Genomic DNA, 106,843 nt, shown 5'->3' with positions numbered 1-106,843 from the left:
AGTTTTTTTACTTTATTTTTATTTGTGTTTTATTCGGTACAGCTGCTATGCTTCTGTCCTGATTCAACTGCAGTTGCTATTGTGGTTTTAATTTGTGTGTGTGTGCATTTAACTTTCTTTCACAGTGCAGAAAGCCTCATCTATTGTGTGGTCTTAAATGAAATTAATAAATATGAGGAAGCCAACAATAAAGCCACAAATGAGCAATAACCTGATAAAGCAGCTAAAACATATAATCCCCTAGGGAAAAGAGAGCTAATGAAGTTGGTGCCATCCTGGGCTGGCTCCAGAACTGAGGGGTCATGGTCAACGTGTCACATGGTGTCCCTGGGCCTTGGATGGAACCCCTAAGTCATGTTGGACAGCGGTGTCTAAGCACCCATTTAATTTCCTGCAGCATCCCCACCAAATGACATCGTGTCAGGGGCACTGTCAGAAATTCACATGGGAGCTAGATGCACTGCTCAGAATGCTGGTCCAGAAAAGAGAGAGGAAAAAAGAACAGGGGCGCCAGGGTGGGCATCCTGGTGGGCTCAGGGATTTTAGGTGCTGATGCCATTCCTGGAACCGGCTGGGTGTCCTTGGAAAGAGCATTCCACCATGGAAAAGTCCCAGTTTTCAATCAGGGCTCACCTAGCTGTGGGCTTCTGGAGGAAGCGCTCTTATGAAATTCTTAACACGTGGTCAGAAACGCAAACGGGAACAGAAAGCAGTGGCGCAGGCCCTCATACCCACTGTGGGGGCCCCCTTGGCTACTATTCTTAGGAGAATAGCGAAGGTGGTATTTTGCCAAAACAGGGAAGGGTCAGGAGCTTCTGGATTTCGACCAGCACTCCCTGTCCTTGCCCCTGCATTTTAAGCCAATATGATAGGTGGCCTTTCAGCTGTTCTGTGCTGTATGGCTTGATCTTTGTAAGATGTATCTTCATGACGTTAATATTTAACTAGGGTTTTGCAGTGCTATCAGTTACTCCCCCCTTCTTCTGATTCATTCAGGCTTCTGATATTTGCTCCTGCCATCCATTGCCCCTCCCCCAGCTGCTGTCACCGAAATGAAATAAACTCTCTTCCTATTAATCCCATTTTGCAGGATTAGTGAATGTCAGTTCCCCCATCTGCAAGTTGGTATTTTCCCAGCATTTGCAGTCCCTGCACAATACCGAGAGGTTGAAAGCTTCTTGTCAGGCTGCAAGCGCTCTGTCCGAAAGCGTATGGGTGGACCTGGTGCCTCGGCTCCAACCCTGTTGCCTGCAGCCCTGCCGGCACCGAAATTCAGCGCCTGAAAGCCTTGCCAAAACTGACATTGGTCCTTGGGTTAAAAAAGGTTCACTAGCCCTACTGATCGCCCACCAGTAAATCTTACTGTTACCAACTTTTTCCTTGACGGAATGCCTGTGCCTTCAACCACCTCCATGGCGGAAGAAAGCAGATGGGTGTTTTTGCTCCCTGTGTGGAAGCCCAGCACTGGGGAAAGGCAGCCGGGGCAGGGGGACCTGCGTCCTTTTCTTCCAGCCGTTCTCCCTGCCTTGCACGTGTCTTCCTTCAGTCCTAATGAGCAGTCTGTGTGATGGGAAATTCCGCGCCTCCTCTCCCACCACGATTTCCAGCTCCTCTGCTGCATCCCTCATGGCAGCTCTGCACAGGTGGAATTGCTTCCTCCGACGGTGGCCTGCAGAATCTGGGAGGCGATCAGTGGGACTTCGCGTCGCTTTGGCTTTTAAATCCCCCGCCAGCTGGCTCCCCCTCCTGGCCACACATTTAAATGCAGGGGATGGATCTTAACGCTGTTCTAAGCGTCGGCAACAGACTTAAGTGCGTGGGGGGCTCCCAGTCCACTGCCTGCTTGCTTTGCTGTCCGTTCTGGCCACAACCGTTTGGCTCTCAGGAACTGCCTACATCTCAGAATCCAAACGGTAAAGGCACACACGGAACAGGTTCTCGCATCACGATAACCCTCCCTAGCAGTGCCACACAGTGGGTCGGTTGTTATGTGAAGAGACGACGCTGAGACTGACAGAGAATCGGGCTCACCATGGTTTATTCATGCCCTCCGCTTCCCCCTTCGTCCTCCTGGCAGAGTCCCAGGAGACACTGCAGTATGACAGAGGGCTCCCCACGGCTCTCATGCGTTTTAACCTTTCTTTCCCTGAGGATTGCAAAAGGAGGCTGGCTGGGCAGCCCCTTTTCCCGACTGCCGTTTAGCAGCAACTGACAGACCCCTCGGAGTGCAGAAGCAGGGAGGGTGCCCATGGTGGGCTGCAGGTGCTCAGGCACTCGGAAGCAAAAGTGCGTCCCCATGCCTTTTTCTGGGGAAAAGGCATTTCGACGGACAGCTGTCAAAAGTCAGGATCCCTTTTAAAAGGGAGATTTTGATGGGGCAAATGAAGGCTTTGCCTAGGACATACGGCCCCTCAAGGCCCCCTGTGACAGCCAGCTGACACAATTCTTTTTCCCCAGGAAAAAGCGGGGAATGTACCTTTGCATGGTCCTGAGTACTCCGGGGAAAGTGTAAAGTGGCCATCCCCCTGAGGATTATTGTGGGGGGAAAGATTTGGCCATGAAGGAGGTACAAATCCCACCACCTCTTTTTTGTGAGTAAAAATCACTTGTCCATCTTTTGATAGCCAAAGCAAAGTATGGGAGAGGAGCCTCTTTGAGCCCTCTTTGGGACAGTGACCAGGGTTGATGTATGCTGCATTTTGCCAGCAGGCATCCCCCCACCCTCAAAAAAAAAGAAAGAAAGAAAGAAAGAAAGAAAGAAAAGAGAAGAGAAGAGAAGAGAAGAGAAGAGAAGAGAAGAGAAGAGAAGAGAAAAGAAATCTGCAGTTGGGGCTCCGAGTTTTGCTACTCAAAGAAGTGTAGTTGAGCATGGTTGCACAACTGTGGCTAAAAATTAGATTTTTTTTTTCACAAATATGAGTGAAACTTAGGGGTGGGAATTGAAAAATTGTTTCCCAGCAACTTGAACACTTTAAAAGGGGTGTTAGTGGCTGTGAAAATGGGGATTCTGAAGGGGGCATCCCCCCTCCACAAAAAAGTGTTTTAAATGCAAAAGGGGTTGGCCAGCCAGCCCTGTGGCAAGCTTGGGCAACTGTGGGATGGCCAGCACTGGTGGTGGCCCAAGCAAGCTTGGGAAGAGTGGCAAAAAGTTTTTGCTGCTTTTTCTGAGCGCCTTGGTGACCAGTGAGCATCACCCACGGGGGGAATGATTGTGTGGGTTTGGATGATGTGACAACCTCCCATGGGTAAAACAACCTGTAGAATAGCCCATGGGTTCTCAGGACTGCTTATTTAAAACGCACACACCACTGTGGGTAACTCAGGCTGGTTCAGATTCCAGAGCAACCCATCATGGCTCACACCGCCCATGGTGGGTTCTTGTGTCAAGAAAACCAGGTTGCTGTGAAATTACAACTTAGGATGAATTGAATCATCAATGTGTTTATTGCATAGCTGTTACCTTCGCAATACACACACTTGGGAATCTAATGAGTGTGAATGTGTTATCATATCAATGGTAAAGATGATTGGTCCAAAGAAATTTTATTTTGTTCACACGATCTATAGCCTAAGACAAAGAAAATATAGCCTTAGAGTAGCATTGAGTGACTGAGCTGAATTAAAGCAATTAGGTGTACCATAGTCCCTTCTGTTCATTTCTCAGAAGAAAGACCCAAGACTTTTGTAGAGAATAACTCCCAAGTAAGTGCATAGAATTGCAACTGCATTCTGATCAGAGAGCTAATTCTGTTTTAAGAGGATTTTAAAGGTATCGATATAATGTTTAAAGGAAGTGGAACCTCTGGCCTGCAAATCTGATCTGGCTTGAGGCTGTTCTGCATCCAGTCCTCAGAGTCTCCTTGGATTCCTCCAGGCCTTGGCCTCCATCAGCAGGGGATCCCTGCTCTTATTTCAGATCACAGAGAACAGCAGGGATGTGGACTGTGAGGACCTCAGACCAGTCCGGTTGGCACTGGGAGGAGTGGCTGCTCTTCCCAGCGCTTGCTGAGCTCTTGTGTGTCTCTCCTCCATCCCAATGGGGAGGGCTAGAGAAGCACAAAGGGGGTAGCAAAGCTGGCCAGTGCTGGAAGGAACCACTCCTCCCAGCCACAAATAACATGCCTGAGGCTCTGCACCCCTGTGATAGGGGAGAACAAGGTGGCTGTGGAGACCCACTGAACCCAAGATGAGGCTTAGGGCCAGGAAATTGGGTTCATAGGAGCTTAGGACAGGAGGGGGAGCTAGCCAGGTTTTGACTGTGGGGCCGTCTCATGTCAGGCAGTTAGTAAATCTGACTGAGTTCACTACCTTATACCCAGGCAAGGGGGTATACACATACACTTTAATGCTGCATTATGTTTACATAGACATTGCTTCTACTGTTCTTGCTCCCAAAAAAGTGCAGGTGTGATTCTGAGCAATTCTATTTCTACACACACACATCCACAATTTACATTATGTTTATTTGTAGATATTTAATTATGCTCACATTAATAATTAAGGCAAATGACAGCACTGTAGCCATATTCTGTGCCAGTTTAGCCAGAGCAAGGGTCCTCAACCTTTTTCAACAGGGGACCAATTGAAAGGTGCCGGTGGTGGGCGGCAAGGCAGTGCCAGCGGGGGTCACGGGCCAGTGAGGGGGCGGGGGCGGGGGTGGTGGGCGCGCATGTGGTGAGGCAGTGGTGGGCATGCGCTGCGAGGCAGTGGCTTGCTCACATGGAGATTGTTTTCTCCAAGCAAGTCCACAAGGATCTCCGCGCAAGCAAGCTGCTACGTTGCTGCACACGCGGGCGCAGCGACTCCAAAACCTCTGCGGTGGGCCGGATAAATGGGCATGGCGGGCCGAACCTGGCCCACGGGCCGTAGTTTGAGGACCCATGAGCTAGAAGCAAGTCCCACACAATTGCACACAGGATACCCTCTACTCTGTTCCTTCTATAAAGCCGCGACATTTGTATTAATGCTTACCTATCAAAAGTGACACACAACTCCTGCATGGCAAAAACTGTATTGTGTCCGTCAGAAACTCCCTACTCTAATCGTTAGGAGGGAAGGGAAGGCTCTGAGAACCCCTTCCCTAAGTTAGGCGGCCAGCACGCTGCGTCACACAACGCCCTTTCCCTGCCTCCGGTGTTCCTTCTTTCTGCATGCAGCTGTGCCCTTTTGCGGCGCTACAGTCTTCCCCACACTGGTGTTCTCTCTGGGTGCCACTGGCCATGCTTGCTGAGGGAAGATGAGAACTGTAGCCCAGCGTGGCTGGAGAACCTGTGGTACAGGAGGGCTTTGTAGTGAATGTGTTGAATAAGCTATGTTACAGAGAAAGATGGTGACTAAGTTAGGGGTAAGTGCAGGAAAAGCAATGAGTATGCTAGCAGAATTATTTTATTTTTATTTATATATTAGATTTATATCCTGCCTTATACTTTTTTAAGAATCCAAAGCAGCTTACATCATTCTCTTCCTCCTGCTCTCAATTATATCCTCACAACAACAACCTTGTGAGGTAGGCTGGGCTGAGAGTCTGTGACTGGTCCAAAGTCACCCAGTTGGCCCCATGGCCGAGTGAGGACTAGAACCCAGATTGCCTGAGTCCCAGTCCTGTGCTCTTAACCACTACGCCATCCTGGCTCTCTGTTTACAGCTGTTTGCAACCAACAGGAACATGGGTCCCCTGCTCCCCCAACACACACACACAATAATGTCTCCCCTTGGCCTGCAATTGAAATGGGTGAACTATCAAAGCATGCTAGCTTCAGCATCTCACACATCCAGACTGAATGCGGCCTGTTTTCTCCCCATTGACTCCAAGATGAAGGGGGACTATGGAGGGTAACAAAGTTTGCTTGCTTACACAAGTAACTCCTTACCTGAATATGTCTAGCCAAACTTGTATGTGGTGGCAAATTACAAAGAAAGAGTGTCATAGCACCTTAAAGAATAACACATTTATTATGGCAGAATCTTTTGTGGACCACAGGCCACATCTTCTAATGTTGTCCTGGTACCATCAAGGTGCTTCACAGGTGCGTGTTCTTGTGAAATGGATGTTGCTGCAGCACATCTATTTCTGTGCGTGTGCAAGAGAGGGAGGGAGAGAAACAGCAGGGTGCACAGTGTTTTACACTGTGTAAGAAAATAGGTCTCTGCGCTGAAGGACTTACATAGGAGAAAGCACGGGGACAAACGGGGAAGATGTGCCATGATAGCTGAAATAAGTTGCAGATACTTAGTGAGAATGGGCCAAGGGGAATGGTGCTAAGGTGGGTGCTGAGCCAGAGGGGTCATGGAGGGAGCTGTCTGAAGGCGATGAAAAAGGCACTGCCGCACAGGGGCCCGGAGAGGCACCAGCGGAGAGGCTTGGTGTTCTGGCCACGGATGCTGCCTCTCCTTGCTGTGCTCAGATTTGGTCTTGGGCAAGCCATTGGTTTGCATTCAGCAATGAGGAGGCAGACACTGATATCAGAGCCAATGCAGTTGCAACCTTTGTTAAACGCCAGGACAGCATGAGATTGACTGGGACTGGCAGCGGAATGGGAGGGCAGGGGCTTCCCAAATCTCTGCAGCTGCAGGCCTGGCTGTCCCTAACACTGCAGGTGCCTGCCGGTTGCTCTGCTCACACTCCAGCCCAGGGGTCCTCAAACTTTTTGAACAGGGGGCCAGTGGAAAGGTGTCAGCAATGGGCGTGGGCCGCCAAGGCAGTGCAGGCAGGGGGGGCACGGGCCGGGGGAAGCGGGCGTGCTTGCGTGCACGCATGGCAAGGCAGGGGCGTGCGTGCACAGAGATCATTCTCTCCAAAACGACTCCCTTGCGAGCAAACCAGTGCCTTGCCCTGCGTTCGGCGAGGCGCCGGCTTGCTTGCAAGGAGATTGTTTTGGACCCGCTCGGAGAAAAGGATCTCCTTGCGAGCAAGCTGGTGCCTCGCCACAGCGGCCAGATAAATGGGCATGGCGGGTGGATCCAGCCCACAGGCTGTAGTTTGAGGACCCATGCTCTAGCCTAATCCCTGTAGGCCCATGAATGGCCTGAAGGCACATGAAGCACACACTGTGCTGAAGCTAAGCCAGTCTGGGACTGGCTGGTGTTCGGAGGGGAGGCCACCAGGGAACTGCATGTAGCTAATTTGAAGGCGGGAGATAAACTTACCTTGAAAGTGTGACAGTTTCAAAACCAGCCAGCCTAATGGTTCTGGGATGCTTAGGAAGGGCAGGCATTGCCTCATTTCTGTTATCACCAGAATCACAGCAGCTACTAGGAAGGGCTTCTGCAGGGAGGCAGGAAGAACTTCTGTGTAGATGGAGATGAAGGAAGATACAACAAGAACGTCTTAGTGAGGTGGACAGGCGTTGTAGCTTCCCCTCTTTTTGGAGGCTGCTTGGAGGCTAAAAGAGACCAGCCGCCTCTGACAGATCATATGGCTGCATTGCCAGTATCTTTACATCTTTTGACATCAACTGATCTGGCACACCAAGGTTCCAGTCATGGTCTGATTCTGACTGGAGCTGGGGATCTGCGAAGGTTACACTGTGTGGCAATTGCATAAGAGGAGGTGATCCAGAGCATCCATTTTGCATTTCACAAATACTGGTAGGACCCCGTTCTTCTTTGATAGCAATTTTGCTCTGCTGCGTCACTTCACTGCGGTATGGCAATATAAAATACTCTGCTACCACTGCAGTGGCAACAGCACAGCAAGTGCACTGTAAAACACTAGCACTGCACATAATGGCCTGCGCTTTATGGACATTTGCAGACATAACAAAGAATTATTGCCTGCTCTAGAATTCAGCAGCCGGTTTCTTGATTTTATAAATGACTCTATCCAAACAGGCTTGGCTTTGTTTCTCCCATGATTCACCATTTTATGTTTACTTGGGTATTTCATCAACTTATCAGGTTACCAGATGATACAGCTAGGTATATTCTGCCCACCTTAATATTTCAGAATAAACTGTGCAAAACGTGACATTTGTTTTGCATAATTTATTCTGATTGCACAAGCTTTGGAGTATGCAGATGTGGCATGCCAAACACAAGCAAGAGAGGATATGGAAGGAGAAGAGGCATTGGCTCTGAAGGAAGTAAGATTTATAAGGAGAATTAAGGAATTAAGTCCTGTGAAGAGTCTGTTGATTTTAAGCAGTCTCAAAAAGATACAGTAAAGGTGCAGTCCAATGCAAATCTAGGCACAAAAAGTCCTACAACTCCCAGCATTCCCCAGCCAATTTTTGTATTTTTTTTTTTAATGTAGAATTTCACAGGATCTACCATACGGCCCATGATTTCTTCATGTTCAACTTTATGGTTTATGATTTGCACAACATGAACCGTAGTTAATCTAAATGGCAGTGGAAGCTTCTGATTTATTCCTTACAGCTAGTGGTGCACCCAGTCCTGGCCTGGAAGCTAAGATGCAGGGCCCCAAACAGCTTGGGGGCCTGATCAACCAGGCAAGGGGTGGCAGGAGATGAGGGCATCAAAAGCAAGCACAGCAGTATAACAGTAGTTGTGACGGTGCCGTGATTTAAGGGAATTGAAATTCCTAGACTGACGTGCACAGAGCTTTGCCTGTTTTTTGCAGTTTAAACCCAGGTCGGTAGTCAGTTTTGTTGTTGTTCTAATCTGACATATCAGGAATACAGAACCAATAGTGAAGTATGGAATGACAACAAGATGAAAGAGAAATCGTAGCTGTGTGCCTCATAACTGATACAATAAACAAGGCTGTCTAAAGCCTGCAAAACAATTGCCTCACAAGATCATTAAATCCAGGATCTAAAATTGGGGAGGTGCACCACTGCCCACAGTCACATTGGAGGAAAAGGGAATTGGGTTGTGTGAGCTCAAGGTTCATAGCTGCTCATTCTTGCGGTATTCAAATATGTCTCAGCATTGCACCCAGACCAGACAAGCTTAACATGACTACAGCCTAAAATGAGCTGGAATGATCCTATACTTCCAACAGAAAAGGGATTTTGGCTGGTGCAGCTTGTTACACTGTGGTATTATGAGGTGAGGGGGTGTGTGCATGGAAATTAGCTGCTATTTAGTGTGCAACTGCTTGCATCATTTCACCCTACCCTTGGTCAAAGGGATATTTTATTATTTATGAAATAAATAATATAGTGTGTCCTTTCAAGCCAGAAACCAGCAGTAGAGGCAAAATGTTTATTTTATGGAATACAACTGGCCAAACCATGTGATCCTGAGCTCCTTCCCAGTTGCTAGATTTCTGACTTGGCTGTCTTCTTCTGGAAGCCGGGGGAAGAAGAGGCTCTGCTACCTGAAGCTGAGATTTTATCCTCTGACAGTTCATCCTATCCGGCTACTAGGTAAAGCCATTTGGCAAACCTAGCACACCATCTAAACATATCTCCCATTTGGCTAACATAAAGACTCCCAGGTTGCTCTGTGTGGTCCACCAACAAAAAGGAAGAGCGGGCTTTGCCCTGCATGAGAGCAGTTCTGATTAACAGCTGGTTCTTATATTCCCCGAAATGGGGATCCAACATTTCTCCCTTTGCTGTTCCCAGTAACGCTCACAAGTCTAACCTGAAACCAGCACATGAGCTAACTTAAGACGTCTGCTGACCACTTTCCCCCCACTTCAACTTGGGGCACTGATGCAGGAGACACAGTGACATCCTCATCCATGGTTTTTCCTGTCTGCCACCAAACTGCATTTTGTAGTATCTTGCCTAATGAAAAGATCCTGAAATCTTTCAAATGTTTCTGGTGATCTTTTGATTTGCTCCCAAAAAGGTATTGCACTAATATGGATTTTAGGTTATTTTTTTAATAGAGGCGCTCTGGGACTTTGTCTTATGGCGACAGCAGCAAGAGGACCAATATGTCTAGCCTGTGCAAAAGTTTGTTTAGGAGGTGGGACTTCTGGGCAATAAACAGAGCCATGCCTTTTAAGTTGCCATTTGATACACCAGACTAGTTCATACACACTCTGGTTTTCCTATTGAGAAGAACCTGGGTGAGGAAGGCTTTTCTTTGGAGACCGTTCTCCAGTTTATGAATCTTAGAAGGACAGTCCTCAATATATGGAGCTTCATTAAAGTTACAGACATTTATGCTAGCTCATACGAATTAGTTGTTTTTCGTCTGATTTCCAGTAGGTGGCAGGCAGGGGGCCGGTTTGGCCTTAATCCAAGGCCAAACTAAGAATTTGCTAAGAATTACCGAGATTTTGTCCCTCCTGTAGGGAAACTGGCTCGTGCCCTCTGATATTCCATGCGGACAGCACTCCACACCAGATGTGATGAAGATGCAAATTTTGGGTTGCATAGAATTTGGGAGCCGGTGTGGCATGGGGGTTAGAGTTGGACCTGGACTTGGGAAATCTGGCCCCCACCTTTTCATGATGCTTTAGGCCAGCCACTAGCTCTCAACCTACCTATCTCACAAAGTTGATGTAAGGATAAAATGGAGATAAACAGGAAGATTATGTAAACCACCTCTGGCTCCTTGTAGAAAAGGGCATATAAATATAAGAGAGAGGTGGGGAGAGAGAGGGAGAGAAATCCAACTGTTTGGTGAAGAATTCTGTACATCTCAAAAGCCTGCCCACTCATTTTGTATCGGTAGAGGATGGGGTTATACAATATATCATGTTGATTATCTTACATTTCCCAAAGTGTTGCCAATGCACTTTATACAGTGTAATCTTATGTATGTCTGCTTGAAAGTAAATCCCAGTGAAGTTAACATGACTTACTCCCCAAGTAAGTGTGCTTATGATTTCAGCCTTAAGCTAATATAGCTAACTAAGATAATCAAAATGTACTGTTAGTTGATAGCCAATCTACATTGCCACTTATCTCTTTGTGCTTTAAGCCAACTCTGCAAGGCACTGGGCATCTCTTTCCAGCTTGGCAACAAAGGAATGAGTGGAGACAATTGTTAAATGTTTCTAATATGTAATTCCTGGTCCTTTGGGGCAGCAGCTGTTGCTTGTAGAGCACTCACAGTAAGGAAAATGAGAAAAATGGTTGCTAAAAGATTCGAGATATTTCACACATTTGAATCCCAATTTGTTCCGGAGTTGTTCGCATAACTTTCTTGTGCGCTCACCCATGTTCATGTGCACAGATTTTTTTTTCTTTAGAAAGTCTGTTCAGTTATGCAACTTTGGGTAGTGACTTTAGGAAACCTGTAGGAAGCAGTCACTTTGTAGTTGAATGGAACTGATGGTCACCAGTCCTTTAGCGTCTCACATGCAAGCTGTTGTACTGATTCATTGGGTGCATTAGCGTGACATGACAAGCCATGGTAGTATTTTTTTAACCCTTTGTCATGTCGTCTGAACCCTGTCATGATATTTCAGCATGGTAAGTTTAGTCATTATAAATCACAAACAGAAATAATAGTCCATTCTATGGTTTCTCCATACCACAATGACTTGCCGTGTTGCCCGAACTGGAAAACACAGCCCACTGTAGTTTGAAGGCCAGAGCCGGGGAATTGCTTGGCAAAAGTGGCCCACTGCGGTTCCTGCCAAGCAGCCAGCCAGAGGGTGCCAGTGACAGCTGCCTTTTCCATGGCTGTCAGAGGCATCCCCCCCCCGCCTGCCTCCCGCCATAAAAGCCTCCTTCGGGGCAGGAGCAGATGATCAGCAGGGCAGCATTGCGGAAAGGAGCAGAGACTCCTTCCTGCGCATGTGCAGAGGGGCATGAATCAGCTGGGCAGCAGCACCTCTTGGGGGCTGCACCACTCAGCGGACTCCCCTGCTGCCCCCCTTCCTGCTCATGCTTGCCAGAGAGGTGTCCCCAACCCATGCTGACAAGTGGGAGAGAGAAAGGGAGACACGTACCGCCACCCCTTGCAAGGAGGGTGCTAAGGTGGGCGCCAGCCTCGGGACTTCTCTCTGGCAAGGCAGAGTGAGGAGGGGGTGTGCACAGGCTGGGTGGTGCTGCCCCCAGTGAGGCACTGCTGCCCTGCTGACTCTTGCCCCTCCCCCTCACATGCCTCAGGTGTGTCTGTGGGGGCAGCAAGCGAATCAGCTGAGCAGTGCAGTCCCCATATGCCTGCACAGGGATCACCCCCTGGCCCCCGGAGCAGGAGGAGAGGGTGCCCACCCAGCTCCCTTGTCCTCTCTGCTGGGCTTCAGGGCATGAGCTCTATTTGCAGGGCAGGGACTGCCTGACAGCTCGCGATCTCGGCAGTCCAAGAGGGGAAACTCATTCCTCTCCACAGTGTCTTCTGGGAGGCTGCCTGGAGGACTGAGAGGGAAGGTGATGGCCGGAGAAAGTAGCGTTGCCACCATGAGACAGAGCTTCTGTCAGACACCTGGATGTAAAAAACGGCAAACCATGGAACGACACAGGGTTGCTTATCATGATGTGTGAACTCAGCCGCTCAGAGGTATGATTTAGAAAGCATTTCAGATACTATAGGGCAATGTCCGAGCTGTAGTTGGTGTGGTCAGCTGAGCAAGTCTGTATATAGACGACTGCTGTGTACATTTACTTGACTATATTCTACTGACATCTTGTTACCCAAAAAAGGAAATGGGGATCATTTTACCTGTGCCATTCATATTACTATAGCTATGAAGGAAGGAATAGCAACAACAAATAGAATTTAGAGTATGCCTCTTTTTTTAAAAAAGTGATCCTGAGTATATCAAGCATGCACCTTTGAAGCTTGCTGCAAACCTGTAATCTTTTAAACCCTCCACCTGACATAAAATCCTCATGGTACCACGTGACCACACAGCTCACCTGGTCACACACTTCCACACTAGCATGAGGGGTGTGGTGTCTCTGTTTAAAATATAATCTTTATTTTTAAATGTGTATGCATACATTTACATTTGCATATAGCATTGTTATGTTCTTTTGCCTTCTTTTTTTGGTGATGCATTTCCAGGGTTTTTTTGGCAAGCATCCATATTTGCAACTCATGAGTTGAGCTGACTGGCTCTTAGGGTGGCCTGGTGTCTCTTCTGCTGAGCCCAATCCTGTATTTGAAGGGCTGCCAGAGGACTGGACCTATTATAAAGTTGGCTATTTGAAGGGTTGTCTGGGCCCAGGTGATTTAAAGGAAAAATTGGGCATCAGTGTTGCTCATGAACAGCACCAGGTCATGTTAGCAATCACAATGGGGTGAGCTGTTCTGTATTTCTGCTTAAATTATAATGTCTAAATGTGCATCTTAGGCAAGTGTGCCTAGAACTGCATCCTGGCACTACTGTTTAGCATTATAGGTATGCTTGTTAGAGAAATAGCCTCACTGCTGTCAGTAGGACTACATTTCCTTATAAAGTTCAGCAAGGGCATAAGAATTTAAAGGTCATCAGAGACAGATTCCTTCAAAGGATGACAGATGCATAATTTTGCATTGGCACATAAAGGGCAGAAGCTACTGAAATTCTTTCAAAAGGCTTTAGTAATAGGCAACAAGATGTGAAGATCTTCAAGCTTTAAACTGGTGCCCTGCAGATGTGTTAGACATCTGTGCGGGAGAGGCCCTTCTCCGGGAACCCTCCATGAAGGAAATTAGGAGGGTGAGTACTCGGAGGAGGGCTTTCTCTGCGGTGGTGCCCAATCTATGGAATGCGCTCCCCAGAGAGGTCCGCCTGGCACCGGCGTTATTTGTTTTTCGGCACCAAAGACCTTTTTATTCAAATGTAATTTTAATTGTTAATAGTATTTATTCATTTTATTCTTTGGCCAGGGCGACTTAATTTATACTGTTAATTTATATTATTTTAAGGAAGTTTATTTATGGATGTGAGCCGCCCCGAGGCTTCGGCGAATGGGGCAGCATAGAAGTCTCCTAAATAAAACAAAACAAACAAACAAACAAATAAATAAATAGACTGCAACCCCGATAATTCCCAGGAAGCAATCCCATTCCCTGCCATTGGCCATGCTGGGTAGGGATTTTGAGAGCTCAGGACATCTGGAGGATGTCCAGGCTGAGAAAATGCTAATGTAAAAAAGAAAAACACATAAAGCTCAGCTTTTAGAAAAAAGATCAGGGAGAAATGACAGCGTAATTTACTTTTTAAAAATAAGAAATAAATTGTCTGAATATTTTTCTTTGATCATCCCAGCTATTTAGCTGATTTTTATTTTTACACAATATTTTTCACCTAGAGCCTACAATTTTATGCAAACAGAATGGGACTAAACCCCACCCAATTCAGTTATATTTAGGCCAGAGTAAACATGAGTTAAGTCCACTACAAATTCAATCATTCCTTTGCTCTACAGAATTGCTTTGCCTCCAGTTTGAGGAATGAGCATAAGGCTGTCCAGTTCTTGGTCCTCTTAGGTTGTTAAAGCTAAACAAGTCTCAGCCTGGTGAATATGTGCCTGGGTTGAGAGCATGGTGGCTGCCTGGCACGCCCCCCCCCCCCTCCCACAAGCCATAAGCTGCTCTGAACTTCCAGGAACATACAGTAGCAGAAATGAAGCAAAATAAATTATAAATATCTGATTATCTTACCCTGGAGAACAGTGCATTTGCTGTAACAAGCAGTTCCTACTTTCCTAGCATCACACTACTCTGGACTGACTGTGAGGGCTACTAAACAGCCAAGGAGAAGAACCTAACCTAGCATGCCCTGTTGTAACATTAGCAGCTGCTTGAATGGGTAGCAGTTTTAAGACATTACTGGAGAAGGGAAGATGGGGTAATAGGAGAACCACAATGAAATCTCAGACCTTTTCTCCATTAAGGGTACTGTGTGTCCTCCCAACCTCACAAAAAGCAGTTTTTAATCATGTTTGCCTGGTGTAGTTGTCTTAAGATTCAGCTTTATGGCTGCTGGACAGTCGTAATTTTTCTGCCAAGTAATAGCCAGTGCTGTTGAAATTTGATGCATTAATAACCCTGGAGAATGGATTTGCAGTCCAAAATGAATACGTGTTACTTGTTTATATTACAGCAGCAAAAACACTTTGCTACAAAGCTGTACAGACCACAAAAGGATAGGTAATAAAAGTGATTGCTGAGGCATTAACAGATTGAACTTTTCAAAGCAAATAGACAATTTCCCTAGTCTAATCTGGTCCAGAAAAGGCAACTATTAGTTTTCATTCCATTCCACATTATAGAAACATAGAAAACAGAGCGAGTCAGAAGGGGTCTCTCGGGCCATCTAGTCTGACCTCCAGCACCAGCCGGCTCTGCTCACGACATGCCCACCATGTGGACGTCCAGCCATTGATAAAGTGTGAAGTTGTTTCTATTTGTGTAATACTTTATCTGTAAGGCAAGTTATTAAAAAGACGCTTCCTTGAATCCAATGAGTACGTGATGGGCCGAAATTCAACTGGTAAATGTATCTCTCATCAAAAATGCAGTCTAGGGAAAGAGGCTGCTTCACAGCTGTCATGCAAGCCATTAAAATGAGTAGGGGAGTCAATTCTGGCCCTCTGATGTTTTCTCAATGGTCACCCCCACTTCCCCCACAGAGCAAGCGTTCCATGGTTTCCCAGATTTTGTGCAGCTTTTCTCCTACTCTAAAAGGTTCAACTTCCTCTCTCAAGGTTTATATACCTGTAGTGAGAGCTGTAAACTGCAGGAGGCTTTTGGGGCATGGTATTTTGTCCCTGCCCCCTTTTCCCACAGTGCCATCCACTGGCAAATGGCTTGGAAAGGTTCCCATGGGCTGAAGGAAGCTCTCCACTCCTGCATTAAGAAAGGACACAGAAGCCTTTGTTCAGAAGAAGGTAACAATTCTAAGGGAACATTTATCCCCCTGATCTCCGCTCATGGCCAACAGGTTTTGAAGAGAACCCAGCTTTAAAACAATAGGGGGAATCACCACCGATTCCTCCTGCTTATTAGGATAGCCAGGGTCTTTGTGGGCTTAAGTTGCAAACTGGAGCTTTTCCAGAGATGCCCCCCTATCCCTTTCCTGGCAGGGCATTTAGCATGTCTTGACATTTACATAACGGAAGTTCATGCCTGCTTAAAAATATGAAGCAGACAAGAAAATACATGCAATAAATACTCTGTTCAGGAAGTAGGAAAAGTGCCTAATCGTTCATTGCATATACAGAGTTTTGTGGCACACTGGATATGTACTTACAGCACCACCCTATGTGTTTATGCATGACTAATTCTGCCAAGGATTAGGCAGCCAGTAGAACTCATGCGTCAGTGTTGCCTATTGTTGGCTTCTTGTGTGTATGTGTGGTCTTAAGTAATGCATTGTATTCTAATAATATTTTTGTAAAACACACCGAGGATTACATAAGAAAAATGCATACATATTTGAAATGCTATAATTGGGTGGCCATGAGAGAAGCAGGCCATGAGATCAGTGGCAGAACATGTGCTTGGCATGCAGAAGACCCTTTGATCAATTCCTGGTGTCAGCAGGTGGGTCTTGGAAACACCCCTGTCAGAAACCCCCCCAAAGCTGCTGTCAGTCAGTCTGAGAACACTCAAGCAGATGAACCCACATTTGTTCCTTCCTATGTTTGGTCTTGTATCTTCCAACAATGCTATGGTGTGCTGACTTTCATTTACTATTAAACAAGTTTTTATTCAGTAGGACTTCCCTCTGAGCCAGCGTGTCTTGCTTGGCAGCCCTATAGCCCCGCCCTGTGTTTCTTCAAAACTGGGTCCCGATGGGATTTCCCAGGTAGGTGTGTACAGAGTTGCAGCTTTTGGCCCCCGTTTTATCCTGCTTACTATGGACTGCATGCCTCTGTATTCAATCAGTAGTACAGCTAGGTGATTTAATGCCCCCTATTTAATGCTTTTGTGGCAAGCCCCTCTAGACGGTCTTGTGTATTACTGGGGCTAACATTTCTCCTGCAAGCACTCCTCTCCTGTTCTCAATCCTATCCCCACTACAACAACCCTGTGAGGTAGGTTGGGCTGAGAGCTTGGCTTCATGGCTAAGCAGGGACTAGAATGGAGATTGCCTGAATCTACACTACACATACCTCTCTACAGAGCCTGAATGGGACTGGGGTGATAGGAAGATGTTTTATGAGAACAGCAGCAACAAATGTAAAATAGGCTGTCACCTAGATGAAACTGGGGACATTTTTGCTACACACTGCAGCACAGTGTGGGCACCAGCATTTCTGAAGGCCTTCAGAACTGGGGCAGAGTCAGCTTTGGCCTTCTTGGGAGGGATCAGTCAGGTGCCTATTCTCATTCCAGCCAATGATTGGATGTGTGATCTTTGGTACCAAACAGGGGTCTGTGTGAACCCAGACTTGTTCTTAGCTGTGGACCTTATCTTTAAGGTCAGACCAACCCTGGAATATATAAAGGCTGTGCCTTGGGCTGGGAAGTCTGTGCATCTCCTGACATTGTCAGACTACAGGTCCTATCATACTTGACCACTAGTCATGTTAGATAATGTTGAAAGAAGCCAGAGCTGAACAACTTCTGGAAGGTCAGAGATTCCTACCTGTAGTACTTCAAGTAGCAATCCTGTCCATGTTCTCCATTTTTAAAAGTCTTAGTACTCTGACTGGGGAATGCTGGGAATGACAGAGCTCTTTTCTATCTAAACATGCATAGGACTGCACCCTAAATTAGTCTATTAAAACTTTTATATACCATTCAATCAGCCACAGCTCTCTGAACCATGTACACTACAGGCTCCTTGCTCTCCTGTGATGGAAAAAAGTGTCATTTCCTTGTCAGTGTAGGGACATTGCTAGAAAAAACACTCATTATCTTATGCTGCACCCTCCTTCAGTACACATAGTAGGCAACAGGTCAACTTGAACCAAGGGCAAGTGTTTTGGAATAAATATGCATATGGGAGTTTCACCATTTGGAGAAAAACTTCCACACACCAGGCTGCAGATCCTAAGAAGTCCTTTTGAACAAAGCAGTTCCCACTTCAGAGGGAAACAAGCATGGGGGGGGGTCAAGGCAACACAATAAGCCATCTTCAAGAGTTCAAGGTTTGAGAGTTGGCTGTCAATGAACTCTGGAATTGTTCCTGAAATATGGGTCATTGTGTTCTGTGAATCCTGCCAAGATAACAAACCATGGTTGACAACCCACAGTTCACAACCCAACAACCATGGCTTTTCTCCATGAGTTGGCTGTGGTTAACTAGCCCCAGCTTGTTACCACACGAGTTCAGATGACATGATAACCCACGATTCAAGAGCCCGCACTGAACACAGTCGCAGACTCAGCATGTAAGACTGGAGCGCGGGCCTCCCGGCTGCCCCAACGCTTCTTTCCAGTCAGGCTGGCGCATTATTAAAAGGAACAACAACAACAACGAGGAATTAAAGTGAAGCAGCGACTCCAGAGAGCAGACAAACGGGCAAGCGGGGGGCCCTCCCCGCAAAACTTTCCCCGCCGCTTCTGCTCCCTGGGGCGAGGAGGGGCGCTGCTCCGCCTTGCCGAGGGTATCTGCCAGGAAGCGGTCCGCGCCGAGGGCGCTTGGCGAGCCGGCCGAGGCGGCGGCGGGCGCCCGCCCTGTGCCAGGCGGCCGCTGGGCCCGCGCGCGGAGCACGCAGGAGGCGCCACGAGCAGCCCGCTCTCCCGGCTGCCCCCATTGGCTGGCGAGCAGAGCGGCCGCCAACGTCAAGGCGGCGCCCAGCTCCTTGCCAGGCTGCTGCAGTGAGGGGAGATGCCGCGCCGCCGCCGGCGGGGGTGCCTGCCGCACTTGTAGCCGCGCCGGCCCGCCGCCGGCCCAGAGCCGAGCTGCGCGAGCAGCGCGCTCCGCCCTCGGCCCGCCGGGCGAGCGTGCTCCGCGAGGGGCTTCCAGCCGGCTGGGTCACTCGGCTCTGGCGAGGGAGGGGAAGGATGGGGAGCGGAGGGGGAACGGCCTCCTCCGTCCCCTGCTGGCTCGCAGCAGGCACCGCCGCCACCCCCCTGGGGGCAGCAGCAGGCAAGTCGATGCGGCAGCTTCTCCAGTGAGGGAGCCGCACAGTTTGCAGGAGGAGGTGGACGAGCAAGCTGCTGACCCGTGCCCTGCCGCACGCCGCTGTCTCCTCCTCTTCTCCTCTCTCCTCCTCCTCCCTGGCATTGAAAAGGTGCGAGCTCGGAATCTCCCCCCGGATGCCCTCTGCCTCTCTCCCTCTGCCCGCTACGCTTGAAGCATGGGAGCGCTCACCAGCAGGCAGAACGCCGGCGTGGAAGAGGTGGACATCCCGTCTAATTCCATCTACAGATATCCTCCTAAATCCGGTAAGCCTTAAAGAGCCGCGGCAGCAGGAGGGGGAATGTGGGTTGCAATGTGACCGAGCAAGCGCTGGACAGTTGAACTCCAAGCCGGAGTGAGCCATCCATCCTCCTCACTCCAAGCCGGCTTTGCCCCGGGGAGGGAAGCAAACCGCGGACTGCCGCCGCCGCCGCCTTCCTTTCAGTCTCCCCTTCACCCTCGCTTCGGGTGGCCCCGAGGGTGGATCTTTTCGGGGGTTGGGGGGGGGGAGCCTTTTCTTGCTAGCTTTCTTTTTGGCCAAGCTGCTTCAGGGGTGGCATCTTGGCCAGGTGACGAGTTTTTGGAGAGTTTGGGTGCGACGAGGATGAACCTGCGCGCAAGCGGATCTAAAGGTCTGGCTGCTGAGAAGGCGGTTTTCGTTCACCCGAGTCCTCTTCCTTTAAGGGGTCCCGGTGGCATCTGAACTGAAAGAGCAACATTCATGGCATCATGCTTGTTGGTAAAGAGCCTTTTCATGCAAACGTTTACGGCTGCTTTTGGCTACAGCCCCTGTGTCCTCCCCCAGCAGCACCCGCCCTCCTCTTCCTTGAGCAAAACTCCCACTGTGTGGTCCTGAAGCTGGCTTTTTTGTAGATGTCAACAGTCCCACTATCAATCGCTGAGCGTCACCTCTTGAAAAACAATATTTGCGCTGCTTGCGTGCCTGCTCTCACACTTTTCTTCTCGAATTAACAGCAGCCTTGAAATGTCCCATTAGCCCAGCTGTGTAACACTTTTTTCCCTGTGGCTACTTAGATATGATTTGGTGGAAGGAAAAACACTTGAGTCACTGAAGTAACGCACTTTGTATTGGGTGGAACGAGATCAGTGTATCATTAAAAACACACGTACACACACTGCGAGTATTGCTGTAAAGCTTCACTATGCTTTTTGGTTCTGTCCTTTCTCCTTCCCCCTTTTTTTTTTTTTTTGAGAAGGTTGGGATAATGGTACTTAAAGAAGCAGGTTAACCCAGTTTCTTACTGCATGTGGTATTCACTGTTAGTTCTCTGTGAGGTAGACCCAGTCGTTGAACGGAATGGGACTTCAGTTAATTGTGACCAAGGTCTGTCTTACTGTGATGCATCTACTCTTTGTGGTTCTAAGAATGGATATTATTCTGCTGTTTATGGTCTATGCTTATAACAGTCTAGCGTGCAGCAATTAAGGCAGGTGGAGTTTTCCTGGGTCACTTGACTTCCACGCCTGAAAAAGCATCTCCTGCTAAATTTTTGTCAAGCTGCTGAAAAAAGATTAGGTGCAAATGATCATAGGACCAATTTATAGAAGAAGATAGTTGAGCAGGATTGTCATTCTGGAGGAAGAAAACCTGCACTGTGGCTATTATTTTGTTGGCCATCTTCTTTTGTATCTGGCCATCCTGTTTGAACATAGAGAAGCAAGGCCTGTAAGAACAGTGGGAATACTGTCCTCTATATGTATGTCCCATCTTGTAAAATTCACATGACTGATTTGTGCACTTCTGTTTCTAGTTGTGTTTCTTTTGCTGCCTGATAGCATTTATGACTGCAATCCTGTGCATGCTCACTTAGAGATAAGTCTCACTGAACTCTGGAGGACTCAGTGTTGAGTAAAATGTGCATTGGATAGTACTGCTTTGTCTGATTACTTGAGAGTAACTAATTTCAATGGGTCCTAGTTCAGAGTAAGGAAGTTTTAGAATTAAGACTCTGTCTGGAAAACAAATGATACCATACTACTGATAAATCCTAATAGTTTACCAGCGTTTCTTAAGCACACTTGCATGTTTAATTCTCAAGGGATATTGTACTATTTTAGAAAGTTTTAACATTCGTGTTTCTATTATTTTAATTATATGTTTTGAAGGTTGATTCTCCTTGGAATAGCGTATTTCAAAACAAAAGTCTTTTGGGCCCTACGATAGATACTTGGAAGGGCACGCCACCCGTCTGTTTGTGGTCACCAGAGAGCACCTTTTGGAGTCAAGGGAATTTCTTCTCATGAACACTCTTGCTTAGACTCTTCCCTGTTAAGTGATGTGTTGCATTCACTGGAGTACCTGGATGCTGAGGGGTTGCAGTGTCCGTAACACAGGCCTAAGACGTGGCAATCCTGAGTCTTCATTACCTGAACAGGTTGAGTGACATCATCTGTCAGTGCCTGTCAGAATAATGCTTCCTCAAATTCTTTCTACCCCATTTGTATTGGTTTATCTAATTGATATCCTGGAATATGAGATATCCTGTTTGAGTGAACACTTGGAGCAGTGGGGACTTCAGAAGAAACATTTTAAAGATCTGATGCTGCACAAACAACACTTAATGTAAGTTCAGTGGGATTTATGCCAAGAAGAGCATTGCAGGCTTCATTTGAATACATCTGTGTAATGGTATTCTCATTCTATTTCATCTCACTGCAACACGAAGGTTGTTTTCTTGTGCGCACTTGCCTGGGAGTAAGCTACACCAAACATGGTGAGGTTTGTTTCCAAGCAAATGTTCATAGAATTGGGTTGTGGAACTGCAGCTTGCTGTCTGTTTACTTACTGTTTACTGTTCAAGTTAATGTTCATGAGGAATAATTCTCTATCACTAGATAACATGAAAGTCCAAAGCCATGTTATATGCTTTTAAAAACCAAATGATTTTGAAGATGAAAACATTTGTTTCCATTTGAAAATGATTTGTAAGACACTGGAGACTGTTAATGATGGGTGTTAATTTTGTTAAGTAGTTAGCAGTTTCTATAGAAAGGGAAAAAGCCCTTAATGCTGCCTCCATTCCCCAGATTTCTTGCTTATTACTAGTGAAGACTTTGCAGAGTCATTGCTAACAAAAACTCAGTTTCTTTATTGAAAATAAGCAACTGGCTTTTTTCAGCAGGCAAAGCAGCTGGAGTCAGTTTGCTAACATCTGCATGGCTGCTGGCACTTAGCAACTTCTCTTTCACCAATTGGGATAAAAGGTGTTTTCTGAGGGATCTATAATCTTGAGCAGATGATGCCTGCCTTTTTTAAATTAAAACCTCACACACCTTTCTCTGGTCACACACTGGAATGGTGCCTTCCCATTCTATGGAATTAATGTGGTACCTTTGATGAGCTTGGTAGTGGTAATAGCCTTTACCACTACTAGGAGTGATGGACTACTAATCTTTTTAACTGCCTTTGTCTTTTCATTTTTTGTTTGCTTATCTTATAAGAAAAAGGTTTACATCAGGTGCTGCTGCTTGAAAGGAAGATACTTCGGAGAAACGTTACTCATACGTCCTATAAGCTTGGTAAAGAACAATAATACAATGTGTTCTGTCTGTGTGCCAGTCTGTACCTGGTACAGTTCTTGCCTAGAGGCCATTTCTGGGATGAGGCATTGCACCAAAAACATGTGTAACCTCCCACCTATCAACCCACCCACCATGGGCACAGTGCCTTGAAAGGGCAAATACAGAGCAGAGATGTGTTAGGGAATGGAGAAGGTACTTAAACCATTGAGATGTTGGACTCTGGAGAGCTGGGTTCTGGTACCAACTCAGCCATAAAGTTCATTAGTTAACTTTGGGCCAGTCACTAGTTTTTAGCCTAGCCTAGCCCACAGGGTTGTTGTGAGGATAAAATGGAGAAGAGGCTCATATAAACTGCCTTGGCTTCTTTGGAGGGAAAAAAGGGGTAGGGTATAAATGTAATAGGAAACAAAATTATGTGCCAGCCATTTTCCTGTTTCTCCACCCCAAGGTTCTGGAGGTGTGTAGTTGGCCCATGAGGTAGGCAAGAATGATGGGAATTTTTAGTATAGAGAGGAGAATCAGGGCAACCTCCATGTTCAACTTCTGCTTGCTTTCTGTTTCCTTTGTCTAGTTCTACAAAATGGCAGATTGAGAAAAGAGGCTTACAACTCGCAGTGTGTCCCACCAAGCCGTGATTGCACCTTCCTTTGTTTAGAGCATTTCTGTTGTTGTATTTGCTAAAGCAACTTTCATGACAACAAACAGAAAATGTTAATATCTTATTTTAAGCAAATGCATCCATAAATACCAAATAAAACACTACTAAGAGGATCACCTTGTCGCATATGTCCCTACCTAGACACTGAGGTCATCTTCGGGGTGCTTCTTTGGGAGCAACTTCTAAAGGAAGTGAGGTGGTAGCTACCAGAAGGAGGGCCTTTTTGGTTATTGTGTCCTAGTTGTGGAATGAGCTCCCCAAAGAGGTGTGCCTGGCACCTACTTTGGTGTGTATGCATGCGCGCGCGTGAGCCTCAAAAAACCCTGTCTTCCAAAGACCGCCCTGTTTCTGAAAAGGGACCAGCCCTAACCCTCACTGCCTATAGTGTCCCAGGGCAGCAAGTGCAATGGCAGCAGCAACCGGTGGGGCAATCTCTGCAGAGAATCCTGGGGGACTATTAGGCACTTTTGGACTCTGGGCAGTGAACATAATGAGCAGGCTGAGGAAGGAAAGATGTCAGTTTCCCCTCTTCTTTAAAAGGTTGGTGCCCTTTCCCTTTCAGTCTCCTAAGGCAGTGAGTCCTAAGGTGCATTAGTAATTTCAAGGGGAAGAAGCAGATTAATACAATAAGGGTAGCTCTAAAGTTCAGAAGGTCTGGGGTGAGCCCAGGTGAGCTCCCATATTACTGCCTTTGAAAGAGAGGGGGATAGAGGCTTGAATAGGATGATAATTTGTGTGCTTGCTGTGCTTTGCTAGGGTGTGTTACTTTTGACATTGCTATGAGGGTGTCCATGGGTCATTCCTTTTTATTGCATTGATTTATAGGACTCAGAGTTAAGCTGAGTTAAATGACTTAAATATAGCTCTCTCTCTTTTGTTATGCCTTGAACTTGTTATCCACCCTGAGCCGTCGGGATGGAACTGGCTATAAATCAAGCTAAATATGATGGGTGGCATCATCATGGTGTAGGAAGGGTTTTTGTACTGCCCATGACATATTTGTTCTGTCTCCCCAATGCCCAGTTGCTGTTAAGTTCCTATTAGATGGCTCCATGTTCTATCCCTCTGGCTTTATGTGGTTTTAGAAGCTTGCAAATGGCCTTAATGTGGAACACGTATGTTTCCACTGATGAATGGAAACTTGAAACCAGTGTGTTCTGTATTGTTCCATGTGTTCCCAGCATGGTGACCTCTGTGCAAGACTTGAGCAATCCTTTTGGTCTAGGAGTGCTTTGACTTGGAAACAGTGCTGGCAGAATATTCTCAGCTGCCACGGTGCCTCCACTCTTCTAGTATATGAGTCTGTGTCAGTCTGGATGTCTTACTTTCCCAGTGTGAGGGATCAAGCAAATTACATAGCAAGGCAGCAGAAAGGGGAAGCCTTTCTAGCTCTGCCTAGGGATTCAGGAGGACTGATCTCAGTGGTATATACTTTAACAATTACCTTTTTTTTTTACACAAAACATTTCTTCATGCCAAGAATAGTTGTCCCTAAGATTTCATCCTTACTCAGAATGTGGGCTTCTGCATAAGAATCACCCTGGCGCTTGATGAACTATGGGCAATGCCTAAATATTGTTGTTTAAAAATAATAAAGCTTGCGGGGATCCTTGAGGCAAAAGCTCTGATTCTCCTGCAAAACCTTCAGGCCAGAGCACATGCCACAAGGGTGCTGCTTTCACCACCATGCGCATCCCCAAACAGTCCTCTTGTGGCGTATCGACAGGCTGTGATGCATAGGACTTTGCATCCGTGTGAGTCCATGCCATCACAAAGCAAGCCTCTCCGGTGCAATTTCACATTCCTGATTGCTGCTGCTGCTGGCAGAGTGCTTGGAGACTAGTGAACCAGGGCACTTCTGGCCGGACACAGTGGGCGTATTCCTCCTGTGGCTGTGCTGCATTGGCACAGTGCGGACTTTCTGGCAGCCAGGCTTTCCCATGGAAGGAGGAGGGGGTCGCTTATGATGAGCTGAGTTTCTCCCAGTGTGGTAAGGTGGCAGGCGGTCCCATCCTCTGTTTGTACGAGGGACGCAGAAGCTTTTTCTAACAGCGCCATGGAAAATCTATCAAAGCAGAATGTGAAAGGCCATGCTAGAATACCTATTGATCACAATTGTGCAGCTCTTGCACTGCCTTCATTCAGTTAGCTGAATGAGGTTTGCAGATGAGCATAGCTTAGCAGATGGTGCCCTGGAGTGTCTCATTTAGAATAAATTCCTGAGAAAGTGAAATAGGGTTGTTTTATTAGTTGACTCGGACTGGGTAAAAATGTGTTCCAGACAGAAGAGAAAAATGCTGCACATGCAAACAGAAGTGGCATAGGGTGGGCTCAGTTCTGCAATTAAACATCAGTATAAGTATTATCATAGGACAGTTGATGTCTTAGTGGAGTGTGCAGAGCCTATTTATTTATTATCTCTAGGCAATTCACAACAATTAAAACCATAAAATACCTGTTGGCTGTATATATTCTGAACCTTCCGAACTGCAGAGATTCTCAAGGGACACATTCTCTCTCATCCATTTTGCACCAGTGCCCTGGAAGGAGGCAACTGTTTCTCGTAAACTCCCGTGCTTGTTCTGTCAAAGTAGATGTGTTGCTTACTATGGAGAAAAAGAAGTAGCGTCAGGGGTATATTGATCAAGTTCTGCTTAGCATAAGTCCTCAGACCCATGGAGCCTCCCCCAATGTGAAAAATGTGCTAAATGCACTACGTACCTTGGAAATCACTACTCTTTGGAAATCACTTTACCAAATACAAGGGGTGTTTTTTTTCTCTGTAGTCAAGGAAATTGAAATCCAACCAGGAGGAGGAATAATTTGAAGGCATGGCAAGGTGGAGTGGGAAAGAGACAGAGTGACCTTTAGTATGAATGTTATATCTCCTTTTGTGCGTACTGGTAAAGGAGAAAATACAAGGTTGGCTGAGGGTGCCTTGTTGTCCAAGGCACCTGAAGGGCACCAGTTTGGGGAAGACTGGCCAGTCTACAGCCGTAAGAGTTTCTTGGAAAAGAAAATTGCGGCACCTAAGTGGATTATTAGAACTGCTAGGAGCAGCTCCCTTCTTGGTTCCCTTGTGGATGAACAAATGACTCCTAGAGAATAGTGCGCGTGCTTGCCAGCCCATGAACCCGTTACTTTCCGTACTATCACTATCAGAATGTCATAGCTTTCTCTGTACTTTGGAAGCAATGCAAGTATAGGCAGTTAACGAGGCTGCCCCTTTCTACTGGGCACAACCTGGATTCCTTTCTTGACATTCCTCCTGCTGGGCCTTCATCACAACCTCAGAACTGCAAAAAAGCATCACTGGAATCAGAGGAGAAGTGAACTGTGCATGTTCTTAATTAGCATTTATGTAGTCCCTGTTGAGGCCCAATATCTGTGAAACCAGCCTTCCCCAACCTGGTGCTCTCTGTGTTTGGCTACAACAGTTAGCATGCCTAGCCAGCCGGCCAGCATTGCCCCCGTTGCACAGGTTAGCAGTGGCTGGCCTCAGGCCCCTTCCTGCAGCAGTCTTACCCCTTTTCAGACATACAGCTGCCCTGGACTATAAACTGCAACATGGGGTCCTACTTTCAATTTTATTCTTTTTTGGAGCAATACTTCATCTCCCTGCTTTTTCTCATTCTAGAGGCAACCAGATGCAAGGTGAGGCATGGCTTCTCTCCCTTTAATAAATGCACAGCGGTTGAATTTTACTAATGGCCACTTGTCCTGTAACTCTGCCTTCTAAAATTCTGTTTTTGACTCTACGATTAAAGGTACAGAAGGGCCTGTTCTCCTTTATTTCTGCTCAACCTCCCTTTGTTTTTTGCTTAAAAATAATTTTAAAAGGGGATGTCCTTGCTGTGGCATGCTATAGCCCACAGTGTGATCTATATGGCAAGAGCACCAGCATTTTACCAACTTAATCATTCTACCAGGCAAGGAATCCCTAGACTGCCAGAGGGCACACTCACATTTTGAGTGCCGTCGGCTGTCCCGGGAGAGGCTCCCATTCCCAAAACCCTTTTCATCTTTCTCTCACCGCTGATTTTTTTAAACTGTGTATTGAATCTGACCAACCTTTTGCACATTCAGCACTTTCCCTTAATAATTTCTTGACCCTGTTTTCATCAAAATTAAGACTCTGTGCTTTAGGGGTAAAAGGAGGGAGGCTCACAAGGGGGCATACCACATTTGGGATCATGTACTGATTCTACACCCAGATTGTTCACTAGGCACTGAGAAAATCTGTAACTTAACTGTAACTTAAGGATTTAAGGGTGCTGCCGAGAAGTCCTGCCCAAAGAACCCCACTGAGATCCTTGGCCAGTCATTCCAAAGGAGCAAGAGCACTTGAGGACTGAGGAGACTGGGTTTGCTTTGCTCTTAGCTGTGGTAGATGGTACTGGTGACCATCACTGCCTGAAACCTTGCCACCCCCCTCCACAGATGGGGCTGCCTGTGGGCACCAGGTGGCCACAAAACCCGTAGAGCAGTTCACATGTATGTAGGATGGTTATGTGGGACAGACAAGAGCTGCATAATTTTCTCAAGTGGTGTCTTTTTATATATTTTATTTGTTATATATATTATTTATATAGAAATTTTATACAACTTGTGAGAACTCCTTTGTTTATCTTCAGTCGAGACAGAAAAGAATCTAATTGCTTACACCGTGTCCTTTTTTAATTTTAACAGCGAGGGCAATATGCATGGAATTATTCCATTCTTAATTTTTTCTCAAACCCCCTATAAGGTAAGCTAGGGTATAGTTTGTAACTGCAGGCTTCAGCCCAAGAGAGTGGTTCTTCCTAGAGTCATGTGCCTTTTTTATGTTTATTTTTTATTTTTTCAAGTGGACTTTGTGTGTGTTTCTAAGGTTCTGGGGGGACCAGCTGAGGTCCATTATCTGGAATTCTTTATGTGGCAGTTCTGTGTAGGCTGTAAGCACTTATATTATTTTCCCTTTCTCTCTTTCTGTGCTCCTGATTGGAAAGGACACGTGGATAAGTACTACCCATTCCATTTTTCTTTCATCCACACTATTATTTTGTCAAGTTGGCACTTGCCTCTTTAATCTATTCTGTCATGAGAGGCTTTTTGTTGGGCCTGCATGGCATAAATACAGTATTCCATTTAATTTCTTGATGTCCCAACTTTTCTTCTTTAGGAGAGCGTTTAGGAGGTTTCCTTCACCTCTGCCTTTCTATAGATTTTGCCCCCAACCTATTAAACATTGCCTTTTAGAAGGGCTTAAAAGTTTTGCGGGAGTTTCGTGAACAGCATTCAACATGTTCAGCATGTGGGAAATACACCATTCCATTTTGTCGGTGACAACAAGAGAACTGGCTCTGGGCTGGCTCCAGCATCAGGCAGACTGACAGAGGATTCAGGTGCAGCCTGTCTTGGAATGGCTGAAGCCCAGCTACAGATGGAAATGAATACTGATGTCCATAACACCCGAGGAAAGGATTGATTGTTGATTTTAGCGGAACAGCTCTTTGCCTAGTTACTGGACAAATTAAGTAATTTTAAACAAAGATTGCCATAATCTCAATAACAGGGATGATGCTTGTCAAATATTTGAAGATGACAGGATCACCAATGATTTAGGCGAGTCATGCTTCCAGAAAATCTTCCAAATGAATGGCTCTCCTCCAGAGATTGACATGCTTTTGCAGTGCAGCTGGGCTCCTTCTTATGCTAGAGAGTGGCTCCTTGTGCTCTTCAGTCATTGCCTCTAAGCCAAGGTAATGGGGGCTTGTTTGCAGTGTGGCGGTGGGGAGGATCTTTGTTGGCACGGTGACCCCCACGTGCTTGCTGCAGTTCTAGTCCTGCTCGTTCCTCTTTCCCCCATAGCTATTTACGTAAGGGAAATGCACGCACAATCACTTCCATGAAATTCACATCCTGTTGAGAGTGGTGCTCAATGCGCCTGGGGTGTTTAAAGCACTCTGCTTCAGCAGTGCATTCAGTCCCCTGCAATGCATGCAGGATCTGCACAGAGCCTGCCCTGATCCTTTCCCACCCACCCCCACATTGTCCACACAGCGGATGGAGGGAATCACGAGGTCGGCAGCGGTTCCATGGTGCCTACGAGGGAAAGAGGAGTGAATCATGCACAGCAGGGGGTGCACATGCAACAGCACCAAACTGGCAGTAAAGACACTCCCATGGGGATGTGTCTGAAGGCCAGTCGTGGGCACAAGAATTCTTTTAACAATGCCATCTGCATTGGGGTAGTATCTGTCCAAATGTCACATTTCTCTCTTCCCACACAATCCCCACAAACAAATCTTGGGAACTAGAAGCTGCGAGTTCTGGATTCTCAGCTGGAGATCCCCTGCACCTCATAGGTGGACGATAGCAATCACTGGGGAGCAGGACTGTCAAACCAGTTTAAAGCCGTGGTGTGGTTGTCCATAGAGGGATGTGTTTGTTTCTCAGTACTGTGGCTGTTACATCCTCTGTAGCAAAGAACAGCATGGTACCTTAAAGGCTGATTCATTACGGCTCAAGCTTTTGTGATCTAAACTCCGTAAAAGCTTGTTCCTGGATAAATGTATCCATCTGTGCTTTATCTGATTTCTTTATGGAATTCCTCTATCACTTTTTCAAAAGAAACCAAGGTAGTTTACAAACAGCAGAGGGTGAAACAATAAAATAAAAACAGACTTAAGGTGTCGCAGTGCTCTTAGTCTTTGTTGCAACCAAAACACTAAACACTGCTACTCATCTAGGGAATATAGCATACTATAAACAAATACTGAGTTCATTTTCCAAGGGTGGCTCCTTGTTTAGACAAAACAGTAGCATCTCAACACAAGAGGAAGGATGTTTTGGGCAGGCATCCCAGTCTGTTGAGAATGGAGTGTGTTCGAAGGGCACAGTGCTGGTGGACTTTGGGAAAACATGATGGGGGATATAGATTGGAGTATCCTGTAAGAAGGACTGGACACAGAACTCCACGGGAGTACTCCACACTGAAATGCTGGCCTGGATTGCATGCTGCAGTAATTTAGGACATGAGTTCAGTAAGGGCTGTTGTTGTATTATGGGTTGTTCAATTGTTACTTGTCATTATATGCAAATCCTGCACTACGTCTTAACTATGGGTTGTTAACCACAAACAACCTCAAATTCACAACCCAACAACAAGCTGGAGTTCTGCTTCTTTTTGTGGGTTGCTCATGGAGAACGACCCACTCATAACCATAATGCAGAGTTTGCATATTAAGACAATATGTGTGTCAATGACAGTTCATTCTCAGTCCATACTGTGGGTTGCCACTATGTATGATCCAGGTCATTTTGTTGCACATCCTACTTGGACCGTCATTGCTTGAGTTACCATTTGGTGCCTGTGGTGAAATGCTTTGGAGGGTATTTTAATCCACTAGATCCTGCACTGCTAAGGTTTTCTCCCTATGCCAATAAGATATTGCTCACCTGTTTAGTGGCTTGCATTTCAGACAGGGACCAGCTTATAAACTGAAAAATAATTATAAAAGTTCACATATAGATCAAAAAATTAAACTGTCCATTCTGTCAGATCACAGTTTGAATCAGTGATTAAAGTATCAAGACTTTCAGGTATACTTTCACAGATGGACAAAGGTAGGCAGGCAACTGATGTTGGCTTCATTCAGATTATAGCTGCTGTAGCACAAATAAACCTCTATATTTTTGTTAGCCTGAAGAGAAGAGGGAAATCTCAAAGGCTCATTGTTCCTAAGAGCCTGTCTGTTAAGTTGTTGGTGTCTGAATGTTGATGTAGTAATTGAAGTAGAAGGCCCTACCTGCCTCAGAGAGATTTTCCTTCAAATGAATCTCTCTTCTGTAGATCCTTTACAGACTGCACAAAAGAAACAAGTCACAGCAATCCCTTTTTTATTTTTTCCCCCAGTGTATCTGCTTTGCTGTTTCCGTTTCAAAGCCATCTTTGAGAACTAGGCTTATTACAGAGCCACAGTCCTTTCTCAGGTAGAAAGGGCATTTGAACATTTAGACTTTAAATGTTATGAAACATGCAAATTTTATTCTTTATAATTTTGTGAGAGGAGTAGGAATGACTGTGAAAACTGATATGGAGGATCTCCTCATCATACAAGCAGACGATCCCACCACCTGCAAAACATCTGTCGAGAAGCAACTGAGTTTGCAAAATTTTGGCTTGAGCAATGTGGGGACAATAGTTTTTAGGTGTCTTGACTCTCTCCCCAAAAATGCTAGATGTAGAGCTTGTCATGCAAGGGTTGGATGCTGAAATTCCCTCTTGTGCACAGCTATTAAGGAGTGGGGACCCCTCAACCTCAAGGCAGGAGGGCAGAGGAAGGTGGCTGAGGTTGAAAAACCAAGGGAAAGCGTGGATACAGAGGACCCGAGGGACAATCAACATCATATGTAAGCCTGTACAATGTCTTTGTCGCTTACATGGAGCTGCTAGAAGCTTTAATTTGCAATTCCGGTGATTCTGGACTAATAAGTAGGTCTGCCTAGGATAGGTTTTATGTTTGTGTCAAAGGATGCTTTCCAACAAAGAGCTCATGGTGTCACTAATTAGAAGGTATGCATTTTTCCCTTAGCAGATTCTGTGTGTTAAGGGAAAGAAGCCGCCACAGGGAAACCATGGGAGGATTACAAATCAAAGGTAATCTTGTGTGGCTCCCTTCTAAAATTCCATGAATGAGGCAAACCTATGGTGTGGTGAAAGCCTTGTTTGGAGACAGCTTTTAAAGTCATTTAGCATAGTTTTATTACGACGTGGAGCTGCTGCCACCAACAAATGCTGAATTCTGTAAAGGAAACAAGCTTAGAGCAACCCATTGGGGATACCCCTGACCTCTGAACTCAGAGGATTATGGACATCCCTATGGTGTGTGGTAGGGCCATGGAGGCAACAGCTGCCTTTGCATAGCTGCCTTCGCCCTGCAGAATGTTGAGGTGGCTGATTTCAGCTACATAAGTGGAGCAGTTTGGAGCAGGAGGGAAGGACAAGATGGTGAGCGATGGACAAGATACCTTGCAACTTGGCATTGTGAGTCCCTCCTGTCTGCACCCCAAATCTGCTCCCAGAAGCCCTTCTGCAAGGTCACCCCTGCGACCAGTGCAGTCCTTTCTGCCCCAGTTGCAGAGGAGGAAGCAGCATCTGAGGGCAAATCCCCAGCTATGAGGTCAGAATGGTTTTCCACCCTTGCTGCCGGGAATCCAAAGACTCCCTCCACAATCTAGACACTGTGTAGTGGCCCCAGGAATGTGCTGCAAGCCAATCTACAGCCCTTGGCTGATGTTAAGCGATTTCCTCTGCTTCTGGCAATCTTGGGGAGATGCAAAGTGCTGTCCAAAGTACTGAAGCCAAATTCCACTGACCCCATGGGGACACTTTTGTATGCATGGGCTGGTATGGCAGGGGAGACGTAATCTCTTTGCTGAGGGCAGGAATTGTTTTAGAGCCCTGTTTTGGATTGTGGCAATCCATCCTAGGGCTTGGTCTGCTACACAGCCTAGCGATGACCAGCATGAGCATTGGAGCCTTCAGAGAAAGCTCCGGGGCTCAACACAGCTCGGCCTTCTGAGGCTACATTGCAGAACAAGATGCTTCTTCCATCTGGAAGGTGGTTCCAGGAGGCACAAGCTGGGTGAGATCCAGCCCTGCTGAAAAGCAGCATTGCTGCTGAAAGATGTTTTAACTGGTTGGTCTCAACCTGTGTCTTCTCTAATTGCATTTTCATTTATTTGCGTTAATCTGTATTGCATTAATGTTAGCTGCCCTGTACACCATTTTTGGCATAAAGGAAGGGTATAACTGGTTAATATTTAATTGGTTTTATCTTTGATCTTGTCACTAATGGTCAGATGCAGTGTATTGTCTGTCGGTATGTTGTTGTTTTTTTTTGCAAGCTATCCAGAGACTGGTATTGGACAACATCTCAAACTTTAAATAAATTTGGTAAATAAAATGCACTACAGCCTTGAATTGTGCCACTGCTCTGCCTGACTTGGTATTGTTTAGTTTGGTGCTCAGGCCACAGTCTTTTCCCAGCCCTGCTACCTGAGAACTTTTAGGTTAGTGTTCCTCAACTCTCTAGATGTGTCAGAATACAACTCCCTTCATCCCCAGCCAGCATGGCCATTAGCCAATGCAACTGGAGAGCACCAGGGCAGAGGAAGGTGCCTCTAAGGAGAGCCAGTGCGGTGTGGTGGTGAGAGCGTTGGACTGGGGACCTGGGAGATCCACTCAGTCGTGAAGCCCCCTGGGTGACTTTGGGCAGTCACTGTCTCTCAGCTCAACCTACCTCACAAGGCTGCTGTTGTGAAGAGAAATGGAGCTATGTAAGCAACCTAGGGTTCCTCACGAGGGGGGAAAGGCAGGATATAAATGAAATGGAAGAAGTAGTGGAGATGCTGGGATCGAATCTATAGAGGATGCCATCTGTTACTGCGTTAAGACAGAGATTAACTTACTCTGTTTCTTAGAGGGCAGTGTCCTCTAAGACTGAAATATAGTGGGGAGTGGGGAGAGATATTTTGTCACCTAAGGCTGGCCAGGGCTCATTCCTTGTGTATTTCCAGTTATGGCAATTAAATTATTTATTCAAGCAAAAGCCCAGTGTCTCTCTGCTTCTTTCGGTATCCTTCACCTGGGTCCACTGTGCCACCTGGGTGATGTAAATGTTTGAGATGTAGTACCTTCCAATAGCCCCCTGCTGTGCAGCGGGACAATGGAGACCAGGCCTCTTGGGAAATGCCTTGATAATTAAGGTAGCCCAGTATCACTTGAGATTCGTTTTTTTGAAAGAAGACAAATATAAAGCTCACGCTCATCAGCTTGCCCTTGAAAGGCATGGCCTGTGCTGACTGTCTGGCTTCTTCTTAAAATTTCTTTTTCATTTTTTACTTCTCACAGAATTGTTTTGGTGCCATGCATTTTGCTCCTGGGGTCTACACAGCTGCTTGTTAGGCATTCTGGATGTCAGAGTGAATTTTACCTTAAAGGCTTTGATAATTTTATCCTTCCTGGCACTTGTGTTCTGCTACCGCACAAACTTGCATGTAAGTGTGTGTCCAAACCCAGAAATATAAGGATCTTTCCCACAGGGTTGGCACACATGCACCAATCAAGTGTGGTACCTCAATAAAATGGGGGAAATTGGGTCAAATATCTGTCAGGGCAGATCAAAACAATTTTTAAAATTTATTTTACAAAAGAGAAAGCTCTTGGTTAGTATACCAGCCCATTAGTGCTTGGACCACTATTCCTAATGACAATAACGAGGGGAGGAAAGAAAGGTGGAAGCAGATAATAGATGTGCACCAAAGAAGCACACGAAGGACTCTTGGGAAATGGCAGTGCAGGTTCAGAAGAAGCCCAGACTCAGTAAGCAGGGAAAACCTGAGCTTGGTTGGCACAGAGTGAACCGCACAGGGGGCAGAATGCATAGGTCTGGAGGTACATGAGAAGCAAAAGGGAGAAATGGTCTCAAAGTGAGTAGAATTACTTCATTTCATGAAAGGGAAACCCAAAAGACTCCCTTCTGGGCTGGTCCCAAGTAACTGAAAACTCGCAGAGGGTTCAGGTTATGCTGCACTCAGCAGGCCATCGTTCACAAATTCAACACGGGCGCAGTAATTTCCCTCACTGCATAGATATTTTTGAGTACAGAGTTTGGAAGTAGCCAAATGCTCACATCCTTGAGTTCAAGGCAAAACAGTTTGGTTGCAAAGACAGAATTTTGAATGGAGAGCCTGCCACAGCTGCAATAAAAATTTGGATCATTGGACCCTGACTTCTCTGAGAAAAGTAAGAAATGTGGTCAGAGACCAGGAAGGAAATCTAGCTAAGGTGGTGGGTAAACAAGTAGTTGTGCTTGACTCAGGCCCTGGATTCCCCCTTGTGCATTGAATGGCTAAGCCATTAGATAAATAACTTGTATGAAGTGGCATAGCCTCTGCAGGGCACATGGGCAAGTTTATTTCTTTTTCTTTTTATTACTTAAAATATTTCTCTTCAGTCTCATATCCACTTGGGTTCTCTAGATGGCTTTCAAAGAAACAAAAAATCTATAACAGCACTTGAATAAAATAACCTACAATACTCAAAATATACAGGAAAAGTCATTCTAGCCATTCAAATACTGGGTAAATAAAAAGATAAGTAATGTGTCGGCACCAAGCACACCTCTCTGAAAAGCAGGTTCCATAGAAGGGGAGCTGCCACTGAGAAAGCTCTTCCCCAAATAGCCACTCCTCTAGCCTCTTTCAAAGAGAGCTCCTAGAGAAAGACCACAGCAGATGACCTTAACAAGTTTAGGCAGGTGTATATGGAAGGAGATGTTCCTTCAGGTATCCAGGTCCTGAGTTCCTGAGCTCAAAGCCTAGCAAGGCTATGCCATGAATGGAAACTGGCTGGAGAACTGTAATGGGTGCTTCATCAGCAACTGAAACTTAGTCCAGATGTACAAGTCTGTGGATATATCTGAACACATGAAGTGAAAAAGGAGAAAGCTGTTCTCGTTCTGTGGAAAGAAAGGTCCGAGCTAAGCAAGGACTGACTAAGATTAGCCTTCCCCAACCTTGTGCCTTCCAGACGTGTTTGGACTGCAACACCCAGAATTCCCAGTCAATGGCCCTGCTGGATGGAAATTCAGGGAGTTGCGGTCCGAATGCCTCTGACAACCTCCATGTTGAGGAAGGCTGATTAAGAGGAATGGACTCGAGAGCTGAGTGAACTCCAAACTGTGTGACAAGGCTGTCCACAGTGAGCCATCTGACTGAAGAAGGCCAGGCTGCCCACATTCAAAGGGAGGTATGAACTTCAAAGCAAAGACTGCCAAAAGATCAATAACTGTAGGCCAGACTCAACTTATTGAACAGAGGGATCAATATCTTGACTCTGGGAGATGAAAGGGAACCTGTAAGAGGCTCCTGTCTGCTTGAATGAGCTGCCTGCTGCAAAACCTGTGTTCTGAGAGCAGCTAAGCAGAAAGCGGCCAAGGAGAAAACATACTGGGGCAGTGTCCAGGTTTCACTCTGGGGTTGGGCCAGGTTCCCTGCTAACATCAGAAGTACCCATGTGGATTGCCTGACTGTGGTGGTGACTTTGTGCTCAGCAGCCAGTTGCATTTATCTGGCATTAACATGGGACAAGTTTTAATGGAATCAGGGTGGTCCTCCTGGGCTCCCATCACAGGGACTTTTACAGCCTTCTCATACCAAAATTGATGCTATAGGCAAGATACCAGGGTAGCCTTCTCTAACCTGGTGCTCCCCAGAACTTTGGGACTACAGTCCCAGCCCGCATGGTCAGTGCTCAAGGATGATGAGAGTTATAGTTGAAAGCATCTGGAGGGCACCACGTTGGAAACAGCTCTCTTAGAGTGATGGCAACAAAAATACCCAATACAGCGGTGCCTCATTCTTCGAAAAACCCTAAGTTTGAACGCTCCAGAGTTTGAATGCTAAAATCGAGCTAAAATCTTTCTGAAGTTTGAATGATGTTGCAATGTTTGAACTGCACATGCAGTGAAAAAAAGGCGGTCGCTGCAGAAACATCATCTCTTGTGTCCCCAAGTTTCTATCATTTTCCATGCCTTTTCAGTGCGTGTCCTTTCGAGCATTTTCAGTGCTTTTTCCTCGCTCTATTTTTTGGTTATATATATAAAACCCCTACATACTGTATTTGCTGTTTAAGTTCATCGAGATGAGTATTGTTCAGAGTCTAGAAATAAATTAATTTGCTTTCCATTATTTCTAGTGGGGAGTATTGTTTCAGACTTTGAATGATTCAGAGTTCACATGGCCTCCTGAAATGAATTACGTTCAAAGTACGAGGCACCACTGTATAGGGCACACATGTAGTATACATGTGCTTACAACCAATGTGTCTGAGCTTCTCTGTGGCAGTTCACCTAATGGGTTGAAAGAAGAGGCAAGATCTGAACCAGGGATGATATAATTCATAGACCAGCCTTTTAGACACTACATTGTTCATAGAGTCTTTTCTAGGCTTTACTCCTCTACATATTCTGGACTGAGAAGCACATTTGAGTTCAAAGCCATTCAGTGGTTTGTGCCAGTGGAGAAGAACCTCAGTGCCCCCCCATGTGCCTTTTTCCCAGCCACCAAATGTTCTCTTTGACAGACTTTCTGTTTTATGGGTCTGTGTGCAAACTATCTGGTAAAGTTCAGTTTCTATTTGGATCCTACTCCACCCTGGACTTTTAGGAGACCATAATGGAGGCCATAGGTGTAGAGAAGGAGTAGACAAACTCTGACTTACCTAACCATTGGCTATGCAAAGTGGAGTGATGAGAACTGAAGTCCAGCAATATCTGGAAGACAGTAGGTTGTCCACTGTGGTGTAGGATGGCTAAATAAATTACCAAACCTGGGTTTCTGTTCAATTGCTGGTAGTAGATGGATTTTAGCAGATGCGTGGAAGAAGGATTCTGCATATGAACAGCCCTGCATATGCACCCTGACCGCATCGCACACCTGCACCTGCTGAAATCCCTTCTGGTTACATGACAGTTAAATGTAGCCACTGTCCCCCACTGCATTGCGCAGATTAAATGTGTGTTTTGCATCAGTTCTGTATCCATCTTTAGGTTGACCATTCTTAAGATTTCATTTGTTCATTCATTCAACCAATGAGTCACACTGTAGCCAAAGCTTTCAGGGTCATGTATGTAATAAAAATGAAACATAAAATGCCATAAAATCAATGACACCCAATTAAATCCAAACAAGATTAAAAGCAGCAAGAAGGCATAATTTACAAAGTGAAGGACAAATATCAACAGCAACAATTTCAAAGAGCTAAAAATATAAACTGAGAACAGTAACAGTGCTAAAACACAACTGGCAGTAAGAGGTGCATTAATGTAAAAGACTGAAGAAAATAAAAAGGGTTTTACCAAAACAGGAACACAATGGGTGCGAGGCAGACTTCTTTAGCAAGGCATCCCACAATTATGGAGTGGGGGCTACCACTAAAAAGGCCCACACACGAATAGCTCCTCACAGGGTCTCTGTGCAGGAACACTTGCAGCAAAGCTGCCCATAATTATCTCAAGGCACAGGTAGGACATATGGAAGGGAATACATGTGAAAGTATTCTTCAGATACTGGGGCCTGTAAGTGTTGTTTCACTGAATTGAATTGCCATTTACGTGTAGTCACACTAACAACTCTCCAGTGTTGCTTTTCTGTGTTTCTTTAATAGAATGAATTAAGGGTGGTTCCAGTAGAGGATTTGAGTATGCAATTACCCTGACTCATTCACGGAATTTTCCCCTTTCCAGACATCATCTTCTACTTGTAACCCTCCTATGTTTTCCCTCTGTGGCTCCTGTCTTTGTGGGGGGAAGACAGAACATCAGCACAATGTCTGTGGACTTGCAGCACCAGGAGCTCAGTGTCTCTCCAGCCAGACTCCCTTCCCTTTCTCATAGCCCTGAGTTATGTGCCTGCATCGGTGAGCTCCGAGGGCAGTTGTTGGGTTCCATCAGATGGTAACTTCTCTCTCTCACTCTCTCTCCCTGCAACTCCCTATAAATTATGCACATGGAAAAAATGGGGCCAGAAAGCAGCAGGCATCAATAATTGATTGCAGAATCTCCCGAAATGATGGGCTCCATCGTCATGTCTGCAGGGGCTGGAGTTTTGTTTTCATTTTTGCTTAGCAGTGTGTTGGCCTTTACTGATATTTGCAAAGGGATGTTGCAGTTCTGTTTAAACGTCGCTCTCCTTTCCCAGGCGGAACAAATAAGCCAAAGCACAAGCTTGTTATACAGTGAACCACTGGAACAACTAGAATTTTTGTGAAATTTGTTGCAGTAAATCTTTGGCTCGTCTGTGGGTTTGTGCATAGTGAACCACACTTGTGGATTTATTTACTTTAAAAATGTGTATATTGCCAGCTGCAGTGGATTGGACCTGAGGCAGCTTACCTCACAGGGTAAAAATAACATTAGAGCCGCTTTCAGTCACTGTCTAGAAAATATGAGTAGGCAGAGGTGAAACATGCAGCTAGAATAATTACTAGATTGGTTCAGTATATGCAAATCACATAAAATTATTATTCTGTGAGAACTGAAGAGCAAATTTGATCTAGTAGGCCATTTGTGACCCTCTGGAGAGTTTGGTTTGCAATTCCCATCATCTCTCTTCATTGACTGTGCTGACCCAGGATGATGGAAGTTGCACTAACATCAAGAAGACCACACGTTTTCCACTGCTATTGTAAAGCTACCCTGAAACTCACACGATGAAAAACAGGATGTAAATAAGTACATTAATAAAATAAGGTAAAAAAGATTTTGACTTGCCACAAAAGTGATTACTAGAATAATTGGCATTATGCATTTCAGTAACCTATGAAGTGATAATTCAGGTGGCTCTCATGTTCCTACTTCCCTTCTGCTTGAAGACAGCAGCAAAGTGAAGTGAGCACATTCTGAATTAACTGTTAGAGAGTGTGGGTTTTCATAATGGCCTTCAAACCCATCCAACTGGAAAATAACTTGGGAAATGGGAATGTATATATACTTTACAGTGGAGTGTGTAACTTTTATTCCTGAATGACCTAGTCAATGAAAATGTCGCAACGGCAGAGGCAATCATAAGGCTTTGCCTCTTGATTTGTTCATTTGGAGCAGAAGGCAGGCAAAGTTTTGAATCATTTGCACAGTTCCAGGAGATTAGCCATGTAAAATCTGTTATAGCAACAACAACAACAACAACAACAAAACCCCTGTGCTGTTCTATACCTTCAACATTAACAAAACATGGTGTAACATGGTGTCCTGCAACAGCAGGGGAGTTGGGCTTGATGGCTTCATGGCCCCTTCCATCTGTTCTGTGATCCTATGATTCTATGGCTAGTTGTAGTCCAACATGGTTTCAAGTCACGATACAAAGGCTAGGATGAGGGAACAGGCCTTCACATCCCCAGTTTTGGGTTAGGAAAACTATCCAAACACCTTTTACTTTAATCCCATGCCACTTTGTTTAGGTGCGACACATAGGATGATCATTTCACACTTTGAGGGTTCCAGGCTTGATGCCTGTGACATGTACCACTTGGGCACCATCAGGGATGTGTAGAAGAGGGTATGTGATAAGAGAAGGGGCTCCAGGGGTAACATGAGGAAGGACCACAGAACAGGTAAGAAGTCAGGAAGGGGAGGGAGGCTGCATAAGTAAAGTATGGCAGCTAGAACAGATGTCTCTGATTCGTACTTGGCCTCAGCCATGTGCTAACCACATGGCCTTAGGCAAGCCATTGACTGAGTTCAGGCAACACAACAGCCCGCACAAGGGTTGAGTAGGTTATTAAACCACTGATAGTTGTTGAAATGTGGGTTATCAAGCTATCATGGCTGTGAATAATCCACAGTTCATGACCTGACCACAAACTATGGGTGGATCACAGTCAAGCCATGGCCTATGTTTCAACAGCAGTCCCTGGTTCAGTGACAACCCATACTTAACCCTTGGGTGTGGGTGAGTTTGTTGTCCAAAGCCAGTCACTGATGGAAAAAAAAGCACTAGATCCAACTGCTGCCTTCCAGATTTTTGAAATACAACTCATATAAGCCTCAACCACCAAGGCCAGGGTCAGGGATTATGGGCGCTGCAGTTCGAAGTATTCGAGAGGCAGCAAGTGGCCTACTCTTGCTCTGTACCTTGAGCCCAGGGTTTTTCTTTAGGATTGGAAAATTTGTAATGAGGCAAGAGCTGAACTATATGAAGGACTAACAATCGCATGCACCACGTTTGGATAGGGCTAGCAAGGTAATTGGTTAGTTCTGTAGGCAGGTCTGAGGACTGATGATAAGATGGAAGGAGGAGGGAAGGCTGCTCCTTACAAAGGGAAGAGGAATGTAAGGTTTGCCCAGGGAGAGGAGGCATGTAGATGCTTGCCTGGTGGAAACATGGGGAAGAGGGATGGCGGGGCTGAGAGAGTTAAGGAGAAGGGAAAGGTTGGTGTTCAGATGCACGTTTTCCAGTGTGAGGTGGGATTCTTCTTTAGGGGGGTCTGCTGTGCTGCCATGGATCCTGTCCAGCCATTCTGAAAACATTTAGTGACTTGTGACATCTAATTTGTAGCCTACTGATTTGCTATATAGTTTCACTTTGTGTTAGCTGTAACAATCTTTTAATCAATTTGTTTTTATGTCTATTTTAACTTAAGTTCAGTTTGAACTTGGTTTTTGTTGCTGTTAGATGCCTTGAGCACCATTTTGTTTGGTGGAAAGGCTGAGTAGTAATCAAATAAACACGTATCTCTACTGTAATTTTATTGCTGCGCACTGCCTGTATACATTGCATAGTACCATTTTGCATAATTTAATAAAATGAACATGAGAAACACAGATGTAAGGAACTGTGTGGTGGGCTGCCTCTACGTGATCGCGGACTCCTGATGTTGCTAAACGGAGCAGCACCGGGACTTGAGTGATGCTACACCATCGGCTGGGCCCCGCAGCGTTTCATAGCAACACCCTGTCTCCCTTTCTGGGTGCAGGCTATCAGCTTGACTCCATTTACACTGCCTTTTTGGCAACATCTACATTCCTCCCATGGGAGAGGGATAGAAAGCTTTCAGGACTCCCTAACACTGGGGACTGGGTCACCCCAAGAATTGAAAGCCTTGTTCCTCATCCTTTTGCCTCTCCTTCCTCTATGCTGAAATGAAGCTCTGTCAGAAAATAGGGTCCCAGCTTTGCTTTCTTGAAAAGTAGAGGACTGTCAGTAATTGAATCTAGGTTGTTAAAAATTCATACGAGCTTTTTGCTATGAAGTCCTTTAGTCAGGTGAAAAGTGTGCTAGAAGAGGAGAAGCCATGGATGTCAGAAGCAGGGGTGGTGTATGTCATATCTTAGAGAACTTGTGGGCTTCTGTGTTGCAATGGAAGCATTCTGGGGAGATGTTCACATATGTTTTATTCACTGTGAATATGAAGGAAGGACAAGCCATTTATGGCAGCTGCAAAGAGAGAATCCAATAAAAGGCCATACAGCATTTGCCAAATGTTGCCAAAGCCTTCTTTATATTATAAGCCTGGTGCTCTCACAGACTTTTCATCATACAAGTAGATCAGAATCTGAAGGTGCATTCAGGGTAGGACTATTCTGAATGCTTGCAAGATTTGCATTTGTGTGCAAAAGCTGTGATTTCTTTTAAGATGGATTTATAAGCGTTCCACCGGAAATTATTTCCAAGTAAAGGTCTGAATTTGTTCATGTATAACATTTAAACTACAGCATGCACTTGATTGATTGCTTTTTCTAATCAAATATTTTAGTTCACCTGCTTCTAGCTATTCCAAAACCTTCTTGGATATTTAGATAGTGTGGAAAATTAATGTGGCATGCTTTTCTTTGCTCAATAACTTAAATGTTCCAAAAGATCTCCAGCAGCTAAGAACAGCTGATATTTTTCAAATTCAAAAACTTTCAGAAAAGCCTACATCATTGTAACCTATTTCGCTGCCCCTGATCTAAATTTCGTTGCTCAGTCTGGTCAACCTTTGCACCTAAAACTGAAAAATACGACTGTAGAGCCAAGACGATAATAGGTATGCCCTGGGAAACAGCTCCATTCCCTGAACTAGATTTCTTTTACTGATAGTTCCCTCTTTATTTTCACAACCACAAGGCTTAGAAACATGGTGGCTCTTTCCTGACTTTCACGCTGCCTAAACCAAATTCCAAATGGAATTCCTTTGGATATGATACTTAATTCTAGAAAATGAACAGCCCTTTGTTGGCTCTCTCAATGGACTTGGGGCGGATTGTTTTGAAGATGCCTGCTGCCCCTTTGCATTTTTGTATGTATGAATGCTTCACAAATGATGCAGCCTGTCGGGTATTCCAGGAGACTCTCCTGCTCTCTTGTTTGCCTCAATGCATGGTGCTGAAATGTGTCAAAACAGCCTCGAGAGCACTTTATGTCAAACAAATTCAGCAAGAGGTAAAAAATTATCAGTTAGCAGTCTCCAAGCAGATACTGTGTGAAGTTGCCTTATTTGCCCCAAGGGCTACACTTCTGGGTTGGGTATTGGTGTTGTATATGTGCACACCCCAGGATACCGTTCAAGTGGTATGTGAGGGAGCTTGGAAAATGCCTCGAAAAGGGTAGCCTTTTTCTGAAAGAAGGTGGAAGTACATGTCTTCCTTTTTCCAGGCAAACCAAGGTCTGTCAACCTTCTCTTCACGTAAATTTAACGCAGGTGTGTCTGCTTTCTGAATCTGCAACCTGAAGGAGGAAATAAAACAAATCCGTGGGATTTCCCTTTTGAGTATAAACAGTTAACCTGAGCATCAAGGCTAAATCCTGCTGGCAGAAAGCATCTTTTATTCAGACAGCTGGAAGAACAGGCCTTATATAATTCCTACAAGTGTTGCCATCTCCTTGGGTGATAGTCTGCATGCTGTTAGTCAATAGTTTTTCAGCAGACAAAATTTGCAACAGGGACGAGGCATACATATATGAGAGCACATCTATGGGAAGTGTTTTATTGGCTTGACTGTGATTTGCTAGAAAGTTAAGCAGTGTGGAATATGATTTGGAACCGGTAGCAGTCATGAAATGGGTGCTCACCAATAGTTTAAATGCTACAGGTTGAGCCAGCAATGTAAACAGTTGAATAGAGTGGCTAAGATAAGACACAGTGCAGAAAGTGCTCAGTTCAAATTCTCCTCTTGCCATGACCTCAGCAGGCAGCTTCACCTTCTCTGAATCTTACCACAGCCTAACTTACAGGGTTGTGGTGGAAATTTATCAATGGACCATTACATAAAATGTATACAATTTTGCATTTATATTGTACTTTTGGTATGTCTAACCTTTTCAGGTTTAAAATCAGAGGGTATACAGATTTGGAGACTTTGTAAGGAAACGGAGGATGGTACAAGGAAACCCACATAGGATGGAGTTTTAAATACTTCCATTTTCCTCACCCCTTCTGGCTTCACGGTCCTGATGGAAACATTTCTAAAATATTTTTCCACAACCCCGAAGGCTGGAAATTCTGTACTTTTGAAATGAAAAGCTTCATTTCCATCAGTTATTCCATGCTCTATGGTACTACTTGTAGCCATGTAGATTATAATATCCTCTGGGATGCTTTCCCTGTTCCATAGCACACTGCCTCCATTCTTGACTGATTTCTTGTTCTGACACCCTCTGTGCTTTCTTTTCCTTTGCAGGAAGCTACTTTGCTAGTCATTTCATCATGGGAGGCGAGAAGTTTGATTCTACACACCCTGAGGGGTACCTCTTTGGCGAGAACAGCGACCTCAACTTCCTTGGGAACAGACCTGTAGCGGTAATATAATAAAGTTGGATTTGTAGCTGTGGAGGACAGTGGTGGAAGATAATGCAGCAATGAAACATAAATGTTCCTTTTTAGAAATTTGGATTCTGTGTTGTGGACTTGGTGTTGTTTGAATGTAACCCTCTTCTTGCTTAATGCCCAGTTCCCAGCAGAGTTCCCAGATGTAACGTGTGCCTTCCATGATAGGAAGACATTTTATATTGGGCCTATTTCTGAATCCATTTCATGAACTGAATGGTACGATAAGGGTTGTAAAGTATCCCGATAGCCCTTCATGACTCTTAAACCTAGCAGAGAGCACTCATTGCTTTCTCAACAGCAGCAAAGATTTCAGAAGTGATAAGATGGTGTCCAGTTGGTGACATATGCTACTGACTTGAGCAGTTGCCAAGTGTGAATTGGCAGCTGTCCAGAAATATAAGAATCGCTATAACTCATTTCTCTGGGGATCTGGGCGTCAGTATTAGGGCTTTTATGGGGAGAGTGAGGACTTGATAGCTGGCTGAAGCATCTCTCAGTCGCATTTATCCTTTATAAGATAATCCTACAGTACAGGAGGGAGAGCGGTGCTTCAGGGAGGATTGCCTTCTTGCTGCAGTAGAGGGCGGGCAGAGTGTGTATATACTTGCTTGCTCCTTTCCTGGAACAAGGCAATGTGCTCTTTAAAGCTATCGGGGGAGGGCATGCACATTTACAAATAAACAAACTGCTCTTAAAGAGAGAGCAGCAACCCTTCCATGTTGGAATGTGCGTCGGTTCTGTGTGTACATTTGTAGACAAGGACTGGCGCTTGTTGTTTTTGCATATAGCGGTAGGTTCTTTTGACAGACCTGTGAATATCCTCAGGAGATACCAGTATCTGGTCCTCTTCATTTCTGTGAATTGATGAGTCTGACAGAGACTGTCCTCATTCAAATAATCTGCTGATTCATAGAACTGGTTCTTTAGCATGTCCTACCCTCACTCGCAATATCCCTCCATAACTGGGTTGATGCAGCTCCTGGGACTTGCGATCACAAAGGTGCATTCCTCATTCTGCAGCTTGATTTTAAAAGAATCTGGGGCAGAGTGTAGCAGTTCGGCTATCCCTGTCCAGCTCTACCTCCATCATGCTGAGTCTAAGTTGATAATCCTTGGCCTCTTATCTACTGTTTGGAAGAGAAGCCTGACACTTTGATGCAGAATATTCTGGACAAGCTTTCATTCTTTCCCCCACCCCTTCATTCTTCCATTGGGTCTGTGTGTCTGGATTTGTTTATTTAAAGAGCAGCAATGAAATATCCATGGTCCCATCTCTCAAGCTAGGGCTTGCTTTATTGCCTGTTAGCTCAGCAAAGCGTTAAATGTCAGACACGTTTGCAGACCTCCGGGATGGGCAAGATGTTAATTATAGTCGGAGGGCCTTTTCTCCATCTTCCCTGCCACATTTGAAACATTGTGCTTTGTATGGAATGAGAAAATGAAGGATGGGTTTCCACAGAACTTCTTTCCAAATCACAGAATAAGAAATGTTAAAAAATCAGTGTCTGTGCAGGACTGGGGGAAGCTGAGGCAGAGAGATGCAGCATTTCTTCCCATGGTCAACCTGAGGGCAATGCCATTGCTATTCACCTCCACCTTCTGGCATTATTTGATCTCTTGCTCCAGGACCATGCTATGTATCTTCTTTTATTTGTGCCCCCCTATTCCTTCCATTTCATTATGTTGCCCATTGATTGCCCTGACCTTGTGGAATACTGAAGCCTTCTTTTTTGTAGTAGTGAAATGGCTATTGGAGGCCACACCCACACAGCCTCTCAGTCCACTCCTTCTCTAACTATATTTGAGCAATGCCTTTATCAGGCCAACTAAAGGCTGGAAAACAGCATGCAAGCTTTCTCCAGGTGACTTCATCAGGAAAAAGTGGTAGAGAAAGCAAAAGTCAGGGAGCTGTTTCCAGATGAAACTTTTATCTCTGCATCACCCTGTTTCGTTCTCAGAACTTTTCAGGGGGTCCAAATGTCTTTGTCTCATTGCTCTCCCGTGTTCTCCTGCCACTACTTCTGTCTGTTTTACCGCAGAAAGTCCATTAAAGTAGAAGAGACCGAATAGCTGCACAATACCTTCTGATGGTTAGTGCTAGACTTTGTCTGGAATCACACTGCAACTAGTCACATTCTTAAGATGAAAAGCAGGAGGAGGATGCATTTATTCAGATGAGGGTGTCTGTCGGGGGCTGAGATGCTATCAGGCTGTACCTGGGACTCTCCCAAGGGCTGCTGAGATGGAGGAACAAGCATCAAGGAGACAGGCAGGGAGACAGGTTGACCTGACCTCTGTCAGGCACCTTTCCTTGTTTCTGTTCTAAATGTCCCCCAGTGTGTAGTACATTCCAGTGATTCATCTCAACACACCCCAAGGCAGAGGTTTAAATGATTTTCTCCGGCTCTAATGGCCAGCATCAACAATGCTAAGGTTGCAAGTGTGCATCCTATCAACCCCCTCATGCAAATGCTTCTTGGTAGGAGCGGATTGGCGTTGACCTTTGTGGACTGACAGAAGGGTTAGAAAAGAAGAAAAGGACCAGACTGTAAGAGCAGCAACCCTGCTGGATCAGACCAAAGGTCTGTCTAATCCTTCTTCCCGTGTCCTACAGGAGTGAGCAGCCTGCAGCTGGGCAGGAAGGCAGTTGCTCTCCCTTGATGTCTGCCCCTCACCCGTCCCACAAGATCTAGTATTTGGAGGAATTCTGCCTCTGAGCCTGAATGCTCCTACTTAGCGATCATGACTAATACCCACTGATAGAGCAGTCTGTCATGGCTCAGTCTCCTCCTCTCCAGGCAGAGTGAGGGCTCCTTCATAGCTGGTGCATGACTAAGAATCCCTTCGCCCAAGAGCCACAGATCCTCATAAAAGGAGGTATAAATTATAACATTTCAGTGGACCTGCTCTAAGTAGAACTAGCATTGCATTCAGCCCTAACAAAAGCTATGTCCAAGTTACATCACTTGAATGAAAGACATCACAGCACACACAGGTTCCTTCACTGAGTCATCAGGTGACAGAATCAATGCAAGAAATGGCAGGCTCAGATATTGGTCCTTCTCCACAGCTCCTAGAAGAGGCCAAGCCGCATCTCCACAACTGCACATCTTCAGGCTTTGGGGCAGGAGTCCAGGAATCCACTCAGCAAGATTGAGCAGAAGGACCAATAAACGTACAAGTGCTGACTTGCCACGTCTGAAACAAGGGAAGAAATGGATCTTGTCATCTAAGCAGGCCCTCCCCAGCACAGCCGTCACATCCAGGCTCTAAAATTGCTAAGCTGCACCACTGCACTTGTTTTTTGCCTACCCTGAATCTACTGCCAATCTTCTTTCACTGGGTGACCCTAAGTACCAGTATTTTGAGAGATGGAGGGGGAAAAATATCTTTTTCTCACACACCATGTGATTTTTTTTTTTTTACAGATCTTTTATCCTGCCCCTCAAGGCAGTCTCACGCTCCACAAAACAACTAAAAAGCCACAAATGCTTCAGCTTTTCCTCATAGGAAATCAGATCCAGCTCCTTAGTTATTCTGATTATCCAATTTTTCTTATACACTGAAAATACCAAAGGGGGAAAAAAGAAAAAGAAATATAACTACAAATCATATTAACCTCAATACAGACCAGCTTAGGCAAATATGTTTACATTACATTTAAATAAATTTTACTTCAGAGTTAATATATTCAGCACAGTAATTCTGTACTGCGTTGATTTTAGCACTGAATAAATGGAATCCATTTTATGGGTATTGGGGCGGGTACAACCTGATTTTTCCTTCTTATCTGTGTTTATAATGTGTAATTCTGTTCACAAGTGTGGTAACCCATATTCTTATTCAGCCATGTTTGAAAGATGGAAGTTGACTTGTTCTCTATGCATTTGCTTATACGAAAGAACATCAGAGTCCTGCTGGATGAAACCAAGTATCCATCTTAGTACAGCTGTTTGTTCCCACAATAGCCAACTAGCAGGAAATCCACAAGCAAGACATGAGTGCAACAGCATTGTATAATCCAGTGATGGCAACCTTTTAGAGACTGAGTGCCCAAACTGCAACCCAAAACCCCCTTATTCATCACAAAGTGCCATCACTGCAATAAAACTTGAAAACTGAGGTTTTAGTTTAGAAAAAACAACTGACAGCCAGTCCAAGCAAATATATATATATCCTTGGCAGTGCACTGACCGTCCATGCAAAAACTCGGATGAGTTGCGACTAATGAGCTGTGGCTCGTGATGTCATCACCAGGCGCCGCTACTCCTTTCTGAGCAAGTGTATGGCCCCTATGTGTGCTGTTATCTGAAGCTCAGCTGCTGGGGCGATGCTGGGGTGACTTGGCTCTGCGTGCCTGCTGTGGCACACGTGCCATAGGTTCGCCACCACTGGTCTAATCCATGTGAACCAGCAGCTGGCTCACATAGACATTGTAGCTCTGATACTGGAGACAGCAAATAGCCGTCTGGATTACTAGCCACCGATTGTCTTATTCCCCATATTTGTCCACCCTTTTAAATTGATGGACGGCACTACATCTTGTGGAAGTGAATTCTATAGTTTAAGTATACATGGTTTCTTAACTTCACATGCCTGGATGGCCTTGAGTGTGGAAGAGGCCATCTCTTGGTGGTGGAACCACCAAGAAGGCCCTTCTTCCATTCGCTATCCTCTGCACCTCCCATGGCGATGGCACTTCAAGAAGGGTCTCTGAACCTGATGCTTAGCAGTTGGGTAGGTTCCTGTAGGCCTACAGGTACTCTGGGCCCGAGCTGTTTGGGGCTTTTTATGTCAAAACAAGCATTTTAATTTGGACCCGGACTTCAACTGGTAGCCAATGAACATAGCACAGAATTGGTTTAATGTGGGTGTACAGTCTAGTTCCCATGAGCAACTGTGCCACGTTATTTTTGAGCATTTGAAGTCTCTGGACTGTCTTCAAAAGCAGCCTCATTTAGATGAGAGGGCAAAAGTGAATGGGTCACTGCGGGGAGGCCAACAGGACAATGGCAAATCAGTCCTTTGAGGGGACCACGGGTAGGTGATTTCTTGCTTGTCCTTGTTGTGTGTCTCTAATTTGGAAGGGATCTATTTCTAGGCTTTAGTTTATGAGCTGCTCTTTTACACCTTAAACTCTGGGCCCAAAGTGAAGCTAGCCTACATTCTTTTGTTTCCAAGCAGTCTCTTTCACTAGCTTGCCTGCACTGTGGCTCTCGTCAGTATAGAGCTATGCACTGCTTTCATTTCCCCTTGCTAGCCTTGGGTTTAGTTTAAAAATGGAATGTGCATTTGAGCAAGGCTGCAAGAACTGTGAGTTCCTGCTGGTTTTCCCCCTGGGATTTTACTCCTAATTGTAAGTTTGTAAAATGTTAGCCTCCTGGGGTTTAGCTCTCTTCACCAGGCCTTATTTTGGCTTCTGCTAATAATTTGAGCTATAAATGATTTCCTGGGGTAATTTAATATATAAATGAATAAACGGCACTCTCCTTCTCCTTGTACAGTTGCTAAACATGCCTGCATGCTGATGCCTCGTCAATGAGGCTGAGATGCTTCATCACTGGGATCCCTGCTTGGAAAGCTGGCACTTCTTAAGCCTGTCTCTAGGCCTAGGAAGCTCTGCCCAGCTGCTGCTGTAGGATAGGCTCAGCTGTCAACATATGGACAACCATATCTGTATGCTGTCTTGTTAATTCTCCTCTTAAGCAACACAGTAGAAATGTTCAAAGATCCATTTGTATTTTGCATCCTATTATACTGTCTTTCTAGCACTTCTTTACGTAACTACTTTGCCCACCATATATGGATGAAAGTACCCATATCCCTTTGACATCTTCAGCAGGAATCTGAAACTACTGAATACATGGTGGAGAGTCTTACTAGAATGTAAACTGACTGTATAATAGCTTTGGATGGCTTACTGAATCTAGAAATTTATGTCCACTGGTATCTTGTGCATTAATATTGACTTTTATCCAGCATCTTCTTTCTTCTGGCAGAAGGATACCATTTGCTGAACAGGGCATCTGCACCCTCTCTTCTCCTGCTCTGCAGTCCTCACCCCATGCCCTCCAAGGACATCCCGGTCCTCCCTTGGGGTGGATTCACAGTGCAGGAGAAGATGCAGAATTCTGTTTTGCCAGCAGGATTCTGATTCAGCCAAGATGCTGGGATCCATCCTACTGAATACTCCATCCCATTTTTCATTTTCAGAAGGTATTCCTTTCATCAGTGCATCCATCAGTGTTTTATAAATCCTAAATAACAAAGTTTTTCATTTTCCTAAAATATCATCTTGTCGAAAGGAATGGGAATTCTGCCAGTATGAATTTCTCATGTAATGTTTTAAAGTATCATTGTGAATTTGCATGTAGCCCTATTCACATGGATAGATTGGTTTAAAATTGGTGACTTTCAAGCAGACTGACTTGAATCAAGTTTTCCACTTAATAACTTGTATTTCCTGAAAAGCATACTAACTGGGTGCTATAATTAGCCCATGCTGTCTTGCATCCAAGGCCTGATTCAGTCACTATTCTCCCTGGAAGGTATTAGCATTAATCTACTTTTATGCACCCTCATGGTTCACGAAAACACAGGAGAGAAAAAACATAATTGACAGTTGGTTGATTTGGACTTTTAAGGATGGGCTTTAGTGATTTAACAAGCTAGCAGGCTCATTTTTTGTTGTGGAAATCCTTGTCAACGCAAGTTTCATATCTAGCTTCTCTGTTTCACCCTGATAAAGGAGGCTGTGGGCCTCAGTCAGAATGGAAATGTTTCTGAGTAACATTTACATTTTATTTTTTTCAAAAATGGGGATTAAACTTTTCTGAATTTCTTACTCCCAGCAGCCTTAGAAGCAGGTCCAGTAGCTCTGAGTTAAACCTGAAACCATCACAACACCTGCTAGATCTTCATTTGAATGGACTCTTCCTCCCCCACTTTCAAGACTGTGATTATACAGGAACCAAAACTTCAATATAGAGCCGACCTTTTATCTCTGTCCTGATCTTTTGTGCCCAATATGTTTTTTATAGCATCTTCCCTGAGGAAGCAATCTAGAGGTCCTGAAAGCTTCACACATGTTTGTGATCTTTTGCTTAAACTAATACACTTTGGTTGGCATCTTGAAACTTTGCAAGTCTGAAAGTTCAGATCAAAAGGGTTTGAATGTTATTTGTGGTAGGAACAAAGTCCATCACTGTCAGGAAACCCTTCTCATTGACTTTGCTATTTAGTATAGTCTTATTTAGCTTTCGGGTGTTCCCAGATGGAGGCACTGTCCATCAGAAGGCATTATGCATCAATTCCATCTTCTCCTCCTTAATAGATTTTCCATGGTAAGAAAAAAAGGTGGAGGCATCAGTAGGAAAATAAGGGAGGTTTACTGTTCCCGTCTCATTCCAGCAGGGACAATGGCACAATAAAAGCATCATCTTGAAGCATCTGATGTTACAGGAAGCCAAAGTGTCTCTAATCTATCTGTACAGCAGCATATGGAAGCTCTTTCAGGCAAGAGTAACCTATCCGTAGAACAGCTTAATTTTATCTGTACACGACACTCTGCTAATAAAGCACACTTGGCCCGAGCTTTCTCCCAGGTGCAGGGGATATCATATCTTTATCCAGACTTCACTTTCCTGAGGGACCTGGGCTAATCCCTTTTATTTGCTGGACAAGAAACCTGCTAATTTGTCTTTTTCATGAGCACCAGATCTAGTGCAGAGGTTTTTAAAGGATGTAGTGGGCCCTGTGGGAACTTTGAAGCGTACACAGACCCTCTCCTCCTTAATGCTAGCCTGGAAGCTCCAGGCATCCCACTAATATGTAAGAGTTTGCTGTCACTGCTCACATGTCAACATTTTTAAAAACCCCAAGAACAATTTTAAAAGCAGCATAGTACAATTTTCTTCAAGGCGTCAAACTGAGCTGGAGCCAACACCCAGAAGATATCTTCATATCCCTTTTTCGTTAATTGGAACAGAACCTTCACCAGTATAGGAGCATCTTGACTGAATCCGAATCTGAAGCAGAACAGAACCAGGAATTAAAACTCAGACTACTGAGTCCAAATATAAGATCAAGCAAGGCACAAAACCCTTGATGTGACAGTACACTTACTGGCTCTCCAAAAACAGGACCAGAACGAGCACATCAAGTGAGAAACTTTGGGAGAAGATTTAGGTCAGGGTGAGCAGCACGCTGCCCATACCTGCACGTATCCTCTGCTGGCCCTAAGAGGTGATGGCCTCTTTCCCAGGACTGCAGCTGGGAAACCTCAGGTGGGGATTGGGCTACAAGCCCTTCTGCCTCCTTGTAACATGAGTTGGGCAACTTTTAAATTAGTTCATAGACATACAATCTTGAAGTCACCTAAGCACAGTAACAGTACTATGATTGTTTGTGAAAGCCTTTCCTCCCTCTTTGAGTTTGGTGTTTCTTCATGTGTTACGAAACTCTGTTTACACAATTAAAATTAAACAATGCGAGTAAAACAAATGTTTACTAAGCATTTAGAATTAATTTTTTGTTTCATGGATGTTTCATAGTACTGACTGCTGTCACTCAGTTTCAGTAGTTTTAGACCTTATTGGCTTGCTCACACTGTCAATCCCATTGTGCAAAGATCATTACAAATCACCCATCCTGAGCAGGTGTACCTGTAGTTGCTGTGGATTATAATTTGCATCGTACCTTACCATTGGCTAGAATTGATGGGAGCTTTGATCCAAAGCTTAGCTCTTTCCATGTGACGTGGAAGAGGACTGCCTAGTTATATATGCTAAACAGATTGCTGGAAATGATTAGCCTAAACTGGAGCAAGACCGGAATAGCTTCAGTTGCAGCTGAACCTAAACTGCCCTTCCCCCGCTCATGGTTTGAATTTCTTATTTTAATAAAGTAATTTGAAGGCACCTTGCCAAATCTGTAACAGTCCAAGTGTGTATCTTGCAACAGCATCAAATGCTTGTTCTTGTGTCAAATCCTTTTGGCTTTGTTACCCTTCCCTTTTGTGGGACTGAAATCAATCCCTGCATTTGCCTTTCCTATTGAATTCTCTTTGGCAGTACTTGATGATCAATGCAATTTTCCAATGTTCTGCTGATACAGCATAATGTAGGGTGGAAAGTTCTGCTGTGATCTATCTAAGCAGCAACAAGAACTTACATTGCAACCCCTGAGGTGTCTTGATTCTGCTTGGTGGCATTTATCTGAATTAGAATAATGCCTAAGACTTTCTTGATATTGGAGCTCGGTGAGGAATAGCTATGCATTTGCTGCCTTGTGTAGCCACAAATTTAAAAATAGGCCATTTTTGATCCAGAAACCGAGCCTTATATATAACAATGAAGACTGAGTAAATCTATTTTGAGTAAATCTATTTTGCATGAATGATTTTTATTTACAAAAACCAGATTTTCAAAGTATTTGAGGGTTTTAAAATTTTTTTAAACTTGAATAAGATAAGGAACACTATACAAGTCATGGGGAAATGTAGGACTGGAAATCTACCTGAAGTAAGGCAGGATTTTCTAGATTGTGTAACCCTGGAAGCCCAGCTCATTCTATACAGACTATATTCTAAGGATCACGGAAGCAAGGGAAATCAGAGAGTCCAAAGTCAGATTCAGAATGCCTGTGCTATTCTACCTATTTAGTGAACAAGCCGACAGGCACAGAATCTAAGAATGAAGACCCCTGATTGTCCTTCTCATTGTTGTAAAGACTAGCAGGCAAGAAGGAAAATGGCCCTACTCCTCATCACCCTTTGAGGCAGCCTGATGGAATGACTGCTGCCTGATGGAGCTGGCCCTTCTGCAGAGCTGGAGTGGCCATGACTGGGAATGGAGGGCAGAGGGAATGGTACTAAATGTCTGGATTCTGTTTAGTAGGCATTAGACCAGATAGGTTTCCACACCAGTCTGAAGCACATGACCCTCAACACAAATGCATTATTTGGGCCAATAGTTCAATTAAGACTCAGGCAAGCACAGCAAAAAACCCTTATGGAGTATGTATGGTCATGTTTTCAGAGGGCACAGATCTGCATTTTGACTTGCTTAGAAGCACTGCAATATATTTGGATGTAGTCTGCCACTCTGTTAAAACATTTGTGATGGCAGCAGAACTTAGAACTTTTGGTTTTGCCCTTGTTTATACAGTGCTCCCATGAATCATAGGTTTAGAAGAGCTCCTCACTGACTTCATTCACCCATGGAAGCTTTGAGCTCATGGTCAGGCAGGCCGAGAACGATCGGCGTTGCAGTCCAAAAAAGGTTGGAGCAGGCTGAGCTAAGATGCATCCAAATGAACTGCAGAGCATCTTCCACATCAGGAAAACTTATTTGTTGACTGCTGAATGTATGAATGTATTCAGTAAAACATCTTTCTAGCCTTGACGGTCCATTCTTGCAGCCTAATACTTTAATAACTCACAGACCTGTTGTTTCTACAGTAACCATTTGGTTCAGGATCACCATCCTTTGTTTACTTGCTTCTTGCAGAGAAGCCTCCTAAGCATAATAGCTAATGCCTTGTATTCCACTGTTGTAGGAGCGGTAGTAAATAATAAAAATAAGAAAACAAGTAATTCCCTTCTCAAGTGGGGGACAGGAGCAGGCTATGGGGCAAGACGTTTCCAGTGTCATAGTGAACAGGAAACAGTTAGAGGCAGAAGCTCTGAGGAAAAGGTTTCTACTCAAACTTGCTAGGGATTTCGCCAAATCGAACAGGGCATACTTCTGAGAAAACATAGCAGAATAGTAGCTTTCGGGTGAACATACGAGAGGCATTCAATGTATTCTCTGTATCAGGTTGATTTGCTATTGATGTCAGTAATTTAATTATTTCATTAACTAATGACACTATCTGAGGGTTTACATGCAAATTTCAAATAGGTGTGATCATTAGTTCCCTAGTAATCCTCAGTGAAAGATGACCATGATGACTGACGCGACAATGTTGAAGAAAATCGAGCACCGCGCTGTGATTAAGTTCCTTACAAAACAAGGAAAAAGTCAAAAACTCATTCATGAAGAGATGGTGGCCGTTTACCAGGACTCTGTACCTTCATTATCTACTTTTCAAAAGTGATCAAGTGAATTTAAAAGGGGCAGAGAAAGCATTGAAGATGACCCTCGCTCGGGCGGGCCGGTTACTGCTTCTACGAAAGAAAATGTGAAAAAAATTGAGAAACTTGTATTGGAAGATGCCCGAATAAAAATCAAAATGTTAGCAGAGATGACAAACCTACCCATTGGTACCATATTTACTATTTTTCATGACCATCTTAACCTTTCAAAGGTCTGTGCAAGATGGGTGCCGAGAATGCTCACGGTGCCTCAGAAACAAGTGCGAGTTGAGTGCTGTAGGGAGTTTTTAGAGCTCTGTGCTGAAGATCCATTGACTATTTTTAACCGGATTGTTACTGGAGATGAAACTTGGGTTCATCACTATGACCTTGAAAGTAAGCAGGAGTCCATGCAGTGGCATAAAAAAGGTGCTGACCCTCCAAAGAAATTCAAAGTCATTCCATCGGCCGGAAAAATCATGGCCGCAGTGTTTTGGGACTCAAAGGGAATTTTATTGATCGAGTACACAAAAAAAGGTGAAACCATAAATGCAGCATCTTATGCAACCACTCTGCGTAATTTAAGAGAAGCAATTAAAGAAAAAAGGCAGGGAAAACTGGCCGCAGGTGTGTTGCTTCTTCATGACAACGTGCCCGTTCACACGGCGTGTGTTTCGAAGGCTGCTGTGTGAGACTGTGGTTCGAAGAAATAAACCACCACCCTATAGCCCAGACCTGGTCCCCAGTGACTACTACCTATTCCCAAATTTTAAAAAAGATCTTCGTGGAAAGCGATTTTCCGACGATGAAGAGCTCAAGGCGGCAGTTAACACACATTTTTTAGACAAGGAGGAAGGGTATTATTTACAGGGAACTGAAAAGTTAATTTCTAGATGTAATAAGTGTATTGAAGTTAAGGGGGATTACATTGAAAAATAAAAATTATTTCAATTTATTATTCCTTTTTCTTCATGCTGATACCGAGAATACATTGAACGCCCCTCGTAGCTGGAAAATACAGTTATATGTTGGCATAATTTTCCAGTTTGTAGCAAAAATGCAATGCTTTAGCAACACTGAAGAGCCCTAGTGTGGAAGCATCCTACATGTTCCCTTTGGTGTTACAAGCAGGCCTAGCTTGTATGAGGAGGTAAACAGGCAAGGGCCTTCTGTTCCTTATCTCTTCCAATTTGTACGTCTCCAAATTTTGTAATTGAATCCTCTGGTTAGATTCAATTGCTCTGGTCTGTATACATTGGGGGAAAGTATATATAAAATGTACATATAAAACCAACATTAAAAATGCATACTTTAGGGAAATTACTTGGAAAACAAATGTGTGTTAGGTAGAGTTGTGCACAAGTAGAACATTTTCATGCAGACTGAAAAAAAAAATCAGTTTGTGACAACCCAAATTTAAGGTTGTCTAAGTTTGGAATGAATCATATCTAAGATTGGGAAAATGAGAAACTGAGAGAAACCAAAATGGACAGACGTGCCCATTCCTGCAAGTAACTGAAGGAGATGGTTCTAGAATGAGAACTCTGGCCGTCCAGCAACTGTCTTACCACTGGGGGTTTCTTCTGAACCATAGCATGCTTCCCAGATCACCTTTTTCTTCTTCCCATCCTGCACAAGAGCTTGTCTACTTCCCAGCCACATATGAATATCATTGATGTGAAAAGTAATGCGATACATTCCTACTGCAATTGCACGGAACTGAAATTAGCCATGAGGAGTGTGTCAGAGTCCTTGAAGAAAAGGCGCCAAAGAACTAACACCAGGGCTGCTGAATTACTGTTCCCTGTAATTGTTTTCAGTGGAAGGAGTCACAGTATAGAGAACAGCAGAGAAGACATTTGGGAAAATTAAAGCTGTTTGTCTGCAAGTAAAGTATTTATTTCAACAGGCATTGGTACTTCCTTTACTTCAGTGAAAGAGTTCTTGCCTTAGCTCGATTTTGACAGGTTTCGCAATGGTCCTCATTTCTTTTTGTTGATCAGATTTAAAGTAACATCAGAATGCTACCACTTGGTGGCACCAAAAGGCTTGACGTGGTGATGTTTGTTTCCACCAGCCAAAAATACGTAAGGTAGAAGCCTGTTATTTTCTCATCCATGGATGAATTTGGGGCTGGTATGTTAGCAAACTGAAGGTATTCTTCTGTTTTATTATTCCTAAACTGATAAAAAGAAATACTGTGCTACAAGCTAATTAGTGCCCATATTTCATAATGTCTAATTCTAGAAAAGAATCTGTCACATGATCCATGCCTGGATCTAGGACTTTCTGGGACTGAGTTGTGCTGGTGCAAGATGGAAGTGCTTAGCTACTGCAGCTGCATTTCCACAAAATCTGCCTTAGGTTATTACAATGACCATAAGAGTCATGTTGAATCAGACTACAGGCCTACTTAGTCCAGGATTCAGTTCACACAGTGGCCAACCAGCTATCTGTGGGAAACTCACAAGCTGTCAGGCTCTTGGGCCTGCAGACCATAAATCTAACCATCTGACATAGATTTTAAATCTGTGAGAGTTTTATTACAAGCAATTTCATGGGAAAAGGTTGCAGTCTTCAAAACCACTTATAGCAGAAGACAGTTCCTCTAGGGCAGTGATGGTGAACCTTTTAGAGACCGAGTGCCCAAACTGTATCCCAAAACCCACTTATTTATCACAAAGTACCAACACTGCAATAAAACCTGAAAGCTGAGGTTTTAGTTTAGAAAAAACACCTCACAGTCAGTCCAAGCAAATATCTATCTATCTATCGATCTATCTATCCTTGGCAGCACACTGACCAGCCATGCGAAAGCTCGAACAAATCACAGCTAATGAGTCGCAACTAGTGACGTCATCACCTGGCACCTCTGCTCCTTTCTGAGCATGCGCATGGCCCCTATGTGTGCTGTTATCCGATGCTCGGCTGCTGGGGTGATGCTGGGGCAACTTGGCTCGCGTGCTGACAGAGAGAGCTCTGCATGCCCGCTGTGGCACGCGTGCCATAGGTTCGCCACCACTGCTGTAGGATAGCAACTAGAGTGAAGCCAGAGACCCTGACAATGGTTTTCCAGTTGCGACTTAGGGGATATGGGTCAGCAATCAAAGCCAAAGGTTTGAAGGAAAGACCTGAATGAATTGGCATAGCTATGCAGAGGTTAGTACTAACCTTGCACGCTTCATTAGAACCTCTGCATGATGTGGGTCCAGGTTTAACAAATTTAAGATATAAAAACATGTTCAGTAGGAAGTCCACAAAAGTTCCCCCATGCAGATATTTTGACCAAAGCCTCCAGTTTTGGGATCCCAAAGTTACATTACATAGGTCCAGGCATGAGAAAATCCAGCATTTAAGATTGGCCTTTACCCAGCTGAGCCTAGGAGTTCACATCTCCCAAAGTACATAAAGCCCACAAGTACACACAGTCCCTGGGAGCATGGCAGTTTTTCATAGTAGGGTCTTCACAAATTCCAAAGGAGTAAAGGGTCCAGATAGGTAGCAAGTCAATCCACAGAGAGATTCCTTAGGCCCAGACAATGATGGATCCAAACATAATGATGCAGGCCAAGATGACTGGAAGTTCCTAGCAATGCTTCCAAGGCTGAAAACTGTTTTTCAAGCAGAGAATGGAACTTTAGACTAATATGAGGCCTCTTTCGCAGCCCAGATATTTCTTTTCCATTCTTTAGGGGGTGAGGCATCAACCTGAATGACAGTCTACAAGCTAACCATTCCTTCTGCTGGATTCTCGGAGAGGCTGCCAGTTTCATGCTTCAGAAGGCTGAAAACTGTAGCAAGACAGTGGAATGACCCTGCTCCTGCTTGCTTTTAATTAATTTAATTTAAATTTAATTTGATTAAAACATTTCTGTGCTGTCCTTTGCAACAAGCCTCGGGACGGCTTACAAGAGATAAAAATAGTAATATAAAATACAATTAAAACATTCAATAATAATACAACATAAACAACAGTTCATAACTAAAGAAAAAAAGAAAGGAGAAAAAGAACATGTAACTGTGTAAGATTATTATTATTATTAAAATTCTTAAAATGGTTAAATAAAAAGGTCTTTACCTGGTGCCAGAAAGAGTAGAGAGTTGGTGCCAGGTGGACCTCTCTGGGGAGCATATTCCATAGTCTTTTGCCTAAGATGAACAAGTCTCTTTTTTCATCAGCCTCAACAGTCAGCTGTGTTTCCAAGGATCCATCCATCCAAGCTCTTCTGATCAAATTCAAATGAAAAGTAACAGGACAGAGGCATACTGCCTCTGATACTGGAGAAAGCAAATAACTATCCATAGTACTAGCCACTAATAGTCTCATCTTCCATGAATTTGTCCAGTCCTCTTTTAAAGCTGTACAAACTGGTGAACAGCACTACATCTTGTGGAATGGGATTTCATGTGTGGAGAGGTATTTCCTTTTATCTGTCTTGAATGCCCCACCAGTCAGCTTCATGGGTTCTAGTGTTATGAGAGAGGAGGAAAAAGACTTGCAATCTACTGGAGTCAGAGGTCAGACTAGATGACCCAGGAGACCCCTTCTGACTCACTCTGTTCCTATGTTTCTACTGTCTCCAGACCATACCTATTCTATATACCTCTATCATGTCTTCCCTTATTTGCCTCTTTTCTAAACAGAATAATCCCTTATATAACCTTTACTTAAACAGATAATTTTAGTCACTTTCTTTTGAACTTTTCCAGCTCTATAGTATCTGTTTTTAGGGTTGGTGACCAGAACTCTATATAACATTCTAAGTGCAGTCACACCATAGATTTATATAGCAGTTCTATTTTGTTCCTTTCCTAACATGGAGTTTGCCTTTTTCGCAGCAGCCTTCCACTGGGCTGACAGTTTCGCTGAGCTGTCCACCACAACTCCAAGGTCGCTTTCTTTGACAGTCACTGCCGGCTCAGATCCCGTCAGGTTATACTTGAAATGGGGATCTTCTGCCCCAATAGCCATTACTTTATACTTGCTTACCACATTTGTCTTCCAGATACTTTTAGAGCACTTCACTTTTTCTTTTCATTTCAGCCACCCTAAATATTTGATGCCATTGTCAGGAGGCAGCTGGAGGTCCTGAACAGCATCATAAAAGGCTTTCTGGCACAGCTGTTCTTTGCACAGCAATGCATGTTGTCTCGGTGACTCCTTGTGCTCTGCCCCTTGCATCTCTGAGCCCTGCTCCAGCCCTGCTCTCGTTTGCTCCTGCCTTGTTCCATCCCTGCTCCAGTTGCTCCCACCTTACTCCAGCATACTCCAGTCTCCTCGTTGCTCCAGTTGCTCTTGCCTAGTTCTAGTTAGCCCCTGCCTTGTTCCGGTCTGCTTCTGCCTTGCTCCTGTTTGATTCTGCATGCCCTAGTCTGCTCTGGCCCTGCTCCTGTGCATTCTTGCCTGCTCCATTTGTTCCTGCCCTGCTCCAGCCCCCTCTTGTCTGCACCACCTTTATGTGACTGCTCCCCTGGCATCAGACCACAGGACTGTTTCTGGACTGTGCTCTCTCCCTTGCCTGTATGATATTGGACTGCCTGCTGCCTTGACCATGACCTGGATTGTTGACCATGCCACCAGCCTCTAGCCCTGCTAAGCTGCAGGACCTGCTTCACACCAGCACCCTGGTCCTGGCAATCTTCCTGTCCCAGCTGCTGCCCATGTCCTGGCCCTTACAGCCATCAGCAAACCTGGCCATTTCACTGCTGAGTCCTAATTTCAGATTTTTATATGAATCAGCTGAAAAGAATTGGTTCCAGTATGGGACCCCACTGTTTACATCCCTTCATTTGAAGAATTTACCATTTATTCCTGCTCTTTGCTTTGTGTTCTTGAATCAATTACTGCACCATAAGATCTCCCCTCTTATTCCATGACTGATAAATGTTCTCAGGAGTCATTGCTGAAGAACTTTTAATCCACTAGACAAGGGGTAATAACCTGTTGCTCTTCAAACATTTTGGACTACTACTTGCAACACCCCTAGTTAATTTATATTGTTTTATTGGATTCTATTTATTTATGGTTGTGAGCTGCCCCGAGGCTTCGGCGAATGGGGCGACATAGATGTCCCCTAAATAAATAAATAAATAAATAAATAAATAAATAAATAGCACTGCCAATGGTCAGAGATTTGGAGCATTATAGTTCAAAATATCTGGAGGGTGCCAAGTAGCCCACCTTTCTCCTAGACCTTGCAGCAACAAAAACATTAAAATTCAGGCAAGGAATATAGCTGGCTTCTCCAAAGAAGTCAGGCCTGGTGCAGAACAGGCCTTATAAGGCCTCAGATGGCTTCAGCTTCTTTCCATAACTTTCTTCGAGAGCCTCTGGTGGGGGAGTTTCTCAAAAGTCTTTTGGAAGCCCGATTAATGTCTACTAGCTCATCTCTGTTCATACGTTTATTGGCATCTTGGAGATCTCTGAAAGAGACAGGACATACTTTTGCAGAAGCTAGCTTCATTCTTTCCCCGTAAGGCTTGTCCTTCTATATATTTATTAATTTTATCTTTACTAATGCTTTCGACAAATTTACCCAGAACAGACATTAAGTAAACCAATCCATAATTTTCCGGATCCCTTTTGAAAAATTGGTGTTTCACTGGCCATTCTCCAGCCCTCTGGCATAGAGGTTGAACTTAAGGATGTATGGAATGTTTTTGTTGGAAGATCAGCAACTTCATATTTGTATTCTTTAAGAATTCTAGGATGGATGCCATTTGGGCCTGGTGATTTATTAACTTTCAAATTACTATGAAGACTGAGAACTTCATCATTTGTTACCACATTCTGCCTCTGTTCCTCAGACGCTCTTCCTGAGAACGTCAGTTCAGGCGTAAATATCCTTCCTATAGCTTCTTCAGTGAAGATAAATGAAAGGAATTCTTCCAGGTTTTCTGCAATCTCATTCTCCTTTAGTACTCCTCTAACTCCGTTATTGCCCAATGGTCCTGCTGATTTCCTGTTTTTGATATATTTAAAGAATTCTTTATAGCTGGCCTTGATGCTATTAGTGTTTTGCTCCCAAAATGCTTTTTTTGGGGCATCTGTTATAGTCTGCTTGCATTTCCTCTGTGCAAGCTTGTGCTTCCTTCTGTTTTCCACATTTGGCCAAGACTTCTCTTTTCTGAAGGAAGCTGCCTTCTCTCTAATAGCTTCCTTGGCATTGTTCATTAGCCACAATGGACTTGGTGGTATCTTTCCTTAGCAAGTTTTCATTATTGTGGATTTGACTAATCTGTGAGCATTTTTAAGGGGTTTATCCTTCATATCTCCCCCTTTCAGTTTCCTTTTTATCAGGTCCCTCATTTTAGTTCTCTTTTGAAGTCAAGTCTGTCTGTGTTGGACTTCCTTGATCATTTTCCAAAATAGATATTAGGTTTTAGATAATAATCAGTTTTAGAGAATAATACATTTCAGATAATAAGTCTAAAAATGAATAAATACACATATTTAAATCTGATAGCACTGTAAGCATTGCTTCCATTTGGTTCAGTAACATTTCTCACTTGGTCCTTAGTGGTATCACTTAGAATTAATTCATGGTAGCCTCTCCTCTGGTTGACTCCATAACCAGCTGTTCTAGGACTCATGAAATGCAGCCTCATTGTCATGACTGGATCACTCATTTATCCAGTCAGTGTGGGGTTATTGATGCCATGATCACAAGACTTCCACATTCTTTATCTGATGGAAGCAAGGTAGCAGTTTAAAAACATGCTCTTGCTGTATCTTCTTCATGAAGTTACCTCTATCAGACAGAAGTTATATAAAATGAATTTGGAATGAGGGAGAGATAATTATGGATGAGTATGCCATAACTGTAGCAATTTTGTTGTTCAAGGATAAACCAGTGTGGCTTACCCCTTACAAGGCCAGTCCTACAAGTTCACAGAGTAAGAGAAACCAAGAAAATTGGTTTATGGAAAAATAGAATCTGTTTTCTTTTAGGATAGGAAGATAATATTTTTATATTTTTTGATTTATTTTATATTGTTAATTTTAATTTTATATTGTTATTTTTGTATTTTATTGTGTTGTAAGCCGCCCCGAGGCTTCGGCAAGCGGCGGCATAGAAATGTTTTAATAAATAAATAATAAATAAATAATATCCAGGACAATATTATCCCTTATGAATTGCTGGGCACAATTTAATATTTAACTATATTCATAAGTTTTATCTCTGATCTACTTGTATAGGGTCCCTATTTTAAGGATATTTTACTTTCAGGATGTTCTTACAGTATTGATACTCATCCCTTTATAATCTGAATGTGTTATAGTTTGACTGGAATTGTAGAATGCTTTTGATAGATTGTTGTAATTTTTGTAATGCATTATTTAAATTAAGAAATAAGAGGCAAGCCTGCAAGTTCAGGCATTTTTATCTGATGCATGGCTGCCCTGTTGGCAAATGACTGTTTCAACCTTAATATGTCGCAATGGGGTGGGAGAAGAGTGCTGGTTCTGTAGAGGACATTGATCTGCTGCTCTCATCATCCCTCATTATCAGCTACGCTGGCTGTGATTGGTGGAAGTTGCAGTCTGCCACCATTTGAAGGCCCACCCCTTGCCTGTGCTGGGGAGAGATAAAGGTACACTTCACCCTTACCTGCTTTCAGTTTGGGTTGAGTGGTCTCTTGCCCTTCTCACTTTTTGGATTTGAGTGTGTATACAACCTGGAAGGATTGCAGGACCTAGTTGCCACTGCTGCTTGTACATAACACATAATACATTTGGCCTGTTCCTTTATCAGTGGTTGTCAAAGCTGCTTATAGTAGGTTAATTGTCTATTATATTCACCAAAGCGCAGTGTTCTGTGTAAAACTGTCATGCTGGTCAGTGAAACAGCGGGGCCTGGCAGCTTTCTCGTGTTGCTAATGAGAGTGGAATTATGAAATGAATACAATGGTTAAATTTTATGTCACTTCTTTTTCTGAAAAATTTGTACTGCACTTTACTATTCAAAAATGAACACCCAAACTGGCTAACAGTAAAGAATGACAGGCTGACAGAATCTAATACAGATAAAGCATTGTTTGTTTGTTATATGTATAGCCCACCTATTTCCTGCAAAGAACTTAAAGCCGTTTCCATACCCCTCTTCTTTCTATTTTCTGTTCTCACAACAGACCTGAGAGGTAGTTCAGGCTAAGAGTCAGTGACTGGCCAAAGTCACCCAGTGAACTTCATGGCTGAGCAGAGACTCAAACCTGAGTCTCTTGAGGCCCAGTCCTGTACTAATTTCCATCCCACATTGGCTCTTGTTTAAAAAAGGATTAAAACAAATCAATACATATCAGAGCAAAAAATAACAGCAGTGATAAACCCACTTCCAAGTCCTCTAGTGAAGAGTTTTTAAAGGCAAGTTGGAAAGCCTAACCCTAACCCTAACCTGACTAACATCTTGTGAGATGAAGTTCCAAAACTGTATGCCATGTATGCCATCTGTATGCCAGCACTTCTAGAGGGCACCATGTTGGGGAAGGTTGCTTTAGGCCGTTTAGGGCAATCCTGTTCCCACTTACCTGGGTATAAGCCTTGCAGAATTTAGTAGGATGCTTCTACACAGAACAATGTAGGACTGTTTAAGGTCAATGCCAGCATTTTTAATTGGACCCAGAAGCAAATGAAGAGGTCCAATTAAAGAAGTCCAGTGAGGTTGGTATATTTGTACAGGTCTTGTGCTCTCTTTGGTGTGTTCTGCTTTGTGCTGACTGAAGCTTACAAGCCGCAAACCAAAGCCAGCTCTGAACAGAGTGAGTTACAGTAATCTAAGGCATGCATGACTGTAGCCAGATCATATCTTCTAGGAAAGGGCTCAGCTGGCTTGTACCAGTCAAAGCTGGTTTAAAACACGTTTGGCCAACTCTTCCACCTGAACCTCACAGAACAATGCTGGGCCCGGACTATTCCCAAGCCATTCAACCCATTCCTTTAGGGAGAGTACAGTCCAATCCAGGATAGGTTGAACACCTAAGCAGCATTATATTCCATCATCGTACAAGAATATAGAAAAGATAATGTAACACTGCTATATGGTCCAGTCTTGGTTTCCACTTTTTTTGGCACAATTGGGAAAATGAATAAACCACAGTGCAGACTGTACTCAAATCCCATGAATGGACTTTGTCTCGGTTTCACACATCCAGGCAGGACAGGAATAAAGTTGGGGATGGGGTTTTATTAACAGCTTAGATATTCTCCAAATGGCATCGGTCCCTTTGAAATAATCATGAGCACACTTAATGCAGCCTTGGCTGGTATCATTTCTCATACTTAAGCGGAAGTGTGCCTTAATGGGAGAGCTTCAGCCAAGCAACATTAATGACTCGAGGTCATGACAGGGCGCTTCTGCATAGCCCTCTTTATTTGACAGCATCGATTCTGCATGGGTCACCCCATGCCAGCCTCACTGTCTGGGCTGCTCATTTCCTTCTTTCCAGGCAAACCGCCTTCCAGAGTGGGCTTCTCTTCTCCCCACACACTTCCCCTTGCTTTTGTTACACTGCACTGCTGGTGACCAGTATCAAGCTGGCATTATTCCTTTTTTGCCTCTGGAGCACAGCTGGTTAAATAGGAAAATCAGTATTCATTCCATGACAGGCAGGCCAAGAATAATCACCGTACCCACCATCAGATACTGATCTAAATCAATGTTCTGCTGCATCAGCAGGCTAAAAATACCCTCTCTTGCTACGCTTGGCACATCAGGCTATTATAAGAGCAATTGGAAAGGGGGAGGAGGTGCTCATGGATAAGGGGGCTGCAAGGTGCTGTCAACTGCTTCCATCTTTCTCCCTGAATTACGTTTGAATCAGTACAGATATGGCGTTTACTGTTGAAGGCTGCAGTGGAACAGCCTGTGTGTGTGCTTACTTGCTTGGTCGCTCGCTCATTCGCTCGCTTGCTCTCTCTCTCGCCCGCCCCACCTCCACCCTCAGTACAAATATCTTAGGACAAAGGTTCCCAAGGCAGCTGTAATGTGCCCACAATGCATGCATGGAATATATTCTGCTACTGCTTGGGAGGTTTTGCTGTCACAGCAGGCATGGAGAAAAATGTAATTGGATCTTTTAAATTGAAGCACTCTTCCAGGAAGAGGCAGAAACCGCAGCTGTACCTGCTTGAGTGTCACGGGGCTTTCAACCAGGCTCATTTGAAAAATGAAGGCACACGGTGATGTATGTGTGCATGTGTGTTTGTCTTTCCAGAAACCCAGTCCAGCCCGGTACTTCAAGAAAGTAAATGCTCCTTCATTTATTTTCTTAGTTGCTGCTGCCCAGGGAGGAGGCCCTATCCTCAGAATCTTAACTTTTGTCCTCATTTTCTTTGCCATCTCTTCTTTTGGGGGAACCTCTTTCTATCAGCATGACAAGGAGATGTACATTTTTTCCTTGAGCATTGTGCATCTAACAGGCATCTGTCTTAACGGGCATTTGCCTGTTCCCCCATCCAAAAACTTTCTTGTGACAATTGTCATATTAGAAATGGTTCCCAAGGTGCCTTGTGTGTCTCTCCTCCCCACAGTCCCCATATTCTGGGATTCTCCACAGCAGCATCATAAAGTGCACATTTATTTGCTGGTGCCTCCTTTAACATCCGTGAGCACCTACAAGTGGCCACCCACACAAACACACTTGCACACATACTTCACCGTGCCCCTTCAGCAAAGGTCCTGATTTCAGATCAGGAAATCGCAACCCTTCACTAAACAAGAGTAACACCTCTGATTATAACTATATAATTTCTTTTTTCTTTTTTGTTTATTTAAAATACTTACAGTCGTCCTTTCAGGGCAGTAGTCCTCAAGCAAAGCAAAAGGGTGAAAGGGAAGACTGCCAGCATGAGAAAAAAGGAAAGTGGAGAGCTAAACATTTTCTGGAAACTATTTAGGGGCACATGTGTTTCAAGTTGTAGTTCTCTTTCTTCATCAGGAGACCTGAAAAGGTCCCATGTCTCAACATATGGTAGGCTCTAATGCACTAGCTGTGTTCAGACAAAATAACTAATACTCAAGGGTTGAATATGGGTTGGGCATAGCTCATTGTTGAACCATAGCTTGTTCTGCTTTTGTCGGAACCCAGCTGCAATAACAAGCTATGGTTTGCTAACCACGAACAAACTCTGAAGAGAGCACATGTTTTGTGGTCAGGTTGTATATTATCAGCTGTTTATCATGGTTCCTTGACTGTGTTCAGACAACAGCATAACCCACATTTCAGTGGCAGTTCTTGATTCAGCAGCAACCCATATTTAAACCTTGAGTGCAGGTTATCCAGTTGTCTGAACCTGGCTGGTGCCTTTGGTGATTTTTGAGCGGTCAGTCTTGAGAATGAAGGAATACCTACAAGGGTTCCTGTTGTCTGTGCAGGATGGAATGAACCTTTGTGCCAGTCACTGCAGGTAGGGCCTTATGGACTGAACGACACTTCAGATGACCAATCCACTTTGTTTCCTCTTTCCTGTCTAGTTTCCTTATGCTGCCCCACCACCGCAGGAGCCAGTGAAGACATTGAGAAGCTTGATCAATGTCCGCAAGGACACATTGCGCCTAGTCAAGTAAGTTTCTTTAAACAAAGGTTTGTAATATCCTGAACTTTGGTCTCAAGTGGAAGCAAGAAAACAGATTAATAAGGGTTATAGTCAGGGAGATGTTTTGAGACTTTTTCAGAGGAATTTGCTTGCTTGTGTGTATGTGTGTGTGTTCATGTTCTTTGACCTGCGGAATCCGAATTTGTTTGCACAGAGCAACACATTTTGGGGTTGACCCTAAAATAAGGGTGGCAGCCAATCCGTAACAGCATATACTTGCATTTGGAGTCACCATTTAACCAATTTTGATGTAATCTTGAGGACCCCTTAATACTGAGAGTCTAAGTTGAAAATACATAGAGAGCTATAGTAGGATACACACCCCAATTTTTCTGAGTGGCCCCATCGCCACGACAACCATTTTGTGACTATTCCTGCACACCCTCAGCAGTCATTTTCAGTCATACATTTAATGTCTTTTTAGCAATCCAAATGTAACCACAGGACACAAAAATACTGGGGACTCTTCTTGTAAGATAATAGGTGCTATTTCTGAACTGTGCATTGCTCTAATCACAAAATGAATTCCATTTTATTAATAATACAGTGTGTTTAGCAGCCATTCTTAGTTTTAATATCTATAGTTTCGGCATTAGAGTGTTGCAGAAGGCTGCTCTGTTGATGTTCCTTTGATGTTAAGGAGCGGGCTTGCTCTCTTGGCTTCCATCCTCGCTTTCAGAGTCAAGGTAAAGCATGTTGTTCAGTACAAGCAGCTTCAGACTCAGCAGGTCAAAAGGCATGAAACACACTCAAATTCCCCTTAGGCTGGCTCAGACCATGAGGCTGTAAGCTCAGCAGTAGCACATGCTTTGTGTGCAAAAAGTCCCAGGTTCAGGCTCTGGCATCTCCAGGCAGGACTGGAAAAGACAGCTGCCCAAGAGTCTGGAGAGCCATGACTGCCAGTCAGTGTTGGCAGTACTGGGATAGATGGACTGGTGCAGTAAGTCAGCACAAGGCAGTTTCTGTGCTCATGACTTGGTGCTTATGTTTCAAGTACTTGGTTATTTCCAGTCCTTTTAATTGAGAATCTTTTGGGTAAATGTGCAAAGAATTGGGCAAGGGACTTTCTAAATGCAAAGCGTATGTTCTATGGCCCTCCCTTTATAAAAGTTTCTGCCAGTGTAACTGTTTCTTAAGGCACCAAAGATATCTTCACATTACAAACTGGAAATTTAAATCTTTGCCGCTCTTAAAAGTATATTCCAGTGGGGGACAGCATGATGTTCTACCCTTTGATTGTTGGTGGTTATTCATATGGACAAAAGATGCCCTCTGTTTAGATGTCTGCATGCTGATCCTTATTTTACTTCTTGAACCTGGGGTCAAAAAAGAACATGTTTAGATAATAGAAGGTGTGTACAGGCGCATCAACTGTAAATGATGCATATGTGTGATGCTAGAATTCCCTTCAGTGCATACTAAACTGAAGAGCTGATCCTTTTCTGATCGAAGCTTGTGCTTCTGCCCATATTCCCCGCTCCCCACATTAAATATGAGACCAGGAAAGAATCAGGGGCCCTCCACTTCTGTATTTATCCTTGGGAAACTCAGCTATTCAGATACATTGGCCATCTCTCAACTGATGGTGACATGTGCTGTTTTGCTCTTCAGAAGGCTGGCACTTTTTGAATATGACTAAAAATAGTAACATGGGAATTGGCTACCAGTTCTGGGTGGCTCTGTTTTGAAGTAGCCTGTTGAAAGCAATCCATCAACAGCTCTGTGCAGCAGGGGATATCCGTGTGTAGCTCCTCAAGATTAGTGCAGAGATTAAGAGTGGCTGCTTTCGAGAGGAGTTATGCAGATTTCGGTAAAACTGCTCGCCTTCCTTGTGTCTCCATCTTCCCTGCTTGGCTTTCAGCGTCACTGCAGGTGACAACAGGATTCAGATGATTCATTCTGGTTGCTGGGCTGGAACTGCTGCCAAATAAAGTTCAGTGTTTTAGAGTGGAGGGGACTGGAGGAGTTCAAGGAAAATAGACTTTGCAAAGACTAGGCAGTGCTACAGTGGTAACAACCTGAGTGCTTTCCACCAGTTAGAGGCCAGGGAGGTGAGTAATGCCTCTTTGCAAGAGGGAGTGATCCCATGCTGCCTTAAGAGGTGATGGTGAGACCACTTCTGAAGAAACCTTCCCTTGACCCAGAAGATCTGAATAACTTCAGTCCAGTAGCAAATGTTCCTTTCCTGGGCAGGGATCTTGAGAGTGGTTGCCAATCAACTGCAAGCACTCTTGGATGAGACTGATTATCCATTTCAGCAGCCTTGGCTGCCCTGTATAATTAACTATGCTGGGAGAGAGGGAAGGGAGTGCGACCCAGTTGATACTGCTTGACCTCCTGGCAGCTTTCAGTACCATTGACCATGGTGCCCTTCTGAAGCAGCTTTCTGAGTTGGGCTTTGGGGACACTGCACTGGCGTAGTTTGGTCCTACATAGAGGGCTGCCTCCAAAAGGTGGTGTCTGAGCAGAAGGTTGTTTAGCCCAGTGGATTCTTCAACATGTGGTTTCTCAGGGGTCTGTTCTGTCCTCCATACTATTCAACATCTACATGGAACTGCTGCATGGGGTAATCTGGAGTTTTGGAGTGTGTAGCTATCGGTATGCTGATACAAACAGGTCTGTTTCTCCTTTCCTCTTCAGCAGGTGAGGCTGTGAGTGTGCTAAACCAGTTCTTGGTTGTGACAGTGGACTGGATGAAACTGAAATTCAATCCAGACAAGATTGGGATGCCGTTGCTGGGTGGTTTCTTTTACCAGATAGAGAGTGTTCAACCTGTTCTAGATGGGGGTTGCCCTCCCCTTGCAGGAAGAGGTTCATAGCTTGGGAGTGCTCCTTGATCCATCTTTGTCACTTGAGATTCAGTTGGCCTCAGTGGCTTGGAGTGCCTTCTACTAGCTTAAGCTGGTGGCCCAGCTACGTCTCTATCTGGACAGGGATAGCCTGGCTTTGGTAATCTATGCTCTGGTAATCTCTAAACTAGATTATTTCAATTCACTCTACGTTGGGCTGCCCTTGAAGATGGTTCAGAAGCCGTAGCTGGTGCAGAACATGGCAGCCAGACTAATAACTGGGACTTGTATGTCTAAACACACAAGACTGGTTCTGGCCTGCTTGCATTGGCGGCCTATATGCTTCCAGTTCTAATTCAAGGTGCTGGTTCTATCCTATAAAGCATGGGTCCTCAAACTAAGGCCCACAGCCAGATCCGGCCCGCCATGCCCTTTTAACCAGCCCGCCCCACAGGTTTTGCACTTGCCGGGCGCTCATGGCTGGCTTGTGAGGAGGTCATTTTGGACTCCCTGAGAAAACGGTCTCCTCATGAGCAAGCTGGCACCTCGCCATGCGCGTGCCCGGCAGCAGCTTGCTTGTGAGGAGGTTGTTTTGGACTCACTCAGAGAAAATGATCTCCTCGTGAGCAAGCCAGCACCTCACCCCGTGTCCCACCCCCGTCCCCGCCTTGCCCTGCGTGCACGTGCATGTGCCCACGCCCTGCCCCCCCCCCCCCCCCCCCCCCCCGCCAGCACCACCTTGGCGGCCCGTGCTCACCACTGGCACCTGTCAGCTGGCCCCCTGTTGAAAACGTTTGAGGACCTCTGCTATACAGCCTTACACAGCTGAGGACTGCCATACCTGTCGGAGTACATCTCTCAAGCGCAATTTACTTGGACACTGAGCTCGACCTCTGGGGCCTCCCTCCACATGCCACCTCCAAGGGAAGTGCAGAGAGTGGCACCAAGGGGGAGGGCGTTCTCTGGTGGCTTCCCATGTATGGAACAACCTCCCCACTGCAGCCTGGTTGGCACCATATTTGTCATATTTTTGGTGCCAAGTTAAGGCAGGCCTCTTCTCTGAGGCTTTTAAAGACGCACTTGGGCCTGAGAGGGATTACCCGTCCCAGGTATCTTGCAGAGTCATTGTTTGGTATTGTTTGTTTTTAGCTGTTTTAAACTTTTTAATATTTTTTCCAATTTTCTGATGCTTTTATTGCATTTTTATTGTCTCTTTTTATGGATTTTTGTAACGGCAACAGTGTGTCCTGGGAATGGCCCTTCTCTGGCCCTTCTCTCCTAGCATCCTGTACCTTCAGCTACTTTCAGGAAGTTGTTGCCAAGGAGTGGAAATTCAGGTACAAAAAGGAAAGTAAGGGGAGGAAAACCCATAGGCAGCAATATCCGTTCCGCAGTGAGCGGATATATGGAGAGATGAGTTCTAATAAGAGCTGAGGGAAACCAGTGCTGTCTCTTACCTTGCCCCAATTTGGAATAAAATGAACTAGTACCCCTGGAATCCTGATGTAGCTTGCAAGGCTGATTGGCGGCAGAAGTACAAGGACAGGAGAAAATCTTCCCATTCTCACTGTCTTCCCTCACACTAACCTCAGAGGCACACAGAAATATATATTGGGTTTTATTTCCAAGAAACATCTTCAGGATGAAGCTTGGCCTCTTATCCAAAGGTGCAGCTGGGAGTATCAGTGTTGCCTTGAGCTGCCCATTCCCCCGATTCTGTTTCAACAGGCCCGAGGCTGCAGTGAGAGTGCATGTGCATTTGTTTGGAAGGAGAGGGGAGATCTCACATGATGCCACATTTCATGGTTCTGCTTAGAATGTGGCAGCCATATGGCTTACATGCACGCTCTTAATTGGTGCTGGCATTGTGCTAGATTTAATAATAATAATGAGGCATGTCAACAGTGGGTCAGTAGGGAGATAAATGATTAAAGGGCTGTTAGAAAAAGCAACAGGAGCCCTTGCACTTTAAGCCACTTAAAGTGCTATAGTGTGAACCTATGATCAGTATTCCTTTGGGATCCCTCTGCTCTTACAAAAGCAATAAGCCCATGATTTCCCCCAGAGAATCCAAACAATAGGCAAGGAAGCCCAGGATGCAAGGAAAGTCATAGTTGGTACTTTCTCTTTCCGTCCTGAACATTTCTGGACTTCGTCATTTTTCTTTAAAAGTCAGTGGGGTAATCAGACCTCAGTCACTTTCTTTGGTATACAGCTGGAACAATTCTCTTATAGAGTTGTTCTACTTTTATCCCCATAATACACTGTTGCAGTAATCTTGTTGTAAATAGCTGTTGTCCCAGACTTTGGATATGTAGCCAGAGCTTAATAGTAAGCTGGCCCTTGAATGCTTTTCTAGATAATGTCTTTTTTAAAAATGCTTGTTCTGTTCCCCATCTCACAGGGCCAGTGCTACATCCCATTCTCATGTAATGAATGAGAATAGTGTGAGCAAGCCTGCCGAAGGACAGTACAAACTTGCTTCAGGAAATTGGCTTATGCACTGTTCTTTCTTGCACTCTTTTCTTCAGGCACAGAGTACTCCAGGTTGGGAGGAGCAAAATGCACAGCCTAGTCCTAAAGGGAAGGAAAAGGAAAAATGCAAATAGTGAGCAAAATAGCGGACAGTTGCTGGCGTTCACTAGTGTTTTTCTCCAAGGTGTTGAAGGATAGATCAGCGTCTGATAGTGGTAAAGAGTAGTCCACCTTTTCAAGCAAGAAAAGTAATTGTCTACCTTATTGGTCTAACAGTGTCTTGATCTACCAGGTGTGCAGAGGAAGTGAAGACACCGGGAGAGGAAGTCAGCAAAGCAAAAGTCCATTACAACGTGGAGTTCACATTTGATACTGACGCACGGGTGGCTATCACAATTTATTATCAAGCTACTGAGGAATTCCAGAATGGAGTTGTGAGGTAATTAAGGGCCACGTTGAAAACAGGAATGTAGAACCGATCAAGAATGTGTTCGCCAAAGTACTATGACAATTATACCTGATTCTTTTCTGCACACTCAAAAGGGGAGTTCAAATGAGCTCCCACTACATGAATATCCAATATCCAATGTGAAAAGGAGACTGTTGAGCTTTGCCTGCTGGCTCTGCCCCTTGAAAACCACATCATCCAAGTGTCATTTCAAAGGGGTGCTTGCTCATTTGCATATACAGCTGTACAATCAGAGACTTTCAACATGATCTGGACTCCTCCACAGTCAGGGTTTCTGTGCACGTTCGCACGTGTGTGTAGAGCCCACATTGACGGGCACAACGTTGGGGATGCTCTGTCTTCCTCCCCATCCATGTGTTGAATATATGCATATAGGGGGGTCATTTGAATGCCCCAAAAGAAAGTGGAATCCTCTTTTTTATTTATTTGTTCATTTTTATTCTGTATATCCTGCTTGAATATGCTAAAAAGCCATCAAGGTGGTATACAACCTTTAAAGGCAGTAAAACAGGAACATTAAAAATAGTAAAACATTAAAAGGACACATTTTAAAAGGCTAAATTGAAAAGAGGTATCATCACATCCTTTCTAAAAGCTGGGAGTGGAATCAATTGATGTTCTTTTACATTTTAACCTCTGCCATATTGTCACACATCTCCAAGAACTGAGAGCTTGTGAGGGTTCTAATCCATCCCTTTAGAAGGAAACATAACTGGAGAGTAATTGCTTGACTTCTTATATTGACATAATATTGAATGTAGATTAAAGTAAACAGCCTGGCATTCTTAACAGTAGAGCCATTGATTGTCCCTTATCAGATTCCCTCAAGAAGGAAGCTCAGGAACACCCAAAGAAGCCTTTAGACTCTTAGCAATGGGAAGGTGTCAGAGACAGGGGAAATGTACCACTAAAGTTGCCAATAGGTGCTTATGGTACATGCAGCTAAATTAAGCACGAAACTTATAGTCGTGCTTAATTAGTTGGATGGCACTGTCTGGAAATGACACTGCATTTTCTCCGCCAGCAACAAATAGTGCAGGTTGTGCTTCCCTTCCAGAAGGAGCACTTCTTTGAGACACTTTAGCACTTGGCAAACAACTGCAAACTGTACAAAATAAAATTATCAGTATTGTCAGAGTGTCAGCTGGTGGGTGGTATAGAAATACAATTAGTAAATTAATAAATTTGCCAGAGTGTAGAGAGGTCAAAAAGTGCCTAGTTTTAGAATTAACTGCACTAAAGATGTTTTGAGTATTCATGCTAAATAGCAAACACAGCAAATCATCTAGAGCTAACTAACTGTAGAAGCTTTCACTGGCTAGAGTTTACTTTATCTGATCCATGAAGTGTTATCCTCAGTTGACAGAGATATATATCCATGAGCAGAGAGAGGAAAATGTGAGCAGTAAGGTCAGAGGGAATCAAAATGTGGAAGTACAGACTCTGACAATTACATCATAGCTAAATATATAAAATAAGCCAATATTGGCTCATTCACAAGCCAATACTGATGATAACAGAAGTATCCAAGCATTGTTGATTAACTCCTTTAATAGAAGGTAGCAAGCACTAGAGTAAAGTTCAGATGTGTAGGTTGTATCCTATGTAGAGTAAACCCACTGAAATGAATGGACCTTAAGCTAGTCCAGGGGTCCTCAAACTTTTTCAACAGGGGGCCAGTTGAAAGGTGTCAGCGATGGGTGCGGACTGCCAAGGTGGAGCAGGTGGGGGGTGCGGGCCGGGCTGGACCTGGCCAGGGTGTGCGTGGAGATCATTTTCTTTGAGCAAGTCCAAAACGACCTCCTTGTGAGCAAGCCGCTGCTGGGCATGCACATGATGAGGCGCCGGCTTGCTCGCAAGGAGATCCTTTTCTCCGAGGGAGTCCAAAATGATCCCCGCATGAGCAAGCTGCCGCTGGGTGTGTGCACAGCGAGTCCAAAACCTCCATGGCGGGCCGGATCCGACCCACAGGCCATAGTTTGAGGACCCATGAACTAGTCTAATATTGGGTACAGTCCCATGCTTTATTCTGCAGAACTTGTACTTCCTGTGCATGATACTCTAAGGCTAAGCAGGTGGGTACAGAAGAGATGCTGCTGCAAGCATCAGAAGGTTCAGGGAGGGAATCAGCATGTGAAATCACATGGAATCCCAACAAGTAAACAGAGAAATTGAAGGCAAGAACAAAAGCAGGTGCGAGGCCCAAACACAGGCTATTAACCAGTGTTTAGCTGGAGACTGTTAACCTGTGTTCAGTCAGCTCATCACAAGGCCATGCAACAAAGCATTTTTCAGCAATAGAAGAACAACATGGCATGTTGCAAAGGCCTTGTGATGAATCATTGAAAGTACAGGAAGCACGAATCGACTAGGCACAGGCTATTAACCAATCAAACTCCGGAGAGTGGCCTCAAGGGCACCTTTAGCAATTTAAACTGTAGACTCTCAGGATCATGCCAGCCCGTGGAAAGGCTGGATGAAGCCCAGAATGACTTTGGACAACATGCACTGACTTCCACGTGGAATGGTTTTTGATGTGTCACTGCAGATTCCCAAAGAAGCAGTAGCAAAGTATTATCCCAAAAGCCACTCTGAGCTGAATTGTGCGGATGCTGCCAAGATGAAAATGAATGCCTTCCAATGGATTAATGTGCTTGGCATTTAGTACAGGCTGTTGCACACTGCATTGCCCTGAAATGAGCCCTGAAGATACCACTAGAGCAGGACTGAGCAGAGGGTGGTTCTCCAGGTGTGTTGGACTTCAGCTCTCAGAGCCTCCTGCCAGCACAGCCAATGGCCGGGAATGCTGGAGGGCCCTGAGCATCTGAGGAGCATCCTTCTGCCCAGCGCTGCACTGGAGAATCTTGATGGGAGGCTTGATCTGGATAATTGGGAATTAGCCCTGCAGGTGGAGGCATTTATTAGGCAGAACTGAAAGTAGCTTTGAACTACAGAATGCCTTTCAAGGAGGATTACTTGTGGGGGATTTATGTGCATGTTTATATAAAAATTTCTGCACCAACCTTATTTATGCATCACTCGGGGCAGCTTTCAACAATTAAAGTAATTCTGCTGTCATAAAGCAACAATATCAAGAAAAACAGCAGAGGCAGGCAGAACAGATTTTATAAAACTAAACCTCGGATAAAAAACATTTGTCTGCCTGCCTGCCTGCCTGCCTGAACAAGGAAGTCACTACTAACCAGTGGAAGGTTGTTCAGGAGGGGTTGGTTCATTTGACTTGGGTTCCACAGCCTGGAATGCCACATGCTGGGATGCAGCCACAGAGAGCTTCAGCTTTTGGGCAGCGTAGAAAGAAAATTAAGAAGCGGAAGAAGAGGCACATGTGCCCTGGTTTTTCACTTTGTCTCCTCCCCCTTTTGTGGCAGCTACATCCCCAGAGACAACAGTTTGCAGTCCGAGACTGTCCATTACAAGCGAGGAGTGTGCCAGCAGTTCTGCCTCCCCTCCCACACTGTGGATCCCTCTGAATGGACTGAGGAGGAGGTAAGGCAGAATGGCCTCGAACGTGAAGGAGCTTCCTCATATTCCCGCGCTGCAGGCGCTTGGGTGTTCTGCGCAGAATTGCAGTCTTTCTCCTTTTCTGAGGCAGGATCCTCCGCACCAGATCATTATAGCACAGGACCGAGCAAGTTTAAATGGTCCACACAAAAAAGGCAGTGGTGACCGCATACAGTGTTGGCTTTGAATGTGGTTTTGTGTGGTTTTTTTCAAGGGCAGGTGGGATGGGCAGCATGGAACAGATAATGAGGCCGAAAAGCTTAGTTTCCACCAATTGTAGTGGAGAAGACAGAGACCCGGAGGCAGAAGGGGAAACAAGCTTCATGTTCTATTGTGCTGCTTCAAAAAAACAAAACAAAAACACCTGCTTGGGCACTCCAAGAGGATTGGGGTGGAATGGGGGCTGGGGAACATGAAATGGATCGCTTGCAATTCCCCTTGCTGTCTTTATTTTTACTCAGAAATGAAAACCAGTACAGGTCAGCAGCTGGGGAGAGGAAATTTCATTATTTATGTTCCTGCAGTTTCCCCCACCAGAGCAGTTTTGGGTAGGAAAACAACATCTGTGCCTTTTTGCTACTGGTAAATATTGCACAGGGAAGATTTAGCGAGAGAAGCAGCATAACCAGGAAGGGAATAATTAAACTCTCCCATCCCTGCTTAATGTGGTCCCAGTTTTCATTGATTTCTGTATTTGCTTTTGAATAAAAGCAAAGAAAAAATGTAGCTGCATGGTCCATATTCCATGTGACCTCTAGTCAGTCTCATAGTCACTATTTCTTAGGTTGCAAACCCAATTCTTAAACCGTTTCTTCTCTACATTTCTGTGCCATGTGAGCTTGCACACAACTTTCACAGAACAACAAAAACAGGGCAAGAAAGAATCCAAAGGTATTTTTAATGTCTTGTGTGCAGAACACAATTTCTATTGAGTTTTATTGGAAGGAAGAAACTGTTTGTCTTTACAGCCTGAGCTATGGCCAACATGCATCTTCTCCAGTCATATTTCTCTAAATGCCAAATTTTGTGAACACTTGCAGTTGCCAAATTACAAACTTTTTCATCTTGACTCTTTTGATATGCCTCCTTGGCACAGTTGGCCACATCTCTGGCATATGTGAATCATAGCAATAATTATACTGCTCTAGCTGTTCTTTTACCTTAAAACTGCTTCAGTTTTGCTCCTTATTTTTTGCAGCTGGGCTTTGATCTGGACCGTGAAGTCTATCCCATGGTGGTTCTTGCAGTGGTGGATGAGGGAGATGGTAAGGGATGTTCTTAAGGTTTAAATTCATTCTGAACACTGATTGAGCATGGATGCCCAAGTGAGTGTCTGTGGGTCCATGAGATCCTTTGGGCTTCCCTATCCAAGGTTGTAGATAGTGTTCTGATTGTGAAGCAGGGGTTGGAGAAGCAACTCTATTCCCCCATCCCATTGCAGCCAGTGTGGAATGGCACTGGCTATCCTGCAGGGCTGAGAAAGTGACCTAGAAGAAGGAAAAAAGGGGGCCTTTCAGTGTGGGGAGGAGATGCTAGGGTAAGAGCTCTCCTGAAGCCTCTCCAGCCTCTTTCCCTCCCTCTCTGAAATGCCCCAGCTAGTCAAGCAAAAAGGCCCATTTAGCAAAAAATGCCGGGCAGGAGAACAGGGCGGCCAAGATGGCTTCTTCCGCACCTCCTGCTCTGCATCGGGTGACTGTATCCCTGCCAGCGGGGGGCATGTCATCATTGAGGGTGCAGCCCATAAAACTGGGTGCAAGTTATCACTGTACTTTTATAACATGGTTTTTGATTAAGTAACCACATTCCAAGTGTACATCAGATGCCCTGCTGAGTAATATTAGCAAACAAATACACTCTGAAAACTGCTTGCGATGAGCTATTTCCACAGATTTAATTGACATTAAAAATTAAACTACCCTCTGTTAGAGAATCAGGCAGCTGCAGGGGGTACAGAGACATGAGAGTTGCAGGAGGCCTGCGGGTTTCTGAGTGCATGTAAATGCCATACAGCCTCGCCCGCTTTCTTGTTTTGCAGATCATATGGGTCACTGCCACGTTCTACTGGCCACTTTTGAGAAGGTGAGTGCTTCTGTGGACCGCTTGTCCAAGTTAGCTTCCATGCACAGGGTTCCAGTTCCAGTGGGTTCCAGTTCCCGAATGTCAGTATAGAGCTTACTCTTTAAGCAGGTCGTGGTAGATAGAAAGTCTCATGTGCTCCTTGGGGAACTGGCAGGCGAGGCTCCCGAATCTAGAATGGCTTTGCAAGGGAAGTGGGCATGATGAGGCAGCCCCATTGCAAAAGCCTGTGTTCAGGAAGAGGGGTAGGCAGGCATGTCATCTTGCCTGGGACCCACTAGAAGCCGTACGCCCCCCCCCCGCCAGCTCCAGTTTTGCCATAGCAGTGGCAAGGAAGGGCTGATTTTGCAAGGAACAGAGGCGTGTGGGAGGTTTGTGTCTCGTTTGCAAGCAGAGCCATGGTGGTAGATCCAGAAGGGGGCATGTACACATGGACATGGGGCACTCCATCCAGCTCACAGGCTGCATGTTGCGCACCCCTGCTTAGATGCTCACTGGGGTCAGCAGCTCCAGTGTCTTCTCTGGCTCCTACTCACCACCATCTGGGTAGACAATTCCAGAAGCAGGGAGAATGTCTTGGGCAGCCAGCCAGTCTCCCAGGTCATTTGAGCCATGCTCAACTGGTGGCCCTGCTCTCTGAACAGTGATGACCTCTTTGGCTGAAGGAGAGAATGGGTAGACACCCCAGAGCCTCTTCACTGAATTGGGGGGCCCAGACATTGGCAGCTGAAGACATTGCAAGCTCTGCAGGCGACTGGGGAGGTGGCATTTGTGAACACGGGTTTGACCCTCTGCAACACAGCGGCAGTATTGCCTCCGCTCTGTCCGCATGAGTATGTCCAAATCCCAGAGAAAAGGCCATTAACGTTTAAAGTGGTGCACAATCTGAAAACATGCTGTTAGAACCCAGGCGAAACCCTCTTTAACTCGTTTTTAGCAACCATGAATCCTTGCACTTAATTAAGTGGCTTGCATATTTCTTTCATGTAGCTGTACGTGGTCAAGCAAAAGTACACAATATTTATATAAGTTCAGTGTGAAATAAATATATTGAAATGGAGGCTGCCTTGTTAATAGAATGATTGTGAGAGAAATGAATCATGTTGGGAGATTTCAAGGGGCCTGAGTTAAAAAGGAGAGTGTTCCTGGGTTTCTGAAGTACACGGCACAACATGAATGGAGTACATTCCTTTTGCATTCTATTACATGGGGAAGGCCTTCTTTTAAATGGTCGCACTTCAGTGGGTGAACGCTGTTTCACCCCAAACGGGTTCTTTACAGCCTCTTTCGACACATGCCCCGCCAAGGCACTATCTGATCTTTTGTGTCTTTCTCCCAGCATGCCGATGGAAGCTTTTGTGTGAAGCCCCTCAAACAGAAGCAAGTGGTGAGTGTGTGGCTGGCATACAGTGGCAGAAGCTGTGTAGTGCAGCCTTGTTCCCAGTTCACCTTTCCAGGGGAGCTGTATGTGCTGTTTGTTAGAAAAAGCATTGCAGGGACTCTCCCCACCCCTGAGATGGGCATTTTATGGGGGCTCCGGAGATGTATGCACCATCCAGCCCAATCCCATCTCCAGGCACTGCCTATAGCAGAAAGTTTGTAGTGAAAATGGAAGGGGGGAAGCTGGATGGTTCAATCTTGTAATCAAAAGAGGTTGGGGTGGGCAAGCAGCATTGGAGAAGGCTTCCTCGCAAGCTGAGTTCAGTGCTCTGAAACAGACAATCCTCTTTTGAGTGAGGCAGACACAAGGAAGTCATTTCTTTGTGAGCTCTCTGCAACCTTTGTTCTAGAGGACCTCAACTCTTCCTTTCTCCCATAACGTGTGTGTGTGTGTGGTTTTTTCCCTAGGTGGATGGTGTGAGTTACCTGCTTCAGGAGATCTATGGAATAGAAAACAAATACAATAACCAAGATTCCAAGGTGAGAACTGGAGCTGGAGAGACAGGGCAAATTACATGTTGTTCACATAAGACGTTTATTTGTTTTTGTAAACGAAAACCAATCTTGGAATGAGATTAGGATAAAAATTGCAATTTGTTTGGTTCCAGTGGAACACTTTTAACATCAAGTTGCTTACTGATTAGGTTTTATTTCCCCCCCCCCACCCCCCATATCTTTGCAAACCTGCCAAAACAGCACTCATATTCTGCTCAAAGTTGTTATAGAAATGTTTGGATGTCAATAACGTGTCTATGGTGGCAAGTGAGACTGTGGTTTGCTCTGCTTTTCTACCCAGGTGGCGGAGGATGAGGTGAGCGACAATAGTGCAGAATGTGTGGTCTGCCTCTCAGATGTCCGGGATACCTTGATCTTACCTTGCCGCCACCTTTGCCTCTGCAACACCTGCGCCGACACCTTGCGCTACCAAGCCAACAACTGCCCCATCTGCAGGTTGCGTAAGTCCCGGCACTTCTGCATCTTAATATTGGGCCAAAGTAGGTGGACTTCATTTCCTCTGGAAAGTCAATAGCCTCTCTTACTTGAATATCTAACAGAGGAAATTCAACAGTGTATGAACGTACTGTGCCAAGTTCATTTAACTTGTGATGAAGACTCGTTTGTCAGGTGTACTGTCATCAGAGCATAAAAAACTACAGCCAACCCCTGCTTCTTATCTTATTTTAGCAGTTTTGGCTGGTGATGAGCCATTATAGCCCCAGATGTTCTATCAGCGTACAAGCAAAAGAAGCCCTTAAGACAAGCTCTGTCCTTGTAAGCATTTTGCTTTCCTTGAATGTTTTTAGAAGCTGTTTACACCCTTTCCATCTTAATCTCTCACCCTGTAGCATTCCGGGCCTTACTGCAAATCAGAGCCATGAGGAAAAAGCTTGGACCTCTTTCCCCAACAGGCTTCAACCCCATCATCGCCTCCCAGACATCAGACTCAGAAGAACACTCGGTTGGTATTGGCATGCTAACAGTTTGAAGGCTGCTTTATCTTTGCAGATCTGGTCCTTTGAGCTGTGAAATAGTTTTAACTTCCAGAATTAAAAATATCCTCCATGATTTAACTGCACAGACATTGTTCAAATGGGGCTTCAAATGGTGTTGAACCTATTTGTCCGAAGGACTACGCTCCGTTTCAGCAAAGCCCTCAAGTTCACTCCAGGGTTGGTGGGACCAAAGAGAAAGGGAACAGGGCAAAGAAAAATACCAGCATAGCTAGCATGGACTTCTCATTGCCAGTCACTAAGCTTGAGGAGCTACATTTCAACCTGTTTGAATGAGGAAAAGCTGGAAAGCTGCCACATGAGTGACAGTTCGGGGAAATGGAGCGGAGCCAAGAGAAGAGTGTGTGGAGAGCCCTGGAATGGGGCTGCCTGATAGTCTGGCAGTTAGAGATCATAGTCAGGAGCAGGAGGCACAAAATGTGTTCAAACACGGTGAGAGATCCATAAGGTTAGTCAGAGCCCACCCATATTTTATGCAGCAAGCATGTTTACAGTGTTTTCATGGTGCAGTTTTTTTACCATGATTTACCTGATCAAATGATTTCGACGTCCTTCTGGTGTCTGTCTTTCCTGCTCAGGCCTCCTGCTCTGTCAGCCACTGTGCCTGACCTTCAAGGAGCATCACTCCCTGCCTGTGTCCCCTGCCTCTTCCTTGTTGGTCCACATTTAGAGGTTGGGTGGCTGGAGCAGCACCTGCGGTTGCTACTCTTTCCAGAGGACTCTGTGGGACTTGCGCAGCATTACCACAGAAAGCACGGTCTTGCATTCAGACAGCTCCGCAAGCCATGGTGGTGCAGGGAAAACAAAGACAAAATGGTTTTTTATCTAGGCATGCAGTGAACATCTGTGGAATCTGTCCCTTTAGTATTTGCAGTCTTCCTCTAATGCTCCTCCTCGTCCTAGAAAGCAAGCCAAGAGGAAGTCCAAGAATGCTTGTGGAACGAAGGTTATGCAACCGCACCCTTCTTCCACATCACAAGGCATGTCATGCGCGGCACAGACAAAGGCTGCTGCATGCGATGCGGAAAAGGAATGTCGCTCGTTTGGGGCTTGACTCTTGGCAAGTGCCGTGTGCATGTTGGGTGCGCTCATCGAAAATGCAAGACTCTCGCCTGTAGCAAAGTGGACCAGAGTCCAAGGAGCCAAGCCTCGGGAATATGATGGGTTCCCACCCCTCGCATCCTTATTTTTAGCACAGTTGGTACCAAACTTTCCATGGTCAAATACCCTGACCACATGAAAGACCAGCAGTGGTAAGAAGCCACCACCATGGCTTGGGTTGTCTGAACACATCCGGTGTGTATAATGGTGTCTGCGAAGTGTGAAGAAGAACTGTGTTGGTAGGTATAGGTGGGGATGTCGGAGGGGACACTGACCAATCATGCTCCTCGGTGCGTAGCTACTACATGCTTACTAATAAGTGCTCGGTTTGGTAGGGAAGGAAGAGTGCTCTGGGTGCCTCCCATTGCACACTCAGTGGAAAGCTAACGACATGAATATACCATCTTATGCAAACCATCTGTATTAGCATGAAAGAGAGACCATATAATTACGTTTTTTTCCAGAATGGTGTTTCTTTCACAATCATTGGAGAAGCAAGGCATGTACAGCTACTAATACGGCTTCTGTTTAACTTGTAGCCATTCAGTTTGCTCAATAAATTTGTAACAAAACAACCACAGCAGTTTTTATATATCTCATTTTATTAAGAAGTGAAGAGCAGTTGATTGTCTTTCAAGCCAAATGGCATTGGCTTCTTGGCAAAAATGAAGCAAATGAAAGTCTTGCACAAGCCTGCATGGGTGAAAAAAGAAGGACCAGAGATCTCGAGGGTCCCTTGGCAGTGGAGGCATTTAAAACTCTAGCTTCTATCCTACAAAAGTCTTTTCTGCCCCAGCATCTTCGTAGCTCAGGACGTTTGTCACTGGCCATTTGTCTACATGCTCAGAATTTAGAGTAGTTTTTGCATCAGTCTGTTGGAGAACTGGGATCCCTTAGCACATGGGGGTTTTTGGAATATTGCTTCAGTCTCCAGATGGAACTCTGCATCACTAAACGCTTCTCCTCATGTATTGATTATCTTTTTAAACACCTTTCTTCTCAAGCCTAATCTCCTCTGATACATCGCCTGTTGTGTGCGCATGCAATTTTCTTTCCTGGTGAAATATGATCCCAGAACAAATTCACTGCTGCCTCTGCAGTGTGACAGAAGACTCCTAGTGCTTCCAACTGTAAAACATTGTACAGCTTTTTTCCCGCTTAATGGATTGTCTGCAATAAGGAAATAGACAGCAGGCAGGGGGTCAGGGGACAATGGAGGGTTGTGGGTAGAAGAACACAATGTCTCACTTTCCTGTAAAATTCTATGAATGAGTCAGTGTGATGGTACTATAAAAGCCTCATCTAAGAGCACTAATTTTGCTAAGCCAGGTTTTTTTTCATGTTTAGGGTAAGAGCATGCATTATATCTTCTTGACTATGGGTATCATTTGAATAATTGCATGCTGCATACAGGAAGATTCCTGGACTTCTCTGATAGCCATGCAACCTCAGCCTCTTCCTCCAGCCAGTAATCCAAATCCTCCTATCCAGAATAAACCATGCACATTGTGCAACTTCATGTGAACTAAGCAACTCTTATTTCGAATCTGTGGTCTAAGCTTTCTCTTTCTATTTCGTGTTAAAGTCAAGAGTGGAGCTTTGTGTTCTTTTCGAGCTCTCCGATTTGATTGATTCTGAGGCGAGTGCCCTTCTCACCCCTCCCCATCTCTGGTTCTTCCAGTCGTCAGAGAACATCCCTCCGGGCTATGAAGTGGTCTCCCTTCTGGAAGCCCTTAATGGGCCTCTCACCCCGTCCCCAGCAGCCCTGCCACTCCACGTGCTTGGGGACAGCCATGTGCCAGGCATGCTGCCTTCGTACGGCAGTGACAGCCACCTGCCTCCTGTCCGGACACTCTCTCCCCTGGAACACCTGTCGGATTGCGGCAACCAGGGGCTCAAGCGAAAGAAAAGCCTCTCTAAGTAAGTTGCCCTGCACTGCAAAGTCTGATGCCCGGTACCCCTGATCAGTCATGATGTTGTTGTTGATGATGTTACTTCTCATTGCATAAATCCCACAGTCATTTACAAAGGGGTGCAAAAGTAAATAAACATAAAAATGGTTTTGGAGAGGGTTTCATGGATAGCTTGGAGCAGGGGAAAATGCAAAGAGAGTCATTTTCAGTACATGTCTGAACATAGAGGGGAAGGCCTGATGTACCTCAGAGGAGAGGCCATCCCCCAGGATAGGCACCCTTACAAAGGGGACCCATCTCCATGTCTCTGCCAAAAGGAAAGTTGCAGGCCATGTTAGGGAGTCCCCAGAAGGTCCTGGTGGCCTGAGAGGTTGCTCCAGGGGGAGCTGTTCCTTGCAGTGTCTTCTCCTGGCTGTATAGACTGCTGCATGCTAATACCAAAAATCTGACCTGTCTAATTCTGTAGCAGACTAGCAGCCAGTGTACATCATTACAGCAGGCTGATTCTATATTGTTATCTGAGGCAGTAACTGAGCCACTGCATTCTGCATGAGTGTTTATGTTTGCTGCCCCAGCCTAGCTGCCTTTCTGATGTGCCTAGCCAGTGGTGAATGTGGCCTTGCGTCTTCTGTGGTGACCTGTAGATCTTCAGAGCCCCCTTTCTTTCCTCCCTTTTAGTTTCTGCTAGAAGAAAAGTCACAGTTCAGCTGTTTCTTTTTGCCAGGTCAATCTCCCAGAATTCCTCAGTATTACATGAAGAGGAAGATGAAAAGACCTGCAGTGAATCTGAAATCAGGATTTCCAGAAGGAAGTCTCCTCATCCTCATGAGGAGGTAATTGATTCTTTGGGAAAGTCTCTATTCAAACACTGCCCCTCTCTCTCTTCCGTTCACCCATCTTTGCAGAATAGTTGTGTAAAGCTCAAATTAGGAGGGGCTGATTGTACAGGTTGCACTTCAGAGATCCTACCCCACTGGCTTTGGTCACCATTCATAGAAAGTGAAAAGGGATGCTGGGGAAGTTCTCCAACATCAGGCTTGGAAAAGAACTTCCGGTGCTTATAAAAGCTGAAGGTGATCTCAGTAAGGTCTTGGATTCTTCTTAAGCTCAGATTCCAATCTGGACCCAGAGAAGAAATGTTTGGCTTCTGTGGTTGATAAATATTTTGCCAGGCCAGGTGAATTTTCTCTTAGCTGGGAATCACAGAGGCTTTGGAAGATGAAACTGCCATTGCTTCGCTGCAGAAGCTCTCACGAGCCCCTTAAACTTTCCTCTATGTAGTGTGAAAGAAGTAGGCCACTCCATTGCATAGTTTCGGGCCAAGTTTAAAAGGTTATCTTTTCCGCAACTCAGGCTGCCTTAGAAAATGATTTGAGAAATATTTCCTTTTTTTAAAGAAAGGCTGGGATCTTTCCCAGATTAATCTGAGACAACCTCTGGAGATTTGGCCCATACCTAACTGCAAGACCAAGCACAAAGCTTAATGAAATAGTTGCTTCATTGGAAAGGACAAAATTTTCCTTCTTTTTTCAGGAATGTGGTGTGACACCAGAAAGTGAAAACCTCACCTTATCCTCCTCAGGAGCAGTAGACCAATCTTCATGTACAGGGACACCTCTCTCTTCTACTATCTCTTCCCCTGAAGGTAATATAGGAAAGGGCCACCTGTCTTGATTCTGGGGGCACATCACCAAGAGACACAGAGGGCTAGTTACCTTACTGCCCTCCCTGGGAAAGGGGAAGTTCTACATAAACCGGGTGCAGGTAGTCTGCGTGGCTCAGGTGCACATCCAGTATGAACACTGATTGGCTCTTCTCAGTAATGGTTTTCTGGATGTATTACCTTTGGTCTTGTTTTTCTGGAGATAGTGCTCAGTAACTAATAGTGACTAGTGCCATTTCTATAAGCTTGGGAAGCAGTTTGATTGAAGGTGTAAGTGGATTGATTTTTTTTTTTTTTTGAGCCTTACATAAGCTGCCCAAGGACAGTGGAGAAGGGATAGTGCACTTTCTACCATTTCTATGAGTTTTTTTCCAAGGAAAGTGAGGCATTGTTTGTGAACGGTAGCATGAAAATCTAATGCATTCTGCATAATTCTGCTGTACCACAGTACCGTGTTATGAAATGGAACATATAGAAAGGCAGCCAAAGAAAAATCCTCAGAAAAATATGTAAAGAAGCTGATCTCAATTGTCCAAAGAATTCAGAAGCTGAAACCTCAGTAAAGTGGTGGGTTAAAAGCCCCAAGTAGAAAAGCCCCCAAAGCAATATTAAAGCAGTAGGAAGAAAAAAGTGATGTAATATTACTGCAGCGCACACTAGAATGAGCACTTTGCTATTCTGGGCAGGTGTTTGGGGTGAATCTTGAAAGCTTCTAAAAGGCCTAGTTTCTTAAAGCGCATCTTGTCCTTCCACCCAGCAGTGTTCAAGCCAGCAAAAAAGTAACGCACAGTCAGCAGCAGCAGCAGCAGTCAGACGACGGCTCTCTTCTAACTGGTCTCCTTGCCATGTGTTGCCTGCACCTCCCCCTCTTTCCTTAGATCCCGTTAGCAGCAGTCTGGCCCAGTCGGTCATGTCCATGGCCTCCTCCCAAAGCCAGCATTCTGAGATCAGCACTGACACGCTGTCTTCCATGTCAGGCTCCTACGTCGCGCCCGGCACCGAGGAAGAGGGAGACATGATCCCGTCCCCTGCTGTGGCCAGTGGGTTACCTTCCGAAGGAGATGTGAGTTTGGCGGGCCGGATGTGCTGATCAGGGTGCAAGACGGGGGCAGAAAGTGTCTGATTGGAGGATGAGGAGTTAATGTCTTCGATGAAAACTCATTGACCTAGGCAGTTTCCCCCCACCTGGTGCCCTTTAGAAGTATCGGACTTCTTATGTCCATAATTCCCAGTTTCAATGCTGGAAATGATGCGAGTTGTAGTCCAGCAAGCTGGAAGGCACTGGAGCGTTGGTGGCTGGAGTAAGGGAATGTTCCTGGCAGGGTTGCCAAAGCTCTTCATATAGCTCCTGATGGCATTCTAAAATGACACGTAGTTTGTGACACTATCTAAACCCGTGCGTTAGTTTTAAGGAGTTAAGTCAAGCCATTTCCATGCTTGCTGGGTGTTATCCAGCACTGCTGTGACACATCTGACATTCTGGGCCGCTGGAAGTGTGTGTAGCTACCAGCATGTTGAATGTGGTTCAGCCAACATTGTTTAGGAGGGACAGAGACCGAGACGGCGATAGCCAGGCTGAATCTTCACTTGCATCTTGTTCATATTCCAATTTGAAAGGTGAAATAAAGACCCACATGAGAGATTAAAACATGAGGGAATGTGTGGAGTGTTGGGGCTGATACCACTGGTGCAATTTGCTGAATGGACTTACCCTGGTGCTACAGGAAACCCACCAGTGAGTCCAAGTCTCTTCTTCTCTTTTCTCTTAGTCAACCCCTGTGGAATCGCCCGATGCAAACTTTGTCAGTATCTCAGCAGAGGAGCAAGATGCAGAGGTAAAGCTCCACCACTGAAAGCCTTTCTTAACATATGGGGTCTGAAGGGAGTGGTCGACTTTGAGTTAAAAGTCAACAGCTGTCGCCTTTTTGTGCAGATGCCTGGTTTGAGGACCCAAATACTAAGGCTTTCAAGAGGAGGGGGAGAGGGTTAGGGCCATGTGATAAAATAAAATGCTGTAATCAGAAAATGCACTACATTGGGAAGCTCAGGTTCATCGCAGATCAGATGAAGAGCAGGATCCAGGTTGGGTGATGTAGTGAAGGGGGAGCAGGTGCAGGAACCGAGGACCACGCAGCCAAGAAACCTTTAGCTCCCTACAGTGAGATGCTGTAACAGGATGGCCTAACTAAACTCTGAATCTGTGCGAGCAGAGTTATTAACTGAGCATATTCTTCAGGGAGCCATTCCTTTTTGCCCTGGCAAAGCAGCCTTTGCCTGTATGGCAAAGTACCAGGCACAAACAGTCAACACTTCAGTCCTCAGACATCCGTGGTGGCTTTGTGGTGGTCCAAGTCCCTCCCCACTGAGGTTCACAAGACAGCCTCCAGCTGAGTTTCTTTGAGTGAAGCTTGGATCAAGTCTCTTGCTTGATGCTTCTATTATAGCATTCCTCTTTGATGACTTATAGGAGAGTGCGTGAGCTAACCGTAGCATTTGGTTTAAATGACTACAACTTAACCCTGAGACAGAACTGCATGGCACATTGATCAAAGCGTTTTAACTGCAGAGGAACCTTCACACCTACATTCTTCCCCCTATACTCCGTAATGGTACAGCCAGCAAGAGCTGTACCACAGGTCGACTCTCCTGTGTTTTTCAGCTCCTTGTAGAGAAATGAAATTGAACAGGGGTGAGCAACTTGTGACCTTTCAAGTGCCTCACTGGTTAGGGTTAATAGTAGTTGTAGGCCAAAACAGCTGGAGGGCCACAAGTTTTCTGCCTGTGCTATAGAAGGCAGCTTCCCAGTGTTTCCTGACTGAGCAAATGCCACTCTGCTATCTCAGTTTCTGCTTTCCTCAGTAAATAACAAACACTTTATTATTTCACAGTCACGCTTTGTTCTCTTTTGTGGCAGGGGAATGATGTCATGGAGGAAGAGGACGCCTCTCCCACACAGGAAGATGGTAACAGAGACCGGCACCTTCTTCCTTGTTCCATTTTCCTTCTGTTCCCCATCCTGCTGGCCATATTCACAGTGGAGCATAGAGTGCAGCCGAGGAGGGTGGACCTCCGGACAAGTTCAGCTTTATTTGTTGAATGTGCATGTAGTCTGGTTGGAACGGTGCGTGTGAGGGGGCAGGGAACAGAAATGCAAGGGACGTAATGGCTCTTCCAGCACATCTGCAGAGTGTGTGTTTCTCTCCAACTGAGACAGATCAAGAAAAAAGGCAGTTTTCTCCCTCCCCTGCTACTCCTATCATCTGCTTTTCTTCTGAGATTAACATTTAGGAAATTGGTCAGGACGCAGTCCAAAAGTCAAGACTGTGCACATTCTATTTAGGTGCTGCTTCTGGCAGAGGTTTGGCAGGTGGCATTTCCTCTGGGGAATTTAATGCATGCCTTTGTTAATGACTGTTCATGGTATACTTCAGTGATTCTTTAGGGTCAAGTTCTGCAGTAACTTGAAAAGCATAAACAAGGTGGGTACCAGTGCTCTTAACTCATAGTTAAGGTGTTTGGTCCCACCTAAGTTGGGTCTGATACTGTTAAAGTCCACTGAGAAGCTGTAATTGTAGTAAGTAGACAAAGCTGCAGAAAGGAGCTTCCTCTCTCTACCTTAGTGTGGGGCATATTAGAAAGCAAGTAAAACACTCAATTTCATAGAGGTTTATCAGATGACTTATAAACTGCAAAGGAGAGGCAGTCTGTAGCCCTCAAATTGCTTCTGGTTGGCTCATGATCTCATCTTAAAACTCTTGAGAGTGTCATCTCCCATTTTTAAAATTTAAGTTCAGGTCTTCCTGGCAAATAGCAATGTCAAAATGTTTAACAAGCAGGTTAAACCCATACGTATTATGATAGTAGAAGCTGGAAGCGCTGAAGCCTTCGCTGATCAGTGGCAAGTGAAACGTTTGAATTAGCTACAGGTTTCTGCCCTGTGTTATGCTTGCAGAGGTGTTGACCAGGATAGTTAATCCCATTTCAGGCTGCTACTGATATAGATACATATACAGATAAACCTTCATCAGAAGTTGGACCAAATTTACCAACATCTGGAGCAAATTGTAATTTCTCTAAACTCTGCCGACCTGTTCAGGGTGATGAGGAATCTGACACCGTGACCCTTTTCTTTTTCTTGTCTTACCCCCCTCTAAGTGGATGCCAGGTAGTGGAACCATTTTCAGATGAGGAAGTAAAGATGCTCAAGACACCATGGTTTCTTTTCTGTGACTGTGGATGCCACTCTCTTTCTTCCTCCCTGCACTTCTGCTTCCCACAGCTGGAGCTTTTGCTTTAGTGCCATCTGTGTTTCTGAGATTGCTGTGTTTTGCATGCTTATCTCTTACAACAGTCATGCAGTGAAATACTTCAACACATACTCAGCAGCCCCCTGCATGAACCAGATCAGCCAGCATATTTGACTGTATATCAGTTTTGCTTCTTAGCGCTGAGCCAAACCATTCAGAGAGAATCTGTCACCGTCAGGATTTCTTCTAAAATCATGCAGATCCTTTTAAATGGCACGCGCAAGGGCTCTGTTTGGAAGTCCCAGTGAGCTGCTATGGTATTCTTGGGTCTCGCTTGTTTTTGTGCAGTTATTAGGTAAAGGCTCACATTGCTAGGATGTGTCTCTTCCAGTGCTTGTGTCCAGGGCTGTTAGAGAAAGGGAGGGAGTTGCTCATGAGAGCTGCCTTTTCCAGCTGCCAAAATCCTTGTCCAAATAGCCCAGTGAGAATCTTTCCTGTTGCAAGGTCCTTGCTTTCTCTTTTTGAAAGTCATGTTCATTCTCCTGAGGACATCTAGAAGTCCCATGTCCCTTTTCCATCTATGCATTTCTGTGGTCATTCTCTAAAATTGAATGGAAGTAGTACACTGCAAGCTTTCTCCATGTACAATTAGAACTGGTTAAAATGAATGCCATTGGGTTTAGAGCTCTTTCACAAGTGGTAAAATCTGGAGTGGGTCATTCCTGAATGTTCTTGGCCACTGTAGAAATGTGAGGAGCAGCCTTTTTAAATGTGCATTTGGCTCCACACATTTCTCATTCAGTTTAAAAATGTGGGACATTCAAGTACTGCCTAGGTACGAAATTGCACGTAGTAGCAACCGCAGTTAACAATCCTCAGAAATGAAAAGACAGTGCGATGATAACCCAATGAGAAGACCTGCTTTGGATGTGATGGAGGAAGCACCAAGAAGCCATGTTTCTGCTTGCCACAAGAAGCTCTGCATGCCCAAATCCGCTCTATAAACTCATACCAGTTGTACGACAGTGTCACCTTTGTGGCATTCCTCAAGGAATCCTGGAAAATGTATTTTTGTGAAGGTACAGTGAGAGTATGGTGCCACCTCTCCTCATAGAACTGCCATTCCCAGGAGCTCCTCCTGAAGGGGTTGTGCTCAGGGCACTCCTCTTTCCAATATTATAGTTAGGGATGCTTTTGTTTTACAGGAGGGTATGGTTTCTGTGATGTTGTACTTGCTGGGAAGGTAATAATTTATTAGGCCTTTAAATTACTGTGTATATGATTTTTTTAAAAGGTCCGAAGGGCTCAGGCACTGGCCAGAGCTCAGCAAAAAGCATGAACTGGTGAAAGTCTTGCAAAGCTGTTTGTTTGCTGACTCTTTCCCCTGATGCTGCATAAACCTGCCTCATTACAGACACGGTTAAATGCCCTCCGGTATCCCATTGGCAACAATTGTCTTGAAACATGAACAAAAATGGAGGCAGCTGAGGAAACCAGTCAGGATGGCTGATGCAGACACATCGCGATTGAATGCCTTATTGTCCACTGTCTACCCCCACTGGCTAGAATGGTCGAGGTTTCCTTTCTCTTCCAATGTCTGATACAAAATGTTGTCCTTCCCGTTGTTGTAAGGAGGAGGAAAAGGGTTAAACGCAAGCCCCAGCCCCTCTCTAACTGCATTAACTCCCTTACAGGCCAAAGGACAGGCGCATACCTAGGTATGGAGTGTGACAATAACAATGACATTGGCAACGCAAGCGTGAAAGCACTGGACAATAAGCTGTGCTCTGAGGCCTGCTTACCTGGTGAGTGGCAGTCTGCTGAACATGAACTTGGAGGGGAGGTGGGAGGGGAATCTTTTACACATCCCACCCACTTTAAATGCCTGCCATTTGTCCGACAGCTGTTAGAGCAGTAATACTTGCATACACAGAGAGTCGTACAGCATGAGGAAATAGGTCAAAGGACGGAGCTCAGCTGTGGCAGCCTCCTGATCGTCCACACATTCTGGGTTGCCCTGCCCTACTGTGCATCTCACTACAATGTGCAAATACATTTCAGGATTCCTAACTTTAAGCCAGACTTTTACAATTGCTTTCTCCAATCTCAAGTGAACTCTGTGAATTGTAGTTTCTTGAGGGGGCTGTAACTTCTGGATTAAGAGTTCCTTGCCCATTAGTTTTTTATCCTTTTTGACTTCAGAGCTATATCCAACTACTAACATGGTATCCACTTGTAATGTGTACCCTCTATTTCCATTTAAATCTGTTTCACCTCACCTTCCTTTTTCTCTCCCAATGCTCAGCTCTTTCTCAGTTTATAACTCTTTCTGAAGGCCCTGCACAGAACTGCAATTGCCAGAGTTCTTTGGAGGAAAGCCATGATGGAGAAAGCAATTATATTAGCATACACATGGCAGAAGAAACTTGGCTAACTGTTAGATCTGAGCCCAAGATTCACAGAGTACAAGGGTAGCAGGATATGTGAAGAGCTCCTAGATTGGCCAACACACACACACACACACACACACACATACAGCAAAGTCTTCAACAAGTGTTGGCTAGTTCCATTGGATACAAGATTAGTTTACAGCATTGTTTCACCCAGCTACTGAATTTTGTACCAAAATACAATCCAGTTATTGCCCTTAATTTCATGGTATTTCTAACACACAAAGCTGTTCAGATTTTGGTCTTTCTTTAGATGTAAGCCTACTAGTGACCAAGTTAGTTGATGAATGAGCATGAACATAGCCTTGTTAAAGCCACATTTAATATTCTTTGGCTTAGTCCCACTATCACACCCCCACCTTCCTTTTTTACTAACCGTGGGTCTGTCTCGTTTGTGTCTTTGCTCTTTCATTGACCTTTTTGCCCCACTGGATTTCATCAGTGTGAAAGTTCATGTTCACTCTACGCCAACACAGTTCTCGTTTTTGTTTTTCTTAACCCATGCTTCCATCCCTTCTCCAGGTTGCTGAATGGTTGAAAATCTTACTGACTGGCCTTTCATGGGTCTGGAAGAAACGGAAGTGTGGGCAAAATAGAATCATTCTTTACAGATACAATAAGTGGAATTATGGGTCTAGGACTGAGGAACTCTAAACCAATGTTGGCTCTGATTGGAAACCATGCTCAAAATCCCATGCCAGTCCCATTGAAATGCATGGGGCTGGTGCCACAACAGTCCTCAGCAGATTGCAACTTCGGGTGCTGTCTAGAGACATTTTGGCATGCCTGACTTTTGTTGTACAAGGCTCACGTGAGCTTAACTTCCACCGATTTCAACAGGACTTAAATGTGGCCCAAATCCTCTGGGTATGGTCCCAACTGTCAAAATGTAGATGCATCAGACCCTGCCTTACATGTCAGTAAATTTCCCGCCATTTTGTAAAACCACAGCAGCCCATCCCTTGCTTCCTTCACCTTCCTCCATGCTTGAAGGCTGTAAATGTGAAATGCCTGTAAGAATTCTTTTGGTTGGTCTAGTTGACTGCTCCTGGAGGGGAAAGTTTTCTTAATCTCCTCCTGCTTTCTTACATAGATGCTAGCGAGCTTCACCCTCTTCTTCTACTGTCAACCTGCCCCTTTCTATAATTTATTCCACTTGGGAAATACTACAGTTAATCCAAGCTTTGCTGTGCAACAGCATATGCGCCAGCAGATAAGAGACCCTCTAACAATGGCAACAAACGGCATCTTTCTTCTGGGGCAGGAATCATTTAAACACAGCTGCATGCAAGGTCATTGGAAGCTACGAGGTGAAAATAGTGCATCGTATTCTGTCCTTGTCACATTAGTACCTCTGAGCAATATGTGTCTGTGTAAACGCCAATTGCTGGGCAAAATCCTACCAGGAGCCTTGTTAAGCACAACGTACTGCATATCCATGACCCCTCTGATTGTGAACTTTCCAACTGGGAACTGTTCATAATTCTGCCTCAGTTGAGCAGATAAGGATCAGTTGTTCATATTTAGTACTATTTTCCACGCAGCCCTTGAGACAGGTTGGCTACCACTGGAGGACAGATGAATAAATCTTCGGAAGATTTTTTTCCAGAGATCGTCAAGGGGCTACTAGAAGCTTAACAGCCATAGAACTGGAGCAAAGATTCATGCTACCTGCCCCTTCTTATCTAACAAAGCCACCAGTATGGATGCAATGGGGATCCTAGATTACTGTTTCCCAAACTGAGCCCTTGGAACAGCAGATCAGCATCCCAAAGATTCTAATGGGTTCCAGAAGAGTTCTGCTGAATCTACCAAAAGAAGAGGTAAAATGACAGTTACTCATGCGCAATATACTGTGCAGTAAAGCATATTTTGTACAGCCCAACACCAGTGGAATTGCAAGCAGATCAGTTTTAGTATTTCAGGCAGGCAAGGAAAGGAATTCATAGCTTGACATCCTCTGCCATAGTAAGACTATAAAGAAAAATGCACTGCTGAGAAGTATTCCTAACACTGGATGTCATACCTTTTCAGGAAGCAAAAAAATCTACAAAAATGGTAAGGGCACATTTGAGCCTGCGTGTGCTTTCTGCCCGCAGAGACTACAAGAACTGAATTGGCATCAGCTTTTTCTTCGCTTCCTCATATGTAATTCACATTCAGCGAGAACTGGCAATTGTTAACAATCATCTCATTACTGGCCAACTAAATTAGTTTAAGTTAAATATCTTATGCTTCCTGTTTCCTCACTAAACTGTGGAGGTGAAGCCTGTTTCTCTGGAAGTGTTACAGGGAAACCCGTTCCTTTGTGCACTTGGTTGTGGAGCAAGTTTGAAATAAGACCAGTACAAGGAGTGGCACTGGATGGATGGACCCTCACCCTCACCCGACCCCGTCCCAGCTGCATCTGCACACTCGCAGGGAGCTTTCCCCACTGCCTCCTGCAGCATTTATTGGAGGGCCATTGGACATGACGAGCCCCGTGGAATAAATTGGATGATGAATGTGCGGTCGCACAATGTGGCTTTATTTTCTCAGGCTTATGTGCCCATTGGTTTTGCTGCTTGCAGGAACCTTTTGCAGATCTGCCACAAGCTGCAGTGTACGTAGATATGCAAAGCAGGCGAAAATGCTCACACACCCTGGCTGCAGTGCATTCTTGGGCAAGCCTGTGCTTTTGCTTTGCACACAATCAAGATGGAGCATGTACTTCCCTCTGCGGCACAGAAGCTGTATGTGGAGCACAGCAGGGATGGACTCCTGAGCTGCCGGTCCACAGGTGCATGTGCCCCCAGGCCCTTTGGCCTATGGGTAGATGGATACTCTGTACGGCTGATTTAAGGGCAGAGGTGCATTTCTGAAGTTGTCCTCTAGTTTCCCTCACACTCCATTTTCTTCACTCCAAAGTTTGAACTCTTATTAATTAACTTCCTCTAGGTACACTATTTTAGATTATCTGAGGGGTAATCCCATCCTGTCTCAGCTTCCTTTGTTTTGAGTCTCTGGAGGCACTTTTTTCTTTTTCTTCTTTGAAAGGGTGAATTGGTACAAAGGTAAGTAAGACAGCTAATGAACATGACAGGTATTCATTCATTCAGGAGAACAGATGGTTTACCTGCAAGATGTCTTCCACCTGTGAGTTTTCCACTCTGAGTTGCCTTTGGGTAGAAAGGCCTGGTGCCAATTAAATGAGAAGGAGAGGTAGTACGATAAGGTCTGTTTCTGTCTCAGGTGCACATGCAGGAAAACTAAACACACAGAAATTCTGTCCACTAGTCAAGATTGTCTTTCTTGCCAGGTTTCTCTTCCTGGAGCACACTCATTCCCACCACCCACTCACATGCATGTATTTGGGAGCAGGGTAGAGGAGTGCGCCTGCTTGCACGCACCACTCGCACGTGAAACAATGGGGGCATGTTTGGTGCCCTAGAGAAGAAAAAGTGGCATGAATGGGGCCCCAAGAGATGTGCCAGTCTGCAGAGTGGTGAAATGGGATTGGCTCGATGGCCACACGTAATCGGTTCTGACCAATCTGGTCCATCTCAAGGGGCTGTGTTTTGGCTAGTAGGCAATTTTAATGTCACGGGGCCAAGTAGCACTTCGTTCACAGAAATGTGAGTGTCTTCCAGCATTTTGCTTTGCTAGAATGATGTCTCCAAGCTGTAAGTCTCTGAGGGTCTTCACATAGCTCTCTGGTTAGAAGTCACTCTGACATGGTGGTTAGGATTTCTGTTGGATTTAGAAGCTACTGTGCGCTTTCTGATTATGACTAGACCATCCCATTAGCCATTGCTTCACTGTGAATTTTTAAAGACATGCTTAATTGTCTTGATGTTTAAACATGAAGGTCAGTGTATGGCACAAGTTAGCTTCCACTTTCATTGGTTTTTGGCTTTTGTCTGAAAGGTATGCTTAGTAATTTTAAATTCCGAATCTTCATATTTGAGGTTTGCATTACAATTAACATTGATATAAACCCCATGGTAACACTTTATGGCATTTCATGTAAGTGTGTTGATAAATCTGACATTTGGCCTATAGGTAGGCACCAGATCTGTTGATCAGCCTTACACTCTAACTGACGCTTAAACCAAAACAAAGTTAGTCAAGTCCACTCAGAATACTGTGTCTCTACTTTTGGCTGCATGTCATGTGGATTCTGATATGATCAGTTAGCAGCTCCCTTTATAGGATTGTTATATCGATAAGTCAGTATTCACACAAGAAACAGGGCCACATTTCCTGTTTCAGAATCTTTTCACATACCTGGTGGCTTAGAGCATGACTCCAAACAGCTGCAACTTCTAGGGTGGCACTGAAATACACTGTAGAAAATATTGCTCATTTTGTCCTTTTTGTCCTTGTGTTTCTTTTTCTCTACATTGCAAGCATATGCATTTGTGTTGTCTGTCTTCTCTCTTGTTCACCATTTGCCTCTGGTCTTCTCTACTGAACAGCTGCAGTTCCGGAGTCCTGCCCCATAAGCATTGAGGAATAGGTATGAGATACATGAAGTCCTCTGTTGTTCACTCTTCTTTACAAATAAATACAAATGTAGCATTCATTTTGCAGTATTATATTTCTTTTTAAGGCCTCCCTGGGTGAACATAGCAACCCATCTTTTTTGAAGAAGGAATGATCTTTTTTTTTTTTTTTTTTTGGCACAGTCAAGTAATTCTTTTCAGCACCTACACAGAAGCCCAAGTAGGAGAGGCCTTTCTTGTGCCGGGAGAAGTGCCTCTCAGAAAATCCAGAGATGTATTATTTGTATTTATGTTGGTGAACCACAAACCAGTAGAGCAGGGTAAGTCAAAGGTAGCCTTCCTCAAGCTGGTGCCTTCCAGATGTGTTGGACTACAGGTCCCTTTGTTTCTAGCCAATGGCCATTCAGGGTGAGAGTTAAAAGAGTTGTGGTCCAGCAATCTGAAGGGTACCAAGGTGGGGAAGGTTTGTCTAAGGACTCTTGCTCAGCTAGATCATGGTACCTCTTTGCAGCTTTCCAGCCACTTACTTGTTTCCATGCTTACTGGGGAGACACGTCCGCTATATACAGCTGCGGATTCAGGGAATAAGCACTTCCAAAACACAAATAATGGGGAAGTGGGGGGAGGTGAGCTCAGATGTGTTGAGAACAGTATTTTTAATTGCAAGCCTGGCTCTATCCTGTCAGTGGGCCCACTGCTTTCTGTCCAGTAAAGCTGTCCCAGAAAGGAGCAGGTTTTCCCAGTACAAGGAGCACAATGTGTATGGCATGGGGTTGTTTTGGTCAGGTTTGTGGAGTGCTCATGTATGGTACTTGGGAAGAAAGTTTTAGGCTGCATTAGTAGAAGTATCCAAATCGCATGAAGTCCTAGTTTCCCTTTACGCCACACTGGTTAGGCCTCATCTGGAGACCTGTGTTCAGTTCTGGCCACCACAGTTTAAGATGCCAATAAGCTGTAAAGGGTTCAGAGAAGGGCAACAACGATGATTCTGAGACTGGAAACAAAGCCCTGTGAGGAAAGATTGAGAGAACTGGGCATGTTTAGCCTGGAAGAGAGAAGACTGAAGGGAGATCATAGAATCATGGAGTCGGAAGGGGCCTAGCAGGCCATTGGGTCCAACTGCCTGCTCAATGCAGGATTCAAGTCACCCATCCAGATTTCAACCTGGCCTGACCCTGCTTAGCTTCCAAGATTAGGCAGGATCAGATACTTCAGTCAAGTATTTGAAAGACTCTCACAAAGAAGAAGGCCAGGATCTCGTCTCAATCATCCCAGTATGCAGGACATGGAATAACAGGCTCAAGTTACAGGAAGCCAGATTCCAGCTAGATATCAGGAAAATTTTCCGACTGTTAGAGCAGAATGACAATGGAACCAATTACCCTGGGTGGTTGTGAGCTCTCCCACACTGGAGGCATTCAAGATGCAGCTGGACAAGCCCCCGAGAGGGATGGTTTAACTCAGTGTCCTGCACTGAACAGGAGGTTGGACCCAATGACCCCCTGACCCCTTCCAATTCTACTATCCTATGAATCTATGAGAGAAGAACTTTTTTCCAGAAATGGAGTTTTATTGAGATAGTATCACAGAGGGGCAAATTAAAGGTTAACTATTGAAAGCTGACCCAGAGATGAAAGGAGATGGGGGTGAAATTGCGAGGGCTGCAATCTTTCCACTTTCAACTCCTAGGCTGGGAGGGAAATGGCAGTGAGAATCAGAAGCTGTCAAAAAGGAGAGGGTGCATTGTACATTTTCTACCTTATGCTCTGTCCGAAACACAAGGAAGACAAAGAAATGTCAGGCTAAACCAGAAAATAAGTTTAAAAAGAAGAGTTGTTCCTTGGTGTCTCCAAGGTTTTACTGTTGGAATTCCCTCAAAGCGAGAATGAAGAAAAAGAGGGCTCAAAATGGGAGTCCAGGATCAGTCAGGCTAAGTTTATCCCAGCGAGATCTGTAGAATCATCACCTGAAGTTTGTGGGGTTGGAGAGCCTAGAATGGGGAGTTAGTCCATCAGAAGCTTCAGAAACCCAGGCTTCTTAGCTGGGCTTTTGCTGATGTTGCTTAGAAAAGGAACACACAGGAGACTTGCTGAGTTAAGGGGCTCTGTGGCAGTAAGAGCCTTTGCTCACACTCATTAAAGAGCAGGGTCGTCCTAGGAAAAACACCCATTTCCAGCTTTTTGTGAACCTGCTTAACTAAGGAGAGGAGTTAAGACAATTGGTGGAATTCGCAATCTATCTTGTAAAGGACACTTAGAGCTCTCCATAGCCAATCAATAAGTGACAGGGTGTTGTTTTGATGACTTGGAGGAGGATCACCACTTTATCAATTCTGGGAGGTGGTATGTCTGTTCATAGAAGGCATACACTCCCTTATGCTTTTCGACACAGAGTTTCAGCAAGAACTTAGAAGTGCACGTTGTTCGAGTTGTGGTACATCTTTACTAACTCACCTTTCCAGACACAGTGTGGCTGTTTGGGCCACGTTGCTTGTGAGACGACATCCACAAAACAACGGCAGACCAATGCCATGAGAATTATTCAAGGTGATGTTAAGGGATAGCAGTATTACCTTGTTAATACAAGACGAAACAGGGCTGGATCCAGGGTTGTCATTGCACCCATGACATAGCAGGATGGGCCTTCCTCATTCTCTCCTTCCCACAGTAGTCTTTTCCATGTTCTCCACATCTCTAGAGATTTGTCCTAGCCAATTAAATCCGTAATATTTCATTATGTTCGTAGCTTCCTCCTTTCTCAGCCCCTAACCATTTGGTGTTTATAGTTTATCCCCCCCCCCTTTTTTTTTTTTGTCTTGGGCTTCTGCCATTTTGATCACTAAATGTCCATACAACCTTTTTCTTTGCAAAAGAGGAAGAGAATTTCTGTCTGGACCTAATGTTTCTAACTCACCTAAATATACGTGACCACTAAAAGGTTTCCTGCAAAAGGTTGACCCTTTGCTCCTTGTGATGCTTATGTATTTCTTTTACTATCAAATGCATTTCTCAGTCATCTTTCGAGCCTGCATTCTTCCCAGTTGTGATAATTGTATCACAATTTTGTGTTTATGCCAAGACCCGTTCCTAAATAAAAGTAGTGTTCCCGTACTTCAAAGGCCAAGACTAGAGCAGGAGGGATAAATCTATGGCTGAGTATTTGCCTGATAAATAATGGTCACATTCTCTCTGTACTGCAGTGAATTCCTAATGAGACCAAGAGTTCTTTTTAAAGGAACTAATTGCCTCATTTAGCATATAACTATGCTGCTGGCATGCAAATGGTGTTTCAGCTTTCTTTGTACTCAAAATATAATGCCTTCTGGGCCAAAATATTATATAATGCCTTGGAGCCAAATTAATGCAGATGAAAAACATGCTTAGTTGCTTCCTGTACTAAATGAAAATCCCATGGCTTATATCCTGTGGCAGTTCGTGTCTGTGTATTCTAATGGAGTCAAATAAGAGATCTACTCTCTACATCAAAGAAATAGTAAATAAAAAGATGAGAACACAAATAAGATGCTCACAATGCTAAGAGGAGCTGACTTCATGCCTTGAGAATTTCAAACTTCTGGGTCAAACTTGATGGTACCTTAAATACACGGCATGGAGTAGACCCTCTCTTCCTTTCATACTCTCCAGTAAGCATTTGAACTTCCACTCTAAATTGGGGTCATTGCACCCAAGTCAGGATGGTTCAAACCACACCATCACTGCTTTTCAGAATCCGCCCCCCCCCCCCCAGAGCAGGGGTTTTGAAAAAAAAAAGGGCACCCCGGCTGCTGACCAACCCCCCCCCCCCCCCCCCCCACCCCCAAAAGCTCCTAATTGAGGCTGGGTCAATTTTCAGAAAAGCCATATGGGATAGATTTAAAACTCCTCTCCCCACTGGGATTGGGTGTACTGAACCAGATTGCAAAGCGTGTACATTTGCTTTAGACTAAGAAAGAAGTGGGGAGAAGTCAGCTGCCTGTTACTTGATCCTAAGATGCAAGTCGTAGATGGATGATAGGGAATTGTGTCTTCCCTTAAAATTGCCCTCTTCTATTACCAGCTTCCCAAGTCTTGTTCATCTGCTATTGCTGAACACTGCTCTGGCTCAGATAGTGATTGTTGCTACGTTCATGTTCCTGGCTTTACAGCTCGAGGAACTCTTTGTCAGCCTTCCTGGATGAGAACCTGTGTGGGCATTTCTTTAGTCAAAACTACCAACCAAACACACGGACTTGGTCAGATCTCCAAAAGGTCACAGCAGGACTGAGGCCAAAGTTAACCAGGAAGGGGCCTAATACAAAAAATGTCTGTGCACAACTATCTTGTGCACTTACAGACGTGACTGTTGTTGTTTGAAATATTAACAGATTCCAAATTTACATCGTATGGATGGCCACCAGCCCATATAAACTGGGTAAACTGCCCAAGCAGTAGCAAAGGTGCTTGCAGCAGCTGTTTTACATTGCCAGGGCTATACACGCTTTCATGAGCACCTGGAGGATGTGAAGGCTTGATGGGCTGCCCTTCATTTTTAGATTAATGATTCAAGTGGTAGAAGAAAATATATGGCAATGCTTCGTGGCTGTGTTATTTTATAGGTAGTAAAATGTCAAGGCATCTTTTAAAAATTATTTTACTGAACTTTGGGTATACCTTGTAATAAATGCCAGTGTCACAGAATGAACTTAGGGTTCCTTGGAAACCTAAAGCAAATTCTATAAAAGCTGCAACCTAGTTGTTAGTCATTATTAAGAACATGTTTTGGAAGACCATGTACTGTACTAGATCTATCATCGGCTGAGATTTAAAGAACAAATCTTGTTTTTCCATCCCTGGCACTGGTATACCAGCTCCTGTGGCCCACTGAACTCTTGCCAACAGTATTATTCATGCTTTTCTTCCCATAGGTATCCAGACATCAGCTGACAATTCCCTGAATCACAGCCAGACCCTGAGGCACCACTTCTCTACCTGCAACATTGACCTGGAGTATGATGAAGACGTGCAGTGCATGCTAGGACCCCTGTGTCCTCGATGATGTCACTTGGTTTGGAGGGGCACTAAACATATTTTCCCTAAAACACTATAAGGAGCAAAGAGCAGGGAAGCTGTGGGCAATATCAGTTTTGGGAATCAATCTCTCTCTTTCTCTCTCTCACTCCACACACACCTCCTAGCATTCTTAGTGATTGTTCCAAACGCCCCATATAGCATTCAGTCTGAACTTGCAGTACTAGCGGCTGAATGACTTGAGCTGGATTTGATGGCCGTTGCCTCTATAAATGTGCGTCCTTTGTCTTGCCAGCGCAGCATTCCTTTTCGTTTACTGACACTTTATGGTGTAGCCAAAGCCTTGTTTGGCGATCGCCATCACACCAGCCTCCCTTTAGTAGCAATGACATTCATCCTGCTTCCTCTGTTGCAGTGTGTGGCTGTAAAACTGTAATGCCGGTAGGAGATAAATCCGCACTGCAAACCTCTACATTGTCACAGCTCCTTTTTCCATCCACATAGTGGAAAACAGGATATCTGACACCACCTGATGTCTGCAGCACACCTGGTAGCAGAAGAAAAGAGATTGTCATTCCTTTCAACACCTCAGCTCCTCTCTATAGTCTTTGAACCGTCTTTCAAACTTCCCTGGATAAAAGATTCCAGACTGTGACTAGGGGCCCATTGTGGGAGACGTGGGGTCCATTTTGTAGGGTTCTGCAAGACCTGGGCTGTCCTGAATTACAGACCACAACACCAGCTCATAGAGGTGAAACAGTGCAAAGAATCTTCATTTTAAACGAAGGGGCTTTTAGCAGTTCCGCCTTGGCATGGGGACGAGGTATCTGTCCAGTCAACAGAGCAAATACAAAAGGGAGAATTCACTCATACACACTCACCACATGCATTCCTATGAATTTGTGATACTGTCATGAGTGAAACGAGACCTGAAGTTAACTATGCATGAAGGTGTAGCCGAGAAAAGAAGAGGCCCAAGTAGCAAGTCACAGGAGCATTGCTAAGTGCAATATTTGTGAAGTTTGTTTTGTTTTTTAAGTAAGGCATTGTCTCTTGAACTCTCTGCATGGCATTACTTAAAGTGTGGACTCCAACTACATGGATAAAATGGACATACTGGGTTATGCATTTGTTTAATGGTTAAGATGGTTTCCTTGGTGGTAAGTGTGTAGAAATCATTTTGAAGCAGCGATTCCCAGCCATCCTGACATGAGTTCCAGAAGGGCTGCTTTGTCTTTGGTTGGAAGCAGCCTGTTGCATCTGACTCTCACTTTCTCTCGTGCTGCATTGTCATCCACCCCCACCCCCCATATCTCAGAGAATGCTGTTGAGAATCTGCACTGAAAAGGGCAAATTCTGCCATTGTTGATACATGACATTTGTTAATAGACTTCAGGAACCATGAACATAAATGGCATTTGAGTAATTGCATCTATGGGGAATGTGGAAGCTGGGAAAGCCACCTAGTCATGTAAGGTTAGATGGCCTTCTTTTAAAAAACAAACAAAAACCAGGACTGGCTGTTTTCCTCTTATCAGTGGCATGGTTTCTAGTCTTAGTCCTATCCTGCTGTAGAACAAATGTAGCGCAATAGCTGAGCAATAATCTATATCCATGCTGCTAAGTGCTAATTCAGTGAGGATTTACTCAATGATCGCATAATGGTGGTGGCAAAGAGTTCCATTTTAGCCTGCATCCTTGCTTCTAGTTCATCCTTAACAAGATTAGGGGATATAATAGCCAGCAAGGTAAGTCTTCACTGGGAGTACAAAGTTAACTTCCGAAGCTCTGTGTAGTCTTATTTTGTCCTCCAAAGAAAGAGGTAGCTTGCATCCTAACTTGTTCTGCATAAATTGGCTCCTGTCTCCCAGGGCAAAACTCAGATCCTCTCAGGTGCTCCAGTCACACCTTGCTTTGTGTGGTCAAACTAGAACAATTGTGTGCACTGTCTCCACATGAAAATCTCTCAGACTACATTTCCCTTTACACTTTCCCCTGAAGAGTGGAACAGAAGGAAGGATGGGTGAAAATGTCAGACTCTTAAGTTGGCTGCAGAGCATCAGTGATGTTTACAAACTGAACATTATTTGAAAGAGGGCTCACTTTCCATGTGTATTTATTTTATCCTACCCTCTGGAGTGGTTTTTCTGCACAACCTGTTTACAAAGGCAGAGGAATAAATGTGCATACCTCCTACTGTGAGACAACTTTTAGGTGACTTCAGCCTTATGGTAGCGGACTCTGGGCATCCTGGTAAAAACAACCAGAGACCTTGGGTACATCCTTCAACTTGCTAACGATCACACTAAGGAGCCTTCAACATGGAGTCTCTAGAAATGGCTGAGGGTCTCAGGACACTGCATACGATTTGGTGAGGTTCATGAGCCTGTAGCCCATGAGATGTAGCTACTTGAGCTTTCCTCTTGCAGTATTCTGTGGGGAAAAAACCTATTTTAGGATAAAGTGCATTTTCTCAACTTGACCTCACCATTTTTAACAAGCAGCATGTCCATAGCTTCTCCAGATAGAACATTGTTTGTGATGAGACATGAGAGTGAGGGAAGGGTTGGCAAGGATAGTGGGACTGGCCAAGGCAGCACGTGTGCATTTTACTCTTCTACTCACAAATAGCTCCTCGAAACATGAGATGTTTCTTAATGTTCCAGGAATTGCTCAAAAGATTGTAAAATTGGCAATGCAGACTGGAGCTTCAGGGACTCTTTCTGAGGGTCTGAGGAAATACTTCCAAGGAGGTCATAGAAAATATTTCTTCCTGTATCCCTTTTCCCAGCCTGCAGCAAAGGCCAAGTGTCATGCTTCCAAGAGCTTTCCTTTTTGCATAAGCAGAAATCACCAGATGCAAAACGGTACCCATCTAGAATATCTTCTTGTCAAGCAGGCCATTGGAGCAGGGAAGCCGTCTGAGCCCCACTCAGGACTGCTGTCAGGCTCTGTTCTGACAGGCAAACGCCACAACGGGGACACGGAGCCCCTGGACACACTTGTCTACACCTCAATGGCAATGATGCAATATGTATTTATGACTGCATGACTCTTTAAAAGAGTGAATAAAGCTGTTTACAAGGGACAGAAAGTTGCCGGCTGGCATCGTCTCTCTGTGTGTTTCCTGGGGGAAATGGTCTTACGTTCAAACTGTGTAATTCTGCTTGGGAGGGGCTGCAGTGGGTCACTCCTGCATTCGGAGGGGCACCGGCTCAGATGGGATGGTAACTTCGGTGGGCTGGGGGGATGCACTGTTCCCTGCCTTCCATCACAGGATGCACTGCAAGCCCCCCAGAACCTTCCCTGGGCCATGCCCTCTGCCGTTGCCCTGGAAGTGGCCACTTGGCTAGATTCCTGGTGATTTTAGGGAACTTCTATGCTGCCCCATTCGCCGAAGCCTCGGAGCGGCTCACAATCATAAATAAATATAAAATGATATAACAGTATAAATTAAGTCACCCTGTCCAAAGAATAAAATAAATAATATTAACAATTAAAATAACGTTTGAATAAAAAGGTCTTTGCCTGGCGCCGAAAAACAAATAGCGACAGCACCAGGCGGACCTTTCTGGGGAGCGCATTCCATAGATTG

General features: G+C 44.7%; 1 protein-coding gene across 4 annotated transcripts; it reads left to right on the top strand.

Moving 5' to 3' along the window:
• The first annotated feature begins 19,015 nt into the window (after nt 1–19,015).
• On the top strand, nt 19,016–104,446 carry RNF157 (ring finger protein 157). 4 transcript variants are annotated; one of them, XM_044453803.1, is made up of 20 exons: nt 19,016–19,143; nt 44,285–44,403; nt 67,981–68,069; nt 73,659–73,805; nt 77,225–77,342; nt 78,556–78,622; nt 79,393–79,436; nt 80,773–80,820; nt 81,282–81,353; nt 81,670–81,829; nt 82,220–82,332; nt 85,167–85,405; nt 86,123–86,231; nt 86,932–87,043; nt 87,940–88,124; nt 88,831–88,896; nt 89,976–90,024; nt 93,003–93,113; nt 98,216–98,256; nt 103,146–103,306. In XM_044453803.1, exons 1-19 carry the CDS (start codon nt 19,056–19,058, stop codon nt 98,254–98,256), a joined length of 1,977 nt encoding a protein of 658 aa, XP_044309738.1. In that variant the 5' UTR covers nt 19,016–19,055; the 3' UTR covers nt 103,146–103,306. The 4 variants fall into 4 exon arrangements, with proteins under 4 accessions (XP_044309738.1, XP_044309739.1, XP_044309737.1 ...); XM_044453804.1 differs by lacking the exon at nt 98,216–98,256 and having other exon boundaries at nt 103,146–104,446; XM_044453802.1 differs by lacking the exons at nt 98,216–98,256; nt 103,146–103,306 and having other exon boundaries at nt 44,285–44,397; nt 93,003–93,718.
• Nucleotides 104,447–106,843: the final 2,397 nt, after the last annotated feature.

Source organism: Varanus komodoensis, unplaced genomic scaffold (assembly GCF_004798865.1).
Source record: "Varanus komodoensis strain SLA01 unplaced genomic scaffold, ASM479886v1 scaffold7_1, whole genome shotgun sequence".
NCBI lineage: Eukaryota > Metazoa > Chordata > Lepidosauria > Squamata > Varanidae > Varanus > Varanus komodoensis.
The sequence above is the reverse complement of the archived record's forward strand: the minus strand, read 5'-3'. Positions and strand labels throughout refer to the sequence as shown.

Excerpts from the sequence above, each read along its gene's own strand:
- RNF157 (XM_044453804.1), top strand. The coding sequence starts at position 19,056 with ATGGGAGCGCTCACCAGCAGGCAGAACGCCGGCGTGGAAGAGGTGGAC. Across the intron at positions 73,806-77,224 it reads TTCCAGAATGGAGTTGTGAG|CTACATCCCCAGAGACAACA; the intron begins GTAATTAAGGGC and ends CTTTTGTGGCAG. Across the intron at positions 77,343-78,555 it reads CTGAATGGACTGAGGAGGAG|CTGGGCTTTGATCTGGACCG; the intron begins GTAAGGCAGAAT and ends TATTTTTTGCAG.